Source organism: Mesoplodon mirus, assembly GCF_964341445.2.
Source record: "Mesoplodon mirus genome assembly, chromosome: 2".
Lineage (NCBI taxonomy): Eukaryota > Metazoa > Chordata > Mammalia > Artiodactyla > Ziphiidae > Mesoplodon > Mesoplodon mirus.
The window spans coordinates 81,645,212-81,767,107 of NC_138977.1; the positions used below are offsets into that span (position 1 = coordinate 81,645,212).

Below are 121,896 nucleotides of genomic sequence, written 5' to 3' on the forward strand. Positions count from 1 at the left end.
CTCAGAGATTGGCACCAGTCTCAATTATGTTCTTTGGATTCAGACCCTCTTCCTGATAAGAGGTGAGAAAGAGATTGTTAATTAATACTTTCCAACATAAGAGCATGGTTCAATGAAAGGAAGGACAAAAAAGATCAGAGGAAAACAAAACAAAACAAAACAAAACAGTTGATAGCCTGAATGCCTAACTCCAGGAGAATGTTTTCATGTTCATTCATTCAACTACCATTTATTGAGTGCCTGATATATACTAGGCTTTGTGGGTACAAAGACAAGTTGAGGTGTACAAGATGTAAGACATGCTTCCTCTGAGAGCTCATAGTTTAACAGAGTATTTATTGCTGAGAAATTATTTGGCCAGGTGGTTTTTTTTTTTTTTTTTTTTTTTTTTTTGCGGTACACGGGCCTCTCACTGTTGTGGCCTCTCCTGTTGCGGAGCACAGGCTCCGGACGCGCAGGCTCAGCGGCCATGGCTCACAGGCCCAGCCACTCCGCGGCATGTGGGATCCTCCCGGACCGGGGCACGAACCCGTGGCCCCTGCATCGGCAGGCGGACTCTCAACCACTGCGCCACCTGGGAAGCCCTGGCCAGGTGTTTTAACCTCCAATCTAAATGTGTTAAATGAGGCACTTCGATTTCCTTGTTCTCAAAGCACAGTTAGTAAAATTTCCTGAGTCTCAATCAAACATGATCGCCTTGGCCCTTAAATGTACAGTATTTGATTTGACAAATGTGACTTTCAGTTCCTGTTTACTTTCCTAAGTTGATTTCAAAGATAAATTATAGAAGCCAACCTCAAGATCACTCTTTAAAACTAGGTCAGATCCTCAGCAGCCAGGCAGCTCTGTGCTGCCTCCTCCTGGATTCCTTTAATTGTCAAGAATTAAAAGGTGGGGATTTCCCTGGTGGTCCAGTGGGTAAGACTGCAATTACAATGCAGGGAGCCAGGTTGGGGAACTAGATCCCCCATGCATGCTGCAACTAAGAAGTCTGCATGCCACAACTAAGGATCCCGCATGCTGCAACGAAAACCCAGTGCAGCCAAAATAAATAAATAAATATTAAAAAAAGAAACAATTAAAAGGTGAAGAAGGCATCCTTTCAGAGGAAGAGAGAAAAATAAAACCACCACCACCAACAACAAATGAACCTCAAGCTATTGTGAAACCTTAAGTCCCAAAAGTTAAATTTTTTAAAAAGCCTCTAAACAAATAGTCCAGGACTGTTTAGTTCTCCATTATTCACAATCCCCTCAATTTTTTGTAAGTCTCAACCAATTGTTCAGACACAATTTTTTTAGGGAGGGATAAGTAGGACATTTGTCTACTTTCCTTCCTACGAGCCAGTACTATCAAAACAGCACTTGCCTTTCCACGGTTAATTCCAAACCCCTCAGTCACTCTTTTTTTTTTTTTTTTTTTATGCCGTATGCGGGCCTCTCACTGTTGTGGCCTCTCCTGTTGCGGAGCACAGGCTCCAGACGTGCAGGCTCAGCGGCCATGGCTCACGGGCCCAGCCGCTCCGTGGCACGTGGGATCTTCCCGGACCAGGGCACGAACCCACATCCCCTGCATCGGCAGGCGGACTCTCAACCACTGCACCACCAGGGAAGCCCAAGTCACTCTTGTCTCCATTATAGATTCTGATGCATTCCCAGTATCCTCCCTGCAAGGTGCAGTTGAGAGAAATAGGATGGGTGAGAAGATTGGAAAGGGAAGACAGCACAGACCTAGACAGCCACTGATTAATTATAAATTAGGGTTTTTAAATATAACATGACAAAGAGTTATGACATGGAAAACAGTTCCCATATATTATATTGTATAAAAGAAACTTGCTTTGACCTCATTTTTTTCTCATTATCTGTCTTCCCCTTTATTGTCTTTTGCAGCTTTTTTGTTTCTGTCTTCTTTTTATTGGATTTACATTTTTTCTTTGTGTCTTTTATATCACTAGTCCTCCTTTTCCCTTTTCTTTACACTGCTTAGTACATTGTAGAAATGTATATTTTAAAGTTTCTCATACTGCACTTTTTGTTCTTGAAAAGGAAATGGGCAAGAGGAGGAGTTTAGGACACAAGAAATTTGTGGTAGAACATTTTCTGCCTCAGTAGAGAAATAGTGCCTTCTAGTGTTTGCAATATTTTGTGTTTGCACCATTTCAACACATCTGAAAAGTAAAAGTATTAACTTATAATACTTTATAATGCTTTTACTTTTTATAATTTTCCTACCATATTTAAAAATATATAGATGGCCTTATTATCCCTATTTTAGCGATTTAAAAGCCAGAATCATAAAACATTTATTTAATGTTGAATTGATGATAGCACTTACACCAAACATATGAAAGGATTAGAAAAATGTATTCTATTTAATGGATTCCCCATCCAGCTGCCACCAGTCACCAACCAGTGACGAGACAGATCATGAAAATATGATTCATGATATTGCCAAGTCCACTAAAAAGAATGCCATAGATAGAACATTACAAAAGCTGGCTGCTTGAGGGCACCACGAATAGGAAAGGTTACAAAAGAGTTGCCCAAACTTTCTATCCCTCAAGGTAACCCTCTTAGGAATGAGTTGATTGACATGTATTCTTTGGTTCTGCTGCTCCTAAGTCACCTCTACTTCTCCTGGAACTAGCCATGTTCTTCTGGAGAAGAGCAGTGCTCTCAAAGAGGCAGATATATTCTTAAGTGGTTTATCAGATGTGAGACGTTAACTGTTGCCCAGTATTTCCCAACTTCTTGTGGATTTGCATAAGCATTCCTTGAAATGGATACTTACTTGTTGACTATTATGAAAACATGAGGAATAGGTATGTGCACGTGTATACCTCTGGTATGGTATTAGTGTTCTGCTGAGAAACAGAACCGTTAGGATGTGTGTGTGTGTATAATTATTTATAATTATAAAGAGACTTATTACAAGGCATTGGCTCATGTAATCATGGGAGCTGACAAGTCCCAAGATCCAGAGGGTGGGTGAGTAGTTAAACTGGAAGTCCAGGAGAGCTGGTGTACTTCCAGTCCACATTCAAAGGCCTGAGAACCAGGAGAGTCAATGTTTCAGTTCCAGTCCAAAGGCTGGAAGGCTAAAGACCCAGGAAGAGTTGATGTTTCAGTTTGAGTCTGTAGGCAGAAAAAATTCTCACTTACTTGAGGGAAGGTCACTCTTTTTGCTCTATTCAGGCCTTCAACTGATTAAATAAGGCCCATTCTCTAAATTAGGGGGAAATCTGCTTTATTTAGTCTACTGATTCATATGTTAATCTCATCCAGAAACACCCTCACATACCCAACTAGAATAATGTTTGACCTAATATCTGGGTACCCCATGGCCCAGTCAAATAGATACATAAAATTAACCATCATAGGTATTATCAATATATATAAATTAAAATATGGGGACTTCCCTGGTGGTCCAGTGGGTGGGACTCCATGCTCCCAATGAGGGGGGCCCGGGTTCGATCCCTGGTGGAGGAACTGGATCCCACATGCATGCTGCAACTAGGAGTTCACATGCCGCAACTAAGAAGCCTGCATGCTGCGGCTGAGGGACCCCGCAGGTTGCAACGAAGATCCCGCATGCTGCAATGAAGACCCAGAGCAGCCTAAGTAAGTAAATAAATACATACATACATACATACATACATAAATATTTAAAAAATAAGAATTAAAAAATTTTTTAATATGTTTAATTCTTTGTCCTGCATACTCTTTAAAATGTTTCCAGCACCACTGTTTTATAACAAGTGTATCATTCAATATTTGAGTCTTACAAATTTCTTTATTAAAAGCAGTATACTGTACAATCTCTACAAGTTATAGATGGTGACCTTGCTTTGCAAACAACCAGAAGGAATTTGAAGATAAAATTTATTGAATACCAACTGTCTATTTGGGATTAGCTATGTACTTATACATTTCATTCTCACAACAAGCAATTGCAATAGGTAAGATTACTATCATTTTGAAAATGAAGAGACTGAGACTCTGAGAAGTTAAATAACTTGACCCAAAATTTGCACAATTAGGGAGTGGTGGAGCCAGAATATGACTCTAGGAGCCCATGCTCTTTCTACTCCAACTTGTTATAATTAATAAGCTATGTGACTGGAGGTAAACTAACTTTTCCAGGCCTCAGTTTTCTCATTTGCAAAATGAGTATGAACTAGATAATTTCTTAGGTCTCAACTGCTAGGCAGAGATTTCAAATTGTCTACCCAATATCAGTTAACCTATTCTTTCTTACCAATAGAATGGGGATAAACTCATTTGGCATTCATACTTCCTTTTGCTTTTCACCTTCACCCTTATTCCTATCTAGAATACATGCATGATGTTAGAGAGAAGCATTATGTCCCAATTCCTTGGTGCAGTGTTTGTTTTCTACTGTTCTCCTAGTTAATGACCTTTTCAACTCAATCCCAGAATGCAGTGTTGACCTTCAAAATAGAGTGTGTCCCCCCCCAGGGTAGAAGCAAGACAATTATAAGTGTAGAAAAGAAATATACGTATATTTAAAGCTGTAGGGTTTTCCTGAATATAGGGAAAACTTTTTCATTGAAGTAAATTGAAAAAAACTGAAAAGTAAAAAAAAAAAAAAAAAATGAGAAGCTTGTTATTCCATAACTAAGAGAAAGAGAAAATCATTTTTGAAATGTTGCTGTATTTGACTTCCCCTTCTGGTCATAGTGAAGAATATCACATAGTGCAATGAAGATCCCGAGTGCTGCAACTAAGACCAGGCGCAGCCAAATAAATAAATAGATAAAATATTGTTTAAAAAGTTAACATACATAAAGCACTTAGAATAGTTATTGTTGGGCTTCCCTGGTGGTGCAGTGGTTGAGAGCCCGCCTGCCGATGCAGGGGACACGGGTTCGTGCCCCGGTCCGGGAAGATCCCACATGCCGTGGAGCGGCTGGGCCCGTGAGCCATGGCCGTTTGAGCCTGCGCGTCTGGAGCCTGTGTTCCGCAACGGGAGAGGCCACAACAGCGCGAGGCCCACATACCGAAAAAAAAAAAAAAAAGAGAATAGTTATTGTTACACAGTAAGCACTATAAATGTGCTACCATTATTTTAAAAAATTAATTAATTAATTTATTTATTTAGTTTTGGCCTTGCCACACAGCTTGTGGGATCTTAGTTCCCCAACCAGGGATGGAACCCAGGCCTTCGGCAGTGAGAGCTTGGAGTCCTGACCACTGGACTGCCAGGGAATTCCCTATGCTAGCATCATTAAGCAACATCTACAAGCACATTATTAGTTAAGCATCTTTAGGCCACACCACTAAAAACTACATTGGCCATTGCCATTTCTTTGGTTCTACTACTTGACTTCAGGCAAGTTTCTTAAACCACTCTGAATTTCATTTTCTATAAAAGTAAGGATTAAAGAAGATAGCATACTTGAAATAGGTTAGCATAGAACCTGACGCATAGTAGACATTCAACAAAGCTTAGTTCCTGTTGCCTCTCCCTTTTTCCCTAAATTATCACTCCAGGCTGACTTTCCCATCTACATCAGCTAACCAGTTTCAAACCTTACTTCCCTCAGAACCAAATTCTCTTTGTGTGGACATCAGTGTTCCTGAAGTCCAGCTTCTCTGTTATTCTCATGATTTCATGAACCATTCTTCTCATTCAGAGAGCCTATATACTTCCATTTTACCTAAAATAATTTGAGTTGGGTTTATATCACTTATAACCACTAATATATCCCTCATATCTAAAGTGGCAGTTAGTTAATCTCCTAAGGTAAATTAGTTTAAATTACTTAAACTACTTGAATTAAATAATTGAAATTGAACTTCATGGCCAGTTCTTTCAGAAATAATTTAGTCCAGGGGGCTTCCCTGGTGGCACAGTGGTTAAAAATCTACCTGCCAATGCAGGGGACACAGGTTCAAGCCCTGGTCCGGGAAGATCCCACATGCTACAGAGCAAATAAGCCCATGCGCCACAACTACTGAGCCTGCGCTTTAGAGCCTATGAGCCACGACTACGGAGACTACGTGCCACAACTACTGAAACCCGCATGCCTAGAGTCCGTGCCCTGCAACAAGAGAAGCCACCACAATAAGCCCACGCGCAGCAACGAAGACCCAACACAGCCATAAATAAATAAATAGATAGATAAATAGATAAATAAATAGATAGATAGATAGATAGAAGAAGAAATAATTTAGTCCAAACTTTCCTTCCTACTTCTCTTGAATTTCAAGATTAAGGAGCTCCCAGAAAGGTTCACCAATTTGCCAAAGTCACACGGGTAATGATTGCTCTGAGCCAAGACTAGAAGCTGGGATCTTGAGGCTATGACACCACTACCCTATGCTACAGGAAGTGGGAACGTAACTCAAAACCAGACACCTGGGATTCCCTGGTGGCGCAGTGGTGAGAGTCCGCCTGCCGATGCAGGGGACACGGGTTCGTGCCCTGGTCCGGGAGGATCCCACATGCCGCGGAGTGGCTGGTCCCGTGAGCCATGGCCGCTGAGACTGCGCGTCCGGAGCCTGTGCTCCTCAATGAGAGAGGCCACGGCGGTGAGAGGCCCGCGTACCGCAAAACAAAACAAAACAAAAACCAGACACCTCTCTTTGCATTCTATTTGTAGGGCTGTAGTTGCTGTTTAACTTTCATACAATACTGAATGCTCATTTTGATCTTGTAGTCAAGAAGACTCTCCTGGGTTTGTTTTTGTTTTTTTCACTTGATACACAAGTAAATCCAAGCCTCACCATTCTGTTTTTAAGCAGCAGGGTTTTTTTTTAAACACACAACTCAGTTTTACATGAACCCGTATTAAATTACCTTTTGGATCAGCCTTTTTAGGTTTCTGGATTCTTCATTCTGTCATTTAGCTTATCATCTATTAAACACCCCCCATTTTGTACTATCTGCAAACTTGATAATGAGCTTCCAGTATGCTCATTCATATTAAGTGATTCATGAAGATGTTTAACAGGATGGGGCTGTGGAGGGCTTTGTCAAACTGCTGGACACTTCTATTTCACCCTTGTAGAAATCATTTGAACTTCCAACAAACTGTGCTATCATCCAGCCCTCCTTATTTGTGAAGATTTGTCAAATGCCTCAAAAAACAAGGTTCACACCATTTTCTTGATCTACCACAGTAGTAAGAGTAGTGATGAAAAATAATAGTGATGAATACTTACTGAGTGACCAGTCTAAGCCTTTTTCATGTATTATTTTAAATATAGTCCTCTCAAAAACTCTGTGAAGTAGGCATTATTATTTTAATTTTTGCTATGGCAGAATAATTCAGGCTCCCTAGGACATACATGGATGTAGTTTGGTTTTGGCTAACCACATATTTTTCTAAGTATTGTCGTTTTACTGACTGGTGGGAAGGCAGAAGTATAAGTGGAGAAGCTGTGGAATATCTTTGTTGTTGTTGTTCTTTTGAGGGAGTTAGAAGTGAAGGAGATGATGTAGATTCCCTAGGGGAGGAACTTTAGGGAAAGGGTCAGGTTAGATAAGGGGATTTTTATGAAGTTTATGATGTGTCATGTATAATATAATCCCCATTATTTATCAATGCCTTCAAAGTTTGGATTGTTGTTGTTGTTTTGTGGTAAGACCATGTGTGTGAGATTGGTCTCCAAGAAGGCCCTGGATGAGAGCAGGGTTAGCCCAGAGAAGCTCCATTACATTTGGGTTACATGACAGGCTCAGAGAAGTTGTGTCCAAGCCTCAATTTTGGTAAGTGGTGGAACTGTGTTTGGAAATTCAGCCTCATTCCACTCCAAGGCCCACTTTCTTCCCTTGTATGACCATGCAGGGGTCAGACCAGGGAGAGTAGGAAACCTATCAGCAACATCCACCTATTTCTTAGTGAATTCAAGCTGGGCCTTGTTTTTACCACTTTTCTAAAGATTCACAAACCGTTTGCTTAATTATCCGTTCCAGAATTTTGCCAAGGAAAAATGTGCTCACGGGCTTACAGTTTCCTTTTTTTAGAAAATGAGGGGAATTCCCTGGCGGTCCAGTGGTTAGGACTCTGCATTCTCACTGTAGAGGGCCCAGGTTCAATCCGCGGTCGGGGAACTAAGATCCCACAAGCTGCATGGTGTGGCCAAAAAAAAAAAAAAAAAAAGAAAGAAAAATCCCTCTTTCCCATGTAGGTCCTACCTTTTCCAGTTTGAGGATAGTTCTCAGTGATGGAAAATGAAAGCAAAGTAGGAGCTGATGAATTCTGCTTTTTCCTCTGTCGTCTGTTATCATTACAACTTCTGCTCCTTGTTCTTCTTGCTCCGAACATCAGTTTTCCTAACACTGCCTTTATGTATTAGTGCTGTTAAGCACTATTATTACAAGTTAGTATTTTGGGATTAATTTATTAAAATACATCATAGGCAGCTTAGTACAAAACCTTGCTTTTAAAAATATTTTACCTATTTCAAAGCTTTTTTTTTTTTTTTTTTTTTTTTTTTTTTGCGGTACACGGGCCTCTCACTGTTGTGGCCTCTCCTGTTGCGGGGCACAGGCTCCGTACACGCAGGCTCAGTGGCCATGGCTCATGGGCCCAGCTGCTCCACGGCATGTGGGATCTTCCCGGACCGGGGCACAAACCCGTGTCCCCTGCATCGGCAGGCGGACTCTCAACCACTGCGCCACCAGGGAAGCCCTCAAAGCATTTTTATAGCTGTTCTTTTATGAAATAATAACTATAAAGTATTCTATTTATAACATTTCCTCTAAAATGTAGAGTATCAGACAGTAATTCAACAACTTTATTGTTAAAATGGAGGCCTTTTTTCCTCAGCTTTACTGAGATATAATTGACATAGAAAACTATATAAGTTTAAGGTGTACAAGCCTGATGATTTGATACATTTATATATTGCAAAATGATAATCACCATAGTGTTAGCTACCACCTCCATCCTGTGCCATAATTACCATTTCTTTTTTCTGGTGAGAACACTTAAGACCAACTCTCTTAGCAACTTTCAAGTACATAATATGGTATTATTAGCTATAATTACCATGCTGTGTATTAGATCCCCAGAACCTGTTAATCTTATACATGGAAGTCTGTACCCTTTGACCAATATCTCCCCATTTCCCATATCCCCCAGTCCCTGGTAACCACCACTCTTCTCTCTGTTTCTCTGCATTTGGCTTTTTTAGATTTAAATGGAAGCCCATTTAAATGGTAGAAATAGAAATTGAGTTTCATCTCTCAGAAAGTACAAAATGATAATGCAGGAAAAATAAGAAATACTATTGTATATTATAATAGAAATTTTGCTTAGACCATTTTCCCCCCTTGCAAGTTATTCATTCTCTCTGGAGAGGTAAGATAGCCTTGCAATTTAATACTTGATTTGAATATCCACAGGTTTTCTATTTAAAAAAAGATGTTTACATAATTTTGTATTTCCCCAAATAGCTAGCGAGAAACCCTCTTCAAAATAAGTGGTTAGATTCTACATTCAGTTGGTTCATTTATGTGATTTTTTTTTAAAATTATATATGCTGGTCATACAAGTTTGTTTTGTTTTGTTTTGTTTTACTTTTGGCTGTGTTGGGTCTTCGTTTCTGTGCGAGGGCTTTCTATAGTTGAGGCAAACGGAGGCCACTCTTCATCGCGATGCGCGGGCCTCTCACTATCGCGGCCTCTCGTTGCGGAGCACAGGCTCCAGACGCGCAGGCTCAGCAGCTGTGGCTCATGGGCCTAGTTGCTCTGCGGCATGTGGGATCTTCCCAGACCAGGGCTTGAACCCGTGTCCCCTGCATTGGCAGGCAGATTCTCAACCACTGCGCCACCAGGGAAGCTCCATTTATGTGATTTTGAAACTCAAAAGAGGCGACTCAGAGCTGACTCTTTGGGTGGGCATCTTAGGATTCAGCCACTGCAAAGTTTATGTTCAGCATTTTATGTCTTCTCTGCTTTTCCTAAATTCTCTTAATGTGGCAGGATTTTCAGTTCACTTCAATGAACTGTTCTAGAACAGCTGCCACCCATATTGCCTGTCCTTTGCATCGGATTATAACTATGAGTCAATCTCTGTCTTTAAGGTACTCAAAGCCTAGTTGGGAAGATAGCCTTGTCAATAAAAAATACAACAGTGTGTGATGTGTGAAACAAGTGAAGCATGTGCAAGGGAGTGAAATAGTGCAAAAGAGGATATTCTCATTGTGAGGTTCAGGAAAGTGTCACAGAACACCAGTGAATGTTGCAGTCACAGATATGAAAGAGTGAATACATATGCAGCAAGAAGTCAAGGTGGAAAGGACGTTCCAGACAGCAGACACGCCATGTAAAGAACATGATGTGTGTAGAAACAAAGATGACCAATGTTCTAGTGCAATGTGCAAATGGAGTGTGAGGTACAGATTGTGATGCCATATATGCCATGTACACGAATTTGAACCTTGCCCTGGATGAGAGGGTTTTGAGTTGGGAAATGACTGGTCAGAGAAAGATCTCTGAAAATCATCCTGGCAGCAAGATGAAGGATGACTTGTAGAGAGCTTGACTCAAGGCAGGATCACCATTTAGGAGATTATTAGTCTAGGTCCTGACCGAAGTATTGTTACTAGATTTCTGGTTTGTGATTTGGATAGCTGTTTGAGACTCCCTAACTAACACCCCTGCTTCAACTCTTCTCACTCTATTGTCTCACATAGCAGTCTGAGTGATTTTTTCCTCTATTTTGTAAATTTCAGTTGAAAGACTAGTACCATTTATACTGACATAGCTTTCCTCTGGATGCACCATGTGCTAACTTTTTGCCACATTTGTGTCTCTCCTCCCCCTCCTCCTCTCTCCCTCTGGCCCTCTGCATTGGATTTGTGTTGTCAATTTAGCTAAGCTGGAACTACATTTCCCAGAATTCGCCTCTGTGCATAGTGTTACGAACTGTAGAGTCTCAGATTTTGCCCACTTAAAAGTTTGCCGCAGTTCATGGATCTAGCAGAAGACATGAGACTCTCAGGTTACAGATAGAGGATTTTATTACTCACAGCATAGCAGGCTGCATAAGCTTCTTGTTCATACAGCTCATTTTGTCCCCCCCACCCAAGCAACCAAAATGGAAAACAAAAACCAAAAAACCCTCCCAATCTTTTATAATGGGCTGCAAGCAAATCTGCCCAACCTTTGCCTTGGAGAGTGACAGTATCATATTATGGTCTGATTATACTGCAGAGGAAACAAATCTGCCCTCTGCCCCAGAGGAAGACACTCTCTCTTTCTTCCAAGGCTGTTCACTATACAAATATCTTTAAAAAGATAGTCTTCCCATTGCATGCGGGATCTAGTTCCCCGCCCAGGGATCAAACCTGGGCCCCTGCACTGGGAGTGCGGAGTCTTAACCGCTGGACCACCAGGGAAGTCCCTGTATGTTAACTTTTTAATAGCTTTTAATTCTGAAATAATTGTAGATTCACAGGAAGTTGCATTACAGAGAAGTCCCACATATGCTTCACCCAGTTTTTCCCAATGGTTACCTCATATAATTATTGAACAACAACAAAACCAGGAATTTGACATCAGTACAATGTGTGTGTATAGTTATATGTCATCTTCTCACATATGGAGAAAATTTATTGGTGTTGACATTTTACCTTCCCTCCCTTTATGTACCTTTATTCTCCCCAGTTTATAATATAATTGCCTTAATGATTTCTTCTACATACATTGAGAATGACATTAGACAGTATTATAATTTTTGCTTCAACTGCCCAACATAACTTTGAAAACCCAAGACAAGGAAGGTCTACTGTATTTACCTATATTTTTGCTCTTTCAGTGTTCTTTTTTCCTTCTTTTTTAAAAATAAATTTATTTACTTTATTTATTTATTTTTGGCTGCGTTGGGTCTTCATTGCTGTGCATGGGCTTTCTCTAGTTGCGGCGAGCAGGGGCTACTCTTCGTTGTGACGTGCAGGCTTCTCATTGCGGTGGCTTCTCTTGTTGCAGAGCACCGGCTCTAGGGCACGAGGGCTTCAGTAGTTGTGGCGCGCGGACTCAGTAGTTGTGGCTTGCGGGCTCTAGAGTGCAGGGTCAGTAGTTGTGGCACACGGGCTTAGTTGCTCTGTGGCTTGTGGGATCTTCCCGGACCAGGGCTCAAACCCGTGTCCCCTGTATTGGCAGATGGATTCTTAACAACTGCACCACCAGGGAAGCAAGCCCTTTTTTCCTTCCTGATGTTCCAAGATTTTTCTTTTACCTTTTTCTTTCTGTTTAGAAGAGAACTTCCCTTGACCATTGTCTTAGGGTAGGTCTAATTTGGTGAATTTGGTGTCATATTCTATTGGTTTTCCTTCATCTGAGGTTGTCTTAACTGATCCTTCATTTCTGAAGGATATTGTCTCTCTGGATACAGAATTCTGGGTTGACAGTTCTTCTCTTTCAGCACTTCAAAAGTTTTGTGAGCCTTCTTTTTGGCCTCTGTGGTTTCTGATGAGAAATCTGCTATTATTCTAACTGTTCTCCTCCATAGGTAATGTTTCATTTCTCTCTGACTGCTTTCAAGATTTTTGTTTTCAGAAGATCGATTATGATGTGCCTTGACATAATTTCTTTAATTATCCTGTTTGGAGTTCAGTCATATAGTCATGAACTGCATGTTTGTGGGGTTTTTTTTTGCCAGATTTGAAAGATTTTCAGCCATTATTTCTTCAAATGCTTTTTTAGCCCTATTGTCTTCCTCCTGTCCTTCAGGGCTCTGATGGTATGAATGTTAGATTTTTTGTTATAGTCTCACAGGTCCTCAAGATTCTGTTAATTTTTGTTGTTGTTGTTGTTTTTCATTTTTACATCTTTATTGGAGTATAATTGCTTTACAGTGTTGTGTTAGTTTCTTCTGTATAATGAAGTGAATCAGCTATATGTATACATATATCTCCAGGTTTCACCTGTTAATTTTATCCATTTTCTCTGTTGTTCAGGCTAGGTAATTTCTTTCTAATTTCCATTCTTCTGTTGAGCCCATCCATCAAGATTTTTATTTGGGTTATTGTATTTTTTATTTCTAAATTACCGTTTGGGTCTCCTTTATAACCTATTTATTTTCTAAGACTCTCTGTTTCTTTGCTGAAACTTTCTATTTTTTCATTTGTTTCAAGTATGCTTATAATTGCAATTGATGGCCGCTTTAAAAACCTTGTTAAATAATTCTAACATCTGTGTCACCTTGGTGTTGGCATTTGTTGTCTTTTTCTCATTCGCTTTGAGATTTTCTTGGTTTTTGGTATGATGAGTGATTTTTTTTATTGAAACCTGGGCATTTGGGATGTTCTAATAAGACTCTAGATCTTATTTAGAGCTGTGTTTTAGCAAGCCTCCTCTGACACTGCTCTGGTGGGTAAAGGGGGTTGCTACCTCATCACTGCCAGGTGTGAGAAGAAGTCTTGGCTCTCCTCTGTGATACCCTCGGTGGAGGAAGGGGTATTTCATTACTGCTGAGTGGGGGTGGGAGTTCTGGCTCCCTCTGTGGCCTCTGCCAACTCCGTGGAGGTGCATATGGCATTGTTACCACGGAGAGGTGGTGAAAGTCCTGGCTCTCTACTAGGCTTACTCTGACATCACTGGGCAAGGAGGAGGATGGGTGCCTTGGGTGCAGATGAAAGTCCAGGCTCCCCATATGGTCTCCACTGACAGCTGGGGTGGGGAGGATCTGGTGCTCTTTACCACCAAGCAGAGATGAAAGTCATGGCTCTCCGTTTGGCTTTCTCTGTTACTACCCTGGCAGGGGGTTTGGGATGACTCATTACAGCCTGGAAAGAGTGGAAGTCTTGGCTCCCCACTGGGCCTTTATGGGAGATTGTGTGGGTGGAGCCTCAGTTATTTTCTGTGATGTTTGCCTAAAGTAAAGCAGTTATTGTTTAAAGGTTTTCTGTCTTGCTAGACTGCCCCTTTCCTGGTCCTTTGGCTGGAGAGAGCAGGTTTCTCTTGGGGCTTTTTTTTTTTTTTTTTTTTCTGTCTGCAAACATGGTGTTTCCAGGCTTCTCCAGTATCCAGACTGGAATATATTTGGTGAAAAGAAAACCCAAGGAACTCACCACTATATTCTTCCTTGGGTCCTGACATCTTTAGCTGGTCTGCTTTCCCTCTACACTTCTTAGAGTCTCCTTATATTTTGTTTTATATAGAATATCCAGGGATTTTAGTTGCATTTAGTGGAAGGAATAGGGAAAAGTACATCTGCTCCATTTCTCCCAGGAAGAAGTCTGTGCTAGACTTTAAATCTTCATAACAGTCCTATAAGGTAACAATTATAGCCATTTCAAATGAGGGAACTGAAATACAGAAAGGTTAAGTCATTTTGTCCAAGATCACACAGCTAGTAAGTGGGGAGCTGAGATTCAAACTGAGGTAATTTTGTTTCAGAGCCAATGACCACGTGGGCTTATGACAGCCATTCATTTATTCGTCACTTCATTCACAGAGGATATTTTAGGCCAGTGAAACTATTCTGTATGATACTGTAATCGTGGCTTCAGTTCAGTGTGAAACATATAGACCATGACTACAAATATATTTATATCCATGAGAAGGAGGAAGTTGTGTGAAATCCAATTGCCAGAACGTGAATGGTCCATTGGGCAGTTCAAAATGTCTGGGAGCAGTACAAACAGACTTCACTGGGTTGTACTTCGGATAAATGGGACAAGTGAGTCAGGCACTTTTTGTGGCCCTGTTAATGTTTTCCCATCAATGGTGATTCAAGAAGGCTGTCATTGGGCTTCCCTTGTGGCGCAGGGGTTGGAAGTCTGCCTTCTGATGCAGGGGACACGGGTTCGTGCCCTGGTCCGGGAGGATCCCACATGCCGCGGAGCAGCCGGGCGCGTGAGCCATGGCCGCTGAGCCTGGGCGTCCGGAGCCTGTGCTCCGCAACGGGAGAAGCCACAACAGTGAGAGGCCCGCGTACCGCAAAAAAAAAAGAAAAAAAAGAAAGCTGTCATTTTGTCAGTAGACCAATGGTTTAATTCATGTCCAGTGGTGAGGAGTGGAAATTTTAGAGTCTCTGATAGGACTGGGTTGTTATTTAGTCCAAACCAGAGCTTTTTCTTTTTTATCAAACCAACAATTGTTGGATTTCCAATCTTGTTTTTCCTTTTCTGAGGCCCATTGCTGGCCTTTTCTAGCCAGTTTTTCGAAGTTATCATTTGGGGTAATATCCCTATGGACAATGACAGAGGTTTGGCTGCTGTTGGTCCCTTTAAGGGCCACATTCCTTGTGGAAATATCAGCAAGGTGATTTCCCTTAGCTTCCAAAGAGTCAAGTTTAGAATTCCCTGAAATGTTAGTAATTAATAGCTAAAGGGGCAAGTAAAAGTATTGCATCTAATAATTCCTGAACTTAGGGGCCATTTTTATTTTTGTAAGGAAGGAAGCCACATTGCTTCCACAGCATTCCAAAATCATGAGTTACTCTGAAAACATATCTGCTATAAGTATACATACAGGCAGTTTTATCCTTGGCTAAAATACAAGCCTATGTAAGAGCATATAATTCAGCACGTTGGGCTGAAGTAGCCTTAGGTAAAAATGCTGCTTCAGCAACATCAAAGGAGTTGCAATAGTATACCCAGCACAACATTTGCCATCATTTGACCTTTTAAATAAGAACCATCAGTGAACTATAAAGAGTCAGCATTACCTACAAGAGTTTCTTGTACATCATTATGAGGAGTCAGGAGGTGATCCATCAGCGTCAAGCAGTTGTGAAGGACTTCATCAGTGACAAAGGGGAAAATAGTAGCAGGGTTAAGGTCACTACATTGTAAAAGAGCTTTGTGAGGAGCAATTAACAAAAGGACCTCATAGGAGGTAATGTGGTTGATGAGAAATGTTGAGTGTGATAAGAATTCAGGAGAATTTCTATTTCATAAGGTATAAAAATGGTTAAAAGGGATCCCACAATTATTTTCTTGGTCTTAATCAAAAGGGCGGTGGCTGTAATTGTTCTAAGGCAATGTGGGAGGTATCCATGTGCTCCTTATGGCTGGCTATAATACTCTACGGGTTGATGGTGGTCCCTGTATTTTTGGGTGAGTACCCCAAGGGCATTACTTAATTTTTCTTTTTTTTTAAAGTAATTTAATATTTTATTTATTTATTTATTTATTTTTGGCTGGGTTGGGTCTTTGTTGCTGCACACAGGCTTCCTCTAGTTGTGGCAAGCAGGGCTCCTATTCATTGCAGTGCATGGGCTTCTCATTACAGTGGCTTCTCTTGTTGCGGAGCATAGGCTCTAGGAGCACAGGCTTCAGTAGTTGCAGCATGCGGGCTCAGTAGTTGTGGCTCATGGGCTTAGTTGCTCCCAGGCATGTGGTACCTTCCTGGACTAGAGCTCGAACCTGTGTCCCCTGCATTGGCAGGCGGATTCTTAACCACTGCGCCACCAGGGAAGTCCCTACTTTTCATATACAAAAAGGAAAAGGGGAATCTGATCATTGGGATGCCAAGGGCAGGTGAGTTCATCAAACTCTCCTTTAAGGCCTGTGGTCCCATTCTTCCCATAAAATTGGCTCGAGGTTGTTATTGTTTAGTAAAATAGAGGTTTTGCCATAAGTGAAAAATTCGGAATCCAATTTCAGCAATAACCAAATAGCTCAAGAAAACCTTGCAGTTGGCATTTAGTTTTGGGTTTGGGGACACTTAGAACACCATGAAATCTATCTGCATCTAGGTGGAACCCTTGTTTTGATTTCGGATGCCCTCAGTATCAAACCTGGGTTTGGGCAAACTGTAATTTTTCTTTGGCTATCTTATGTCCCTTTAAAGCTAAATTTTTTTTGTTTTTTTTAAAGGCTAAAAATTTTAGTAAATGAATGCTGCCTTCCTGTGAGGAGGCTTGAGAAGGAGAGCAAATTATCCACATACTGCAACAAAGTAGGGCCTCTAGGGAACTTTATATCATCCAAATCAGCCTTCATGATCTTCGAAACATAAGTATTCTCAGTAAAACCCTGAGTCATCACTGTCCAAGTGAATTGTTTTTCTTCCCGAGCAAAGGCAAAAAGATATTGGCTAGCTTCATCAACTGAAATACTAAAGAATGCACTGCATAAATCAATTACAGCAGAGAATTTACATCCTGTGGGAATGGAAGTTAGTAACAATGGGGGCTGTGAAAAACAGGGTGTTGATAATGATGTTGTTTATTGCTTGGAGGTCCTGGACAAACCTGTACCCTCAGCCCTTAGGTTTTCTCACTGGTAAATTGGGAGTTGTTACAGTGGTTAGTACAAGGGATAATGAGGCTGTGAGCCTTAAAATCTTCTATTATGGGCTGTATGCCTTGAAGGGCTCCTTTACACACAGAGTATTAATTAATTCTGTGAAGAGATTTTGAGGGATCTATTTGAATCCTGATGGGAAGTGAGCTATGAATTCTGCCAACAATAGCTGGAAATTTTGTCCATTAGGAAGGTGCTTCCAGAATCTGTTCTAGTACTGTCAGAGATAGAACAAATTAAAAATGTCAAAGGATCATTTAATTCACCTGGTGGGTTATTTTGATAACTACTGTCAAATTCTAGAATTATTTCACACTTTTGGGAGAGAGAAATTCTGGCACTATATTTCTCTAAGATGTCTCAAGCCTAATAAATGGGTAAGGGTGGAGAAATTAGGAGAAAAGGGTGTGTATCTCCCAAAGGGCCTAAACAAATGGGAACAGGTTCAGAGACAGGTACCTCTTGATGTTCATTAGTGATCCCCACTATTTGAACTGTTTTAGTACTCTGAGGCAGGGGCTGTTTTATAGCAGTGGGGTCAAGCATCAAGAGTGTGGCTCCAGTATCAGTTAGAACTGAAAGAGATTAATCCCCAGTCTGGAGAAATGTTTCTCCAAGCTAATTAAAAGGGAGAATTGGGAAGAACCCTTGTAGTTCCTCAGAACCCTTTCATTGAGAATTGGGAGGATGTTGGAAAGGCTGGTTAGAGGATTGAAGACACTTAACATGCTTACATTTGTAACACTCTCTTTGACAAAGTCCTGGCTCTTTGCAATAATAGCAGAAACTAGGAGGGTTTTGGTTTCATTTAGAAGCATTCATTTGCTGCAGTTGAAGAGTAAGATTTTTGGTGGTCTTCCTTTCAGGTGACTCATCTAGAGTGTGAGAGAGCTGATTTGACAGATTAACTAAATATGGAGTGGATATAGTTTCCCATTCCATCCTGGTCCTTTTTACTGGAGGGAAAGGTCCTGGTTTGGCCAATTAATAAACATAGAATTAAAAGCTACCCAGGTGGAATCAACATCTGATGGAAGACTGGATTTTCAAAAATAATCTGAAATCAATGGTAATAGACATGAACAGATTCATCAGACTTTCGTGTGCAAGCCTGAATTTTGTTCCAATCAGTGGGCTTTGGAAAAGTTCTAGGAATTGCTTGGTGAAGTTGCCTAGCAATTGCCCAAACCTGATTATATAGTAAGTTAGCAGACTGGTCTCCTGGTTGTAATTCTAGAGAACTTTCAGGATTTTCCCAATTAGCAGTTTTCATCTAATTGCTGGGCCTGTCCTTCACCAATAAGCATATGAACTAGCTGATATATGTCAGAAAAACCAGGTCAATAAGTTTGAATGACAATATTAAATTCCTCAGCAAATCTGTGAGGATCTTCAGTTACTTTGGGAAAATATTTGACTGTGGCTTGCAGTTCAGTTTTAGTCTAGGGAATACAAGAAATGAAGGATTTGGCATTTGGATCCTCAGAAGGCTTAATTTTAAAGGGATAGGTTCTGACAAGTTCAGAGGAAAAGGGAGTCAGAAGAGTTTCAGAGAAAAGAGGAAGCTTGGTGACAGAATTTGTGTGGGGGAATTTGAGGGTATAGAGGAGGTATAGGTGGCATAGAAAGGAAGTGGGAAGATGGCACCAGAGATGGAGCAGAAGGAGAGAGACAAGATGGCACTGGAGGCAGAGCCTGAAATAAAGAAGCCAAGGAAGAAGAGCCTGAAGCTTTGGGAGTCATTTGTCTTTAATTGTTTGCCTTATTTCATCTTAAAATTTTATTTTATAGAGGCAAATTTAGACTCCTGATAATGTTGGGAAGCCTCAAAATACCAGATGAAATAACCATTCCACTCAGTTCTGGAAATTTTTGAGCTATTTTAATTAAATTTGGTTTTAAGGAAATTAAGTTTGAGAATTTCAAGAGCGCCCCATAATGGCCATTGATATTCTAAATTGCCTTTGGTCAGGTCAATCCATTTAGTTAGAAATGAGCATGGCAAGGACCATTGTTCTTAAACATGAAATCAGCTGGAAACCTGTGGAGGGAGCACCCTCAAAATATTTAGATAACTTGGATTTCAATTCTCAGAGGTTTTTCTCTAAAGAATAATTTTATTTATTTTTAAATTTATTAAAAAAATTTGTTATTATTTATTTGGTTGTGCCGGGTCTTAGTTGTGGCAGGTGGGCTCTTTAGTTGCAGCTCACTACCTCCTTAGTTGTAGCGTGCATGCGGGATCTAGTTCCCTGAACAGGGATTGAACCTGGGCCCCTGCATTGGGAGTGTGGAATCTTATCCACTGTGCCACCAGGGAAGCCCCTAAAGAATAATTTTAAAACAGCTCAAACACCTTACAGTTCAAACAGCTCAATTCAAACTGTTTGCAAGTTAATCACAGTCAATTTTAAGGAAACAGCTTGGTCCTGGAGGAGCCAGACCAAAGGCTTTTTAAAGCCAGTTTCCAGCTGAAAAACCTGGCACAGTTTCCATGAAGCAGCCCCTGTTTCCAAAGGAATGGGCTGAAGGCATTGTCAGCCACCTTTGATTCAAACAGTCTGATCTAAAAATCAGAACGAAGTGCCAAACAAGTACTCGAATACAGAACCAGGACTTAACTTGGAAGAAAAAACCTTAAAAACCTGGAGACCTTCAAAATGCAAAAAGGGTGTGAGCTTGGATCCTGGAGAAAGATGTACCTCCAAACTTCAGGGTCGGTGAGAAAAGCAGTGAGTACAATGGGCTCAATTTGTAGGAACTGCACCTGTTTGCTCACCAGCCCCAGAGTCTTCTGGGGTCTTCTCTGGTCCCTATATGGGCCACCAAAATGTTGACCTAAAACCAGTATTCTGCCAGATATCTCTTCAGCAAGGATGGGTTTATTTGGGATCAGCAGAGGATTGCAATTTGGGATCTGCAACCATATGCAGTCCCCCTCATGGCAAGGGAAGGAGAACACTTTTATAGGGTGCAAAAGGATTTGGGAGGGTTGTAGTAAACAGAGAGTCCATAGCTTTTCACTGGCTGAGTCCTTGCCCAGAAAAAAAGGAGTCTTTCTCCTTCCTGTTGGGTTCTGTTATCATTGCAGGGCATGAGAGTTCCCTATTCTGATCTCCCAGTTCTATTTAGTTGAGATTTACACTAATTAATTTTTTACATGTACTGAATTCAATATTTCTAAAAAATTTTCAGTTGATATTTTTTCTTTCTTTTGTAAACAGTCAGAGCATCTACAAATAATTATAATCTTGTCCCTTGTTTTCTGAATATTGTAATTTAAGCATTGAAGTTAAGGGTGTAGGCTCTGGGGTCAAAGACCTATGGGAATCCTGTCTTTTTCACTTCCTAGTATTTAACTTTGTGTTGGGCAAGTTACTTAATTTGCCATGTTTCAGTTTCCTCATCTGCAAAATGAGTTTATTATAAGATTAAAAGTTAATTTGCATTTTAATAACATAATCACATGTGTAAAGTACCTGAAGCATGCCTAACACTAACTAAGCACTCAAAATGTTCCTTTTATTCTTTGGAATTTTAAACTGTTTAGAACTTCCAGATCACTGTTAAACAGTACCCTCACAGTCATGAGTTCCACCTCAGTGTTATAACCCAGAGGCAGGGAAAAAGGAATGACCCTGCTTTAAGTCCTTTTGAAGAAAACTCCTTCTCCTATCTCAGACCCCCCACAGATTTCCCTTCATTGCTCACTGGCCAGAATTATGGCACACGCTTATGCCTAATCTAATTAAGATGACCATGACTATTAGGTCAATCAAGGGTCGCCTTTTAGGTCTTAGGTGGGACCTAGACTCTCTTGAGCACATGGCTGTGTGGAGGATGAACACTTGAACAAAAAGGGACTTGGCTAAGAAGGAGTATGGGGCAGGTGAGGGAAACAAATTTGGATAGGCAATTAACAGTGTCCGCTTCATAAATCAGCTCAGAATGTAAACATTTGAACTCCTTGTCTTCTTCCTATACCTGCACCTCTTCCCCTCCTCCTTATTTCTGTTAATGATACCAAAGGAAATCTGTGAATTTTCTTTGCTTCCTTCCTTCCTCTTGCCTTTATTTTCAAATAGCTGGCTGGAAATTTATTATCTACACATCATAAGCTTTTCTTCATTCACATTATTACCACTTTCTTTCAGATACCCATTACTTTTCTCCTAGAGCAGAAATATTCTCAGTATTTTCCTGCATCAGAATCACCAGGAGGATTTATTAAAACACAGATTGCTGGACCCTAATCTAGAGTTTCTGATTCTAGCTCGGAGGTGGGAACCAAGAATTTGCATTTCTAACAAGTTCCTAGGTGATACGGACACTGTTGGACAGAATTTGGAAACTACTGTTCTAGAATATTTTAACAGTTACCCAAGCAGGCTTCCCTCTTCCAGTCCCTCTCCATTCCAGTCCAGCCTACTGAGAGCTGCCAGTATCAATCTTCCTAAAACACAGCTTTAGTATATCATTACCTTAATCAAAAACTTTCAATAATTACTCATTGCCTCAGATATTAAAAATTCACACTCTTTTGCATTGTTTCTGATAGGATTATATAAACCTAAGAGAAACAGGTCATCTGGCCCAGACTATAGTTCTTTCTGGATTACTGATTGCTATCTTTTCTTTCTTTTTTATTAACTGTTTTATTGAGATGTATACGATCTCATATGATAAAATTCATATTTTTTCCTAGAGAGACGGGGTTGGTGAGGCTTTTTATTTGTGTTTATTTTTAAAGTAACATCTTTATTGGGATACAATTTGCATACCACACGATTCAACCTACAATCACCATCATAATCAGTTTCAGAATATTCTCATCACCCCCAAAACAAATGCCATGCCCATTAGCAGTCACTTTCCATTCCTCCCTTCTGTTTCTCCACTACCCTCCAGACCTAGGTAACCAGTAATTTACTTTGTTTGTATGGATTTCCCTATTCTTGACATTTCATAAAAATGGAATAACACAATATGTGGTCCATTGTGACTGGTTTCTTCCACTTAGCGTAATGTTATTAAGGTTTATCCATGTTACACCATGTGTCAGTACTTTCTTTCTTTTAACTGCTGAATACTATTTCATTGTGTGTATATATATATATCCACATATTGTTTATCCATCAGCTGATGGACATTTGCATTGTTTCTATTTTTATTGGTTGATATGAAAAATGCTGCTATGAACATTTGTGTACATACTGGTAACTTCCTATTTAAAATCCATTCCTAAAACCACAACCTCTGAACTCTCAAGACATGTAATTTCTGTGCCATTTATTTTAAAATTAGCATGCACTATCCTGTATTTGTAGTTGTCTTTTAATGAGATATTCTATCTTCCGCAACAAATTGATAGTTTCAGGACCAGAGTCCATATCTTATTTCTCCATGTACCCCTTGTGTCATAGTTACTTGAGCATCCATAAATACTGATAATTATAGTGTCATTTCTTCAAATATATGGCTTTGCCTGGGAAGAAAGATAAGAATAGCCTTCTGTGGTTAAAAGCTTGAGATGATTTTTGACAAGTCCAAGACCCTTCAACAGGGAAAGGACAGTCTCTTCAACAAATTATACTGGGAAAACTGGATATCCACACGCAAAAGAACGTAGTGGGACCCTTACCTTACACCATATGCAAAAATTAACTCAAAATGGATCAAAGACAGTTAAACAGCTAAAACTATAAAAGCCTTGGAAGAAAACATAGGGGAAAATCTTATGACAATGAATTTGACAATGATTTTTTTAGATATGACACCAAAAGCATGGGTGACAAAAAAAAATTGGACTTCATCAAAATGTAAAACTTTTTGCATCAAAGGACACTATCAAGTTAGTGAAAAGTTGACCCACAAAATAGGAGAAAATATTTGCAAATCATATATCTGAATAAGGGATTAATATCCAGAATACATATATATATTTAAAAACCTCCAACAACTCAACAACAACAAAGCAAACAAACTGATTCAAAAATAAGCAATGGGGGCTTTCCTGGTGGCACAGTGGTTGAGAGTCCGCCTGCCAATGCAGGGGACGCGGATTCGTGACCCGGTCTGGGAGAATCCCACATGCCGCGGAGCGGCTGGGCCCGTGAGCCATGGCCGCTGAGCCTGCGCATCCAGAGCCTGTGCTCACAGTGGGAGAGGCCACAGCAGAGAGAGGCCCACGTACGGCAAAAAAAAAAAAAAAAATGCAATGGACATACATAGATACTTCTCCAAAGAAGATATACAAATGTCAATAACCACATGAAAAGATGCTTAACATCACTAATCACTAGGGAAATGCATATCAAAACCACAATGTGATACTACCTCACACCCATTAGGATAACTATTACCAAAAAAACAGAAAGTAATGAGTGTTGACAAAGATGTAGAAAAATCTGAACCCCTGTGAACTGCTGGTGGGAATGTGAAATGGCGCAGCCACTGTGGATAATGGTATGGTGGTTCCTCAAAAAATTAAATAGAATTACCAAATGATCCACCAATTTTACTTCCGGGTATATATTCAAAAGATCTGAAACAGGGTCTCAGAGAGAATTGGCACACTCACGTTCATAGCAGCATTATTCACAGTAGATAAAAGATGAAAAAAACCGAGTTGTCCTTTGATGGATGATGAACGAATAAACAAAATGTGGCATATATGTACAATGGAGTCTTAAATTTTTCAGTCTTAAAAAGGAAGGAAAGCCTTATACATGCTACAGAGTGGATGAACTTTGAAAACATTGTTAAGTGAAATAAGACAGACGCAAAAGGACAAATATTGTCTGATTCTACTTACATGAGATACCTAGAATAGTCAAGTTCATAGATACAGAAAGTAGGATAACGGTTACTGGGGGCTGAAAAAAGGGAGGAATGGAGAGTTATTTTTTAATGGATGTACAGTTTCAATTTGGGATGATGAAAAAGTTCCAGAGATGTATGGTGGTGATGGTTACACAATGTGAATGTATTTAATGCCACTGAACAGTACACTTAAAAGTGGGTAAGAGTAGGGCTTCCCTGGTGGCGCAGTGGTTAGGAATCCGCTTGCCAATGCAGGGGACATGGGTTTGATCCCTGGCACAGGAAGATCCCACAGGCCATGGAGCAACTAAGCTCCTGCACCACAACTACTGAGCCTGTGCTCTAGAGCCCGCGAGCCACAACTACTGAGCCCGTGTTCCACAACTACTGAAACCCGCATGCCTACAGCCTGTGCTCCACAACAAGAGAAGCCACGGCAATGAGAAGCCTGTGCACCACAACAAAGAGTAGCCCCCTGCTTGCCACTACTAGAGAAAGCCCGCACACAGCAATGAAGACCCAACACAGCCAAAAATAAAAACAAATAAATATTTATTTTAAATGTGTAAGAGTAAATTTTATGTTTGTATATCTTACCAAAATTTCAAAAAATAAAAAAGCCTGGGATGAGGGGTTGCAAGGAAGCCTAGTGAGAACCTGTATAGAAATCCTTGGTACTTAATTTTATAAAATGACAGAAATCTGGGACTTCCCTGGTGACGCACTGGATAAGAATCCATCTGCCAATGCAGGGGACATGGGTTCGAGCCCTGGTCTGGGAAGATCCCACATGCCACGGAGCAACTAAGCCTGTGGGCCACAACTACTGAGCCTGCACTCTAGAGCCCGCAAGCCACAACTACTGAAGCCTGTGTGCCTAGAGCCTGTGCTCCACAACAAGAGAAGCCACCACAATGAGACAACCGTGCACTGCAATGAAGAGTAGCCCCTGCTCGCTGCAACTAGAGAAAGCCCGCGTGCAGGAACGAAGACCCAATGCAGCCAAAAATAAATAAATAAATAAATAAAATTTAAAAAATAAAATAAGGGGCTTCCCTGGTGGTGCAGTGGTTGAGAATCTGCCTGCCAATGCACGGGACACAGGTTCGAGCCCTGGTCTAGGAAGATCCCACATGCCGCAGAGCAACTGGGCCCGTGAGCCACAACTACTGAGCCTGCGCCTCTGGAGCCTGTGCTCCACAACAAGAGAGGCCGTGACAGTGAGAGGCCTGCGCACCGTGATGAAGAGTGGTCCCTGCTCACTGCAACTGGAGAAAGCCCTTGCACAGAAACAAGGACCCAACACAGCCAAAAATAAATAAATTAATAAATTAATTTTTAAAAATAAAAAATAAAATAAAATGACAGAAATCTAAAAATCTAATTATCCAGTGTGAAGAATAAGGCTTTGTGTTTTTAAAAAATAATTCTAGTTAGCAGTAAGTGTGCTCAGTCTACATACTAGTCGACACATATTTGAAGTTCTAATTGTTGTAGTAGCTAAGTGCTTTCCTGTACTTTTCAATTGGGAAATATAAGAATGTACCTTCCTTAATCAAGAATACAAAACTGTGGAATACTGGGACTTCCTTGGTGGTCCAGTGGTAAAGAATCCACCTTCCAATGCAGGGTACGTGGGTTTGATCCCTGGTTGGGGAACTAAGATCCCACATGCCGCAGGGCAACTAAGCCCGCAAGTCACAACTACTGAGCTCACACGCCTCAACAAGAGAGCCCACATGCCGCAAACTACAGAGCCCATGTGCTCTGCAGCCCGCGAGCCACAACTTGAGAAGAGAAAACCCACACACCACAAGTAGAGAAGAGAAAACCCGCACACCACAACTAGAGAGAAGCCTGGTGCTGTAACGAAGAGCCCATGCACTGCAAGAAAAGATCCCGCATGCCTCAAAGAAGACCCGACGCAGCCAAAACAAACAAACAAACAAACAAACAAAAAAGAAACAAAACTGTGGAATACTAAGTTACCAAATGCTACTTTAAACTACTTTTTCTTTAACCTCCTTCCTAATGTTAAGTTGATAAAATGTTATGCTAATAGGTTAGAGATGTATAAGAACTCATACTACTGTTAACACATCAAAATCACTTTTTAAAATTAATTAATTATATTAAGACTTTATTTATTTTTATTTTTTGGCTATGCCATGTAGCATGCATGATCTTAGTACCCCAACCAGGGGTCCAAACTACACCCCCTGCAGTGGATGCACAGAGTCTTAACCACTGGACTGCCAGGGAAGTCGCCATCAAAATCACGTTAAAAAGAATAAAATGGGGCCTCCCTGGTGGCGCAGTGGTTGAGAGTCCGCCTGCCGATGCAGGGGATACGGGTTCGTGCCCCGGTCTGGGAGGATCCCATATGCCGCGGAGCGGCTGGGCCCGTGAGCCATGGCCGCTGGGCCTGCGCATCCGGAGCCTGTGCTCCGCAACGGGAGAGGCCGCTACAGTGAGAGGCCCGCATACCGCAAAAAAAGAAAAAAATAAAAATAAAAATAAAAGAATAAAATGTAGTTGCATCAAATTCTGAGCACAGAATCCTGCAGCCTGTGGAACGAAAACCACATTCACAGAAAGATAGACAAGATGAAAAGGCAGAGGGTTATGTACCAGATGAAGGAACAAGATAAAACCCCAGAAAAACAGCTAAATGAAGTGGAGATAGGCAACTTTCCAGAAGAAGAATTCAAAATAATGATAGTGAAGATCATCCAGGACCTCAGAAAAAGAATGGAGGCAAAGATTGAGAAGATGCAAGAAATGTTTAACAAAGACCTAGAAGAATTAAAGAACAAACACCTAGAAGAATTAAATAACAAAAAAACAGAGATGAACAATACAATAACTGAAATGAAGACTACACTAGAAGGAATCAATAGCAGAGTAACTGAGGCAGAAGAACGGATAAGTGACATGGAAGACAGAATGGTAGAATTCACTGCTGTGGAACAGAATAAAGAAAAAAGAATGAAAAGAAATGAAGACAGCTTAAGAGACCGCTGGGACAACATTAAACGCAACAATATTAGCATTATAGGTGTCCCAGAAGGAGAAGAGAGAGAGAAAGGACTGGAGAAAATATTTGAAAAGATTATAGTCGGAAACTTCCCTAACATGGGAAAGGAAATAGCCACCCAAGTCCAGGAAGCGCAGCAAGTCCCAAACAGGATAAACCCAAGGAGAAACACGCTGAGACACATAGTAATCAAATTGGGAAAAATTAAAGACAAAGAAAAATTATTGAAAGCAGCGAGGAAAAAATGACAAATAACATACAAGGGAACTCCCATAAGGTTAACAGCTGATTTCTCAGCAGAAACTCTACAAGCCAGAAGGGAGTGGCATGATATACTTAAAGTGATGAAAGGGAAGAACTACAACCAAGATTACTCTACCCAGAAAGGATCTCATTCAGATTCGATAGAGAAATCAAAAGCTTTACAGAAAAGCAAAAGCTATGAGAATTCAGCACCACCAGACCAGCTCTACAACAAATGCTAAAGGAACTTCTCTAAGTGGGAAATACAAGAGAAGAAAAGGACCTACAAAAACAAACCCAAAACAATTAAGAAAATGGTCATAGGAATATACATATCGATAATTAGCTTAAAAGTGAATGGATTAAATGCTCCAACCAAAAGACACAGTCTTCCTGAATGGATACAGAAACAAGACCCATATATATGCTGCTTACAAGAGACCCACTTCAGACCTAGGGACACATACAGACTGAAAGTGAGGGGATGGAAAAAGATATTTCATGCAAATGGAAATCAAAAGAAAGCTGGAGTAGCAATACTCATATCAGATAAAATAGACTTTAAAATAAAGAATGTTACAAGAGACAAGGAAGGACACTACATAATGATCAAGGGATCAATCCAAGAAGAAGATATAACAATTATAAATATATATGCATCCAACATAGGAGCACCTCAATACATAGGGCAACTGCCAACAGCTATAAAAGAGGAAATCGACAATAACACAATAATAGTAGGGAACTTTAACACCTCACTTACACCAATGGACAGATCATCCAAACAGAAAATTAATACGGAAACACAAGCCTTAAGTGACACAATAGACCAGATAGATTTAATTGATATTTATAGGACATTCCATCCAAAAACAGCAGATTACACTTTCCTCTCAAGTGTACATGGAACATTCTCCAGGATAGATCGCATCTTGGGTCACAAATCAAGCCTCAGTAAATTTAAGAAAATTGAAACCATATCAAGCATCTTTTCTGACCACAACGCTATGAGATTAGAAATGAATTACAGGGAAAAAAGCGTAATAAACCCCAGAAACACATGGAGGCTAAACAATACATTACTAAATAACCAAGAGATCACTGAAGAAATCAAAGAGGAAATAAAAAAATACCTAGAGACAAATGACAATGAAAACATGACGATCCAAAACCTATGGGATGCAGCAAAAGCAGTTTTAAGAGAGAAGTTTATAGCTATACAAGCCTACGTCAAGAAACAAGAAAAATCTCAAATAAACAATCTAACCTTACACCTAAAGGAACTAGAGGAAGAACAACAAACAAAACCTAAAGTTAGCAGAAGGAAAGAAATCATAAAGATCAGAGCAGAAATAAATGAAATAGAAACAAACAAAACAGTAGCAAAGATCAATAAAACTAAAAGCTGGTTCTTTGAGAAGATAAACAAAATTGCTAAACCTTTAGCCAGACTCATCAAGAAAAAGAAGGAGAGGACTCAAATCAATAAAATTAGAAATGAAAAAGGAGAAGTTACAACAGACACAGCAGAAATACAAAGCATCCTAAGAGACTACTACAAGCAACTCTATGCCAATAAAGTGACAACCTGGAAGAAATGGACAAATTCTTAGAAAGGTATCATCTTCCAAGACTGAACCAGGAAGAAATAGAAAATATGAACAGACCAATCACAAGTAATGAAATTGAAATTGTGATTTAAAATCTTCCAACAAACAGAAGTCCAGGACCCGATGGCTTCACAGGTGAATTCTATTAAACATTTAGAGAAGAGCCAACACCCATCCTCCTCAAACACTTCCAAAAAATTGTGGAGGAAGGAACACTCCCAAACTCATTCTATGAGGCCACCATCACCCTGATACCAAAACCAGACAAAGATACTACAAAAAAAGAAAATTACAGACCAATGTCACTGATGAATATAGATGCAAAAATCCTCAACAAGATACTAGCAAACAGAATCCAACAACACATTAAAAGGATCACACACCATAATCAAGTGGGATTTATCCGAGGGATGCAAGGATTCTTCAATATATGCAAATCAATCAATGTGCTGCACCATATTAACAAACTGAAGAAGAAAAACCATATGATCATCTCAATAGATGCAGAAAAAGCTTTGGACAAAATTCAACACCTATTTATGATAAAAAACTCTCCAGAAAGTGGGCATAGAGGGAACCTACCTCAACATAATAAAGGCCATATATGACAAACCCACAGCAACATCATTCTCAATGGTGAAAAAGTGAAAGCATTTCCTCTAAGATCAGGAACGAGACAAGGAGGTCCATTCTCACCACTATTATTCAACATAGTTTTGGAAGTCCTAGCCACGGCAATCAGAGAAGAAAAAGAAATAAAAGGAATACAAATTGGAAAAGAAGAAGTAAAACTGTCACTGTTTGCAGATGACATGATACTATACATAGAGAATCCTGAAGATGCCACCAGAAAACTACTAGAGATAATCAATGAATCTGGTAAAGTTGCAGGATACAAAATTAATGCACAGAAATCTCTTGCATTCCTATACACTAATGATGAAAAATCTGAAAGAGAAATTAAGGAAACACTCCCATTAACCACTGCAACAAAAAGAATAAAATACCTAGGAATAAACCTACCTAGGGAGACAAAAGACGTGTATGCAGAAAACTATAAGACACTGATGAAAGAAATTAAAGATGATACCAACAGATGGAGAGATATACCATGTTCTTGGATTGGAAGAATCAATATTGTGAAAATGACTATACTACCCAAAGCAATCTACAGGTTCAACACAATCCCTATCAAATTACCAATGGCATTTTTTACAGAACTAGAACAAAAAATCTTAAAATTTGTATGGAGACACAAAAGACCCCGAATAGCCCAAGCAGTCTTGAGGGGAAAAAAACGGACTGGGAGGAATCAGACTCCCTGACTTCAGACTATACTACAAAGCTACAGTAATCAAGACAATATGGTACTAGCACAAAAACAGTAACATAGATCAATGGAACAAGATAGAAAGCCCAGAGAAAAACCCACGCACCTATGGTCAACTAATCTATGACAAAGGAGGCAAGGATATACAATGGAGAAAAGACAGTCTCTTCAATTAGTGGTGCTGGGAAAACTGGACAGCTACATGTAAAAGAATGAAATTAGAACACTCCCTCACATCATACACAAAAATAAACTCAAAATGGATTCGAGACCTCAATGTAAGACCAGACACTATAAAACTCTTAGAGGAAAACAAAGGAAGAACACTCTTTGACATAAATCACAGCAAGATCTTTTTTAATCCACCTCCTAGAGTAATGGAAATAAAAACAAAAATAAACAAATGGGACCTAATGAAACTTCAAAGCTTTTTCACAGCAAAGGAAACCATAAACAAGACGAAAAGACAACCCTGAGAATGGGAGAAAATATTTGCAAACGAATCAAAGGACAAAGGATTCATCTCCAAAATATATAAACAGCTCATGCAGCTCAATATTAAAAAAACAAACAACCGAGTCCAAAAATGGGCAGAAGACCTAAATAGACATTTCTCCAAAGAAGACATACAGATGGCCAAGAAGCACATGAAAAGCTGCTCAACATCACTAATTATTAGAGAAATGCAAATCAAAACTACAATGAGCTATCACCTCACACCAGTTAGAATGGGCATCATCAGAAGATTTACAAACAACAAATGCTGGAGAGGGTGTGGAGAAAAGGGAGCCCTCTTGCACTGTTGGTGGGAATGTAAGTTGATACAGCCACTATGGAGGACAGTATGGAGGTTCCTTAAAAAACTAAAAATAGAACTACCATATGATCCAGCAATCCCACTACTGGGCATATACCCTAGGACAACCATAATTCAAAATGACACATGCACCCCAATATTCATTGCAGCACTATTTACAATAGCCAGGTCATGGAAGCAACCTAAATGCCCAACAACAGACGAATGGATAAAGAAGTTGTGGTACATATATACAATGGAATATTACTCAGTCATAAAAAGGAACGAAATTGGATCATTTGTTGAGACGTGGGTGGATCTAGAGACTGTCATACAGAGTGAAGTAAGTCAGAAAGAGAAAAACAAATATCATATATTAACGCATGTATATGGAACCTAGAAAAATGGTACAGATGAACCGGTTTGCAGGGCAGAAGTTGAGACACAGATGTAGAGAACAAACGTATGGACACCAAGGGAGGAAAGCTGCTGGGGGGTGGGGATGGTGGTGTGATGAACTGGGCGATTGGGATTGACATGTATACACTGATGTGTATAAAATCAATGACTAATAAGAACCTCTGTATAAAAAAATAAATAAAATTTAAAAATTAAAAAAAAGTTTTGAGCACAGTGCTTTTGCTGAGATATTTATATGATAAATATGTCTCCTGCTGCTTTCAATTATGATTTTCATTATGTTTCTGTAGGGTCTCCTGAGAGTGTCTAAGTCATGGTGCTCGCTAACTTCAGAGGGTATGGGGGGAATTCTTTTGCATATGCTTCCCTAGGCCTCTAGGGAAAGGGATAAAGCTGGATTGTTCACCCTGGAAAGGAGTCACTGCCTAGGATCGTACAGTTGAAATGTCCAGCTATAAAGAGGTGGAAGTCGGTGTGAATCGCCACTACAGGGAGCACCAATAAAGGGAAAGATCTATTGTTCTTAGGGTAATACCTCAGTTGGCCCTTCAGAGTTTCACCTTAGTGGAGAAAGCTATAACTCTGAGCTCCTCTAAGTAATTCTGATGTAGAGGCTGTAGAGCAGGAGAGATCAATAGGCAACTTTTCTCAATAATAACAACATCCAGGAGAGTAAGAAATTATGGTTTTACCTTGGTGTATCAGACAGGATCCTGGCTGGAAGCCGGTGGATATTGATAAGAGTTTGTTAAGAGACTGTTTACATGGGGCTTCCCTGGTGGCACAGTGGTTGAGAGTCTGCCTGCCGATGCAGGGGACACGGGTTCGCGCCCCGGTCCGGGAAGATCTCACGTGCCGCGGAGCGGCTGGGCCCGTGAGCCATGGCCGTTGAGCCTGCGCATCCGGAGCCTGTGCTCCGCAGCGCGAGAGGCCACAACAGTGAGAGGCCCGCGTACCGCAAAAAAAAAAAAAAAAAAAGAGTGTTTACAAAAGTTAAAGGAAGCTGGCAAAGGCTAACAACAGCAGGGAGCTCTTGGCACCTCCAGGCTTGAAAGGATAGGGGAGCATGATTACTGGAATCTTGAAAGAGCAATAGCAGTAGCTATAGCTGCAGTTGAAGGAAAGCTATCAGAACTGCGGGCTTTGGTAGGGAAAGGTAGCATTGTTAACCCTTGGCTTCATCTCCTGCCAGAGCCTTCCATTGGCCATGCTCAACTGGAATCCAGATAGTAAGAAAGCTTTCTACATTTAACAACTACTTGGTAGCCCATACTTCCAGCATCTAGGCACACAAAGTAGAAAACATTGGAGAGTGGATCTGGAGGAGCAAACAAAGAATATCTGGCCAATTTGATGAGGCTTATATGATTTGTGAAAATCTGTATTCTAAATGAAAGATAAATGATTGACATAAGTGGGACTTCCCTGGTGGTCCAGTGGTTAAGACTCCATGCTCTCAATGCAGGGGGTCCAGGTTTGATCCCTGGTCAGGGAACTAGATCCCGCATGTGGCAACGAGGAACCAGAGTGCGGCAACTAAGACCTAGCGCAACCAAATAAATAAACATTAAAAAAAAGTAATTGACATAATTGAGGGGCTGAGTAGGTAGCAGCTACCTGTGGATTTTAATTAGCAGGAAGTCCCATGTTGACTAGTTCATGGCCTTTGAGACAACCAGAGGAAGAGGATTTTGAAGAGTAGCTTCTGGAGGATTGGGAGTTTTGCATTGGGGCTCCAGTGATTCTAGGCTCTAAAAGAGAGGACTCTTGTTTAGAGGACAGAAAGGAATTCATAAACTCAGCAAAAACAAATGGGATGATCAGCAGAGGGCAGTCTACCAGAAAGGTGGCTGGTGTATTGACTGTGGAGTGTGAACGTCCTATAGCCATGTCCCAGTTGTAGCTGCATATTCCTTGGACAGAGTGGAATTATGAGGTCCTTTCCTAAAAAATCTCCCACCTAACGAACTTCTGTGCCTGACAGGAACAATAAGTAATTTAAGGCAAGGAAGCATATTCTGTGCTACTGAAACAAGCTTTCTACTCCATGCTGCAGATATTCTGAAAGCCACAATGGTGGGGTTTCTGATCTATTCTCTATATTTGGGATAATACAGTGTGCATTACAATTAGTATGCAGTTTGACTGCGGATCTAAATGCTGCTTTCTACTCTTGCTGCTAGAGCTCTTCACCCCAGCTGGGGTGGGTAACAAGGAGAGGAGCTAACAAGATGGGAAGCGTAAGGACTCAGTGAAAGAGGAGAAAAAATGCAAAATGACCTTAGAGTTATGACTGAGTGTTTCAAAAAGAGAGTTAAATGACAGACTTGGATAGAATAGGCATTGGTAAGAGACGGAGGAAAAAAATCTCAAAAAGCTGGCAAAACACAAGGTCAGGAAAGGGCTGTAGGAAAAAAAAATATTGCTCTGCATTTAGAACAGGAAATTTGAATCTGTAGAACAGTAATAGTAACTATCAGAAGCTACAAAAAGGAAGACTTGCACAGTTCCAATGTAGGCGAGTATTATCAGGGGTCAGCAAAGCACAATTATCCCTTGTCACGTTTCTTTTTATGTGCTTCAACACATCAAAACACATTGTTCTGTTAGAGACATCAGAAGAGTTACCAGATGAACTTTCTTCCATCCATCTAAAGCCAATTACACAATGTTCACATAAATAATGTTTACATATATTATATATTCTGAAATTGGGAAACTTTTTAGATCTAAATCTCATGCTTAAGCAGCACAGTATACTCAGATGTTCTCCTTTACACTCTTCAAAAATATTGAGGATTCCAAAAAGCATTTGTTTACGTGGGTTAAACAAAATTGTGTTAGAAATTAAAACTGAGAAGTTATTGAAACATTTATTAATAACTATAATAAACTATAATAAAATCCATACATGCTTATATAAATAGTATAACTTCAGTGAAAAATAACTATATTTCCCAAACAAAATCTCTTTAATGCCTGGCTTAATAGAACACAGCTGGATTTTCATGTATGTCTTTGCATTCAATATGTTGCACATGTTGTTTTGGTTGAAGTACATGAAGAAAATCCAGCCTCATGCAGATACGTAGTTGGAAAGGGAAAGACTATTTTAATAACTTTTTTCAGATAACTAAATCTAGACAAATGGTAGTTTCTCAAAGGTTAGGTGCAATATGGAATCTGAAATGTTATGAATGAACTTTTTGTATTCTGTTACATTAAAATCCATTGGTCTGTCTTGATCCTTGAATGGATGTTTTACCCATGCATGATTTTGTGACATCATGCATTGGTCATTTGGAAACTATTGCCTCACTGATTTATGCAGATCTTCCCAATGTTGACATACTTCATTGCATAATTTCTAGCAATCACATTTATTAATATCACCCAATTTAATCGGAAAGGTCTTTAAGCATATTGGGAAGCTGTCAAGTCACAGTGGCAGATACGTTTTCTAAAACTCTAATTTTCTAATGCCTTAGGAGTTAGGAAAAGAAAATATTAGAACCTATTTGCCTTTGTATCATTTAAAAAATATCTGTGTGGTTTATAATGTACATACATTATATGTGTAGAACTTCCTGTATATAATTTGTTAAAAAATAAGATGCATATTAAAAAGTTTTCTTATGGGTTAAAAAAAAAACAAACTCTAATTTTCAGTTGAAAGCTCGAATTTTATCATTTCAACAAATTCTGCCAGTTGTTTTCCTTGACATGATAGGCTTACCTTGTTCATTTTTGATAAAACGCCTGCCAAATACCCAACTCTTAATAAACATAGTTTGTCTCAGTCATTATCTTAAGTAAAATGGTGTTCCATGAAAAAAGTGGCTAAGTTCAGCTTGCAACGCCACCATTTGCATAAGTGCTTTACCATGAACTTTGGTAGGCAGAAGTCCTTTATGTACCTTTCCCATGTATCAAACAGAATATTAAGACGTACTTTAAAGTTGAAGTTTAATAAAATTAATAATTTCTGGGGCATCCCTGGTGGTGCAGTGGTTAAGAATCAGCCTGCCAACGCAGGGGACACGGGTTCAAGCCCTGGACTGGGAAGATCCCACATGCGGCGGAGCAACTATGCCGGTGTGCCAAGACTACTGAGCCTGCGCGCCTCAACTAATGAAGGCCGCGTGCATAGAGCTCGTGCTCCGAGAAGCCACTGCAATGAGAAGCTCACGCACCGCAATGAAGGGTAGCCCCCACTGGCCACAACTAGAGAAAGCCCGCACGCAGCAATGAAGACCCAATGCAGCCAAAAATAAATAAAAATAAAATAAATAAATTTTAAAAATTCTATTGCTTCACTGAAGACATTCTAAAGTGAAACTGGCATTTTCAAATAGTGAGTGTATGGCATTAGTAAAATTATTACTAGTACAGTAATTTTTTGCATACTACTTCTTCTACATCATCAGTGCATAGTCAACACAGTAAAAAGGCAAATAATATCTTAGTTTTATTATGATAATAGTTTGGGCATTGCACAATGACTCCTGAAGACATCTCAGGGGCCACCCAGGTGCCTTCAGACTTTTGAGATGAATTTTTCCTTATCATTGCTAGAATGCAAATTCTTTTACGAGGGTTTTTTTGGTCTTGTTCACTAGTATGCCTCCAGGGCTTAGATTATTCCTGGCACATAGTAGGCATTCAAAAATTATTCGTTTAATTAATTATGTAATGAAGTAAGCAATCAGAACTAGATCATAATAGTGAAGAGCTTATAATCTGCATTACTGGAAACTCATTTTTTAAAAATTAGCTTTGAACAGGTAAAATTTACAATAGGATACATGATGAAAAGTCTTCCACTTTGCCTTCCCCAAGGAACTTAAGCTGCTTTCTCAGAGATAACCACTGCTGTCAGTTTCTCTTTTTTTCTTTTTAATGTTCTGTACATTTTAATTTTATTTATTTATTTATTTTCATTGGGGTACAGTTGTTTTACAATGATGCTGTCAGTTTCTGATATATTTTTCCAGTGATATTTTATGGATTCACAAGCATATACACCAGCATATTCCTTTCTTCCATCACATACTTTGTGGTATACTACACACAATCTGGACTGAATAGTGATTTTTTTAAATAACATTTTTCTTTTGGAATAATTTTGTATTTACAGAAAAGTTTTAGAGAATCTTGTATACTCTACTCACTTCTACTACTGTTAGCATCTTACATAATCATAGTACCATGTCAAAACTAGGAAATTAACATTCTACAATACTACTAACTAAATTACAGAATTTATTCAGATTTCACTAATTATGTCCTTTTGGTTCTAGGGTCCAATCCAGGATACCACATTGCTTTTAGCATAATGTTCTTTTTCCCTTAGAATGTATTTTGAGGATCGTCTCAGGTCAGTTTATATGCAGTTGCCTCATTCTCTGGAAGGACTGTAAAAATGGACTGAGTGGAATTTCAGGACCAATGATTATGTGCATTTAAAAATTACCAAACCTCTCTTCCCCAAAGAAATGAGCATACTCTTCTAATTAGTCTCCCTGTGATTTGAGTGTTGTAAATTTCTTTGAAGTTCCAAGATTAATATTGGGGACTGAATGAAGGTGATAAATGTAAAGTATTCAAAAAAATTTTGCACACTTCGAAATAACTATTTTTAATGTACTGGCACAAATTCACATAGCATTGCATGATTTATACATTATACCAATAATTTATTGGGCCATGACCCACATGTATAGTCGGTTCCTGTTAGGACCACTAGGGGGCTCTGCTGGAAGGGTTTTACAGTTACGTTAGTCCATTTAGGGGAATGTTTCGAGATGATGTTTTAGATTTCTAAACTCTTAAAACTTGAAAGAGATCATCTCATCCAGCTTCCTTATTTTGCAGAAGAGGAAACCAAGTTTGGCCGAGAGAGCTGGTATGGAGGAGAGCTGGAATTTAAAATCGCCTCTTGGTTCCCGCGGCAGGAGTTCAATAAATTCTTTTTTGCCATGTGCCTCCACTGAATGGTTCACCCCCAGTGGCTATTTTCTTTTTTACTGCCACAATTTTAGTAATTTTTGCTAAGACGGTGTATTTATGATATTCTTCTAATAGGACACTTTACTGATTGGTTAGGTGAAAGAAATGCAAGAAATATAAACTTCTAAATAAACGTTATTACTTATTACAAAATGTTTTCTATTCAAAGCATCCCTCAGCATCAAAACCATATTAGTTACTGGAAGCCCTAGCAACCACTTTAAATTTACTTTCCACTTAAAACATTTTACTCTTATCTTTACTCATTTATTCATTCAATATTTATTGACTGCCTACTAGCTCCAGACACTGTTGTAGACCCTAGGCTTACAGAAGCTGCCCTTCGTCCCCAAGAAGCATCTATTTCTCCATTGTTCACTTTATAAACTATTTTTACAGGCCTTAGTTCAGTGGTTCTCATAGTATGGTCCCTGAACCAAGCAGCAGGAGCAGAAGCACCTGGGAACTTGTTAAAAATGTAAATTATTAGGCCCACACTACACTCCAGCAACCTTTTTGTTGTTGTTGTTCTTAAACAAGCTCTCCAGGGATTCTGATGTACATTCAAGTTTAAAAACTATGGTTTTAGTTCCACGGCTTGGCATCAATTATCTAAGTAGGTCAAAGATCAACATCCGGCTTCTGAACTCTCAGGCATCTCCGTGGAGTAGTGGTCTCAGATACAACTGAGACCCAACAATGACCATACTTAATTTAATGATTTGTTGTACCTGGAAAGATCCTGGGATGATTGTAGTAACAGTATTATAATGGCTTCAGAACAAAAACGAACCGCAGTGGATTTTCTTTACCAATAGAAAATGGGCCGGACTGAGTTCCGGGACAGTGTTTTCAGACACTAGACACAGCCGGCTACATTAATCCCGTGGGTTCTGGGTCTGGCTGAGTCAGGGCGGCGCTCTGAGCCGAGTGGGGCCCCGTGAACCGGTCAGGTTGGATTCGAACCTTCGGTTAGAGGCTAAATTCTGGAAGCCTCGACCACATCACATTGGTTCGTACAGAGGAGGAGGCTCCGGAGAGGCCCGGGGCGGCCCGGGTAGAGCCGGCCGGCGCAGAAGCCGCACCCTCCTGGCCCCAAACGCCGGCAGGGCGGAGCCACGCGGCTGCAGCTCGGGCAGAGACGCGAGGCGCGGCGCAGCGCGGCGCGGGTTCGCGACTGTGGCGTAAGGGGCTACGACGGCAGCGGCTGCGCCGCCCGGCCGGGTCAACGTCGTGCGCCTGCGCGAACCCGGCGCCATTTTGGTGGCCGGGCGCGGAGGTGATTCCACACTCTGGAGAACGCGGCGGCGGGGGTGGCCTTGGCAGCGTTCGTGTGCTCGGGTGTGAATCGCAGAGGGAGGAGGCGGTGGAGGAAGAGGTGGCGGCGGTGGCGGTGGTCGTAACGGTGGCGGAGGAGGCGGGTACGAATCAGCTGCGGGCGGAGACATGGCCAACATCGCGGTGCAGCGAATCAAGCGGGAGTTCAAGGAGGTGCTGAAGAGCGAGGAGGTCAGAAATGAACTCCCGGACGTCCCCCACCTCAGCCCAGGGCGGGAGGGCCCTTTCAGTGGCGACCCCAATATCCCTGGTAACCCCCGGGTGGCCTTTTTTGCTGCCACCTTTCTGCTTGTGGGGAAGCAGCAGTCTCCCCCTCCTTCCGCCGTTTTCCCCTCCCCTCCCTGGGCCCTGGGATGGACGGTCTCGCGGGCGGGTGGTCTGGGGAGGAAAACGGTTTGGGGGGCGGATGGAGGAGGGGCGCTTATCGGTGGGGTGTGAGCTCTAGAGAGAGCCCCAAGGCAGTGGCAACAGCTGGAAGTGTGGCTGTAGGGTGGGGAGGGAGCAGGCCGAGCCTGAGAAAACCCGGGAAGTGGGTTGGGGGAAGGGGAAAGGTGGTAACTGGATCCGGAGAGCCGCGCTGCCCAAAGGCCCACTCTTTTTAAGGGTATTCTGGGTTATAACCGGTCTGGCCGCCACGGTCCTTTCCTTAAGGAAGGAGCGATGCAAGTCCTTAGGTATTGATGAAAGGACGTTCAGAGTTACTCCCTCTCAGTTCGGTATTGGGAGAGAAGAGAAGGCATAATGGGGTGCTGTCTTCTTTGAGCGGGGGGGTGGGATAAGGGAATTTTCACCTGAGATAGGAAATTAATTCCATATTAGACCGTTATCTCATTTCTACTTACCCCGACATCTAGGCCTAGAGTTTCGATTGACATCTAAAGCTTTTTGACTGGGTAAAGGCAAGTTTGGTGTATTAAAGACATTTAGATATTTTTAGCTAGGAGTAGGAAAAAATAATGGAGTGTACGAGAAGCTTATTTCAAAATACTGTCTACAAGTTACAGAGTGTCCCAAGACAGTGCCGCTGTGACACTGTTGTGTTGTGCCATGAAACTTCACTATGATGTCCCTCATAGTTAACTTCATTATGATGTCCCTCATAGTTAACTTGATTCTTACTTTTGAAGAACATCCCTATTAAGAAACATGAGGTTTCAGCAGATTAATACATTGTTATATTTCCTTATTAAGTAAGTAGGTTTATCCCAACATATTTATATCTGAAATGATTAAAAAAATTTTTGTCTTAACCTGCTCCTGAGTCCTTTGGAAATTTTAGATACTCTAGTATTAGCCGCACTTATTAATGTAAGATATTTAAAGTGTTTTAGTAATTTGACTCAAAATTATGAACGGATCAGTACAGTTTTTTTTTTATACCCAAATCAAGAAGAATGCTAGGTTGTTTTCATCCTTGGATCCAACAAAGATTAAAAATACTGACTGGTTATTTTCAAGATGTCACGTATCATTATTGGATGTATTATTGCTATTTGTATTTTACTCTTACATTGGTACTTTAATGATCTTAATGATTTGTGAAATTCAGCATTCTAAGTATGTGATGAGTTATTAACATAAGTCTGATAGCAGTTGAACTTTATTTAATAGAGTCTAAAGTGATTATGTATTTTTCCAGTTAGACATGGAGAAGATTCTTTAAGATTATTTAAAAATGCCAAATCCTAGCAGATTTATTGAATGTAATAGTATATAAGTAATGATTGGTTTTACAGAGCATGTGTATGTACTCTGACCTCTGTATTTGTTCAAGTGCCAAAACTCTGAATGGAAGGATGACTTTGTATTTTTGTGGTACAGTGCAGAAAAAGAGTCGTAAATGCCTGTACTGATATACAGTGAAACAGTGATTCTAAGTTTTTCTCTAATAAGAAAATACATTCCAGGACAGTTGACATATATCTTCCTAATGAAAGTTTGCAGCTAATATTGTTGCCAGTAGCCTAAAACATTTCTTCTATAATACGGTTGTACAAGCCTGAAACTTTAAGACTTTAATGCATTATTTTCTATTAATTAAAAGTGGTAAGTTACTGCTCTCATAATTCATACAGTCTCTGCATTATGTGAGTTGACTTTTCACCATGATATTCTTAGTACTTAAATTGATGCTTAAAAGAAATCTTGTATTGCTATAGTAATGCATATTGTTAAAATAATACAGCTCTGTATTAAGTAAGGGATGATGAAGCCTTGCTTCAAGTGACGTAGTGTTTCAGAGGAAGAAAACAGAAAATACAAACAGGCAAATTATTTTTTTAAGAACAGTACCTTTATAAATCTGGAATGAAACTTCTTCCAGAAAGTAAGTTAAAAGAACATTTAGGAAAGGGTCAGATATTGGAATATATAACCAGTAAATAGCTTTGTTTTCACCAATATTTTATTTAATTGATATTTTACTAGGTCCAGTTCTGTAAGTGGATTATGTTGATTATTTTCAGCTCATTGAAGAACTTGTAGTACAGTCCACGTGTTTCCTTTTTATGTATGTAAATGTAGTATTTGAGTGGCTGGTCAAGTAATCATGTAAATCTCCATTTTACCAAAGTTTATTTTATATGCTTCTGTTTACTAAGACTCCTGATTGATTTTAAGGATTTTTTTTCCCCTTTTCAGTGCCTTAGTAAAGATAGCTGACATTGCTGAATTCTGGCCATAAGAAGTTGTAAGTGGCCACTGTTGGAGTGTGTTGTTAATTAAAATATAACCTCCAAGATAAATTAAAAGCACAGTGCAGAATAGTGGGAGGAGGCCACCATTTGTGTCAGAAGTGGGAGAATAGGTGTATTTGTCTGCATAGATGAAAGGATTAATGAGAAATTGGTAACATTGATTGCTTCTCTGTCGGGAGAATTGGGTGTCTGGGGCAACAGGCATCAAAAGATCCCTTTTGAATTTTGAATCATGCTAATATGTTATTTACTCAAAATAAATAAACCACGTAGGCCTTTTTTCCTGAGACTGTGTTTGGAAGTCTGTCCTTTATGTGTCAGGTTTATTTAAATCTGAGTGTGAATTTTAAGTAATGCTTCAAAGTTGCTAGGCATGGAAAATTGATTTAAAGTACATTTTATGGTTATTTTTTGAGTTGAATTACATAAGTGAGTTGTTGCTTACGAGGATAGAATTAAACTATAATCTGTATTCATAGGTTGTATTATTGTTTACTATCAATTATTATTGGTATTAACAATTAACCACCATTTGTAGAGGAGCTCTCAGTTCCATTTGTTTATATACATTATTGCTAATTCTCAAGAACAGGTCTTTGAATTAGATTTCTTCTTTCTTAGATGAGAAAATTGAGATTCAGAGAAGTTAAATTATTTGGCCGCAAATGTATAGCTTTGAGATGTAGATCTAAGTCTGCTTGTGTTTATATTGTACCATGCTGTCATGACTTGCCAAAGGTAGGCATACTTTTAATTATTTAAAAATAATTGAACCTGGTTTGTATTACTGATTAAAGGATTTAAACACAACCTAAGTGAATTGTTAGTTTAAACATTAAAATACGTGTTACCTGTAATTAAAGTTTTACTTGCATTTCAATATGGAAAATATTTTTAAATTTGATGTTCAGTGAAGTAAAAGGCCCTTAAATCAGTGCACATACTCTTGCTTGTTCTTGTGCTATATGGTACCTGTAGTTTTTTTCATATTGTAGCTGCACTTTGCTAACTAGGATTTTCTAGGATTCTCGTTGGGAATATTCTCATAGGGAATTATTTTAATATTTAATTTAAACCAATTAACAAATTGGTTTCACGAAAACTACTATTGTATACATTTTCCTTAAGTATTTAAATGGATTTTTGTATCTTTTATTTTAAATTTTATATATATGATTATTCTGTGTAGAACTAGTTGCACATCTTTAGAAGAAAGTCTCTTGATTTCTGTAGACCATACAACCTTGGCACTATGTGGGGCATGTGGGGCAGATAATGAATTCTTTGTTGTGGGTGGTTCTCCTGTGCATTGTAGGATGTTTAGCACTATCCCTGACTAACAGCACTAGATGCCAATAGCACAGGCAATCCTCCCTCCACCTCCCTACCCTCTCCCTGCCAATCATATCAACTAAAAATGTCTCCAGACTTTGCCAAATGCTGAGAACCACTGCTGTAGACAAAACTCTTTAGAAGAACATTTAAGACTGTTAACTAGGTAGGATGTGTAGTATAATTTCTCTAAAAGATGAATGAATGGAAGTAAAGGTACAAAAAATTATATAGCATGGCTACTACTAGGTTTGAATGTTCTGTTTTTGTTTTAAGACTTTGCCCCTTATCAATTAATTATCGTCATTTTCTTTTAAACTTTCCTTTTTGATTTAAGGAAAAAGGTGAAATTTCCTGCTATAAACTAATGTTACCAGAATTTGAACAATTTTTTACTAATAGAAAAGTGGTGTGTTTTTACAGCTATGTAAATTATAGTTCAGTGTAACTTATTTAGATAGTGTTCCTTAAGAGGTTCTGGGTGTAGGTTGAGCAAGGAAAGTGTTATAGATTTAGTTAAAAAAAAAAAAAAAAGCAACTTAAAAGCCTGTCCAAGAAATACTCTTTGGGGTGCATTTCTCTTCTCTCTCTTTTTTTTAGTTATTATAAGGACTTTGATCTCTGTCCATCAAGGCACAGAGTTAGATGCATTTGGGATCCCTTTGCAGGTCACCCCTTTGTAAAGGATATATATTCTTATTTCTCAGTAAATATGTTATCAGCAGTTATTGAGCATATTGACAACAGCCCTAAAAGACTTACCTGGTTGGAGGTAGATAAAAATGTTAGATGCAAGGAATCAATGCTATGGGAGTTCTGAGGGTATGTGTATGTAGGGAGGTTCTTGAGCTAGGTTCCAAAGGAAAGTTAAGACTGACTTCGCATTTCAGGAGACAGTCATAAAGGAATTACAGGAATACTGTAATTTACAAGTAAATGATCTCTTCTGTAGTTGCCTGAACTGGAACTAGGGAGCAGGGTTATGGACAAAATTAGGCAAGAAACACATTTATATATGTGTGTGTATATATAAATATATATATATATTTATATATTTAACATCTTTATTGGAGTATAGTTGCTTTACAGTGGTGTGTTAGTTTCTGCTTTATAACAAAGTGAATCAGCTATACATATACATATATCCCCATATCTCCTCCCTCTTGCGTCTCCCTCCCACCCTCCCTATCCCACCCCTCTAGGTGGTCACAAAGCACCGCATTTATATATTTATAACAAAAAGGTTGCACAGCTCTGATATACACAAACATAGTTGTGGAGTTAGAACACATAAGTTTTCTTTGGAGAAAAAAACACCTTTTTCATATCAAAATAATAAATGGTAATATACAAAGTACATACAATAAAGTGTGACCAGCACCCAAAACAAACAGAATATTAATATTACCAGCACCATCAGTATCCCCACACCCCACCCCTTTCCAGTAATTTTCTTGGTTTTTAATAGCACAGACTAGCTTTGAGTATGTTGTTTTTTGTTTTTGTTTTTGGTTTTTTTTTGCGGTACACGGGCCTCTCACTGTTGTGACCTCTCCTGTTGCGGAGCACAGGCTCCAGACGTGCAGGCTCAGTGGCCATGGCTCACGGGCCCAGCCGCTCCGCGGCATGTGGGATCTTCCCAGACCGGGGCACGAATCCGTGTCCCCTGCATTGGCAAGCGGACTCTCAACCACTGCGCCACCAGGGAAGCCCTGAGTATGTTTTTTTGTTTTTTTGGTTTTTGCTTTGAGTATGTTTGAGTAAAAGGATAGACATAAGAGCATATACTATATGATTTTATTTTAAAGGTTTTCAAAAGATGACTTTCAAAATCTTTGTTCAAAACATTCATTAACGGTGTCTTAGAAAATGTGTTGAATGTTAAAGTTGAACGAGACCTTAGATCTAGGCCAAAAACTTCATCTATAAGATCAGGAATCTGAGGCCTAGAGAGATTGATTGTTGCTCAGTGACTCAAATCTGGTTAATGGTGAACTTCATCCAAGCTTTTGGCATACCAGTTTACTCTAACCATTATATATGGTTGCTTTATGGGAGTATACTTTTCATAAACAATACCATAAAAGCTGAATGCTAATAAAACTAAGTACAACAGTGGGTGACAGTTCAGTATTGAGTATTGTATTTAAATATATTTTGCTTTTCTCTCTTGGTGTGAGGAAAGGTTGCCAGGAGGCAGAGATACTTACTTCCCCAAGCATGATGTAGTGAGTTTAGCTTAGTGATTAAGAGTGTGGGCTTTGGAATTAGATTTGCGTTCAGTCCTGGCTTTTCTGCTTAATACCTACAGCACTGACTGTTTCAGCTTTCTTATCTGTAAATAGGGAGATCAAGAGAGGCTTTACAGTGCTTAGAGCAGTGCTTGGAACATTCAGTAAATGGATAGCTGCTAAGATGTCAAAATTAACTGTACTTTCATACGCTGCTTATTGTTGTCCTTGGACCATAAAGGTTTCCTTCAATGGTTTAGTGATAGCTCTACGGGAATTTGCCTCCAGAAAAGGCTTAATAACATGATGAGGGACTTTAGTACTTCTTATATTGTTTCTTTGTGTGCAAATAACCTATGGGGACTGGTGGCCAAGGGGAATACAAAAGAATATACGTGGGCTTTGTTCTGAAGATGTTGGTTAGTCTTTCTTTAGGAGACAGTTATAAATTGGAGAGAAGTTTGTGTTAAAATGACCTTTCTGAGTGAAAAAGAAGTAAATTATTAGGGAGCCTTTCATATAATATGGAGTAATGGGATTATTTTGGACTTCTTGACATGGCTCTGGTCTCCTTTAACTGGACCATGGAATCCATATGCTAATCCTCTGGTGTGTAATCTTGAATTCCTTTGTAAAATCCCTATTTTAAAGTCGGGTTTTGGAAAGTAGAAAGTCACATCCATCTGACGTCAGTCGTATGTTCTGTTATGTAATTCTGAAAAGGTGAGACAGGTACATTTCATTCAAAACCCTTGTCCTTTCCCTCCCTTTAGTTCTTTGCTTTTACTGCAAATTTAACATTTATTTATTTATTTTGGCTGCTCCGGGTCTTAGTTGTGGCACGTCATCTTTAGTTGCGGCATGTGGACTACTTAGTTGTGGTATGCATGCAGGATCTAGTTCCCCGGCCAGGGATTGAACTCGGGCCCCCTGCACTGGGAGCATGGAGTCTTACCCACTGGACCACCAGGGAAGTGCCTTTACTGCAAATTTAAAACAGTAACTACCTGTAGTTGAATGTCTACTATCCAATATTTTATATATATGACAGCCTTATGAGATGGGTGTTATTCTTGTTTTATGGATTAGAAAGTTGCAGCTCTGAAGAAATTAAGTAACTTTCCTCAGTGTCGAGTAACTTGGTGGAACAAGGGTTTAAAACCAGGTCTCTGACTGTTTACTGGTTATGGTGGGAAGAATAGAGTATAATCATATCTGCTGCTTGCTTCCTATCCATTATCTTTAAAGATGTTTTAAAAATTATATTTTAGACTTAGAAGTTAAGAAATAATATATGAACACCTTTATATCCATGGTCCAGATTTAATAGATCTTAACTCATACTGGGTTTAGCCCCTCCTCCACCTCCCCAAGAAATAAAACAAAGCATACAGACAAAGCTCATTCTGTTCTCTTTCCTTCTTTAAGTAACCACTATGCTGGGGTTGAGTATACCCCCCCATTCATATTTTTGTTTTTACTATTGATAAACACAGTATTTTTGAGTGTAAAATCACTTTTTAGTATTTTAAACTTAAAAAAATTTTTTTTCATAGATGGTTATAATATTCTACATCTCCTGCAACTTTTCTTCTCTGTTGTTTTTTGAGATTTATCTGTGACGATGCATATTGCTCTAGTTCTTCAGTTTTAAACTACAGTTGACCCTTGACCAACATGAGTTTGAACTGCATGAATCTATTTATATGCGGATTTTTTTCCGTAGTAAATACTGCAGTACTGCACAATCCACTGTTGATTGAATGTGAAAATGTGGAGGAACTGGGTATATGGAGGGCCAAACTATAAGTTATACTTCGATTTTTGTCTGAGCAGGGAGGGGGTCGGTATCCCTAACCCCCCTCGTTCAAGGGTCTACTATGTAGAGTATTTCGTGTCACAGTTTTTAAAATTCATTCTCTTACTGATGGCATGTAGTTCCAACTTTTAGAGATTATAAAAAAGGATGCATTGAACATTATTATAGTTGTTTTCTTGGGCACTTAAGGGTTTTATAGGAAGTAGACTTTCAGGATCTGAGTGTATTTGCATCTTCTGCATGACTCGATATTGCATCATTGTTCTCCCAATGATTGTATCAATTTACACTTGCTCTAGAAGTAAATAAGAATTCTAGGGACCTGACATTTGGAAGGTTTAGATTTTTGTCAGTCTGATGGATATGAAATGATACCTTATTTTAATTTTCATTTCCCTTGTCAGTAGAGATATTAAGCATGTTTTTGTGTTTATTGGCCATAAGGCTTTCTTTTGTAAAATTAGTGTTTGCATTCCTTACCCTTTTTTTTTTTTTTTTTTTTGTGGTACGTGGGCCTCTCACTGTTGTGGCCTCTCCTGTTGCGGAGCACAGGCTCTGGACGTGCAGGCTCATCAGCCATGGTTCACGGGCCCAGCTGCTCCGCGGCATGTGGGATCTTCCCGGACCGGGGCACGAACCCGTGTCCCCTGCATCGGCAGGCGGACTCTCAGCCGCTGCGCCACCAGGGAAGCCCTCCTTACCCATTTTTAAGAATTTGTGTGGTTTGTATTTTTCTTACTGATTTGTAAGAATTCTTTATCTGTATAATTTTGTCTACTTCTGTTATGTGGCGTAATTTCTAACTGTCTTATCTTTTTTTATGCTCTTCTTAAAAATATTGTGGTAAATAACATCATAAAACTTTTCTTTTTTTTTTTTGCGGTACACGGGCCTCTCACTGTTGTGGCCTCTCCCGTTGCGGAGCACAGGCTCCGGATGCGCAGGCTCAGCGGCCATGGCTCACGGGCCCAGCCACTCTGAGGCATGTGGGATCTTCCCGGACCGCGGCACGAACCCGTGTCCCCCGCATCGGCAGGCGGACTCCTAACCACTGCGCCACCAGGGAAGCCCCATAAAACTTTTCATTGTATTTTTAAAAAATATTTATTTATTTATTTTGCTGCACTGGGGTCTTAGTTGTGGCATGCGGCATCTTCGTTGTCGCATGCAGGATCTTTTAGTTGCGGCATGCAGGCTCTAGTTCCCTGACCAGGGATCAAACCTGGGCCCCCTGCATTGGGAGCGAGGAGTCTTAACTGCGGGATCACCAGGGAAGTCCCTCATCCTTTATATATTTAAGTGCACAATTTCAGTGGCATTAAGTATGTTCACATTGTTGTACGACCAATACCACCATCCATCTCTAAGACTTTGCTTTTTGTAAAACTGAAACTCTGTACCCATTAAACACTAACTCCTTACTTCTCAATGCTCAACCCCTGGCAGTTACCATTCTATTGAATATTTTCTGTCTCTATGAATTTGATTATTATACATTATTTATTCTGCTGGCTTATTTCACTTTATTGTATCTTTGATCTTACTGAGTTTACTTTTAAAGTAGTCAAATTTGTCTGTCTTTTCCTATATGGTGTGGCTTTTGTATTTTGTTTAAGGAATCTTTTCCTACTCTGGTTATCATAAAGATACTCTCCTGTATTTGGTTCTTAAAAGTTAATTCATTCCTTAACTTCTGTACTCAGGTTTCTTCTGTCTCTAGCATATATTGAAACTACTTTTTCAGTCATTACCAATATCTTCTAAAATGTGAAACGAAAAGTAACTTTTCAGCAATTGTCCATTTTGTACCTCTTTCTTCCACGTTTCCAATTCCATCTTAGAGCTTTCCCCTTTCGGTTACTCTGATAAGACTTTTCTGGTTTTTCTTCAACTTCTCTCACTATCCTTTGTAAGTTACTGATTTTGTCCTCCATCCCCCATTTATCTCCTGAATCTTTGTTTCCGCTTTTGCGTTTTTTGTTAATCATTTTAGGTCAGGTTTTCATTTCTCAGATGGACTATTTATATTAAAATAGTTTGCTTCTTTACATTTAATTCTCTGCCTTTGGTCTGTCCCAACTTCTAATTCAACTGGCGCCATGCCACTGGATTTAATTTTTTTTTTTAACCTTCCAAAGAAATGCCTTTATTACAGGGTTTAGGAAAGGAAAAAAGCTCTAGAAAAAGGAAATTTCCAAAATAGGTCTTCAGCAAGGGTGGGTGCAGTGACAAGTCCAGGCTGGAGTCTTGCTCTCACTAGAGGTCACTTCCAGGTTGTGAGGACGGTCCTCCTGGAGTCTCTCGATCGGCCCCCTCTGGGCCCCAGCGACTGGCCCGGCGGACTTCTCAGCCCTTGGTCAGCCTTGTCGCCCTGTGCCAGCTCCTCGTCGTACAGAATTTCATAATTGCCAAGGACTTCCTTTGGGGGTGAACTTGTTTCATTTACAGTCTGGAATTTCAACGTTAGGGACCGCGATGTTGAGGGTGTCATTAATCAGGTTATACTCAAGGATTTGGTCGTTGGCAGTGCTGGAGGTGAGGGATGGGGACGCGTTCACCTCGATCAGCCAGGGCTTCAGCTTGTCGTTGATGATGATGTCGTGGCAGTAGCACTCAAAGCAGTGTTTGTCGTTGTTCATCATTGGTGCCATGGCCTTCAGGGACTGCATGAAGATCCAGTGGATCTCGTTGAACAGCTTGCTGGTCACCTCCTTGTCTCGGGTGCTCTCCAGGTAGAGCCGCAGGTTGTTCACGGTCCACTTGCCCCCGTGGATGTGATTGTAGTCCTCCCCATGTTTCTGAATGGCAATGTTGGTGAGATGAACAAACATGTTATCCAGCTCACTGGTACTCGGGGTGTATTTTACTGTGCAAAAGCAGCAAAATCCAAGTTTATGCATGTAGTAGAGCAGTGGGCGGTACGTAGACACCAGAATATACAAGCGCAGGTCAAACTTCCTGCTGCCGATTAGTAACGGGTTGTTAATGTACAGAGAGATCACGTAGGCTTCCTTGGTAGACTGAGTCATGAACGAAGTTGTTTTGCTGTCCCAGGACCACCTTTTGATTTGAGAGAGCTTGTTGATCAGAAAGATGCCCTTTTCCTGAGCTTTGCCCCAAGGTTTCATGATCCAGGTGCTGGAGAGCCTTTTCCTGAACTCCACGAACAGGTTGTAGTCGGCGGGCAGCATGTAGGTGACAGGGACGAAGTCCAGGTAGAGGTGTTTCCCACTTTCGTCCTTCTCTGCTAAAGGACTCCCTTTCTTCTCCAGCTCTTTCCTGTATCTCTTGATGTTTTTCACCATCAGATCCTTCTGCATCAGTTCATAGTGGTTCGGGAAATGGTTGACTATTTGATCATTTGAGAGCCGGTAGCCAGTTTCGACACTAAAAACATTGCAGATGGTTTGCTTGCTCTTCCAGTAAAAGTTCCAGTCCTCGTTTTCTGTCACTTGGACCCATCCTCTCTTTTCAGAGTTATTTATCAGCAATGACTTCTCGATATCAGTGACCCATTTCAGTTTTCCTGCCATAATCCATAGGTACTTAAGGAGCCAGTGGGAACGTCCAATTTCTCTTCAGTTTCACCCAGTTTTGACTTGGATTCTCACCTGATGTCAGATTGTTTTCCTGTGACTTCCTCCTGTGGGGCGCACAGCGCGGAGGAACGCCCAGGAGTGCGGAGGACGGTGGCCCCGCACTGCGGCCCAGCCCTGCCTCCCTGGATTTAATTTTTAAAACGTTACTTTGTCATTTTCCTTTACATTGTCTACCCCCTATTGCATGAAGTCAAAACCTTTTTACTGTTGTTCTAGCCTACCTTTTTCCTTATTTCCTGTCAAGTCTCAACTTAAGTTGTATGCCTGAACATACCTCAGACCCTCACTGTCCCTCCAGCCTTTAGCTATATTGAGTTCTGTCTGCTTGGAATAAGTCCTTAACCTCCTTTCTTTGCCTTTTGAAAAACTTACTTCTCCTAAAATGCCATTTCTGATAAGCTTTTCTTTTTTCTTTTTTTTCTGTTTTAAAATTTATTTATCTGTTTTTGGCTGCATTGGGTCTTTGTTGCTGCGCGTGGGCTTTCTCTAGTTGCAGTGAGTGGGGGCTACTCTTCATTGCGGTGCGCGGGCTTCTCATTGAGGTGGCTTCTCTTGTTGCGGAGCACGGGCTCTAGGTGCGAGGGCTTCAGTAGTTGTGGCTCATAGGCTCTAGAGCGCAGGCTCAGTAGTTGTGGTGCACGGGCTTAGTTGCTCCGTAGCATGTGGGGTCTTCCTGGACCAGGGCTCAAACCCGTGTTCCCTGCATTGGCACAGCACCATCAGGGAACCTGATAAGCTTTTCTTGAACCCACAGTTTACCTTTTTTCTCTAGTATCACTTTGTTGGGGTTTTTTTTAGAGCAGTTATTATATTTTTGGTAATTGTATATATGTCTTTTTGCTCCTGCTAGATCATTGGGCTCCTTGAGGATTCTTATTCATCATTTTTTCTTCAGCATCCAGCAGTATGGTGCCTGAAATGTAGTAGGCTTAGTAACATTTAAAGTAAGCCACACCTGCCCCCCCCCCAGCCCAAATCTTTGATAGGTGTCTAATCTTTTGGAGCTATTGCTGAAAGTGCTCTTTGCCTAGGTTTAGGACAGGTCTATGTTACTCTGTTCATTATTTTTAGTCTTTGTGTGATTATGGATTTTTCTAGTGATTACAAATGCAGGGCTAGCTAGCATACGTAGCCTTTTCTCTCAAGTGACTGTGGGGTGCTTTACTTTTAGGTTTCTTTGTTTCATGTGAACCATCCTATTTGGAATTGGTGTACTTAACTGTGGGTTGTCTGATACTATTGCTTTTCAGCAGTGATATAAAACACTTTGTGCTTCATTTTTCTTAAATCATTCTGTACTAGTTCCTTTATTTTTAAAATATATGTATAGAATATACTGCAGTTTATGCATCTGTGCATTGGATATTTGGTTATTTCCCGTTTCTTGCTGGTACAAATGTGCAAGAATTTAATGTGTATTGCTAGATGAGATTTAGAAGGTTATATATGTCAGACTTTTTTAAACGTCTCTTGGCTTGGTCATACATTGATTATATCCTTAGGTGTTTACTGCTTTATCTCCATCTGTCTGATGGAACTGTGAATGTGTGTCATTGAGGACATGGACCTGTCTTACTGATTTTTCCATCCTCCATTGCTTAGCACATTGCCTGGTGAGCAGGAGGCATTTGTTTTCCTGAATGAGTTTCAGTATTTCTTAAGCTCCAGGGAGCTAATCCCCAAGCACTATGAAAGTAATACCTTTCATCCTGCTTCTGGAACTAGGAAGAACTGAATATGTTGATAAAGGTGGCCTCCAGTGAAGTTGGGTTTCTGTTGATAATGTAGTTAGGTCCTGAATTGGGATGGTATACTGTCCAAGCCCAAAACTGGGGAAATAAGATGGTGGGAAGAGAATCTTTTTTGCTTTATTTTGTAGTTTTCCCCTTTGAAGATCTCAGGGGGCATCTATTTAGGATTATATATGACATCATCTGTATCCTATGGTTTAAACTCTTTAGTTAACTCTACATTTTTCTTCATTTATTCAACAAATATTTATTGAATGCCACCTGTGTTTGTTAATAAGCTAGACATGGTCCATGCTGTTATGGAGTAAATTATGGTCCAGTAAGATGGTGAGACATTGAACAGCTAGTTTTGTTTGTTGAGTTTAAGTAAGGAGAACTGTGAGGGTGAGGGAACCTAAACTCAGGGAAAGAGTTCCTTGGGAAACGCTTAAACTAATACTTGGGAGGATAAATTGGAATTAACTTAGTCATATATTAGGATGATCAACTCTTACATGCACATAGAAAGCTAATAATCATATAGTCAAGAATGTAAACCATTTAATTGCTTTCCTCTTTTAAATAGTCAAATTTCTGTGAATATAAAAGTAAGAAACTTATTAAACTTTGAAAAAATACAGGGAACTATATTATAAAGTAAAAATTATTGGTAATCTCACTCCCAGAGATAATTTTTTTCTTTAAAAAATGTTTGTCTATGAAATATTTCACATATACAGAGATACATCTTAATTTTGGTTTTCCTTTCATTTTATCTATGTATGTACATATATATACATATTTAGAGTTTTTTGGGGTGGGGGAGCTTTGAATACAATTCCCATGGGACTTTAAACCGACATCTGTAATTTTTAATCATTTGAAGTTGTTTTTCCCTATTAGACTCCAAGCTTCTCAAGGGTAGGCATCATGGCTCATCCATCTTTGTATTATCAGTACCAAGAGCTCTTTAACAGATATTTGAGGGCTGTCTCTATGGTAGGCACCATGATATGTGTTGGGGATATAGTAATGAGTGGGATAAGAGAAGACAGACAAATAAGTAATAAATGCAGTGCAGAGCTGTATAGTAATATTGTCCAGATGAAATTAATTGGTTGTTTTTGATTGGGTGTTCAGAAAAGGCTTATCCTAGAATTGTAAACTTAAATTGAGATCTGAATGATAAAAGCACGTCACTAGGGGAAGAACAATCCAGATCAGAGGAAACTGTTAGTGTAAAAGCTCTAAAGTGGGAATGAATTTGCTATGTGTAAGCAACCAAAAGGAGATTGTTGTGGCTGGAGTATTGTGGGTAAGGGAGGAGAATGGTGCAAGATGAAGTTGGAGATGTAGGTGGGAGCCAGATCACACTCAAGCCATTTGAGGATTTAAAGCAAACGACAGAATTTGTGTTTTTAAAAGATCACTTTGGCTGCTGTGGAGAATGAATTGACCCTGAAGATAATGAGGAAACGTTTACTACTTAAAGGTTGAGTTTTGCTGGATGTAACAAAAGAAACAGTAGTAGTGATTGAAATAAATAAGAAAAGTCTGGAGGGAAAGTATCCCAAAGTTGCTTGGTTAGGGGCTTTATAGTGTTAATAGTCTACTTCTAACTTTCAGGTTACTATTCTTAGGAGTTTGACCCTTGTCCCTAAACTCTCAGAATGGCTATCAGAGGACCAGGCAGCCTATCTGAATTTCAAAAAGGGAAAGGCACCAGGCACTGCCAGCTGAGTTCACTCCCTTTAAAGAGATATCTGAGGTTCCATTCAGTGACCTCTCTTTTTATTTTTTTTATTCACCACAGTGTCATAATCACTTCTTGGTTTAAGGTAGGCCAGGAAATGTTTATTAGCTGAGCACATTGCTCCCCAATTAAAATGAGGGTTTTGTTAGTAAGGAAGGAGAAGGAAATTTGTTAGGCACTTCCCATGTGGGGTTGGGGATAGGAGGCAGGAATGAAGTCAGGAAGATCATTTGGGAAGCCTTTCTAGGTAGCCTAGGCAAGAGATGATTGAAGCTTAGGGTTAGGGTGGAATACAGGAGGCTTAAGAGAAGTGTTTGGGTTATGTTTTAAGAGTAGAGTCACCAGAGCTTGCTGATGGTGTAGAGAAATAATGAAGAAGCTGGAAAAACACCTAGATTTTTGTCTTTGCAACTAGGTAGATGGTGGTGCTAATTTCTGAGTTGAAGAGTGGGAAGAGCACACTGGAGGTGGGGAGGATAAGAATTTAAGCAGTTCGTTATGTGAGTCTGGAGGTTAGATCTGAAGAGAGATTTGGCATCATAGATACATAGATGGTATAATTTGATGCTTAGACTGGGTAACTTAACTCTAGGAGAATTTGGTTAGAAAAAGAGGGGTCTAGGACAAAGTCTGGTTTTTGTCCTGGTTCCATAGAATGTGTTGAAGTTGAATTGATGAGAAAGAACAAAGGAGAGCGTGGTGTCATTGAAGCCAAGAGAAGACAGAGTTCCAAGAAGAAGGTGGTCAACTTTGTCATGCTGCTTAAATGGGAGAAATGACCGTTGAATTTGCAGTGTGATCATTGGTGACCTTGACTGGAATATTTTCATTGGAATGGTGTGCATGTGTTATTGGGGTGGATTGTTAAGAGGAATGAGATGAGGAACTGGCAACTATGGTCAACTTTTTAAAGGAGTTTTGCTTTTACAGGGAAGGAGAGAAGAGGGGGAGCTGGAGAAGACCATGGCTTCAGAGATCTTTAAAAAAAATTTCTAGTAGATATTAGACTATGTTTGTATGTTGATGGATGGGAGGAATTGATTATGCTAGAGAGAGGAGTAACTGAAGGTGCAAAGTCCTTGAGAAGAACAGGGGGTGGTGTTCCTAACATAAGTGGAAGGATTAATCTTTAATAGGAACAGAGACACTTAGGGCAATGTTAAGTTTCCATTTGGGATTTGTGGTTTTCACTTGGAACATCAGACCGCTTAATGGTGGTTGTTCCCTGCTCCTCCCCCAGCAGTGCTGCTTGGGGCAGACACAGGAAGATTTTTTTTTTTTTTTTTTTTTTTAGTTAATTGGAGAATGAGTTTAATTAGCATTAGGGCTTTGCCATATGAGTACACTGCAGGAAGAAAGGTATCAAGGTTGTCAAGAGTATTTGCAAGGGAGTGATTATAATGAATGCCCAAGGAATCTAAACTGGCTAAGGAGGAAGTGAGGACCTTAAAGGTGACTGATAATGAGGGACAGTCAGTGAGAGTGGTTCTGTTTTGATGAAGCCAGCTAATAGCTGGGTTTGGAGTACCAAAGTGAATTTATTTAATCCACAGAGGTTGGGAATCTGAGAAACTTGAAGTGGATTTCGGAGAAGGTGCAAGTTTAGGTGACGACAAAATCAAGAGTATGATTATGGGGATAAGAGGTTACAGTCTGTTAGTATTTGTCGGGAACACAGGCATTCTTAATCCTGTTTCCTTGCTCTTCTGTGAGATTTGAGAAGAAATGTACAAAGATGACAAATTAGGCAACAGTCTCTCATCAACCACAGATAGCTGTTGATATAAACATCCTTTTAATCAAATCAGGATCTTTGTATGTATACTGTTTTATATCTTTTTCCTATTAATATATCTTGTGTTTTCTTCAGGGCATTAAATATTCTTTTTAAATATTTAGTGTTTAACTTGAGTATTAGAATTAAATGGTATTTATATATTAACTTTTAGTACTGCCTGACTAAACCATTCTTTTGTCGAACATTTATAAGTTGTTTCTATTTTTTCTTCTTATAGCCTTTCCTGCTGAAAGGCATATCTTTACATAATACTTTTTTAAAAAAAGTAAATGTCTTTATTTTTGGCTGCATTGGGTCTTCTTTGCTGTGCACAGGCTTTCTCTAGTTGCAGCGAGCAAGGGCTACTCTTCATTGCGGTGCGCGGGCTTCTCATTGCGGTGGCTTCTCTTGTTGCGGAGCACCGGCTCTAGGTGCACGGGCTTCAGTAGTTGTGGTTCGTGGGCTCTAGAGCGCAGGCCCAGTAGTTGTGGCGCACAGGCTTAGTTGCTCCGTGGTATGTGGGATCTTCCCAGACCAGGGATTGAACCTGTGTCCCCTGCATTGGCAGGCGGATTCTTTGTGTGTGTGTGTGTGTGTGTGTGTGCAGTACGCGGGCTTCTCACTACTGTGGCCTCTCCCGTTGTGGAGCACAGGCTCCGGACACGCAGGCTCAGCGGCCATGGCTCACGGGCCCAGCCGCTCCACGGCACGTGGGATCTTCCTGGACCGGGGCACGAACCCATGTCCCCCGCTTCAGCAGGCGGACTCTCAACCACTGCACCACCAGGGAAGCCCGGCAGGCGGATTCTTAACCCGCTGCGCCACCAGGGACGTCCCATAATACTTTTTAATCTGAGTTTATTTCCCTAAGATAGATTACTGGAAGAAAATTACTAGGTCATAGTATCTGAACTTATGACCAAGGTGATTTCTAGAAAGTTGGTTGTAAATTGCTCTAGCACTGGCACTGTATGAAGCAGCCCATTTCATCATATTCTCACCATTAAGGCAACCTTTTTTTTAAAAAGTCAGATAGAAAAATTAACTGTTCCATTTTATCTGTTTATTTAACTTTATTTTTTTTGAAAAACATTGAGTTTATTTAGATAAACATTTGACCAAGCCCTAGTTTATCCAGTGAACTTGAGCAAGTTCTATGAACTAGACATTCTATGGGCAAATAAGTGGCAGAAAAAATAAAACAAATAATTCGTTTAACTTTTTATTAAGAAAATTTTCAAGTGGAAGAGTTGAAAGAACGTATGCTTCTGTCATCACTGCCTAGATTCAACAATTGTTAATGCTGCTGTTATGAAGATAATTCACTACCAAAAGCTGAGCATGCATCTCCTCTAAATAGCATTCTTTTACATAACCACAGTATCATTATTCTACGTAAGAAAATTGTTAATTCCTTAGTATCTAATCCATATCTCCCTAGTTACTTAAAAAATGTCTTTTATAGTTTTTTGGATTTTTGTTTTGAAGGATCCGCTTAAGGTTTACACATTGCATATGAATGTAGTTTGTTTGTTTGTCTGTTTGGGGTTTTTTTTTTTGACTTGCAGGATCTTGGTTCCTCGACCAGGGATTGAACCCTGGTAATGGCAGTGAAAGCGCTGAGTCCTAGCCAGGGGATTTCCTGAATGTAGTTTTTAGTCTTTTAAAATTTATGATGGTTCTCCTGCACACCCCTCCATTTTTCTTTTTTTTTTTTTGCGGTACACGGGCCCCCCACTGCCGTGGCCTCTCCCGCCGCGGAGCACAGGCCCCGGATGCGCAGGCTCAGCGGCCATGGCTCACGGGCCCAGCCGCTCCGCGGCACGTGGGATCCTCCCGGACAGGGGCACGAACCCGCATCCCCTGCATCGGCAGGCTGACTCCCAACCACTGCGCCACCAGGGAAGCCCACACACCTCCATTTTTAATCCTGGAGATTTCCTCATGGTGATGCTTTAACTTGTATTTCTTATAAACTGGGAGTTTAGGTATAAAGGTTTGCCTGGATTATCAGGTTAAACATTTTTGGCAAGACTCCAAGTGTAACGTCGGTATTTCATATTGAATCATGTTAATATATGTGTAAAATCAGGTTTTCTCACTGTTCGTGATATCAGGTCACTTGTGTAATCACTTGATTAAGGTGGGAGCTACAAGATCTCTTTGTGAAGGTATGTTTTATTCCTTTTGCAGTTCGCAAGTAAACTGAAGTTAATGCTTTGGTCCTTTGCAAATATCTTACTCTTTAGTATCCTTTCACCTGATAAGGATCATCATCCATTGATTTTCCTAATTGTCAAATTTATATTTACCTAACTAGAATTCTTCTAGAAAGAAGAGCTTTCCATCATTAACTGGGATGAAAATTGCTTATTATCAGAGTATAGCTTTGGTTTAATAGTCACATCCTATGGCAACAAATGATTTTCCTCTTTTAAAAAAATTTTTTTTAATTTATTATTTTTGGCTGCATTGGGTCTTCGTTGCTGCATGTGGGCTTTCTCTCGTTGTGGCGAGCGGCGCTTCTCATTGCGGTGGCTTCTCTTGTTGCGGAGCACGGGCTCTAGGCGCGCGGGCTTCAGTAGTTGCAGCACGTGGGCTTCGGTAGTTGTGGGCTCTAGAGTGCAGGCTCAGTAGCTGGGGTGCACGGGCGTAATTGATCCGCGGCACGTGGGATCCTCCTGGACCAGGGATTGAACCTGTGTGCCCTGCACTGGCAGGCGGATTCTTAACCACTTCGCCACCAGAGAAGTCCCCTTTTCTCTTTTTTTAATCAGTGTGTGGATGTCTTAGCCCATGCTGCCACAGCAAAATACCATAGACTGGGTGGCATAAACAACAGAAATTCATTTTCTCACAGTTATGGAGGCAGGGGACTTCAAGTCATAGCTGTGAAAGTAATTTGAGATTGGTCTCTGTTTGAAATTCTTGTGGTTAAAATACGTTTATGCAAAATAAATTTGTCTGTTTGATTTTATAAAAGAGTGTGTTTAGGTGGAAGGATTACTCTAAGTAGTAGCAGTGATGGCAAATATTCTTATCCCTTTTTTTAAGGAAAACATAGTTTTGCCTCAATTTTAGATATATATCCTTTGTCACTTTAACATCTGTATTTGTCAAATTAAGGCATTTCCAAATACCTTTTTGATAAAATATTTCATGGAATTGTATTCTTGAATTCTTGGAATAAACCCCTCTTGGTCATAGTGAATAATACTTAAATTTGTTACGGTATGTTAACCAAGATTTTGTTGAGAATTGTGTATCTTTTTAGTGAGACTAGCCTGTGTTTGTTCAGAATTGTGCTGGCTGAGTTTGGGGGATCAAAGCCATTGTTTGTCCTATAAAATGTGTTTGTAATCATTCTGTCCCTTTCATTGTTTTGAAACAGTGTGGGATAATTTTTTGTAAAGTGGAATGTATGTTTGAGAACCAGGTGGCTTTTTAGAGTGGTTGCTAAATTTTTGTCAGTTTAGGTATTTAAAAAAAAATCTCTTGGGACTTCCCTGGCGGTCCAGTGGTTAAGACTTCACATTCCAGTGCAGGGGGGTGCGGGTTCAATCCCTGGTCGGGGGAGGTAAGATCCCACATACCTTGTGGCCAAAAAACCAAAACATAAAACAGAAGCAGTATTATAACAAATTCAATAAAGACTTTAGAAATGGTCCACATCAAAAAAAAATCTTATTTAATATATTACATTTCACTTATTATTTATGATCTGTTTTTAATCTGTAGTAAACACAGGATATGGTTTATCTCTTTTTTTTGGTTTATCTCATTTTTTAAAGGTTTTTAAAAACTTTTTAATTTATTTATATCTACTTTTTTTTTTTTTTTGGCTGCATCCTGTCTTTATTGTGGCATTCGTTACGGCACTTGGGCTTCTCTCTAGTTGTGGTGCACAGGCTCCAGCGCGTGCAGGCGCAGTAGTTGTGGTACGTGGGCTTAGTTTCTCCACGGCATGTGGGATCTTAGTTCCCCAACCAGGGATCAAACCCACGTCCCCTGCATTGGAGGGTGGATTCTTTACCGCTGGACTACATGAGAAGTCCCGGTTTATCTCGTTTTTTAGGTTCCTTTCTCTTTCCTGCCCTTAGTTTACTTATTCTGTATTTTATCAGTTGAGCCCATGACTTTTTGGTTTTATTTTATTTTATTTCATTGAGTCACTGGTTCTATTGTTTTTCTTCCTTTTTGTTTGGTTCAGTTCTTTAGTTTTTGTTTTTTTTTTTCCTTTTTGCTGTCAGTAGTTTGAACCCTTTAAAATTCCTTCTTAAATTTTCTTAGGTGATATAGGAGTTTGGAAGGTTAAAAGAAAAGTTGTTTTAAATTAAGGGTACAGAGTCTCATTGTTACAATTTTTCAATTACAGAAATATACAGAATAAATTTTTCGTTACCCATCCACCCTTTCCTTCCTTCCTTCCCTCAATCCTAATCCTGTCTTTCACAAGGAACCTTTAACAACTTTTTCTATGCATCTACATATTCAGAAAACATAGGAACTTCTAGTTTGTCGACCGAAAAAACATACACAACCTAGAAGTTGAGAATTACATTTTATTTGGCGGGTTTTCCAAGGACTTAAGCATGGAAGATAGCCTCTCAGATTGCTCTGAGGAACTAGTTCAAAGAGGTAAGGGAGGTACAGGAGTTTTACAACAAAAAACAGGTAGTTGGAACATCAAAAGATTACCATTTATTAAAGAAAACCAGACATCTCAAGGTAACGAATTTAACAGTTCTCTATGTATGGGAAGATGCGAGAGTTTGGACTCATTGAAATTGTTCCTTTGATATGCACCTTAACTATTTAGGGCCTGTATGTATCCTGCTTTTTTCCATCCTGAATCCCCTCAGGGTACACTGTCAGGACTGGGTGCAGTGGCTGAATGCTAGATGGCTGAATGCTAGATGGCTGAATGCTAGATGGCTGCAACATCCTTTGTTTACGGATACTGCAAGCAGTATTTTTCATCTGCAAGTGTATGAACTTTCATAAATACAAACGAGTACAGACACACTAAAAGTTATTTTAGCTCTGTGTGATGATAGATGTTGTAAAGGAAAGCTTGTGCAGTATCACAAGACTTTTGAACAAAGAACAGCCTTCTGACACCTGATTAGTTGGTAAGAGAGTTTTATAGTCCTTTAGATTTTGACAAGAGAATGCCATTAACTGATTAATAAAAATTTAAAATAAATTTTTATTTTTGATTTTGTAGTGTTTTATTATGATATTTCTGAACAAATTACTTGAGTATTTTTAAATGGCTGTGTCCTGACTTAGCTTAAAAAAAAAAATTACCCTGTGGTATGGACATGTTGAATGCATTGCCAGTTTTATTTACCAATTTGTGTTCCCCTTGGAGATGCTCAGTTATTTTGTGAAAATGTGTATATTTGATGAAGTTTCTTTTTTTTCCCCACTTTAAAAATTATCTTAGTGTACCTGCAAGGAAATGTTGAGGTCTATAATTAAAATTATATTTATTTACTTTTTGTATTTCTGCTTGTTTTTTTGATGTTAGTCAAACAAATATAGTATTTTTGATGTGCTTATTGTTTCTCAATGCTTTTTAGAAGATAGATCAATTCTTGCTATTCTCCTCAGACTTGTTGAGTCTTTATCCATTTTTGTCTTTTAGACTTAAGTATTTATTCCTTCTTGTAGGGAATGATTACTGGATTTTAATTTTTTTTTTTTTTTTTTTTTTTTTTTGCGGTACGCGGGCCTCTCACTGTTGTGGCCTCTCCCGTTGCGGAGCACAGGCTCTGGACGCGCAGGCTCAGCGGCCATGGCTCACAGGCCTAGCTGCTCTGCGGCGTGTGGGATCTTCCCGGACCGGGGCACAAACCCTTGTCCCGTGCATCGGCAGGCGGTCTCTCAACCACTGCGCCACCAGGGAAGCCCTGGATTTTGATTTTAAAATATATGGTGACACATTTGAAGAGTTGAACAACGTGTAAATTTATTGTTGGAATTGGTAACTTTGTGCTTCCATTTTATGTTTATCTTCATTTTTATTTGCATAAACTATTTAACAGACAACTTTCAACTTTAACAGAATGTCTTTCATTTCCATGAACTAATTAAATTTCTAGTTATTATATATATTAATATTATTTAACAGTAAATATTCTAATATTTTTGTCTCTCAAACTTTTTATTTTAAGCCTCTGTTGTGTCCGTGGATATGGTAATTGATTGACAAATAATTTTGGATCCTTCAGGTCTAGGAAATACTTTAGTGGCCCAAGGATAATTTTCATCTTGCCTTTTCTTTATTTGGGAATTTTAAAGCATATCTAGGTTATCTTGTCTCTATAGCTTCACATATAAATGTCTTTCATATTCTCAGCATGTATTAATATCTTTAAAAATATATTCTTACACAGAAGTACCATTATTACATCTAACAGATTAACCGAAACATGTCGATATCATGTAATAAAGTCCATATTCAGATTTCTCCAGTTGTCTCAGAAACATGCAAAGGCTGTTTTTCATTTTTACAATCTTGTTAGTTTTTATTCTGCAAATTTGTGTAGTTGGTAATCACAGAATAAATATTTTCTGTTCTATTTTTTTCTTTACATACCATGAACACTTTTGAATGTTTAGTACTCATTTTTTTAACTTGGAGACTTAAAAAAAAATAGCTGTCAGGTTCACAGCAAAATTGAGAGGAACATACAGAGATTTCCCGTATACCTCCTGCCCCCACACGTGCATAGCCTCCCCCATTATCAACATCCCCCACAAACATATGTATCTTGTACAGTGGTTGAATCTACATTGATACGTCATAATCCAGAGTCCATAGTTCACCTTAGGGTTCACTCTTGGTGTTGTTTATTCTGTGAGTTTGGACAAATGTATAATGACGTGTATTTATCATTATAGTATTGTACAGAGTATTTTCACTGCCCTAAAAATCCTCTGTGCTCTGCCTGTTCATCCTTCCCTCTCTCAAAACACTGACAACCACTGATTTTTTAACTGTCTCCATAGTTTTACTTTTCCAGAATGTTACAGAGTTGGGATTGTGTAATATATAGCCTTTTCAGATTTGCTTGTTTCACTTAATAATATGTATTTAAGTTTTCTCCATATCTCTTCATGGCTTGATAATTATTTTTATTGCTGTATAATATTTCATTGGATGTAACAGCTTGTTTATCCATTCTCCTGTTAAAGGACATCTTGTTGGCTTCCACGTTTTGGCAATCATGAATAAAGCTGCTATAAACATCTGTGTGCAGGTTTTTGTGTGGACATCAGTTTTCACATCCCTGTGGTAATTACCAAGGAGTGTGATTGCTGGATCATATGGTAAGAGTATGTTTAGTTTTTTAAGAAACTGCCAAACTGTCTTCCGCAGTGGCTGTATAATTTTGTATTCCCACTAGTAATGAATGAGTGCCTGTTGCTCCACAACCTTGTCAGCATTTGCTCTTGTCAGTGTGCTGGATTTGTGCCATTCTAATAGGTGTGTAGCGGTATCTCACTTTAATTTGCATTTCCCCATGACTTGACTGGAGTGTCTTTTCATATACTTACTTGTCATCTGTGGTCTTCTCTGGTGAGGTGTCTGTTTAGGTCTTTGGCCTTTTTTAAAAAAAATAAATGTATTTATGTATTTTGGCTGTGTTGGGGCTTTGTTGCTGTGCGCAGGCTTTTCCCTAGTTGCGGTGATCAGGGGCTACTTTTCGTTCAGGTGCACGGGCTTCTCATTGTGGTGGCTTCTGGTTGTGGAGCATGGACTCTAGGTGTGTGGGTTTCAGTAGTTGTGCCTCGAGGGCTCTAGAGCGCAGGCTCAGTAGTTGTGGCGCACGGGCATAGTTGCTCCGTGGCATGTGGGATCTTCCCAGACCAGGGCTCGAACCCGTGTCCCCTGCATTGGTAGGTGGATTCTTAACCACAGCACCACCAGGGAAGTCCCTTTGACCCTTTTTTTTTTTTTTTTTGTGGTACTCGGGCCTCTCACTGCTGCGGCCTCTCCCGTTGTGGAGCACAGGCTCCGGACGTGCAGGCTCAGCGGCCATGGCTTATGGACCTAGCCGCTCCACGGCATGTGGGATCTTCCCGGACCGGGGCATGAACCCATGTCCCCTGCATCGGCTGGTGGACTCTCAACCACTGCACCACCAGGGAAGCCCCCTTTGGCCCATTCTTAAATTAGGTTGTTTTCTTGTTGTTGAAGTTTAAGAGTTTTTTGTGTATTTTGGATAACAGTCCTTTATCGGATATTTCTTTTGCAGGTATAGTCTCTCAGTCTGTGGCTTGTCTTCACTCTCTTGACATTTTCTTTTGCAGAACAGTTTTTTATTTTAATGAAGTCCTACTTATCAGTTATTTCTTTCATGAATTGTTCCTTTGGTGTTATATCTTAAAAAATCATAGTCATACCCGTGCTTTATACTTTTATATATTATGTTTATGTTTGTGATCCATTTTGAGTTAATTTTTGTGAATGGTGTAAGGTCTGTGTCTAGGGTGTGGTTTTTTTTTTTTTTTTTTTTTTTTTTTTTTTGCGGGATCTCAGTTCTCACACCAGTGATTGAACCCGGGCCATGGCAGCAGAAGCTGAAATCCTCATCAGGCCACCAGGGAATTTCCTTCGTGTGTGTGTGTGTGTGTGTGTGTGTGTGTGTGTGTATCTTATTGTTTCAGCACTGTTGTTGAAAAGACTGTCTTTGCTCCATTGTATTGCCTTTGCTTTTTTTTTTTTTTAAAGATCAGTTGGCTATATTTATGTGGGTCTATTTCTGGACTGTCTATTCTATTCTATTGACTTATTTCTTAAATCTTTGGCCAGTATTACATTGTCTTGAGGTCTGTAATTTTATAGTAAGTATTGAAATCGGGTAGTGTCAGTCCTTTATTTTTTTGGTTCTTCTTTGGTATCATTCATCAGAGTTTTGTAGTTTTCCTCATATAGTTTTTGTACATATTTTGTTAGATGTATACCTAAGTATTTTTTTCTTTTTTCTTTTTTAAATTTCTGGTGTTAATATAAGTGGTATTATGTTTATTATTATTATTATTATTGTTATTTTTGCGGTATGCGGGCCTCTTACTGTTGTGGCCCTCTCCCATCGTGGAGCACAGGCTCCGGATGCGCAGGCTCAGTGGCCATGGCTCACGGGCCCAGCCACTCCACGACATGCGGGATCTTCCTGGACAGGGGCACGAACCCGTGTCCCCCGCATCGGCAGGCGGACCTTCAACCACTGTGCCACCAGGGAAGCCCCGGTATTATGTTTTTAATTTCAAATTCTGCTTGTTTACTCCTGCTGTATAGGACGGCAGTTGACTTTTGTATGTTTACCTTGTATCCTGCAACCTTGCTATCATCACTTACTTGTTCTAGGAATTACTCTGTTCTTTCAGATTTTCTCCAGAGATGATTATTTCAAACAAAGACAGTTTTATTTTTTCCTTCCCAGTATGTACACCTTTTATTTCCTTTTCTTGTCTTATTGCATTGGCTTGAACTTGGTGTATGATGTTGAAAAGGAGTGGCAAGAGGGGATATCCTCACATTGTACCACATCTTACTGGGAAAGTGTTGACTTTCTCACCAATAAGTATGAGGTTCGTTGTAGCTTTTTTGCAGATATTCTTTATCAAGTTGAGAGAGTTCCACTCTATTCCTGACTTACTGAGAGTTTTTATTGTGAATGAGTGTTAGATTTCATCAGATGGTTTTCCTGCACCTTTTAATATGATCATGTGGTTTTTGTTTTTTAGCCTGTTGATTGGTTGGATTACACTAATTGATTTTTGAATGTTGAACCAGCCTTGTATATACCTGGGATTAAATCCCACTTGGTGGGGATATATGTATACATATAGCTGATTCACTTTGTTACACAGCATAAACTAACACATTGTAAAGCAATTATACTCCAATAAAGATGTTAAAAAAAAATCCCAGTTGGTTCTGGTGTATAATTATTTTTATATGTTGTTAGAATCTGTTTGCTAATATTTCATTGACGATTTTTGCATCCCTGTTCATGAGAGATATTGGTCTGTAGTTTTCCTTTCATCTGTGTTTGTCTCCTGTTAGTATTAGGGTAATGCTGGCCTCACAGAATGAATTAGGAAGTATTCCTTTTGCAACTATTCTGTGAAAGAGATTGTAGGGAATTTCTTCCATAAATGTTTGGTAGAATTCATCTTTGACACCATCTGGGGGCTGGTGCTTTTTGTTTTGGAAAGTTATTAATTATTCAACTTCCTTAATAAATGTAGTCCTTATTCAGAGTGTCTATTTGTTTTTGTTTTGACAGAGTGTGTCTTTCAGAGAATCAATCCACTACATCTAGGTTATCAAATTTGTGAGCATAATCATTCACAGTACTCTTTTATTCCTTTGTGGGATTAGTAGAGATGGCCTCTTTCATTTCTGATATTTAGTAATTTGTGTCTTGTCTCTTTTTTGTTGTTGTTGTTAACCTGTCTAGAGGCCCATCAATTTACTTGATTATTTCAAAGGACCAGCTTTTGGTTTGGTTGATTTTCCTTTGTGTTTTCAATTTCATTGATTTCTGCTCTAATTTTTATTTTTTTAGGCCGCACTGTGCGGCATGTGGGATCTTAGTTCCCCAACCAGGGATCGAACCTGTGCCGCCTGCATTGGGAGCATGGAGTCTTAACCACTGGACTGCCAGGGAAGTCCCTCTGCTCTAATTTTTAAATTAATTTTTCTTTTGCTTCCTTTGTATTTAATTTTTTCTTTTTCTAGTTCCGTAAGGTAGAATCTTAGATTATTGGTTTTTTCTTCTTTTCTAATACATGCCTTCAGTGTGAGTTTTGCTCTAAGCACTATACTTCACTAAATCCCACAAATTCTGTTAAGTTGCATTTCTGTTTTCAAAGTTGGAAATGTTTAAAAATTTCTCTTAATATGTGTTATTTCACTCGTGTTATTTAGAACTGTGTTGTTTAGTATTTTGAGGTTTTCCTGCTATCTTTCTGTCATTGATTTCTAGTTTAACTCCATTGTGGTCTGAAAGCATGCTTTATATGATTTCTGTTCTTCTGAATTTGTAAGATGTGTTTTGTGGCCCCAAATATGGTTTACCTGGTAAATATTCTGTGTGACCTTGAGAAGAATGTATATCTTGCTGTTGGATGAAATAGTCTATGGTTATCAATTAGATCCAGTTTGATTGTTGGTGCTGATTAGTTCAGCTGTGTCCTTACTGTCTTTCTGCCTGTGGATCTGTCAAGTACTGGCAGAGGAGTGTTGTAGTCTTTGGCTATAATACTGGACTCATCTAACTCTCTTTGTAGTTGTATTGCTTTTGCCTCATGTATTTTGAAACTCTGTTGTTATGCTCATACAGTTTAAGTTTTTTGTTGTTGTTTTTGTTTTGTGTTTTTGGCCATGCCGAGCGGCTTGCGGGATCTTAGTTCCCCATCGAAGTCCCCAGGGAAGCCCCCAGTTTAAGTATTTTTAATGTCTTCTTGGATAATTGATCTGTTTATCATTATGTGATGTCCCTCTTTATTCCTGGTAATTTTCCTCGCTGTGAAATCTGCTTTGTCTGAAATTAAAATGACTACAGTTTTCTTTTGTAAAAAAAAAATTATTTATCTATTTATTTTTTTGGCTGCACTGGGTCTTAGTTGTGGCACACGGGATCTTTATTGCGGTATGTGGGATCTAACGTTGCGGCTCATGGGCTCTTCATTGTGGCACACGGGCTTCTCTCTAGTTGTGGTGAGTGGGCTCCAGAAAGCGTGGGCTCAGTACTTGCAGCACACAGGCTTAGTTGCCCCAAGGCATGTGGCATCTTAGTTCCCCGACCAGGGATCGAACCACGTCCCCTGCATTGGAAGGCAGATTCTTTACCACTGGACCACCAGGGAAATCCCCACTACAACTTTCTTTGGATTAGTATATTTTTCTCCATCCCTTTACTTTTTTTTTCAAGATTGTGATGTTGTAAAATATGCATAAAAGTCACCATCTTAACCATTCACGTTGCCGTGAATCCACTCTCCAGAATATTTTCATCTTGCAAAACTGAAAGTCTGTACCCAGTGAACAATAACTCCCTTTTCCCTCTACCCCCAGCTTCTGGTAACTGCCATTTTACTTTCTGACTCCGTAAGTAGAATCATAAAATATCTTTTTGTGACTGACTTATTTCACTTAGCATAATGTCCTCACGGTGCATCTATGTTGTAACGTGTCAGATTTCCTTCCTTTTTAAGGCTGAATAATCCATTGTATGTGTACACCACACTTTGTTTATTTATTCATCTGCCAATAGGCACTTGGGTTCTTCCACCTTTTGGCTTTTTTGAATAATGCCATCATGAACATGAGTGTGCATATTATCTTATTTGAGACCCTGCTGCAGTTCTTTTGCGTATGTACCCAGAAGTGGAATTGTTGGATCACATGGTAATTCTGTTTTAAATTTGTGTGTGTGTATGTGTGTGTGTGTGTGTTTTCAATTTTTTGATGAACCATACTGTTTTCCATTGTGGGCACACCATTTTATATTCCCACCAGTAGTGCACAGAGTTCCAGTTTCTTCACATCCTTGCCAACACTTGTTATTTCCAGTTTTTTTGATAGTGGCCATCTCAATGGATGCAAGGTGGTATCTCATTGTAGTTTTGATATGCATTTTCCTAATGATAGTTGCATAGTGATATTGAGCATCTTTTTATGCACTTGATGGCCATTTGTATATCTTGTGGAGAAATGTCTATTCAAGTACTTTGCCATTAAAATTTTTTTTAATGGTTTCCCTATTATTTATTTTTTAAAATATTCATTCATTCATTCATTATTTATTTATTGGCTGCATCGGGTCTTAGTTGGGGTGCACGGGCTCTTCATTGCAGTCTTAGTTGCAGCTTTTCTCTAGTTGTGGCACGTGGGCTCCAGTGCGCATAGGCTCTGTAGTTGCGGCATGCAGGCTTAGTTGCCCTGCAGCATGTGGGATCTTAGTTCCTTGACCAGGGATCGAACTGGCGTCCCTGAATTGCAAGACGGATTCTTAACTGGTGGACCACCAGGGAAATCCCACCTTGCCATTTTTAAATTAGGTTGTTTTTTGTTGTTGAGTTTAAGAGCTCTATATATTTTGGATATTAACCACTTGTCATTTATATGATTTGCAAATATTTTCTCCTATTCCATAGGTTGCCTTTTCACTCTGTTGATTGTATGGTTTGATGCACAGAAGTTTTTCATTTTGATGTAGTCCGTTTTATTTTTACTTTTGTTGCCTGTGTTTTTGGTGTTGTATTTAAAGTGGTTTTTTAATAGACAACATGAAGTTGAATCTTTTTTTTATTTACTTCAACAGTATATTTTAATTATTTAGACCATTGACATGTAAGATCATAGTTGATAGTTGGATTAATGCCTACCATATTTTTAAAATGGTTTTCTGTTTATTGCCCTTGTTCTTTGTCTTCCACTCTTTTCTGCCTTATCTTGTTTTTAATTGATCATTTTATATGATTCTAGTTTTTTTCTTCTCTTAAAGTAGCAGTTGTGCTTTTAAAAAAAAAAAAAAAACTTTACCCTTGAATTGCCATACACACTTATTTAAAAGTGCTCTTCCAGGAATTCCCTGGCGGTCCAGTGGTTAGGACTCTGCACTTCCACTGACGGGGCCTGGGTTCGATCCCTGGTTGGGGAACTAAGATCTTGCAAACTGTGTAGTACAGTCAAAAAAAAAAAAAAATGCTCTTCCAGATAACACTACATTACTTCATGGGTAGTGCATATTTTATTTCATCTTCATTTATTCCTTCCCTAATGCTGTTCCTTTCTTTAAATACATTCAAAGTGTCTGATGGATATCATTATCCTTCTTTCTAAAGAATTTCTTTTAACATTTCTTGCAAGGCAGGTCTGCTGGCAACAGATTCCCTTAATTTTTGTTTATCTGAAAAGTCTTTATTGTTGATTTCTGAGGGATAATTCCATTGGATATAGAAATCTAGGTTGGTGGGGCTTTTTTTTTTTTTTTAACATTTTAAATGTATCACTCTATTCTCCTCTAGCTTCCATGAATCCGAAGAGAAGTCTAATGTAACTCTTATCATAGCTCCTGTATAGGCAAGGTGTTTTTTTTCCTCTGGCTTCTTTCAAGATGTTTTCTTTGTTCTGATTTTCTTCAGTTTGAATATGGTATGCTTAGGTATAGATTTTGGTTTGAACTCTGAGCTTCCTGCATCTGTGATTTGGTATCTGTCATTAATTTAGGGAAATTATAAGTTATTGCTTCAAATATTTCTTGTTTTCTTCTCCTTCTGGTATTCCCATTACTCATATGTTACACTTTTTGGATATTCTGTTGTCTTTTTCATGTGTTTTTCCTTTGCATTTCAGTTTTGGAAGTTTCTATTGACACTTCTTCTAGCTCACTGATTCTTTCTCCACATTTATGTACTAATTGAGTCCATCAAAAGCATTTTTTTTTCTGTTACAATCTTTTTGATTTCTAGCATTTCCTTCTGATTCTTTCTTAGAGAGTCCATCTCTCTGCTTACATTACCCATGTGTTTTGGATGTTGTCAACTCTTTCTGTTACAGCACTTAGCATATTAGTCATAGTTTTAAATTTCCAGTCTAATTCCAACATTTCTGCCATATCTGAGTCTGGTTCTGATGCTTACTCTGCCTCTTTAAACTGTGATTTTTGTCTTTTAGTATGCCTTGTAATTTTTTTCTTGAAAGCCAGGCATAATGTACTAGAAAAGGAACTAAATAAGTAGGTCTTTAGTATTAGCTTTTATGTTTATCTGGCTAGGGTTTAGGCTGTGTTTACTATTTGCAGTAGCTATAGGTGTCAGGCTAGAGGGGGCTGGAGGGTATTGCCCCTTTCTCAGGTTGGTTAGATCTGTTAAAACCCCAATTGATGTTATGCTCTGGTGAAATAGTTTGCAGGCAGGCCTTCTTAAGAAGAATCAAGTACTCTGGGCTTATTTCTAAATAAGAGAAATGGCTACTTTCTCCCTTCCCTTGCCAGAAGCATGAGGGGATTTTTCTCTGATCTTCACTGTGAAAACCTTGTAGGAATCCTGGAGGTAAAAATTTACAAAAGTGGTAGGGCCCCCTGGGAGTTTTTCACTCTCAAATTTATCCCCACTGTGCCTCCCAGCAATGTCAATTACAATTTAGGTTTTCATACTCTGGTAGTGGTTCAAGCAGAGATGCTTGTGAGCTTTTGTTCTGGTTTGATTCTCTTTTTCTGCCCGTTTGTCTCTCCAGTTATGGGGGATGTGGTTGACGCTGTGACTTCAAGTCTCTGATGGATCTAAGAAGAGTAGTTGATTTTCAGTTTGGACAGTCATTTATTCTTATAATTTCGGATTTCACCCATTCTACCCCATTCCATCTTCTTTATTACATTATCTGCCATCCTTATTTTTAACGTCTAACTCTACCATAGCTGTGTCATGAGCATTTAAACATACTGTTTAATGGCTATGTTATAAAGAAACCCCACCTTCTGCCCTCTTTCTTCATCCAAACTACTGCTTTGTTTCTCACTTTCCCCTTTATAGCCAACATTTGGAGGAGTTCTCTCTAATCATGCACTCCATTTCCTCACCTTTCGTGACTATCCAGTTAATAGTGGGTGCTTTTATCTTTTCACTTTGCAAAGACCTCCCTGCTGCTCAGCCTTTTTAAAGTGTTTCAGAACAAAAGTTACATGTGTATGTGTTTAAAATAATTTTCAAACAGCACCATGGTCTCCCATTTACCTCAGATCCGTAGTTCTTCATTTTCCTACCCTCAGGGATCCACCATTGCCAATTTCTTGTATGTGTTTTCGGAAGTTTGTGTGTGTGCACATTCAGGGCTTTCACTGTGAAGAAGATAATTTTTGCTTATTTTTTCTTTGTGCAGTCTTAATAGTAATATATGTAAAGTCTAAAGTCTCTTTGAGTTAAGTGTAAAATAAAAATTCTAAATGGTAAATATTGTGTCATAGTGTAAATGGTGGTGTGTATTTCTTACTGGGCAGACACTGGGGCATCCTATATTTGATGGTATCTTAAGAGTCGGTGAAATAGAATGTATATGCCTTGGCTTCTGCATCATCTTTGGAACCAGGCTTTGCTGATTATTAGCTGTGTGTGATCTCTTTGTGTCTTAGTTCCTTATTGGTAAACACATAAAATTGTTGTGAGCGTTAAATGAATTATTACATATAAGTCAGTTAGGATACAGCTTATATGGTGTATTAGTTATTATCATTAATCTCTCAGCAACATTAGCTACTCTTTTTTTTAAAATAAATTTATTTATTTACTTTTGGCTGCGTTGGGTCTTCGTTGCTGCGTGCGGGCTTTCTCAAGTTGTGGCAAGCAGGGGCGGCTCTTCATTGCGATTCGCGGGCTTCTCATCGTGGTGGCTTCTCTTGTTGTGGAGCACAGGCTCTAGGCGCGCAGGCTTCAGTAGTTGTAGTGTGTGGGCTCAGTAGTTGTGGCTTGTGGGCTCTAGAGTGCAGGCTCAGTAGTTTTGGTGCGTGGGCTTCAGTAGTTGTGGTGTGCGGGCTCAGTAGTTGTGGCTTGTGGGCTCTAGAGTGCAGGCTCAGTAGTTGTGGCACACGGGCTTAGTTGCTCTGTGGCATGTGGGATCTTCCTGGATCAGGGCTTGAACCCATGTCCCCTGCACTGGCAGGTGGATTTTTAACCACTGCACCACCAGGGAAGCCCTAACTACTCTTCTTTTTGAAACATTTTTCTTTCTTTGGTGCCAGTGATAACAGACTATCCTGGATTTTTCTCTTACTCACCATATCTTCAGCCGAGCTCACTCCTGAACTCTAGACCTGAGTTTTCAACTGTCTACTTGCCCTTTTGGATTTTCATAAATATCTTTTTTGAACATGTCCAGAGCTGAATTTTTGATTTTCCTTCTTCCCCAAACTCTGACCCCTCAATTTCCCATTTCCTTATCTTAGTTATTGTTTTACCATCCACCCAGTGGAAAATCAAAACCATAAGAGTGATCCTTGTTCCCTCCTTAGGATCATACAGTTTTAGTATGTAATAACTAAGTCCTATAAATTTTATCTCCTACCGGTCTTAATTCATCTGCTTCTCTTCATCTCAGTGTACTTTCTAATCACTCTCACTGGATTCCTAACCTTCTCTGTATCTGCTTTAATCTCCCTCCAGGCATTTCCCTCCCACTGCAGCCAGGATGTTTTAAAAGACCCAAATCTGTTTGTTTTGTCACAACTTTTTTTTCTTATTGTTCTTCATGACCCTGCATAATCTGGCTCCTGCCTACTTTCCCTCCCTCATTTCTGCTCTTTTATTCTGTGTATTCTAGTCACATTGGTGGCTTTTCAGTTTCTAAACATGCCAAGTCCTTCCTTGCCTCTACTTTGCACAGGATGAACTTTCTGCCTGAAATGTTGTCATTGCCTAAGTTAAATCTTTTAAAGGTGCTTTCCTGAGGGAATCCTTTTCTTATCATGACTCATGGTATCCTATCCTTCATTTAAAAATTATATAATTTGTTTAATACCTTAGAATGAAAACTCTATTTATGGGGATAAGGTAGGTTAGAGAACATTTCTGGTTGATGATTTTACCACCAGTACCTATTTGCCTTGCAAATGATGGGTACTTAATAAATATTCATGGAATTAGTAGGTTCAGAACTGTAATTATTCTGTATTCTAGATTGTGTGAATTGTGATGACAAAAGTCCAGAAAGTAAAATTTTAATGGCACACTGTTGCTGTAATTGGAGAGGCTATTATTTCCTGGTTCTTTGGAGCTACACTGTCCAGTACTGTACCCACTAGCTATGTGTGATTTTTTCTTTCCTTCAAGTTTTAAAAAAATTACTCTTTTAAAAAGTGTATTAGTCGGTGGTTTTTAGTATATTCACAAGGTTGTGCACTTATTACAAGTATCTAATTCCAGAACATTCTCGTCACCCCCAAAAGAATCCCTGTACCTATTAACAGATCCTTCCTATTTTCCCCTCCTCCGTGAGAAACTGATATTTTACTTTCTGTTTCTGTGGATCTGCCTATCACATGTGGCTTTAGAACACTTGAAGTGTGGCCATTCCAAATTGAAAGGTGCTGTAATTGTAAGTTCGACACTGAATCTTGAAGACTTAGTATGATAAAATGTGAAGTATCTCAGAAATTTTAATTTTGATTACATGTTAAAATGATAATTTTTAACATATTGGAGGTAAATATTAAAATTTCTCCTGTTTCCTTTTACTCGTTTTAATGTGATTACTAGAAAAATTTAAAAATACATTTGTAGAACACTCCCTCACACCATACACAAAAATAAACTCAAAATGGCTTAAAGACTTAAAATATAAGACATGACACGATAAAACTCCTAGAAGAAAACATAGGCAAAACGTTCTCTAGCATAAATTGTACCAGTGTTTTCCTAGGTCAGTCTCCTAAGGCAATAGAATTAAAAGCAAAAATAAACAAATGGGACCTAACCAAACTTAAAAGCTTTTGCATAGCAAAGGAAACCATGAACAAAACGAAAAGACAGCCTATGGACTGGGAGAAGATATTTGCAAATGTTGTGACCAACAAGGGCTTAATTTCCAAAATATACAGATGGCTCATACAGCTCAATAACAAAAAAAACCAAACAACCCAATCAAAAAATGGACAGAAAACCTAAATAGACATTTCTCTAAAGAAAACATACAGATGACCAGCAGGCACATGAAACAATGCTCAACGTCATTAATTATTAGAGAAGTGCACATCAAAACTACAATGAAGTATCACTTCACACCAGTCAGAATGGCCATCATTAAAAAATCTACAAATTTTAAATGCTGGAGGGAATGTGGAGAAAAGGGAACCCTCCCATGTTATTGGTTGGACTGTAAATTGGTGCAGCTACTATGGAAAATAGTATGGCGGTTCCTTAAAAAACTAGAGTTGCCATACGATCCAGCAATCCCACTCCTGGGCGTATATCCAGATAAAACTATAATACAGAAAGATACATGCACCCCAGTGTTCATAGCAGCACTATTTACAATAGCCAAGACATAGGAGCAACCTTAAATTTATTTTATTTTTTTGCTTTATAACAAATTTAATCAGTTATACATATACATATGTTTCCATATCCCCTCCCTTTTGCGTCTCCCTCCCACCCTCCCTATCCCACCCCTCCAGGCGGTCACAAAGTACCGAGCTGATCTCCCTGTGCTATGCGGCTGCTTCCCACTAGCTATCTACCTTATGTTTGGTAGTGTATATATGTCCATGCCGCTCTTTCACTTTGTCACAGCTTACCCTTCCCCCTCCCCATATCCTCAAGTCCATTCTCTAGTAGGTCTGTGTCTTTATTCCTGTCTTACCCCTATGTTCTTCATGACATTTTTTTTTCTTAAATTCCATATATATGTGTTAGCATACAGTATTTGTCTTTCTCTTTCTGACTTACTTCACTCTGTATGACGGACTCTAGGTCTATCCACCTCATTACAAATAGCTCAATTTCATTTCTTTTTATGGCTGAGTAATATTCCATTGTATATATGTGCCACATCTTCTTTATCCATTCATCCGATGATGGACACTTAGGTTGTTTCCATCTCCAGGCTATTGTAAATAGGGCTGCTATGAACATTTTGGTACATGTCTCTTTTTGAATTATGGTTTTCTCAGGGTATATGCCCAGTAGTGGGATTGCTGGGTCATATGGTAGTTCTATTTGTAGTTTTTTAAGGAACCTCCATACCGTTATCCATAGCGGCTGTACCAATTCACATTCCCACCAGCAGTGCAAGAGTGTTCCCTTTTTTCCACACCCTCTCCAGCATTTATTGTTTCTAGATTTTTTGATGATGGCCATTCTGACTGGTGTGAGATTATATCTCATTGTAGTTTTGATTTGCATTTCTCTAATGAGTAAAGATGTTGAGCATCCTTTCATGTGTTTGTTGGCAGTCTGTATATCTTCTGTGGAGAAATGTCTATTTAGGTCTTCTGCCCATTTTTGGATTGGGTTGTTTGTTTTTTTGTTATTGAGCTGCATGAGCTGCTTATAAATTTTGGAGATTAATCCTTTGTCAGTTGCTTCATTGGCAAATATTTTCTCCCATTCTGAGGGTTGTCTTTTGGTCTTGTTTATGGTTTCCTTTGCTGTGCAGAAGCTTTTAAGTTTCATTAGGTCCCATGTGTTTATTTTTGTCTTTATTACCATTTCTCTAGGAGGTGGGTCAAAAAGGATCTTGCTGTGATTTATGTCATAGAGTGTTCTGCCTATGTGTTCCTCTAAGAGTTTGATAGTGTCTGGCCTTACATTTAGGTCTTTAATCCATTTTGAGCTTATTTTTGTGTATGGTGTTAGGGAGTGATCTAATCTCATACTTTTACATGTCCCTATCCAGTTTTCCCAGCACCACTTATTGAAGAGACTGTCCTTTCTCCACTGTACATTCCTGCCTCCTTTATCAAAGATAAGGTGACCATATGTCCGTGGGTTTAACTCTGGGCTTTCTATCCTGTTCCATTGATCTATCTTTCTGTTTTTGTGCCAGTACCATACTGTCTTGATTACTGTAGCTTTGTAGTATAGTCTGAAGTCAGGGAGCCTGATTCCTCCAGCTCCATTTTTCGTTCTCAAGATTGCTTTGGCTATTCGGGGTCTTTTGTGTTTCCATACAAATTGTGAAAGTTTTTGTTCTAGTTCTGTGAAAAATGCCAGTGGTAGTTTGATAGGGATTGCATTGAACCTGTAGATTGCTTTGGGTAGTAGAGTCATTTTCACAATGTTGATTCTTCCAATCCAAGAACATGGTACATCTCTCCATCTATTTGTATCATCTTTAATTTCTTTCATCAGTGTCTTATAATTTTCTGCATACAGGTCTTTTGTCTCCTTAGGTAGGTTTATTCCTAGATATTTTATTCTTTTTGTTGCAATGGTAAATGGGAGTGTTTCCTTGATTTCACTTTCAGATTTTTCATCATCAGTATATAGGAATGCCAGAGATTTCTGTGCATTAATTTTGTATCCTGCAACTTTACCAAATTCATTGATTAACTCTAGTAGTTTTCTGGTAGCATCTTTAGGATTCTCTATGTATAGTATCATGTCATCTGCAAACAGTGACAGCTTTACTTCTTCTTTTCCAATTTGGATTCCTTTTATTTCCTTTTCTTCTCTGATTGCTGTGGCTAAAACTTCCAAAACTAGGTTGAATAAGAGTGGTGAAAGTGGGCAACCTTGTCTAGTTCCTGATCTTAGTGGAAATGGTTTCAGTTTTTCACCATTGAGGACGATGCTGGCTGTGGGTTTGTCATATATGGCCTTTATTATGTTGAGGAAAGTTCCCTCTATGCCTACTTTCTGCAGGGTTTTTATCATAAATGGGTGTTGAATTTTGTCGAAAGCTTTCTCTGCATCGATTGAGATGATCATATGGTTTTTCTCCTTCAATTTGTTAATATGGTGTATCACGTTGATTGATTTGCGTATATTGAAGAATCCTTGCATTCCTGGAATAAACCCCACTTGATCATGGTGTATGATCCTTTTAATGTGCTGTTGGATTCTGTTTGCTAGTATTTTGTTGAGGATTTTTGCATCTATGTTCATCAGTGATATTGGCCTGTAGTTTTCTTTCTTTGTGACATCCTTGCCTGGTTTTGGTATCAAGGTGATGGTGGCCTCGTAGAATGAGTTTGGGAGTGTTCCTCCCTCTGCTATATTTTGGAAGAGTTTCAGAAGGATAGGTGTTAGCTCTTCTCTAAATGCTTGATAGAATTCGCCTGTGAAGCCATCTGGTCCTGGGCTTTTGTTTGTTGTAAGATTTTTTATCACAGTTTCAATTTCAGTGCTTGTGATTGGTCTGTTCATATTTTCTATTTCTTCCTGATTCAGTCTTGGCAGGTTGTGCATTTCTAAGAATTTGTCCATTTCTTCCAGGTTGTCCATTTTATTGGCATAGAGTTGCTTATAGTAATCTCTCATGATCTTTTGTATTTCTGTAGTGTCAGTTGTTACTTCTCCTTTTTCATTTCTAATTCTATTGATTTGAGTCTTCTCCCTTTTTTTCTTGATGAGTCTGGCTAATGGTTTATCAATTTTGTTTATCTTCTCAAAGAACCAGCTTTTAGTTTTATTGATCTTTGCTATCGTTTCCTTCATTTCTTTTTCATTTATTTCTGATCTGATTTTTATGATTTCTTTCCTTCTGCTAACTTTGGGATGTTTTTGTTCTTCTTTCTCTAATTGCTTTAGGTGCAAGGTTAGGTTGTTTATTCGAGATGTTTCCTGTTTCTTAAGGTGGGATTGTATTGCTATAAACTTCCCTCTTAGAACTGCTTTTGCTGCATCCCATAGGTTTTGGGTCGTCGTGTCTCCATTGTCATTTGTTTCTAGGTATTTTTTAATTTCCTCTTTGATTTCTTCAGTGATCACTTCGTTATTAAGTAGTGTATTGTTTAGCCTCCATGTGTTTGTATTTTTTACAGCTCTTTTCCTGTAATTGATATCTAGTCTCATAGCATTGTGGTCGGAAAAGATACTTGATACAATTTCAATTTTCTTAAATTTACCAAGGCTTGATTTGTGACCCAAGATATGATCTATCCTGGAGAATGTTCCATGAGCACTTGAGAAAAATGTGTATTCTGTTGTTTTTGGATGGAATGTCCTATAAATATCAATTAAGTCCATCTTGTTTAATGTATCATTTAAAGCTTGTGTTTCCTTATTTATTTTCATTTTGGATGATCTGTCCATTGGTGAAAGTGGGGTGTTAAAGTCCCCTACTATGATTGTGTTACTGTCAATTTCTCCTTTTATGGCTGTTAGTATTTGCCTTATGTATTGAGGTGCTCCTATGTTGGGTGCATAAATATTTACAATTGTTATATCTGCTTCTTGGATCGATCCCTTGATCATTATGTAGTGTCCTTCTTTGTCTCTTCTAGTAGTCCTTATTTTAAAGTCTATTTTGTCTGATATGAGAATTGCTACTCCAGCTTTCTTTTGGTTTCCATTTGCATGGAATATCTTTTTCCATCCCCTTACTTTCAGTCTGTATGTGTCTCTAGGTCTGAAGTGGGTCTCTTGTAGACAGCATATAGATGGGTCTTGTTTTTGTATCCATTCAGCCACTCTGTGTCTTTTGGTGGGAGCATTTAGTCCATTTACATTTAAGGTAATTATCGATATGTATGTTTCTATTCCCATTTTCTTAATTGTTTTGGGTTCATTATTGTAGGTCTTTTACTTCTGTTGTGTTTCTTGCCTAGAGAAGTTCCTTTAGCATTTGTTGTAAAGCTGGTTTGGTGGTGCTGAACTCTCTCAGCTTTTGCTTGTCTGTAAACGTTTTAATTTCTCCATCAAATCTGAATGAGATCCTTGCTGGGTAGAGTAATCTTGGTTGCAGGTTTTTCTCCTTCATCACTTTAAGTATGTCCTGCCACTCCCTTCTGGCTTGTAGAGTTTCTGCTGAGAGATCAGCTGTTATCCTGATGGGGATTCCCTTGTGTGTTATTTGTTGTTTTTGCCTTGCTGCTTTTAATATGATTTCTTTGTGTTTAATTTTTGACAGTTTGATTAATATGTGTCTTGGCGTATTTCTCCTTGGATTTATTCTGTATGGGACTCTCTGTGCCTCCTGGACTTGATTAACTATTTCCTTTCCCATATTAGGGAAGTTTTCAACTATAATCTCTTCAAATATTTTCTCAGTCCCTTTCTTTTTCTCTTCTTCTTCTGGAACCCCTATAATTCGAATGTTGGTGCGTTTAATGTTGTCCCAGAGGTCTCTGAGACTGTCCTCTGTTCTTTTCATTCTTTTTTCTTTATTTTGCTCTGCAGCAGTTATTTCCACTATTTTATCTTCCACCTCACTTATCCGTTCTTCTGCCTCAGTTATTCTGCTATTGATCCCATCTAGAGTATTTTTTATTTCATGTATTGTGTTTTTAATCGATGCTTGATTCATCTTTAGTTCTTCTAGGTCCTTGTTAACTGTTTCTTGCATTTTGTCTATTCTATTTCCAAGATTTTGGATCTGGGAAATAGAATCTTGGATCATCTTTACCATCATTATTCTGAATTCTTTTTCAGGTAGACTGCCTATTACCTCTTCATTTGTTAGGTCTGGTGGGTTTTTATCTTGCTCCTTCTCCTGCTGTGTGTTTTTCTGTCTTCTCATTTTGCTTATGTTACTGTGTTTGGGGTCTCCTTTTTGCAGGCTGCAGGTTCGTAGTTCCTGTTGTTTTTGGTGTCTGTCCCCAGTGGCTAAGGTTGGTTTAGTGGGTTGTGTAGGCTTCCTGGTGGAGGGGACTAGTGCCTGTGTTCTGGTGGATGAGGCTGGATCTTGTCTTTCTGGTGGGCAGGTCCACGTCTGGTGGTGTGTTTTGGGGTGTCTGTGGACTTTTTATGATTTTAGGCCACCTCTCTGCTAATGGGTGGCGTTGTGTTCCTGTCTTGCTAGTTGTTTGGCTCAGGGTGTCCAGCACTGTAGCCTGCTGGTCGTTGAGTGAAGCTGGGTGCTGGTGTTGAGATGGAGATCTCTGGAAGATTTTCGCCGTTTGATATTATGTGGAGCTGGGAGGTCTCTTGTGGACCAGTGTCCTGAAGTTGGCTCTCCCACCTCAGAGGCACAGCACTGACTCCTGGCTCCTCAATTTGGGATGATGTGTTGTCTATTCATGTATTCCGCAGATGCAGGGTACATCAAGTTGATTGTGGAGCTTTAATCCGCTGCTTCTGAGGCTGCTGGGAGAGGTTTCCCTTTCTCTTCTTTGTTCTCACAGCTCCTGGGTCTCAGCTTTGGATTTGGCCCCGCCTCTGCGTGTAGGTCGCCGGAGGGCGTCTGTTCTTCGCTCAGATAGGACAGGGTTAAAGGAGCAGCCTCTTCGGGGACTCTGGCTCACTCAGGCCGGGAGGGAGGGAGGGGCGCGGAGTGCGGGGCAAGCCCGCAGCGGCAGAGGTCGGCGTGACGCTGCACCAGCCCGAGGCGCGCCGCGCGTTCTCCCAGGGAAGCCGCCCCTGGATCCCGGGACCCCGGCAGTGGCGGGCTGCACAGGCTCCCGGAAGGGCGGTGTGGGCAGCGACCCGCGCTCGCACACAGGCCCCCCGGCGGCGGCAGCAGCAGGCCCAGCGTCCCACGCCCGTCACTGGGCTCCGCGCTTTCAGTCGCGACTCGCGCCCGTCCGTGGAGCCCCTTTAAGCAGCGCTCTCAATCCCCTCTCCTAGCGCACCAGGAAACCAAGAGGGAAGAAAAAGTCTCTTGCCTCTTCGGCAAGGAGCAACCTTAATGTTCATCAGCAGATGAGTGGATAAAAAAGATGTGGTGTATATACATATACATATACATATACATATACACACATGATGGAATACTAGTCCGCCATATAAAGAATGAAATAATTCCATTTGCAGCAACATGGATAGACCTAGAGATTATACTAAGTGAAGTAAGTCAGAGAAAGACAAATATCATATCACTTATATGTGGAACCTAAAGAAATGATACAAATGGGGAATTCCCTGGAGGTCCAGTGGTTAGGACTCAGTGCCTTCACTGAGGTGGCCCGGGTTCAAGCCCTGGTTGGGGAACTAAGATCCCGCAAGTTGCATGCGCCCCCCCCCCCAAAAAAAGATGCAAATGAACTTATTTACAAAATAGAAACAGACTTACATAGAAAATAAACTTATGGTTACTAAAGGGGAAGGGGTTGTGGAAGGGATAAATTGGGAGTTTGGGATTAGCAGATACAAACTGCTATATATAAAATAGATAACAACATCGTACTGTTTAGCACAGGAAACTATATTAAATATCCTATAATAAACCATAATGGAACAGAATATGAAAAAGAATATATATGGGGGCTTCTGTGGTGGTCCAGTGGCTAAGACTCTGCACTCCCAATGCAGGAGCCCTGGGTTTGATCCCTGGTCAGGGAGCTAGATCACACATGCTGAACTAAAGATCCGGATTGCTGCAACTAAGACCCGACGCAGCCAAATAACTAAATAAATATTTTTTTTAAAAAGAATATATATGGGCTTCCCTGGTGGTGCAGCGGTTGAGAATCTGCCTGCTAATGCAGGGGACATGGGTTCGAGCCCTGGTCTGGGAGGATCCCACATGCCGCGGAGCAACTAGGCCCGTGAGCCACAACTACTGAGCCTGCGCGTCTGGAGCGTGTGCTCCACAACAAGAGAGGCCGCGATGAAGAGTGGCCCCCACTTGCCACAACTAGAGAAAACCCTTGCACAGAAACGAAGACCCAACACAGCAAAAATAAATCAATAAATTTAAAAAAAAGAAAAGAAAAAGAGAAATGGTCATATAATTACCATTAAAAAAAAGCATATATATGTATAACTGAATCACTTTGCTGTATACCAGAAGCTAACCCAACATTGTAAATCAACTATATTTCAATTAAAAAAAATACAATCACTTATGAATAACTGGAAAAAAATACATTTGTGGCTTATGTTATATTTCTATTGGATAGCACTGGTCTAGAATTTGTTTTTTAGTAAGGACCACTAATGTGTCCCCATGGCCTCAGTTTCCCATTTTTCTTCTAGTCTGTTAGTTTCCATGTCAGCCCTGCTTTGGAAATGTGAATGTCCCACGTTTCAGGTTTTTAACTGCTTAGGATGTGGAAATGTTTCTTCTTGGGCCCTAGAATAGTAGGGGAAACATAAGTCATTTATGTTAAATTATGAGAAAGTAATGGCAAGTGTTAAGCCTCATTTCCAACAAATGAGGAAGAATTGAATTTCACGTTTATTTACATGATAATAATGAGCAATGTTCCTGAATTTTGGTAGTAGTGATTTGACTAGGAAACAAATTAATAGTTTTTTTAATAGCATATGAGAATTATCTATAACTTTAGGGGTCATTTAGAATTATATTTGCTTATCTGAAATTTGGATTTAAATTATATTTTAGAAAACTTTTTCCAGAATAAATAGAAGAGAGGCTAAAGTGATAAATTATTCCTTTAAAGTATAATATTTGCTTTATGTAGAAGTTTTCTGCTCCAACATCATTATCAAAAGTCAACATACTGAAGTGTTAAATGGCTACTATACGTTCAGCATTTACTATTTGGTAGGCATTAATACTGTATTCATTAAATTCCCCCATGAACTGTATGTGGTAGGTACTATTATAATTCCCAATTGACTGAGGATGAAACTGAGGTATGGAGTGGTTAGTTAACTTGCTCAAGGTCACATAGGTAGTATGTTGTAAACAGGTTAAACAACAGTAGCTTATACTTAGTGCTTTCTCAATAAAATCTATCAATTTTTGGTTTTTCCCAGGAGAATGTAAGCTCCAAGTGGGCAGGGACTTAGTTTTGTCACTTAGTTGTTTCACTGACAGTTGAGATTGCTTTCTGGCATGTAGTAGATCCCAGGAATTATTTGAAAGAATTTTGTGATGATGATGATGTCAGTTCATCAAGAGACTTGGCCTTGAGAATCTACTAGAATTGCTTTAAATTTTGCACTGTTGCTTATTAGCAGTAATGTTCGTTTATCTACCACTTCCAAATTAACTTCAGCATTATGTACTGTTTGGCATACTTTATGCATGTTATATCTTAATAAAATATTTAATAAAAAATTGTTACTAGGAGCTGTAGCTTTTTTTCATCTCTTTTCCTTTTATGTGTTGGAAATGCATTGGAGCCGCAAGGAAACGTAAGAAAAATCACGACTACCAGAGGTCCCACTGTGTGTTTAGATACGTTGGGAGAAGAAAGTATAGTAAAGCAACTTTCTAACTGTCCTTAGAAAAAATAGTACAGTAATAAAACAGTTCAAGGTTTCATCCAAAAGCCTCAGCCTCCCTGGTTGTTGCAGTCATTAAAATCAAAAACACATGATTTTATTTATTTTTAGAAATTAGTTTCCATTCTTAGTTTGGAAACAGACCTGTGAAATAAATTTTATAAAATACGGCTTTGAAATCAAAGGTTTTTGTAGTTAATAGTGTTAGGAGAAGGGTAACTATGCTACTTCTATCCAGGAAATTTTCATTTAGTTCTGAGGTGTATTCTCATTTTACAATAATAAAATTGAGAGTTAGATGGTGACTTACCTGAATTAACATCACAAATAAGTGGCAGAACTGGGAATCACCTCACATCTGTCTCACTCCCAAGGCCATGATTTTTTAAAATACTGTCATTTTTCTGTTTTCCATTTTTTCCCTTACGGTTCTTGAGTCTTAAAGTGGGATTTTAAGTTATTTTGTGTGGGCAGTGGAGTTGGAGTTTTGGATTGTGGAAATACTGGATGTTTGAATTAAAGTATGGATGTAATGATAATTGTTGCGTGATGGAAAAATTAAGCTGTGAAAAATCTGTCTTTAACTTTCCATTTTCTTTTTATCTTTGGTTATATGTGGATAAAAACCCTACTCTAGAACATAGAATACTTCTTTATAATGGGATTCATCATGGTGATTGTATTTTCTTGAGTTTTTTAGTAAATTTTTCATACACGAATAGTGTTCTTTCCCTAGAGTGAAAAAAAGACTCACTTTTCTCTGAATTACAATTTTGGGGGAATGAGGACAGAGGTAATCTTGTTTATTAATATTTGTTTACTTAGCATTTTACTAAACAAACAGTTGGGGGCAATCTAGAAGGCAGCTTTTCTAATTTGTTACTTCTTTCTACCCTTCCTCAAACTTCAGTGTAGTAAGTGTCCTTTAGTATCCTGCCATTTTAGGATTATTTACTTCTTTTGGGGAAGGGGATATTGTGGGAACCTTATAGAGAACTTTGAAAGCATTCACGATTTGCAAGATTTGGTTACTCTTGTTTCCCTTAGAAATCGTAGGGGAGAAAAATAGATGTCTGTAAGTTACACTTTGGGCTTCTTAAATTGGTCAGTGAACGAACGTCTGGTGCCTGTGATTTTCATTTTAACATTATTCATTCCTGTGCTTACTGGAAAAAGTATTTTACCATTACTAAAATTGTACATTTCATCCTCTTCTGAAAATACCAAGGATGATAATGATTTTTTTAGGGCACAGGAAGAAGTTCCCCATTATGCATATTTATAATTAAATTTAATTTGGGGTAAAATTATCCTCAGAAAAATACGAAATACTTTAATCCCAAATGTAGAAAAAGGTTATGAAATAAACCAGTACTAGTTAAAATTCATAAAGTAAGTTTTTTAATCCTACGTTCTTATTAAAAGATAAGATAAATTAGGAGTCATGAGATCTTAAAAATTTGAGTTTTAAATTATGTATTTTTTCTGTACTTAACATTCGGTACTAAACTGTTTAGTACAGAGAAAGTGAAAATGATGGTGTCTTCTCCTGGGGGTGAGGGGAGGAAGTCAGGGACCTTAAAACAATAATTCTTACACTGTTCCATCCAGTAAGCAAGTTTAAGAAGGTGGGTTCAAAAGCAAAAATTTACTTTTGAAATCTTGTGGGGCTTTCTTTCATAAGAGTACATGTGTCACTTAGGTATAAAGTACAAAATAAGTAGATGTAGATAAATATAAAAATCCTAACCAAAAAATGAAAGGAAAGCTTTGTATATTAAGGATTTATGTTTTAAAAAATTGAGAAAAGGGGAGGATCATTGTGTTTGGTGAATAGACCAGTAACATACTGGGGTAGGTTACATAATGTAAGCAGAGAGCCTATTTGCAGGCAGGTACTTGGGAGCGTTAAAGTGAATCCCACTTGAGGGTTTCCTGAATCATGATCACTGTTTACTATGAGAATGGATTGTTAAAGATTATTGAGAGATTGAAGTGATAATATTGATATGACAGTACTTTGAGAAGTGTAAAGTACAGGATAAGTAGATGTAGATAAATATAAAAATCTGTTTTGAGAAGTAAGTAATTGCCATTGAAGTAAACTAAGCAGAAAAACAGTTTGAGGAAGGAATTAGAAGATTCTATTGAGGCATTTAGGCTTTAGGAATTATTGTGGAAAGCGATATTAATTAGACAGTTAGAGCTTTCATCATCCTGGTTGATGGTGTAGTATTCCAGTTAACCTAAACATCTAGAAATTTAAGTGAGAGCTTATAGCCTAAATAGTTTTTAATGATCTTGAATTTTCTGTTTGGGCTAGAACCCATGTAGCCCGGGGGTATCGAATTGCAGAGTTCATCTACAGATGAGTAGAATTATCACTTTGGACCTAACACACATGAACTCAGCAAATATAAAATAAAGGTGTCTGCTAGTTTTCTCTAAACATTCCTGTAAAGTCAACCAGACATTGTACTATTGTTCAAAGTGGTGTTATGTCATTAAAAACATTGCAGTTAAAATTTGTTAGTATTTTTGTTTTAAATATTCAAGTTGGCTAATTACGTTCTAGAAAAGCAGACTATTATTTTTACTAGAGCAGATAAGCTTATGAAAGAGCGTGTTTCAAAATTTTTTATAGGTAATACTTTAAATAAAAATAGGCTTTTTTCTTGCTGATATAACTAACATTTATTTTCTGTTTATTTTTAAGACGAGCAAAAATCAAATTAAAGTAGATCTTGTAGATGAGAATTTTACAGAATTAAGAGGAGAAATAGCAGGACCTCCAGACACACCATATGAAGGCAAGTACTTTTTTCTGTATCAAAATATTGTGCGTATTAGAACTTGTCCGAAACATTAAATCAGAATAATCTCAAGCATTTATAAACTACGTGAAAGGTAACTTCATTTGGCTTAAGGATATATACAGCAGTTTTTAAATAATAAATTTAGATACTTATCTAGACTGATTTTTCTTACTGAATTTTAGCTAATTTTTTTCTTTTTCCAAAGAGCCAAGTTACAGGTTATATTATGTTAGAATCTAACAGTGTAAAACATCTAGCATGTTAAGCCTTTAACTTATATGGACTCTCAGTTACCCTTCATATGGTATCTGTAAACAAACCTTGCCTTAAATTTCTGACTTATGTTAATTTTTAAAGAAAAACTTCTCTCCCCTGTTTGTCATTTAGCATGTAATTTACTCATATGTCTTCATACAGGCTGTATTCCAAATATTTAATTTTCGTTATTCAGGAAAGCTTTGAGTGATCGTTTTAAGACATATAGAAAGGAGGCAGTTTTGCTGAACTCTGTTTACAAACTAAGTCTATAGCTACTTTAGACCATGGAATTGGGTGGTAAGATAGAGAAAGAAGCTTTATAGCTTTTTATTCCCTCATTAGGCAGATCCTCAGTAGTGAGTGTTACTGTAAATTTGGATTATATAGCATAACCAAGATTCTTGCATATAATAAGCATTCAAATATTTGTTTAAAGGAAATCATGTCACGGGATTTGTAGTAGTAGCACTTACTGAGTTCTTACTTGTTAGAGGTTTACGTGTATTTTCTCATTCAATCCTTATAACAAATCTTATGAGGTAAGTACGGTTATCACTGTTTCATAGATGAAGAAACTTAAGCTCAGGAAAGTTAAGTAACTTGGCTAAGACATCTAAGCAGCACAGCTGGGATTTGAGTCCTAATAGCCTTTGACTCCAAAGCCTGTGTTTCTAATCACTTTCTGCTCTTGAATAAATCAGGATTGATTGAATATTGGAAGTGGTGGTTATGTCTCCTTTGAATGTAGTGGTTCTACAATTCTGTAATGAACAGTTACCCAAAATTTTTCAGAAAAATTCAACGTTCTAGACTGTGTTTCTGTTTTCATTCAAAGTTTTAAAGACCCTAGAATGTCTTTAGCACATTCTACCAAATCTTAAATGACAAAATTTTATTTTCTGTTTTACAGTTCATATGAGCCATTTCTAGACTTATTTAATTTTGTATATTGTTTTGTGAGTGCCTCCTGTATGCCAGGCCTCATCTGGATGCTTTCATGGATGCTATTCATTTAGTCCTTTTGACAGTTGTTAGATGGAGAAGAGATCTTCAGTTATCTTATAAAAATCAAGTTCGTCCTTAATAGCAGATATTGTTTGTAATGATATACAAGCTTCTTCTTGAAGGTATACATTATAAATATTCTTGAATTACTTTTTAGGTTGTTTAGATGTATTTTTGAAAGATAGTAGGGCAGTAGCATTATCACCATGGAGCTCTTCCAGTAAATTGATATTTATAAACAAGAGATCTCCTGATCTAGGCAGAATGTTTATTACCTTCTTAGCAACCCTTAATAAAGGTACATGAATTTTTTAAAAAATGGACAATACTTATTTGTAGGGTGATTAAATTATAACTATACCACATTCATTGGTTAGAAACAAGTTTGGTCATTTTTAAGTGCTTGTGTCTGCTGCTGCCACTAAATGAGACATTAATGTTTGATAAGATGAGTTTTAATATGCTTCTTGGGTATATATTTGAAGTAGATTAACTTAAATTGTATTCTTTTTATCATAAAACTATTGAAGTTGTTCATTTTGTTTAAGAAAAGCACATTCGAGGGCATAAACTTAGGTACTTTTTTTTGAAATACGAACAGGGGTAAAATATTTTGCTAATATTTATCTCAGGACTCTTGCTAACCTTTGAGGGGTTTTTATTTTGAGGGTTTTTGTTGTTGTTGTTGTTGTTGTTTTATCTCAATAGCCAGGGCAAAAGTTTACATGTGGAATGTTAAGTTGTTAATAACATCATTAAGAAATCAGGTAGCTATTTTATGTAGTGTTAAAAGTAATCAGATTGAGTTAAAATGACCATATTGGACATGTTTTCTTCTTTTGCCTTAATGGCTCAGTGGCAAAGGAACAATTTAGTTCTTGAGGCTTTGTACCTAACAGTTGTTTTAAATTTAGGGAATCATTCTTGGTATTTTTTGAAAAATTCATCCCTTCCCCATTTAAAGATTATAAACGTGTAGTAGTAAAAGCTGTTCTTCAAGAAGTAAATGTTTTATAGTGAAAGCTGTTATGATAATAATAATGTAGTTATCATAAAGCTCCCTTAGTTGTGTTACTCTGATATTATATATCAAATAATGCTGTGGTTAATGCTGTATTGATTATATATTGAAGTTGTCAAATAATGCAAGACAGAGCATACCAATAGCACATGGAGTAGAAATAGGATTTGGGGAACTCTGGGGTCCAGCATTATTTACATAGTATTTCAGGGCTCTCACACTGCTCTTAAGAGATTGTTTTGGACATTCAAGAAGGAAAAACTTTATATGAAAGGTTATAGAGACAGTAATTTGGAACTTAATGAAAAAAGTAAGATTCATAGGAAGGAAAAAGAAGAATGTACACATTACTCAGGTTAAATTTATTATACCTATATTTGAAGCTAGCATTTATAACTCTGAATATAAACAGTTATCTCTGTATACACAAAAATTTCTTGAGGTACTCTTCTCTTACCTGTCTTTTTTCCTTTCTTTTTTTTTTTGACTTCTTTCTTTTATATTTCACTGCTGCTGTATTCTATGTGCTTCAGGCATCTAGTTCAACTTGTGCATTAGTCAGTATGGGATTCTATTAAAAGGAATAAGCAAGAAAAGAAGAATTGGCACCAAAAGGGCTTGAAGAAAGTGGTACCAAGTGAATTGCTCTTTTGTTTTTTTCTTAGATCCACATTCATCTGTTCTAACAATGGAGAAAGTGGCAGGATATACTGAGAATTGAGTGTCGGAATTTTGAAGTCAGTAGAGTTCCTAGTGCACAATTACTGTTTTTGTTTTATTACGTTTTATTATGGAAAATTTCAGATATATACAGAAGGCAAAAACCTCCAGGCACTCATCAGCCAGCTTTAATAACTATCATTTCATGGCCAGTCTTTGATGTAATTCATCCCTTGATTATTTTGAAGCAAATCCAGGCCTAGTTTCATATATAAATATTTCACTAGCACAGTTTTATTTGCTGTATTTTGGAATGATAAATATTCTTTGGTAATGGATCATAAAATCTTAGAATTGGAAGGTTCCGTAGAGGTAGGATTCAAATCCAGTCTGCCATCCAGTGCAAGATTCCCCAGAGTTTCCTGAGAAGCAGTTATCCTCTCCCTTTAATATCCTAGTTATGGGAAGCTAGATAAACTTAAAAAAAATTACTTATTTAGCTGCTAGTTGCTCAAGATAACTTCAGACCAATATGGAATGTTGCCTACTGTTTATATGTTACTGGTTAGAACAGTCTCTTTGTATACCCATTTACAGGAAGAGACTAGGTTTTTGTCTTTATTCCTGCCTCTTGTTTTACTGTTGAATTTTGTTTTTTAAATTTTAACAAGAAGTGTTGGCATTTAATTTAATGTCCCAGATTAAAACTTTGGGACATTTTTGCATTTGAGAGAGCCAGCTAGAAGTAGATTTTTCAGTTTTTGGCGTAATCTGTGTATCCTTTTTCTCTGTACCACCTATGCCTTTATACTTCCCTACCTTCTTTCTTTTTTTCTTCTTTTCCTTTTTTCTTTCCATTTTTTCCTGTTATTTAGCAACTCTTCGCAGTGTGGACTAAAGGAAACAAAAGGAGATGGAACCTGTGCTACGTAATTGTTCCAGTGAAGTCTTTGTCATTGGATTGTCTGTGGATTTAATGTATTCATCCATCTCTCCAATTATTCACTGATAAACTAATACCAGTTGTTTAAAATGGGTATTCTGTATGCTTTAAATAACCTTTAATTTAAAAACTAGTGCTTTTGTTTATTTCCTTTTTGGGTTTCAGCTTTAAAATGAATCTGTTGTAATTGACTATAAAATAGTATATGTTTTGAAAAGTTCTATCACTATATCTGGCTTTACATATTGGAGGTGAGCAGCACTGTTAACTTTCTGTTTTCCCCATTTTTTAGGAGGAAGATATCAACTAGAGATTAAAATACCAGAAACATATCCATTTAATCCCCCTAAGGTATTGTAAGCCTATTTTTGTGCATGAACTATATTTCTTGGCTCGTTTAATTAATATGTACTTTAGTGTTTATTAAAATTACAAATTTTTTAGTTTACTGTGTAAATTTAGCATGGACAAGATGTCAGGTAATGACAGATGGTTTGCTTCTGGAATTAGAATGAAAAGTAAGCTTACTCAGAGGCAGCTAGTAATAGCTTTAGACAGGAATAGGATGTGTATCTGACAACGGCTTAAATTCTAGGTCTGGAAAAACTTATAGTGTTCCCAAATTTAGAGGATCCTTATCCAAGTCCTTATTTGCCTCAGAGAAGTATATTTTTTAGGGAAGAGAGTACTCTGAATTTATTCAACAATTATTTGAGTACTTTGTGCCAATATAGCAATACGTAAGACTTACACTGCTGTCCTTGCTTTCATGGAGCTCATGTTTTAGTGGGGGGAGAAAAATGAACAAATCATTGCAACTGTGATGAATGTTAAAAGAGGAAACAGAATAATCTAGGATTGTGTATAACAAGGGGAACTAACCTAAACTTATATTTTGACTGAATTGCTTCCTTTATGTCTTTACTTTTGCTGTCATCACCATTTTAGTTTAGGCATTCAGCTTTATTACTGCTTTATTCAGCTTTATTACCTCTTTTGCCTATTATTTAATCACCCTTTCATCTTTGCCGTACTATTCATTCTTTGCACTGCTGTTCTATAAATCTTCCTAAAGTGCAGTTTTGATCATGTTTCTTTTCTTTCCTTGTTAATAGTCTGAACTCCTTAGCTGGGCATTTAAAAGCTCCTGTAATCTGACCTTAGTCTTTTTTTCCATCCTAATCTTCTGCTGCCCTCACCCACAATGTGAGTCTCTTTTTCTCCAGCCTAGATTATTTGCTGTTTGTAGGTTAATGCTTATTCTTTCACACTTTCCTGTCATTTTCACTTGAACCATTGTCCCTATCATTTAAAATTCTACTTTTCTTTTGAGGTCTAGGTAAAGTATCACTTTCTCCATTACGCTGTGCCTGTCAAAATGTTTCTCCCTCCACTCCCAATAGCATTTTATATAATTTATATAGTACCACCACAATTACAGTACCAAGTAATGTATTGTATTATTTGGGGATATGTATCTTTCACTAGCTTTTGTGCTCCTGAGGTCAAAGACCCCATGGCTTAATACACCTTTGTATTTTCTATGGCTCCTGAAAGTATAGTGTCCCTTGAGCATATGATAGTAGTCACTCAGAAAATGTTCCAGAATTCATTCATTCAGCCTACTGGTTGTCCCCCATTTAAGAATAGACACAGCAGTGGAAGTTCCAGGGTGAAGTTGAGTCACCTACCAGTTTGAGGTGCCTGTTATTCTGTTGTTTATGTATATCTATTTTCTGATAAGCCTGGTTGATGTTTTTAAATTGTGGTAAAGTATACATAACATAAAATTTACTATTTTAACCATTTTTAAGTGTGCAGTCTAGTGGCACTAAGCACATTCACATTGTTTTGCGTGTATCACCACCATCCATTTCTAGAACATTTTCATCTTCCCTACTAAACAATAACTCCCTGGTATTCCACACTGGTAACCACTGTTACACTTTTTCTCTATGAATTTTTCCTACCCTAGGTACCTCATTTAAGTGGAATCATACGGTTTTTGTCCTTCTGTACCTGGCTTATTTCACTTAGCATAATATCTTTAAGGTTCATCCATATTATAAGTTGTGTCAGAATGTCATTCCTTTTTAAGGCTTAATAGTATTCCCTTGTACATACCCACCCTTTAACCATTGATGGACATTTTGGTTGTTTCTACGTTTTAAGCCTGGTTGATTTTTTTTTTTTTTTGCCTTTTATAAAAGTTTGTGTTTGTTGTAGAAATTTTTTTAAAAATAAATTTATTTATTTATTTTATTTTTGGCTGTGTTGGGTCTTTGTTGCTGTGCGTGGGCTTTCTCTAGTTGCAGCGAGCAGGGTTACCCTTCGTTGTGGTGCGTGGGCTTCCCACTGCGGTGGCTTCTCTTGTTGCAGAGCACGGACTCTAGGTGCACGGGCTTCAGTAGTTGTGGCTCACGGGCTCTAGAGCGCCGGCTCAGTAGTTGTGGTGCACGGGCTTAGTTGCTCCGCGGCATGTGGGATCTTCCTGGACCAGGGCTCGAACCCATGTCCCCTGCATTGGCAGGCGGATTCTTAACCACTGCACCACCAGGGAAACCCGCATACTTTATTTTTAAAGTAAGTTGTAATATTACTGAAAAACCCATTAAATTAGGAAAGCTCTAGCTCAGTGATTTGTCGAACTTACTATTGGAGATTAGGTTGTGAATTTTCCTCTTTTTCCTTTGTGTTGTAAGTACTTTTATATATGAAATTGAGTATAAATACCAATGCTAATAGCCTTCTATGAGTCTTCCCTTCTGCACATGCATATTTAAAATAAAATAGCATTTTCTTTTGTACAATAAGTTAGTTAAAGCAGGTTTAATGTTGACACTTCCTTGAGTTCCAAGCTTGAAACTGGAAATTCCTGATGGAAATAGAGCTCACGTCTACCATGAGGTGGAAGGTAAAATATTTGTTGAACTAAAGAGTGCATAAATATAGGCTGCATCCTGTGGGAGGAGATAAGGTTACTGATGATGGTGTACCAATATAAATAACTAAGAATCATCGCCTTCCTTTGTTTCAGTCTGGTAACACTGTGTACATAGTGTTAAGAATTTTGTTTCTAAATTCTTTGAGTGCTCCTCAAAGCTAATGAGTGTTGTCAAGTTACGCAGACAGTTGCTAGTATTAGTTTCATTTGTGAAAATAAGGAAACTTGAATTGTTATTCATATAAGTATTTTAGTACTGTAAACCATCCCATATTTGTTTTGTAATCATAGTCAAGTATGACTCAAGTAGGTCATAATAAATGTCTTTGTTACTTTTATACTTCATCCCTTCCAAGTTCTTTGTACATTTTTGTTGCTATAGGTTGGGGATGGTAGTACTCTGGGAGAAAGTGATGAATACAATGGATATGAATTGAGCGTAGAATGATGGGGTATATGTGGTTACCATTGGTAATATTAAGAGTTGAGAAAGAAGTGAAAAATCTAAGAAAGGGGATAGTTGATGATAAAGAATGACAAAGAGAGGAATAGATAAAAGAGTGTAAAACTACACAAAGAACTACTTACAGGACAGTTACTTACATCTGTACTGGTAGATAATGGAGTGGCCTCTTGAAAATTAATTTCTTTATTAGATTATCTGCAAATTCAAAGCTATTTATTTCTAACTGTAGATTGTAGTACAAAGAAATAGTTCAATAATTTCCTTGGTCCTGCATATAAGCATATTTGTTTTTCATGTAGAGTCTACAGAGAATCATGTATTGAAGATTCTTCTTTAAAAAGCAAGATACAATTCACACATCCTTAGATCATCTGCCTAAATTGTAAACCTTCTGACATCTTCAGTAGTAATTTAAAATTCTGTTTTCCTCGGGACTTCCCTGGTGGTCCGGTGGTTAAGACTGCATTTCCAGTGCAGGGGGCACGGTTCAATCCCTGGTCGGGTAACTAAGATGCCACATGCCATGTGGCGTCGCCAAAGTATTAAAACAAACAAACCAAAAAAAAAAAAAATATATATATAAATATTATTGCACATTCATTCAGTGTGAGGCACTTTAGATACTTGGAATGCTCTACTAAGCAGGATAGACACCATGCATTTTAGAGAAGACCAGGCAAATAAGAAAGAGATGATAGAAGTGTGATCAACTACTGTGACATAGGAAAGTACAGGGTGCTATGGGACAGGTCAGGAAGAAGTGATTATGGAAGCTGAAACTTAAATGGTAAGTAGGAGTTAGCCAGGAGAAGAGGATATCGAGGTGTGTTATTGAAAGAAGAAATGTATGAAGGCCCTGAGGCAAAAAAAAAAATTTTTTTTTTAAATATGACTTGTTGAACACTTGTATTGAATGTAGGGTAGATGTGAGATTTGAGAGTGAGGCTAGAATCAGTTTAACAGTGTGGGCTTACATAAATGGAATGAGAAGTCGTTAAAGGGCCTTAAGTAGAATAGTGACATGAATCAGGTTTGTTTTCAAGGGCTGTCTGGTTTCAGTGTGGAGAATGGATTGGAGGGAAGAAAACTGAAGGCAGTAAAGTCAGTAAACTGTTCGGTAACCCAGGTGAAGAATGATAGTCTCCTTTAAAGACATGGTGTTCTGTGGATGGAAAGAAGTAGATATCATTGAAAGCAGTAAGGTTATTTTAAGAATTAAAAAGGATCAAGGAGTGGAAAGTCTCCATTAGTTTTAGGTGTTTTGAAGTCATTGGTGACTGGAAGTGCTTTTTCAGATGGCATGTAAGTTAGTGAGTGAATATGTGAGGAATTAAGAACAGATAGTATAGACAAGTCACAAGGAGAGAAGTGGAAGCATGATAAATCTTTTAGCTTCTTTTCATAAATAGCTTACATTTGGAGCATATAGTTTTTTTTGAATTTTATTTTATTTTTTTATACAGTGGGTTCTTATTAGTTATCCATTTATACATATTAGTGTATAATGTCAATCCCAATCTCCCAATTCATCACAGAGCATATATTGATGAGTTAATTTTTGCAAGGTACTAGGACATAGCTTGGTTCATAGTAATTAATCTGTTAAATGTTAAAGAATTTTGACTTAGATGACTATCATATATATGTGTCAGATATAATCCTCCTCCTCCTCCTCCTCCTCCTCCTCCTCCTCCTCCTCCTCCTCCTATTCCTTCTCCAAAAGCTCATAAGTAAGAGCTGATGAAGTAGATTTCATTTCAAGGTGATGTGATAGAGTTAGCATTTTCACATTGTTGATTTCTTATTCTTTCATGCTTAAATAAGTACACTCAGAATCTGAAATTAGATTGTGTGAGTTTGTATCTTCTGTTGCAAACTACTTACTTGATACTGGGTAAATTTCTTAAACTCTAAGCCTCAGTGCCTGGCAAATAATAGTAGGCCTTTAAATATTTGTCAAAAAAATTTTAAATGTATTTAAGAAAAAAAGTGCTACAAAAAAATCAGGAGTAATCTTATAGTCACTTTCTACTTCTGTTCCCATGTACTGATTTTGCTTACTTTTTCCTTCAAACCTATTCTACACCCTTCACTCCAGAAAAATTGCCATTTACTATCTATATTTTGATTTTCTGTACTACTTTATCTACCTGAATGGATCTTAGTCCATGTTAAATTTCTCATAGCATCTAACACTATGCTAGGTAATTTATAAACACCTAGTTAAGTGTTGGGTTTCTTTGAGCATTTATTAAAAGGTTTAAAAAGAATGTATGTCATTGATAGCATTCGGCTCACTGAATGCTTTGTCTCCTACACCCTTCCCTTCACTTAGGCAAAATGATGTAAGTTTGAGCGTTTTTTTTAGCTCGAGGATTTCATTTTCTTATAGTACTACTTAAACTATATATGTTTTACTTCTGTACTTTAAAACTCAAATGTGCTTTATATTCTAGGTCCGGTTTATCACTAAAATATGGCATCCTAATATTAGTTCCGTCACAGGGGCTATTTGTTTGGATATCCTGAAAGATCAATGGTAAGAAATTTTGAATTCACCTTCAACGCTCTCTCATACGAATTCTAAGACTGTTTAGAGTGTTAAATGTGTACTTGCCTCAAAACATAAGCATATATTATACTTTTATTTGGCAATAATTTTAAAACTAGATGAAGTCTCTTAAGTATATAAGAGAAAATATGTTACAGTTGAAATTGGAATCTATATTTAAATAGTGATTAGGTAATGTCAGATGCTAGCTTTCCATCTTGAAAAATCTTGGATTTTATTTGTTGTTTTGGTAAATTTGATTTTTTGCTATCTCAGAAAGATATTTGTGAAAGACTAAAATAATTTAAGTATTGTAGTAATCAGCTCTGACTTGGATGGAATGTAGACAACAAAAATGTTAAAAGTTGTATTAATTGAGTGCGATTAAGGTTCTAAGATTCTAAGAAGTACCTTTGTAGGTGGTATCGTCATTTGTACAGTGCTTTCACATGTTTTGTCTGATTTTATCTTAGCAGTATACTGTTTAACCACTAGGTTAAAATCGTGGCTCTGCCATTTACTCATTTTTGTGGTCTTGAGTAAATTACCTGGTCTTTTGCCTTCGTTTCCTTATTGGAAAAAATTGGGGGTTAATACCTATTTCATAGGGCTGTTGAGAAGAGTAAATGAGTTGTTTTATGTATTTCTCTTAGATTAGAGCCTGGCATATTCTAACAGTATGGATTGAACAACCAGGACAAGAGATATAAAAAGATGTTGGGGTGGAAGAAAACAATAAGTTATGTGTTTGATTTGTTAAAAAAGGGAAAGAAATGAACCTGAATAAGCTGAAACAGGATGACAACATTTAGCATATGGGTCACTTGGTATATTTATTTATTTTATCCAATATTTAGTAATTGGATAAACAGACAAGAGTTGCTGGTTTTGTTTTGTTTTTCCATTCTAATAGCACACCTGAGTAAAGCCTCTCCCTCAGTAGATCATCTCTTGGGATCCAGTTTCTTGATCTGTATTCCATACTGTTAAACATTGAACATTGTGGACTAGACCTAACTTTATCTTCTGTCATTCTTTTGATTTGTGACTTTTCACAATTTATTGAATTTCTGTGGCTCCATGTTTTTATCTATAAAGTCATCTCGAAGACCCTTTATAGCTCTGTTGTTCAGTGATATTAATGAAAATTTGCCGTATTAGAGACATTGTCCTTTTTTTCACTTGGTTTCTAGCACATCAGTTCTTCTGTTCTCTCCTTCCTTTTCCCACTCCTAGACTTCTCAACTAGTTCCTCCCTCATCTCCTGGAGCTTTGTACCTGAGAATACCTCAGGGCTAAGTCTGCTTTTTTCCATCTATACTCATTTCCTTGGTGAGCTCATCTGATTTCATAACTTCACCGTTTATATACTAGCAACTCACATTTTCTGAACTCTAGACTCATGTCCTGCTGCCTGTTTAACATCTATACTTGAATATGTAATAGACATCTCAAACTTAAACATGTTGGAAACTGAACTATTTCTCCAGCCCAAAACTTACTTCTTCCCCATGTAAGTTTTGGCAGCTACGTCCTTGCAGTTGCTAAGGCCAAAACTTCATCGTGATGCTTGTTTCTTCTTTCTCTGGTACCTTTATACCAGAGAAATCTGCAAATCCTGTTGTAGAAACCGCCAACATTTTAGCAGCAGTTCATTACTACTACCTTGGTCCAAAGTTGCATTGCCTCTTGCCTGGACGGTTACAGTAGCCTGTCCTTCTGCTTCTGACTTTACTCAGGCTATTCTCAGCAGACGGAGTGAAACCTCCACCCCTTTGAAAACAAAACTCCACACTAAAATTTTCCACTGTCTTCTCTTTTTGCTCAGAGTTAAACCAGCAGTACTACCACTTCTGATTATCTTCCTATAAATAGTTGAAAGATTATGGTGTATATAGAGAACTTGAAATTTTGTATCAGAACACTTTTTATCAGCTATTCCCATTTCCTAAGGCAGGTCAAATAGCTGAATTTAGTCTTTTCATATCTATATCATTGAAATAATAAAAGATATCAGAGACATCAGATAAAATAGGTGAGATTAGATATCCATGGGTTTGTCAGCACCCCCCCTCCCTTCTATTGAAGTAAATTGACATTCAGTGGATATCTAAATGTCAATGTTTAGGCTAATTTGGAACAGTTATCTTAGAAAACAGTTTGTTAACCTTGGTCTTTTTTAATACATGTGGATGGTGATTTACCTTTAATATTTAACAACTTATGTTAGTATGGGTTATTTCTTAACTTTGTAACTTACCCTGTGTGGAAACCATCTTCTGATGTTTTTCTGCGACACCTCTTATGACTAAAGGTGTCTGTTTACCTGGGGAAGAAAATGACAACACATAAAAATTGCACTCATTGATACTGCTCTTCCAAAAGACACGAACAGGCATTAAGAGAATATCTGTATGGTTGATAAGGCACCATTAGTCATCAGGGAAATGCAAATTCAAATCACAGGTACCACTACACACTTGTAAATGGTTCGTTCTCATGCATTGCTGGTAAGAATGTGGTTCAGCCACTCAACCAGCAGTATCTGCCAAAGCTAAATTAAGTATACACCTTCACTATGGCACAGCAGTTCTACTCCTAGGTATATATCCAAGAGAAATCCGAGAGAAATGAGTGCATATGTCCACCAAAAGACTTGTACAAGAATATTCATAGCAAATTTATTCAAACTGCAAGTCACCCAAATGTCTATAAACAAGAGAATGGATATATAATGCTCTAATCATGCAATAGAACACTACATAGCAGTAAAAAAAAAAAAAAGCATGTTGACACAAACAACATGGATGATTCTCATAGACATGTTGAGTGGCAACACCAGACACAAAGGAGTACATACTGTATGATTTCATTTTATGAAATTCAACATGAGTCACAGCAAATTTTGTGTGATAGAAACTAGGACAGTGGTGGGTAGGTAGGGTCGTGAATAACGGGCAAGAGTGAGGCTTTCTGAGTGCTGGAAGTACTACGTATTTTGATCTAGATGGTGGTTACCATGGGTGTGTACATGTATAAAAATTCATCTAGCTGTCAAGCATTTTACTCTGATTATACCTTAACAAAAAAATATGACAGAAAAGCTGCTGTTATTTTTAAGTAGCATTCAGTGTTTCGAATGAACATAGATTTATTTATTAATGGTTTTCTGGAAGATCCTTAACAGACAAGTTAGTCAGCAATACACACAATTCAGTGCTTACTCTACATATTAAAGGCCCCACCTAGTCCATATGAATGAATATTAGCCATATTAACTGTGCTTACTGATTTTTGAGATCTGAGCAAAATTAATGTACTGAAGATAGATTTATAAAGTACTCACTTATTTGTATCCACTGATTAATTAAAATTAGCTAACACATTTTGAAATTTCATACTTCAGTTTGCCTGTTAGGATTTGTTTTTAATAGATTTATGCTAATTTTACACATTAAATGCTAAAAATATTAATGTAGTATGAATTTAATCAGTAGTTTGTGAAAAGCAAAATAAATGGAATAGAATGTTGTATTTTTGTTTATATATTTTTTCACATTACCAAGTTTAGATTTTAAAATTTATGTAGAGCAGTCAAAAAATGTACACATTTCTTTATACCATCAAAGATGTTATAGTTTCTATAGTATTTAGGGCCAAAAGAATAAGTTTTATTTTAATGTTAATTTTACTACAGCTAATTATGAAAACATTGTCACTGTTTGCCATTGATCTTGTGTTCAGCTTTTAAAAACTTTTCATTTAGGTTTCTTTTTAGCTAATTAATTCTTAATGGTTTATGAATACCTCCCTTGCATTTATTATGAAAGTTTTCAAACATACAGAAGACTTAAAACTGCTCATTGAGATTGTTACGAATTGAATCTAAAGTTACAGCTCTAGATTTTTCCTTCAGTTTTGAGAATAAACTGTCCCTTTGCATTCCCACCAACAATGCACAGGATTCCAATTACTCCACATCCTTGCCACCGTTATCTTCTGTTTTTTTGACAGTAGCTGTCCTAATGGATGTGAGGTGGTATCTCATTGTTACATTTACATTTTCCTAATGATTAATGATGTTAAGCATCTTTTCATGTGCTTATCGGCTATTGGTATATCATCTTTGGAGAAATGCTTGTTTAAGTCCTTTCTTGGTCAGGTTTGTTTTTTGTTCTTGAGTTGAAGGAGTTCTTTATATATTTCAGATATTAACTCCCTTGTCAGATCTATGATTTGTAAATATTTTCTCCCCATTCTGTGACTGTATTCTATTCTTTCCCTCTATTGACTTTCACTCTATTGACTGTATTCTCTGCCTAGGAAGATTAAAAAAAATTTTTTTTTCTTTGCACAGGAGTTTTTAATTTTGATGTAGTTATAGACCAGTTTCTCTATTTTTTCTTTCGTTGCCTGTGCTTTTGCATTTGGTCAACTGCCGTGTCGTGGACCTTTCACCCTATGTTTTCTACTAAGAGTTTTATAATAAGTTTAGTCTTGAGAACTCCCTAGAGGTCCAGTGGTTAGAACTCTGCGCTTTCACTGCTGGGGCCCTGGTTGGGGAAATAAGATCCCACAAGCCATGTGGCGCAGCCCCCCTGCAAAAAATTAGTCTTACGTTTAGGTCTTTGATCCATTTTGAGTTAATTTTTTTTTCTGATTTTTTTAAAAATTGAAGAATAGTTAATTTACAATGTAGTGTTAGTTTCAAATGTACAGCAAAGTGATTCCGTTATACATATATGTATATATTCTTTTTCTGATTCTTTTCCATTAAAAGTTATTACAAGATACTGAGTATAGTTCCCTGTGTTGAGTTAATTTTTATATAGGGTATAAGGCATGGCAAAGGTCCAGCTTCACTCTTCTGAGAGCTCATTAAGTTGTCGGGTTTTTTTTCTATCATAGTAGCTTTATTTATTTGTTTATTTTAACATCTTTATTGGAGTATAATTTCTTTACACAGTGGTGTGTTAGTTTCTGCTTTATAACAGAGTGAATCAGCCGTACATATACATATATCCCCATATCTCCTCCCTCTTGCGTCTCCCTCCCACCCTCCTATCCCACCCCTCTAGGTGGTCACAAAGCAGTGAGCTGATCTCCCTGTGCTATGTGGCTGCTTTGCACTAGCTATCTATTTTATTTTATTTATTTATTTACTTTTTAATTTATTGGAGTATAGTTGATTTACAATGTTGTGTTTCAGGTGTACAGCAAACTGAATCCGTTATAGATATACATGTATCCAACATTTCTGGCAAATTAAAAAAAATGATAATGTTAGGAGAAATTGGGGGCTTCCTCCTTTTTCTTTTTTTCTTTTTTTTTTTTTTACTGATGAAGAAGAATATTATTTTCTCTTCTTGTGCCAATGCTCTTCTCTCTTCTAAAAATTTTTTTAAATTTAATTTTATTTTTCTATACAGCAGGTTCTTATTAGTCATCAAATTTATACACATCAGTGTATACATGTCAATCCCAATCGCCCAATTCATCACACCACCATCCCCATCCCACCACGGCTTCCCGCCTTTGGTGTCCATACGATTGTTCTCTACATCTGTGTCTCAACTTCTGCCCTGCAAACCGGTTCATCTGTACTGTTTTTCTAGGTTCCACATACATGCGTTAATATACGATATCTGTTTTTCTCTTTCTGACTTCACTCCGTATGACAGTCTCTAGATCCACCCACGTCTCAACAAATGACCCAATTTCGTTCCTTTTTCTGGCTGAGTAATATTCCATTGTATATATGTACCACATCTTCCTTATCCATTCGTCTGTCGATGGGCATTTAGGTTGCTTCCGTGACCTGGCTATTGTAAATAGTGCTGCAATGAACATTGGGATTCATGTGTCTTTTTGAATTATGGTTGTCCTAGGGTATATGCCCAGTAATGGGATTGCTGGATCCATATGGTAATTCTATTTTTAGTTTTTTAAGGAACCTCCATACTGTTCTCCATAGTGGCTGTATCAATTTACATTCCCACCAACAGTGCAAGAGGGTTTCCTTTTCTCCACACTCTCTCCAGCATTTGTTTGTAGATTTTCTGAGAATGCCCATTCTGACTGGTGTGACGTGATACCTTGTTGTAGTTTTGATTTGCATTTCTCTAATAATTAGTGATGTTGAGCAGCTTTTCATGTGCTTCTTGGCCATCTGTAGGTCTTCTTTGGAGAAATGTCTATTTAGGTCTTCTGCCCATTTTTGGATTGGGTTGTTTGTTTCTTTAATATTGAGCTGCATGAGCTGTTTATATATTTTGGAGATGAATCCTTTGTCCGTTGATTCGTTTGCAAATATTTTCTCCCATTCTGAGGGTTGTCTTTTCGTCTTGTTTATGGTTTCCTTTGCTGTGCAAACGCTTTGAAGTTTCATTAGGTCCCATTTGTTTATTTTTGTTTTTATTTCCATTACTCTAGGAGGTGAATTAAAAAAGATCTTGCTGTGATTCATGTCAAAGAGTGTTCTTCCTATATGTTTTCCTCTAACAATTTTATAGTGCCCGGTCTTACATTTAGGTCTCGAATCCATTTTGAGTTTATTTTTGTGTATGGTGTGTGGGAGTGTTCTAATTTCATTTTTTTACATGTAGCTGTCCAGTTTTCCTGGCACCACTTACTGAAGAGACTGTCTTTTCTCCATTGTATATCCTTGCCTCCTTTGTCATAGATTAGTTGACCGTGGGTGCGTGGGTTTATCTCTGGGCTTTCTATCTTGTTCCATTGATCTTTGTTTCTGTTTTTGTGCCAGTACCATATTGTCTTGATTACTATAGCTTTGTAGTATAGTCTGAAGTCAGGGAGTCTGATTCCTACCGCTCTGTTTTTTTCCCTTGACTGCTTTGGCTATTCGGGGTCTTTTATGCCTCCATACATATTTTAAGATTTTTGTTCTAGTTCGGTAAAAAATGCCATTGGTAATTTGATAGGGACTGCATTGAATCTGTAGATTGCTTTGGGTAGTATAGTCATTTTCACAATATTGATTCTTCCAGTCCAAGAACATGGTATATCCATCTGTTGGTATCATCTTTAATTTCTTTCGTCAGTGTCTTATAGTTTTCTGCATACAGGTCTTTTGTCTCCCTAGGTAGGTTTATTCCTAGGTGTTTTATTCTTTTTGTTGCAGTGGTTAATGGGAGTGTTTCCTTAATTTCTCTTTCAGATTTTTCATCATTAGTGTATAGGAATGCAAGAGATTTCTGTGCATTAATTCTGTATCCTGCAACTTCACCAGATTCATTGATTATCTCTAGTAGTTTTCTGGTGGCATCTTCAGGATTCTCTATGTATAGTATCATGTCATCTGCAAATAGTGACAGTTTTACTTCTTCTTTTCCAATTTGTATTCCTTTTATTTCTTTTTCTTCTCTGATTGCCATGGCTAGGGCTTCCAAAACTATGTTGATTAACAGTGGTGAGAGTGGACATCCTTGTCTTGTTCCTGATCTTAGAGGAAATGCTTTCAGTTTTTCACTGTTGAGAATGATGTTTGCTGTGGGTTTATCGTATATGGCCTTTATTATGTTGAGGTAGGTTCCATCTGTGCCCACTTTCTGGAGAGTTTTTATCATAATGGGTGTTGATTTTTTTGTTTTGTTTTGTTTTGTTTTTGCGTTACGTGGGCCTCTCACTTTTGTGGCCTCTCCCGTTGCGGAGCACAGGCTCTGGACGCGTGGGCTCAGCAGCCGTGGGTCACGGGCCCAGCTGCTCCACGGCATGTGGGATCCTCCCGGACCAGGGCACGAACCCGTGTGCCCTGCATCGGCAGGCAGACTGTCAACCACTGCGCCACCAGGGAAGCCCGGGTGTTGAATTTTGTCAAAAGCTTTTTCTGCATTTATTGAGATGATCATATGGTTTTTCTCCTTCAATTTGTTAATATGGTGTATCACATTGATTGATTTGCATATATTGAAGAATCCGTGCATCCCTGGGATAAATCCCACTTGATCATGGTGTATGATCCTTTTAATCTGCTCTTGGATTCTGTTTGCTAGTATTTTGTTGAGGATTTTTGCATCTATATTCATCAGTGCTATTAGTCTGTAATTTCCTTTTTTTGTAGTATCTTTGGTTTTGGTATCAGGGTGACGGTGGCCTCATAGAATGAGTTTGGGAGTGTTCCTTCCTCCGCAATTTTTTGGAAGTGTTTGAGAAGGATGGGTGTTGGCTCTGCTCTAAATGTTTGATAGAATTCACCTGTGAAGCCATCTAGTCCTGGACTTTCGTTTGTTGGAAGATTTTTTTTTTTTTTTTTTTTTTTTTGCTATACGCGGGCCTCTCACTGCTGTGGCCTCTCCCGTTGCGGAGCCCAGGCTCCGGACGCGCAGGCTCAGCGACCATGGCTCACGGGCCTAGCTGCTCCACAGCATGTGGGATCTTCCCGGACCGGGGCACGGACCCATGTCCCCTGCATCGGCAGGCGGACTCTCAACCACTGCACCACCAGGGGAGCCCTGTTGGAAGATTTTTAATCACAGTTTCAGTTTCATTACTTGTGATTGGTCTGTTCATATTTTCTGTTTCTTCATGGTTCAGTCTTGGAAGGTTATACCTTTCTAAGAATTAGTCCATTTCTTCCAGGTTGTCCATTTTATTGGCATAGAGTTGCTTGTAGTAGTCTTTTAGGATGCTTTGTATTTCTGCGGTGTCTGTTGTAACTTCTCCTTTTTCATTCCTAATTTTATTGATTTGAGTCCTCTTCCTCTTTTTCTTGATGAGTCTGGCTAATGGTTTGTCAATTTTGTTTATCTTCTCAAAGAACCAGCTTTTAGTTTTATTGATCTTTGCTATTGTTTTCTTTGTTTCTATATTATTTATTTCTGCTCTGATCTTTACGATTTTTCTTCTGCTAACTTTGGGTTTTGTTTGTTATTCTTTCTCTAGTTCTTTGAGGTGTAAGGTTAGATTGTTTATTTGAGATTTTTCTTGTTTCTTGAGGTAGGCTTGTATAGCTATAAACTTCCCTCTTAGAACTGCTTTTGCTGCATCCCATAGGTTTTGGATCATCGTGTCTTCGTTGTCATTTGTCTCTAGGTACTTTTGATTTCCTCTTTTGATGTCTTCAGTGATCTCTTGGTTATTTAGTAATGTATTGTTTAGCCTCCATGTGTTTGTGGGTTTTTTTTACGTTTTTTTCCTTGTAATTCATTTCTACTCTCATAGCGTTGTGGTCAGAAAAGATGGTTGATATGATTTCAATTTCTTAAATTTACTGAAGTTTGATTTGTGACCCAAGATGTGGTCTATCCTGGAGAATGTTCCATGTGCACTTGAGAAGAAAGTGTAATCTGCTGTTCTTTGGTGGCATGTCCTATAAATATCAATTAAATGTATCTGGTTTATTGTGTCATTTAAAGCTTGTGTTTCCATATTAATTTTCTGTTTGGATGATCTGTCCATTGGTGTAAGTGAGGTGTTGAAGTCCCCCACTATTAATTGTGTTACTGTCAATTTCCTCTTCTATAGCTGTTAGCAATTGCGTTATGTATCGAGGTGCTCATGTTGGGTGCATATATATTTGTAATTGTTATATCTTCTTGGATTGATCCCTTGATCATTATGTAGTGTCCTTCCTTGTCTCTTGTAACATTCTTTATTTTAAAGTGTATTTTATCTGATATGAGTATTGCTACTCCAGCTTTCTTCTGATTTCCATTTGCATGGAATATGTTTTTCCATCCCCTCACTTTCAGTCTGAATGTGTCCCTAGGTCTGAAGTGGGTCTCTTGTAGATAGCATATATATTGGTCTTGTTTTTGTATCCATTCAGGAAGCCTGTTGTCTTTTGGTTGGAGCATTTAATCCATTCACGTTTAAGGTAATTATTGATATGTATGTTCCTATGACCATTTTCTTAATTGTTTTGGGTTTGTTTTTGTAGGTCCTTTTCTTCTCTTGTATTTCCCACTTAGAGAAGTTCCTTTAGCATTTGTTGTAGAGCTGGTCTGGTGGTGCTGAATTCTCATAGCTTTTGCTTGTCTGTAAAGCTTTTGTGATTTCTCTATCGAATCTGAATGAGATCCTTGCTGGGTAGAGTAATCTTGGTTTTAGGTTCTTCCCTTTCATCACTTTAAGTATATCATGACAGCCCCTTCTTGCTTGTATTGTTTCTGCTGAGAAATCAGCTGTTAACCTTATGGGAGTTCCCTTGTATGTTATTTGTCATTTTTCCCTTGCTGCTTTCAGTAATTTTCCTTTGTCTTTAATTTTTGCCAGTTTACTTAATATGTGTCTTGGAGTGTTTCTCCATTGGTTTATCCTGTATGGGACTCTCTGTGCTTCCTGGACTTGGCTGGCTATTTCCTTTCCTATGTTAGGGAAGTTTTCGACTATAATTTCTTCAGATATTTTCTCTGGTCCTTTCTCTCTCTCTTCTCTTTCTGGGACCCCTATAATGCAAATGTTGTTGTGTTTAATGTTATCCCCGAGATCTCTTAGGCTGTCTTCATTCCTTTCCTTTTTTTTCTTTATTCTGTTCCACAGCAGTGAATTCTACCATTCTGTCTTCCAGGTCACTTATCCGTTCTTCTGCCTGTTATTCTGCTATTGATTCCTTCTTAGGTAGTTTTCATCAGTTATTTTATTGTTCATCTCTGTTTGTTTGTTCTTTAATTCTTCTGGGTGTTTGTTCTTTAATTCTTCTAGGTCTTTGTTAAACATTTCTTGCATCTTCTCGATCTTTGCCTCCATTCTTTTTCTGAGATCCTGTATGATCTTCACTGTCATTATTTTGAATTCTCTTTCTGGAAGGTTGCCAACCTCCACTTCATTTAGTTGTTTTTCTGGGGTTTTATCTTGTTCCTTCATCTGATACATAGCCCTTTTCATCTTGTCTATCTTTCTGTGAATGTGTTTTTTGTTCCACAGGCTGCAGGATTGTAGTTCTTCTTGCTTCTGCTGTCTGCCCTCTGGTGGATGAGGCTATCTAAGAGGCTTGTGCAAGTTTCCTGATGGGAGGGACTGGTGGTCGGTAGAGCTGACTGTTGCTCTGGTGGGCAGAGCTCAGTAAAAGTTTAATCCGTTTGACTGCTGATGAGTGGGGCTGGGTTCCTTCCCTGCTGGTGTTTGGCCTGAGGTGACCCAACACTGGAGCCTACCCGGGGTCTTTGGTGGGGCTAATGGTGGACTCTGGGAGGGCTCAGGCCAAGGAGTGCTTCCCAGAACTTATGCTGCCAGTGTCCTTGTCCCCATGGTTAGCCACAGCCACCACCCTCCCCCCCCCCCACTTCTGTAGGAGACTCTCCAGCACTAGCAGGTAGGTCTGGTTCAGTCTCCCCTGGGGTCACTGCTTCCCCTGGGTCCTGATGCACACAGTACTTTGTGTGTGCCCTCCAAGAGTGGAGCCTCTCTTCCCCCAGTCCTGTCGAAGTCCTGCAATCAAATCCCACTAGCCTTCAAAGTCTGATTCTCTAGGAATTCCTCCTCCCGTTGCTGGACCCCCAGGTTTGGAAGCCTGACGTGGGGCTCAGAACCTTCACTCCAGTAGGTGGACTTCTGTGGTATAAGTTTTCTCCAGTCTGCGAGTCACCCACCCTCCAGTTATGGGATTGATTTTACTGTGCTTGCACCCCTCCTACCATCTCTTTGTGGCTTCTCCTTTGTCTTTAGATGTGGGGTATCTTTTTTGGTGAGTTCCCGTGTCTTCCTGTCGATGATTGTCAAGCAGCTAGTTGTGGTTCTGGTGTTCTCGCAAGAGGGAGAGCACGTCCTTCTATTCTGGCATCTTGGTTCAGGGCCCTAGCTATCTATTTTACATTTGGTAGTTTATATATGTCCATGCCACTCTCTCACTTTGTCCCAGCTTACACTTCCCCCTTCCCGTGTCCTCAAGTCCATTCTCTATGTCTGCGTTTTTATTCCTGTCCTGCCCCTAGGTTCTTTAGAACCATTTTTTTTGAAGATTCCATATATGTGTTAGCATACAGTATTTGTTTTTCTCTTTCTGACTTACTTCACTCCGTATGACAGACTGTAGGTCTATCCACCTCACTACAGATAACTCAATTTCGTTTCTTTTTATGGCTGAGTAATATTCCATTGTATATATGGGCCATATCTTCTTTATCCATTCATCTGTCGATGGACACTTAGGTTGCTTCCATGTTCTGGCTTTCGTAAATAGTAGAGCTCATTAAGTTGTAAAGAATAATGTTTATTGCCTTGTTGAGTTGTAAACATATTTGTTTTTATTGTAAATTAAAATTATTGAGTTTTATAATTGTTTTAGTATATACAATTAAATACTCTTTGAGTGAAGATTTTTCTTCCATATTCAGATACATTTCCTTGAAATAATTTTATTTTATTTATTTATTCCCTTGGCCGTGCCACGCATCATGTGGGATCGATTAAACATTATATAAAGTGTTTTTATAGATTTCTAAATTGCGGGACTTCCCTTGTGGCCCAGTGGTCCCAATGCAGGGGGCACGGGTTCAATCCCTGGTTGGGGAACTAAGATCCTGCCTGCTGCTGGTGTGGTCAAAAAAAAAGATTTCTAAATCAGGATGCTTAATTCCCCTGGGATATTAGAGTAGCCAGCTTTATATATTCTATTTCTGTGATATTTTGTACTTTTGTCCTTTTTTGAGTGGTTTAAGTCAGCTTCAAGGTGATATATCTGGCAGCTCTTGGTGTGCATGTGCCTTTAAACATTCTCTTTACAGTTACCCAAATATAAAATGAAGTTAGAGTAATTAAGTAATTAAGAAAGATTTCATCTTGTTAATAGTGATAATGAATGGTAGAACAAGAATTAACATTTAAGGGCTAAATTTGGAATTCTCTGCTTTGATTACCGTCTTAAAAGAATATTGTCCATTGTAAAGATGTTAAAACTTCTGGTTGAAAATAAGTTGTTCACGCTCTTAGGAAATTTAGAAATTTAGTCTAGAAAAATAATTTCTATTTTCCCAGCCCTGTTTCAGAATCAGAAATTTCCATTACACAGGACTACCTTGGCGGTCCAGTAGTTAAGACTCCATGTTTCCAATCCAGGGGGCGCAGGTTTGATCCCTGGTCGGGGAACTAAGATCCCATGTGCCGTGCAGTGTGGCAAAAAAAAAAAAAAAAATTCCATTTCATATAACTATGTAGTGGTTTAAAAAGTTTTTAAAATTTTATTCTCTTCTCAATGCTAGTTTAGCGTTTCACCTAATTTTAAAACATCATAACCAAAGTTTTTCCTATTTCTGTAGCTTCTCTAAAAGGATAAGTTGATCAATAAAATTTCTTATTTTGATAGCTTTGTTTTTTTAAACACAACTTTAAAAAATGCTTCATTGAGGTGTGATTTATCTTAAACTGCACACATTAAAAATGCACAATTTGATAAATGCACGGATACATCCATGAAGCTATCACAAATCAAGATAGCGAACATAACCAACATATCCAAAAGTTTCCTAGTGAGTGTCCCTTTGTAATTGCTCCTTCCCACCCTTCCTGCTCCCCCATTCCCCAGCAAACACTGATCTGCTGTCACTGTAGATTAGTTTGCATTTTGTGGAATTTAATATAAATGACAATTCTGATAGCATTTTAGATGAAGAACCATTTGTATTGTAATTTTTCTCCAGTAGATAAAATATAGACATGTTTGTGATACTGATTTAATTTTATTGGTTTAGAACAGCCTTTCTCAATTCGCTTTAAGCTGTAATGCACTAAAGTAGTATTTCTCAAAAATTAGCTTGCATCAGAATCACTTGGAGTATCTGTTAAGCCATCCCAGAGTTTCTGATTCAGTAGGTCTGGGACAGGGCTAAGAATTTTCATTTCTTAGAAGTTCCCAAGTGATGTTGCTGCTACCGGTCGAAGAAACCACACTGTAGAGACACATTTCCTTAAGACATTTGTTATTGATAATAAATTAACTTTTTTCCTAAGCATCCAGGATGGTACTATTTATATACCATCCTTGGGGAAATTGAGAAAATACTTAGTAATTTTCTCTGTTCTGTGGTTAAAATGAGGAACCCAGTTGAAAAAGACTGGTTTAGAATTATCTAATTTGTGTGGTGAAAATGGGTATGTTCTTTAGTAATCTTCAACATTTAGCAGAAGCAAGAAGAACTACAATTCTGCAGCGTGTGGAAGGAGAACCACATTCACAAAAAGATACACAAAATGAAAAGGCAGAGGACTTTGTACCAGATGAAGGAACAAGATAAAACCCCAGAAAAACAACTAAATGAAGTGGATATAGACAACCTTCCAGAAAAAGAATTCAGAATAATGATAGTGAAGATCATCCAGGACCTCGGAGAAAGAATGGAGGCAAAGATTGAGAAGATGCAAGAAATGTTTAACAAAGACCTAAAAGAATTAAAGAACAAACACCTAGGAGAATTAAAGAACAAACAAACAGAAATGAACAATACAGTAACTGAAATGAAAACTACACTAGAAGGAATCAATAGCAGAATAACAGGCAGAAGAACGGATAAGTGACCTGGAAGACAGAATGGTGGAATTCACTGCTGCGGAACAGAATAAAGAAAAAACGATGGAAAGAAATGAAGACAGCCTAAGAGACCTCTGGGACAACATTAAACACAACAACATTCTCATTATAGGTGTCCCAGAAGGAGAAGAGAGAGAGAAAGGATCCGAGAAAATATTTGAAGAAATTATAGTCAAAAACTTCCCTAACATGGGAAAGGAAATAGCCACCCACGTCCAGGAAATGCAGAGAGTCCCAGGCAGGATAAACCCAAGGAGAAACACACTGAGACACATAGTAATCAAATTAACAAAAATTAAAGGCAAAGAAAAATTATTAAAAGCAACAAGGGAAAAATGACAAATAACATACAAGGGAACTCCCATAAGGTTAACAGCGGATTTCTCAGCAGAAACTCTACAAACCAGAAGGGAGTGGCATGATATATTTAAAGTGATGAAAGGGAAGAATCTACAACCAAGGTTACTCTACCCAGCAAGTATCTCATTCAGATTCAATGGAGAAATCAAAAGCTTTACAGACAAGCAAAGGCTAAGAGAATTCATCACCACTAAACCAGCTGTACAACAAATGCTAAAGGAACTTCTCTCAGTTGGAAACACGAGTAGAAAAGGACCTACAAAAACAAACCGTAACAGTCAACAAAATGGTAATAGGAACATGCATATCGATAATTAGCTTAAACGTGAATGGATTAAATGTTCCAACCAAAAGATACAGGGTTGCTGAATGGATACAAAAACAAGACCCAAATATATGCTGTCTATAAGAGACCCAGTTCAGACCTAAGGACACATACAGACTGAAAGTAAGGGAATGGAAAAAGATATTCCATGCAAATGGAAATCAGAAGAAAGCCGGAGTAGCAATACTCATATCAGATAAAATAGACTTTAAAATAAAGAATGTTACAAGAGACAAGGAAGGGCACTACATAATGATCAAGGGATTAATTCAAGAAGAAGATTTAACAATTGTAAACATATATGCACCCAACATAGTAGCACTTCAGTACATAAGGCAACTGCTAACAGCTATAAAAGAGGAAATCGACAGTAATGCAATAATAGTGGGGGATTTTAACACCTCACTTACACCAATGGACCAATCATCGAAACAGAAAATTAATAAGGAAACACAATAGAAGCAGATAGATTTAATTGATACTTATATCAGTGAAATGACACAATAGACCAGATAGATTTAATTGATATTTACAGGACATTCCATCCAAAAGCAGCAGATTTTACTTTCTTCTCAAGTGCACATGGAACATTCTCCAGGATAGATCACATCTTGAGTCACAAATCAAACTTCAGTAAATTTAAGAAAATTGAAATCATATCAAGCATCTTTTCTGACGACAATGCTATGAGATTAGAAATCAGTTATAGGGGGAAAAAAGTGAAAAAAACACAAACACATGGAGGCTAAACAATATGTTACTAAATAACCAAGAGATCACTGAAAACCTCAAAGAGGAAATCAGAAAATACCTGGAGACAAATTACAACGAACATCCATCGATACAAAACCTATGGGATGCAGCAAAAGCAGTTCTAAGAGGGAAGTTTATAGCAGTACAAGCGTACCTCAGGAAACAAGAAAAATCTCAAAGAATCTAACCTTACGTCTAAAGGAACTAGAGAAAGAAGAACAAACAAAACCCAAAGTTAGTAGAAGGAAAGAAATCATAAAGATCAGAGCAGAAATAAATGAAATAGAAACAAAACAATAGCAAAGATCAATAAAACTAAAAGCTGGTTCTTTGAGAAGATAAACAAAATTGCTAAACCTTTAGCCAGACTCATCAAGAAAAAGAAGGAGAGGACTCAAATCAAAATTAGAAATGACAAAGGAGAAGTTACAACACACAGCAGAAATACAAAGCATCCTAAGAGACTACTACAAGCAACTCTTTGCCAATAAAATGGACAACCTGGAAGAAATGGACAAATTCTTAGAAAGGTATCATCTTCCAAGACTGAACCAGGAAGAAATAGAAAATATGAACAGACCAATCACAAGTAATGAAATTGTGATTAAAAATCTTCCAACAGGGCTTTCCTGGTGGCGCAGTGGTTGAGAGTCCGCCTGCTGATGCAGGGGACATGTGTTCGTGCCCCAGTCCGGGAAGATCCCACATCCTGCCGAGTCGCTGGGCCCATGAGCCATGGCCACTGAGCCTGCACGTCCGGAGCCTGTGCTCCACGATGGGAGAGGCCACAGCAGTGAGAGGCCCACGTACCGAAAAAAAAAAAAAAATCTTCCAACAAACAAAAAAGTCCAGGACCAGATGGCTTCACAGGTGAATTCTATCAAACATTTAGAGCAAAGCCAACACCCATCTTTCTCAAACTCTTCCAAAAAATTGCGGAGGAAGGAACACACCCAAACTCATTTTACGAGGCCACCATCAACCTGATACCAAAACCAGACAAAGATACTACAAAAAAAGAAAATTACAGACCCCAATATCACTGATGAATATAGATGCAAAAATCCTCAACAAAATACCAGCAAACAGAATCCAATAGCACATTAAAAGGATCATACCCCATGATCAAGTGGGGTTTATCCCAGGGATGCAAGGGTTCTTCAATATATGCAAATCAATCAATGTGATACACCATATTAACAAATTGAAGAATGAAAACCATATGATCATCTCAAAAAAATAATCTTCAACATTTAAAATAGTTCACTACTATGCTAGTTCACTATTGTATTCAGAAATATTTGTACATTAACTGGTCAAGTAATTTTTTTTTTTTTTTTTTTGCGGTACGCGGGCCTCTCACTGCTGCGGCCTCTCCCGTTGCGGAGCACAGGCTCCGGACGCGCAGGCCCAGAGGCCATGGCCCACGGGCCCAGGCGCTCCGCGGAATGTGGGATCGTCCCAGACCGGGGCACGAACCCGCGTCCCCCACATTGGCAGGCGGACTCCCAACCACTGCGCCACCAGGGAAGCCCGGTCAAGTAATTTTTTAACAGAAATACCAAGAGTCCTTTTTGGTTAGGTAGATACCATTTTCTAGATAAATATTTGCTTTATAAACACATTTAGAGGCATGAATATTATGTATATGAAGCAAAAAATTTTCCCTTTTCAGAATGTTATAGAATGGTTTTTAAATTTTCTTTCATTTTTTATTGAAGTATAGGTGCTGTACAATATTATATAAGTTACAGGTGTACAATTTTATGTTAATTACAGGTATACAATATTATAAGTTACAGGTGTACAATATAGTATACACAATCTTTAAAGGTTATATTCCATTTATACTTATAAAATAATATATATTTATTATTATTATAAAGTATTGGCTGTATTCCCCATGTTGTACAGTATATCCTTGTAGCTTATTTTTTTTTTTTTTTTTTGCGGTACACGGGCCTCTCACTGTTGTGGCCTCTCCCGTTGCGGAGCACAGGCTCCGGACACGCAGGCTCAGCGGCCATGGCTCACGGGCCCAGCCGCTCCGCGGCATGTGGTATCTTCCCGGACTGGGGCACGAACCCGTGTCCCCTGCATCGGCAGGCGGACTCTCAACCACTGCGCCACCAGGGAAGCCCTGTAGCTTATTTTATACTTGATAATTTGTACCTCTACACCCCATCCCTATATTGCCCCTCCCTCCTTCTTTCTCCCCACTGCTCACCACTAGTTTGTTCTCTTTGTCTGTGAGTCTGCTTCTTTTTTGTTACATTCTCTAGTTTTATTTTTTAGATTTCACATTTAAGTGCTATCATATATAGTATTTGTCTTTCTTTATCTGACATATCACTTAGCATAATGCCCTCCAAGTAATTTTATGCTTTCTTGAAAGTAAAGGATATTTGCTTGATGGTATCTTGTTTTTAGAATTGCACAGAAAGGAAGTTTCACATGTTACTTTATCACTTTATTTTAAGTTTGTGTCTAGAGAAATGGATAGAAAGTAAGTCAGTAGATAAAGCTGACCAGAAGGATATGTCAACCACACGGGCAAAACGAAAAAAACTAAGCCAATTAAGGGCAATTTGAGTTGTCTTAAGAAATAGAAGGACTCATTTGTTGTAAAAAAAAAAAGGGGGGGGGCAGGCAGATATATAATTATAGATTTCTAAGACTTAATTATATGATTAAGATAAAATCTAGATTACTTTTAGCTTCAGTAGTTTCCATGTTTTATTCAGAAAACTTCTATTTTGGTTTGTCATGCAAAGTGTTCTTAACTGGGATATCTTCCTATTTTGAATTTCAGGGCAGCAGCAATGACTCTCCGCACGGTATTATTGTCATTGCAAGCACTACTGGCAGCTGCAGAACCAGATGATCCACAAGATGCAGTAGTAGCAAATCAGGTAAGGTAGCTGCTTTTGAACGACTTTCTTGTACTTACCTATGAGTGTTTACTTTAATGGTTTGCAGTGGTTAGAACAGAAGCATACGTCTATTGGAAGTAAATTTGGAAATGGTTTCCTTTCCTGCTGTGAGATTATTGTATCAGATGTAATAGTGAAAACCATTTTGTGATTTTTTTTAACACAGTAGTTTAATTGTTTATATGGTAGATGCTTTTTTCCTAACATATGAAGTTTTCAAACACACAATGTTGCAAGAATTACACAATGAATACCCACATATCTACCTACCATCTTGATTCTATGATTAACATTTTACTTCATGTGCTTTATCATGTGTGTATCCATTTATCTGTCTCTTAATTCAGTGATGATCCTTCCCTGATAATGTTAATCAGCTCCAGCTGAGGCACTGATTTGCATGGTGAAGGTTATCAAAAACCTTGTAATTGCCAAATGGAATAAATATTTTTCAGTTGTGATCTTTGATTTCCAAGGCAGAGGTTAGCAAATTACTGCCAGACTGACTGTTTATGTAAATAATGTTTTATTGGAACATAGCCACCCCCATTTGTTTACAGCTACAAGTGGCAGAATTGAATAATTATGAAAGAGACAATATTGTCTGAAAGCCTGAATAATTATTTTCTGGTCCTTTAAGAAAGTTTGCCAACCCATACTCTAAACCAGTGGTTCCCAACCGTTTTGGAACCAGGAACTGGTTTCGTGGAAGACAGTTTTTCTTCGGACCGGTGGTGGAGGGTGTGGGGTGGGGTGGAGATGGTTCAGGTGATGATGCGAGCGATGGGAGCGGCAGGTGCAGCTTTGCTCGCTCGCTGCTCACCTCCTGCTGTGTGGACCGGTTCCTAACAGGCCAAAGATCAGTACTGGTCCGCGGCCTGGAGGTTGGGGACCCCTGGTCTAAACCAGTAGGATTTATTGAGCCTTGTGTGTTTTTGTTATTTTTGTTTTTTAACCCAGAAATTTTTTCTTCTCTTGACTTCTGAGATACTACTCTCTTTTCCTGTCTTCGTAGTTGTGCTTGTTCCCTCCTACTTCCTACAGTTGTTTCTCTTCTTTCCCCACTCTGCCGCACCCCCTCCAGGCCCCGCCCTCCGTTTTTGTTTTTTGTTTTTTTTTCTTGTCCACACTGTACGGCTTGCGGGATCTTAGTTCCCCAACCAGGGATTGAACCCGTGCCCCCTGCAATGGAAGTGTGGAGTCCTAATCACTGGACCACCAAGGAATTACCTCTCCTCCTTTTTAAATATACTTTCTCAGTTCTTACATTGTTTCTTTCACTTTCCATTATATACGCTCACTTGGATGATCATATCCATGCTGATGTTACCACCTGTATGTTGATAACAGTATTCAGGCTTGACCTCTGTCCTGAGCCCAAGAGCCTGTTTGGAAGTGGAGAGGTCTATATGAATATTCCATGGGTACCTTAGTACAGCATTCCCAAAACTGGATGCAGAATCTTAAACCTATGAACCTGTTCATCCTCCTGTAATATAATCAGCTTATTTATATATCCCAGTCACAGACTTGGAGTACTTCTCTGTGTCTCCTTTTCTCTCGAATCCCAGTATCTCTCTGTCGTAATACTTCTCTGATTGCCTTAATTCACATGTTTAAAAATTTCTCATTTGACTGCTCTGATGGAGCTCCCTACCTCAGCCTCTTCTTTCCCTCATATTCTACACTGATAGCAGTTAGCTTTATAAAAGTGTAAATCTTATTCCACTTTCCTGTTAAAAACCTATTAGTAGCTTTACTATCACCTACTTGGTAAGTCCAAATTGTTTAGTTTGAAGAGTTCCTCCATGATTTGAACTGTCTATAAACCCAGTTTCATCTCCTAAATTCTTACTGTTCTTCAAACTCACGCTGTTCAAGATGGTGTCATTCCTACATGTCATTTCACCCAGTCTGCCATTTTCCCTCTGCCTAAGAAAACATTTCCTCTTAGAAACGTCTTCCTTTCCTTTGAAAAGTTCATCACTCCTTATGTTGTATATATCCTTGTTAATGTGTTCTAGTATTATTTGCCTTAGAGTGCTTAGAATTATGGTTTAACATGTTATATGTGTGCTCTTGGTTCTTTTTTTTTGTTTGTTTTTTAAAGAATTTTTTTTTTTAAGATGTTGGGGGTAGGAGTTTATTAATTAATTAATTAATTTTTGCTGTGTTGGGTCTTCGTTTCTGTGTAAGGGCTTTCTCTAATTGTGGCAAGCGGGGGCCACTCTTCATCGCGGTGCACACGGGCCTCTCACTATCGCAGCCTCTCTTGTTGCGGAGCACAGGCTTCAGACGCGCAGGCTCAGTAGTTGTGGCTCACGGGCTTAGTTGCTCCGTGGCATGTGGGATCCTCCCAGACCAGAGCTCGAACCCGTGTCCCCTGCACTAGCAGGCAGATTCTCAACCACTGTGCCACCAGGGAAGCCCTCTTGGTTCATTTTTGATAGTCAGAAACATGGCTTGAGTTCCAGCTTTGATTTCCTGTTGAGTTCTGAGCCTCAAAGGTTGAGGTTGGACTCAGTTTTCTTCTAACTCTGTTCAGTAGTTTGACTTATTTCCTTTTAATAATGGTAGAAACTAGATTTATCATTTTAATGTATAGAAATATTTAATGTGTATAAAACATCTTAAGAAGAAATATTAAAGTGAATTTAATATTTTAAATTTATACTTGGCTTTATTAACTAATGGTAGTCCCAGAATATTTGAGAATAAATTTACTTCTTTCCAATGCATATGGAAAATCTTACCTTTTAAAAAGTACTCTATGGTGAGTTCATAATCATCTCAAAACATGTGCTGTAAGTTAGGACTTTGCATATGGGGTTTTCTTAAATCACTGTACACTAATACAGCTCTAGCAAAACAGCAAAGTCAAGTTGTATTCTAGCCTGAGCTATGATTAATACAGAAGTTGGTCACATTTATTAATGTCCACATAATTTTAGAAGCTAGTAATTCTGTTTATCTCTATAACGTTTGCCACTGCACAGTGTTTAGAGACAACTCTAATAACTCCTTTCAGTATTAGTTTTCTGCTACTTTGTTGAAATTGGAGATTAAAGTTGATAAACGTTATTTTTGTTTTTCTTTCCTCAGTGCAACTTGTGAATCACAGCTTCAGGTTAAATAAACAGTCTTTTCTTGAGTGACATAGTTTGTTTGCAGTGGAAAGTGAATCAGTCACATTTTAAAAATCAAATCTACATTTATTTACATTTTACTTAGAAAAATCAGGTTTTTAGGCAATTAAGAGATGAGTTACTATATTGAATATTATAACTGCATTGTCATGCCAATCAATTTTTTTCCCCCATATAGTACAAACAAAATCCCGAAATGTTCAAACAGACAGCTCGACTTTGGGCACATGTGTATGCTGGAGCACCAGTTTCTAGTCCAGAATACACCAAAAAAATAGAAAACCTATGTGCTATGGGCTTTGATAGGGTAAGTACATAAAGGCATGTTGATTTTTACTTATTCATTAAATTATTGCTGCAAATCCTTGGCTGACAAAAGTGGCTCAAAAAAATACCCTAAATCTAATTTTGATAAGCAAACTTTGTTATTAAAACCAGTCATCTTTCTTTTTTTTTTTGGCTGATTCCAGTCATTGGTTTTAGAAGCTTCTTTTTATGAAGTGCAAGGTAACTTAAAAATGAAAAAACAAGGTGTGGTTTCTTAATATAAAGACAGTGGGTGATGCAGTATTTTAAAAATATTTCCTTGAGATTTTATTTATTTATTTATTTTGTCCCCTTTTCTTTTCTACAGAATGCAGTAATAGTGGCCTTGTCTTCAAAATCTTGGGATGTAGAGACTGCAACAGAATTGCTTCTGAGTAACTGAGACATAGAGCTGCTGATATAGTCAAGCTTGCCCCTTCTTGAGGAGCATCAACATCTGTTATTTTTAGGATTCTGCGTAGATTTCTTTTAAACTGGCATTCTTGCCTAATGATGTTATCTAGGCACCATTGGAGACTGAAAAAAAATCTCTGCTCTGTAAATAAAGCTAATTAAACGTCTCTGTAAATTTAAAAAGGGGAAATACTTTAATTTTTTTCTTACTTAATAGTGTAAAAATTCTTTGAGCTAAGCTAAAACCATGGAAAAAACATGCTACTTTAGTGTTTAGCAGTGTACCAAGACTAGCAAGAGTTTGCTTCAGGATTTTGTTGAATAATTAAGATAATATTTTGAGTGTGTCAGGGCCATTCAAATCGTTGGTGTTGCATCACAGCTACCTTAACTGTTTTTAACATGGACCCTCTGTGCCTGTGAATTTACTTGCATGCTTGTACTTGACTTCTTAGGATGGGTAGCTGAAAAGACCACCATTTTAAGCATTTGAGAATTCTTAAATATGAGATTATTCAGAATTGAAGATGGTGACCTATTCAGAGCCTTTTTGTCCTTGTCAACAGACTGGGACACCATATCTGTTTTTCCCCTCTTACACACACAGCTAATATTCTAATAGTAAATTTCTCTATTTGGTGGGGAAATGTGCTGAGGGACAGTATCCCTTGCTCCATTTTTAGGTTGTCCATTTGGAATGTTTTGTCACAATTCTTCACTCTTAGAACTTTCATATATAAGTAAGTAATAATGTAAAAATGGAGCTGCCAGTTTCATTTCTCTTGCAAAAACAGTAAAAACTTGATGTTGCAGTACTCCCAGATTTAATGAAAGAACCCAGCTTAATTTTTCAGTGAATTTAACATCTTTCTATTTTTAAACTGATGAAGTTTTTTGTTGACAACTTGCAAGGATGAAATCAACTGTTAGCAGTTTTTTAAGCCTAATTTTGGCTTTATAAGAGATTGCTTTATCAGATCCTTTAAAAGTCACTCTTGCTTGCATTTCCCCCTATTGACACATGAAAGCTGTGTTGGTGTTTTACTGTACATACTTCAGATGCACATAGGAATAGAAGTGTGTTATAAATCTAGCTTTCTTTATGATGTTTCTGATAATATGAGAATTGAAAACTTTACCTTCTCTTGTACATAGTCAGACTTTCTATACGTATTAAACTTACATTTCATTCTAAGTTCAAAAGTTTGAAAATTATTAGTTTTGCAAGCTCAAACACTAATGTGACCATTTTATGAAGGGTGAAATGGATTTGTGTAGGCTGTTCTATACATAGAAACACAGTTCTTATTACATATTCAGGACCAATGCAAAAATTACAAAAATGTAATGGAATCAGAGTGTTAAAGTAAGGCTGTATACTGAAAGTCATATTATAAAAGGTTTGCTTTCTTCAAGTGTTACTTATCCTAAATTATAATGGTTAAGTGTTTGGAAAATAGTTTTGAACCATAAATTCAGCATAATTTCATTTGACTTCTCAATAATCTTAGAAGCAATAAAAGAACCATTATTAAATATATTGTAATGTTAAGATGTGGAGGTTCTTCAAAAACTTGTAAGGCTTTCCTAATCAATAGTAAACTCTTGTAGTTGATTTTATTCCATACTAAACACAAGTTGCTGGTTTTTTCCCCTATATGTTTGCTTAAGTATAAATTTCTTTATACAATCACCTCCTTTTGTTGTAGTTTAGTTACTTTCTAAAGATGCCAAAGGAAACAAGATTTTTCTTTATTTATTTTAAATAGCTAAAACCATGTACTTCTCTTTATATTTTTGAAGTAAGGTTGGAATTGTGTGAAAATGTGGACAGTTTTGTTCCATTGTTGGTTAGAATTATTTTTTTTTTAGTGGTGGGTGGCTTGGTAATATTAGTAATATTTGGATTATTTTAAATATCAGACACCTCTACCCAGTTTACTATTTGCCTATTTTATCAGGGTATATTTAATTGTCCTGTGGTTTGACAAATGAGAGAGAAAGAACTGAGAATTTACTAAGGGTCAAGCATTATATACTTTGCTCTTGGAGGCAGCTATACCTTGCCTATGACTTTTATGCACATTAGCCCCTTAGGGTTTACTCATCTAACTACAGTTCAACATCCCCAATGCCCAGGAAATTGAAAAGTACAATATTTTGTATGAGAGGTTCTTCATAATGGATTTTTCATTTCTAAAATTTACCTCATTTACATTTAATGTAATAATCTCTTCCTTTTTCTGGTACCTTTCCTACTGTCGCCTCCTGTTGTTTTGTTTGTTTGTTTTTTTCCTACTTTTCTACAGGTAGATTTATTTCCCAAACAGAAATAAAGGCAGTTGCTCTTTTCTGTGGTCTTATATATGTTCGGAAAAAGAACATTAAAAAGTGCAAGTCTAGGGAAGAGGTACCCTGATGGAAATTATTTTTATAATTCTCAATCATTTGTGATTTGTGTTGTGAAGGCCTCAAAAATTATGGTAAAAAATATAAATAGTTTTATCCCATTTAGGGCAGACAGATACAAGTCACTGATACTCCTATAGGCTTTTACTATAATCAGGTCTGTTTCCTGAGTATGTGCCTGACCTTTAAAAGAACAAATAATTAGTTATGTAGTATTTCAGTACAGATGACTAAATGAATGAGTAGCAATTTGTGACCCAAATAAGTATACGGTAAGATATATAAATATTTGAGAAACTGGTACTAAATCAGACGCTCTGTGTTGGCTCCCCCAAATGTTTGGAATTGTGACTATGATTTACTTAAACACATAACACGTTCAAGTATATATATGTGTGTTTGTATTCTGACCATTTTGCTTTTGAGGAGAGTTATCTATGGAATGAAAGACATAATTTTTCCTTTTTTGGAAGTATTTCACGTTTGTGATTGCTGGTGGCACTTAAAACTATGCAAAATAA

At 38.3% G+C, this 121,896-nt stretch overlaps 2 protein-coding genes across 2 annotated transcripts; one reads left to right on the top strand and one right to left on the bottom strand.

Moving 5' to 3' along the window:
* Positions 1-38,739: 38,739 nt before the first annotated feature.
* UBE2K (ubiquitin conjugating enzyme E2 K) lies at positions 38,740-120,161 on the top strand. Its single transcript, XM_082632961.1, has 7 exons — positions 38,740-39,007; positions 86,300-86,393; positions 90,579-90,637; positions 96,153-96,235; positions 114,980-115,079; positions 118,425-118,553; positions 118,881-120,161. Exons 1-7 carry the CDS (start codon positions 38,945-38,947, stop codon positions 118,953-118,955), a joined length of 603 nt encoding a protein of 200 aa, XP_082489087.1. The 5' UTR covers positions 38,740-38,944; the 3' UTR covers positions 118,956-120,161.
* Positions 49,041-51,463, bottom strand: LOC309794047 (polyglutamylase complex subunit TTLL1-like). Its single transcript, XM_082605024.1, is given in 2 exon segments — positions 49,041-49,354; positions 49,356-51,463. Coding segments are annotated over 2 exon segments (1,269 nt in total). The 5' UTR covers positions 50,448-51,463; the 3' UTR covers positions 49,041-49,177.
* Positions 120,162-121,896: the final 1,735 nt, after the last annotated feature.

Coding starts and splice junctions, on each gene's coding strand:
- UBE2K (XM_082632961.1), top strand. CDS start 38,945: ATGGCCAACATCGCGGTGCAGCGAATCAAGCGGGAGTTCAAGGAGGTG. Junction 39,008..86,299: donor AGGTGCTGAAGAGCGAGGAG/GTCAGAAATGAA, acceptor TTTATTTTTAAG/ACGAGCAAAAATCAAATTAA. Junction 118,554..118,880: donor GTGCTATGGGCTTTGATAGG/GTAAGTACATAA, acceptor TCTTTTCTACAG/AATGCAGTAATAGTGGCCTT.